The 140,983-nt window shown below is 36.0% G+C and overlaps 11 protein-coding genes, 1 non-coding gene and 2 pseudogenes across 23 annotated transcripts; 6 read left to right on the top strand and 8 right to left on the bottom strand.

Annotated features, from left to right (window-relative positions):
• Positions 1–23,334: 23,334 nt before the first annotated feature.
• LOC103327882 (Putative eukaryotic LigT) lies at positions 23,335–28,624 on the bottom strand. Of its 8 annotated transcripts, none has more exons than XM_008230251.3 (14): positions 28,462–28,622; positions 28,045–28,108; positions 27,464–27,608; positions 26,950–27,161; positions 26,465–26,502; positions 26,291–26,370; positions 26,021–26,088; positions 25,473–25,791; positions 25,035–25,147; positions 24,893–24,958; positions 24,258–24,348; positions 24,039–24,106; positions 23,877–23,914; positions 23,335–23,734 (listed from the first exon to the last, which is right to left on the bottom strand). In XM_008230251.3, the coding sequence occupies exons 1-14, from the start codon at positions 28,485–28,487 to the stop codon at positions 23,554–23,556; spliced, it is 1,509 nt and encodes a 502-aa protein (XP_008228473.2). In that variant the 5' UTR covers positions 28,488–28,622; the 3' UTR covers positions 23,335–23,553. The 8 variants fall into 8 exon arrangements, 7 of the variants coding, with proteins under 7 accessions (XP_008228473.2, XP_088906438.1, XP_088906439.1 ...); XM_089050312.1 differs by having other exon boundaries at positions 27,464–27,576; positions 28,462–28,508; XM_089050313.1 differs by lacking the exon at positions 27,464–27,608 and having other exon boundaries at positions 26,950–27,177; positions 28,462–28,623.
• Positions 28,625–31,906: 3,282 nt separating this feature from the next.
• On the bottom strand, positions 31,907–34,385 carry LOC103327883 (protein JINGUBANG-like). Its single transcript, XM_008230253.2, has 2 exons — positions 33,727–34,385; positions 31,907–32,859 (listed from the first exon to the last, which is right to left on the bottom strand). The coding sequence occupies exons 1-2, from the start codon at positions 34,237–34,239 to the stop codon at positions 32,128–32,130; spliced, it is 1,245 nt and encodes a 414-aa protein (XP_008228475.2). The 5' UTR covers positions 34,240–34,385; the 3' UTR covers positions 31,907–32,127.
• Positions 34,386–36,424: 2,039 nt separating this feature from the next.
• LOC103327884 (DNA-directed RNA polymerase subunit beta) lies at positions 36,425–39,450 on the top strand. Its single transcript, XM_008230254.2, has 4 exons — positions 36,425–36,917; positions 37,643–38,087; positions 38,193–38,308; positions 38,713–39,450. Exons 1-4 carry the CDS (start codon positions 36,542–36,544, stop codon positions 39,132–39,134), a joined length of 1,359 nt encoding a protein of 452 aa, XP_008228476.1. The 5' UTR covers positions 36,425–36,541; the 3' UTR covers positions 39,135–39,450.
• A 275-nt stretch (positions 39,451–39,725) lies between these two features.
• On the bottom strand, positions 39,726–42,826 carry LOC103327885 (auxin-responsive protein IAA27-like). The gene is made up of 5 exons (XM_008230255.3): positions 42,013–42,826; positions 41,274–41,503; positions 40,749–40,890; positions 40,340–40,401; positions 39,726–40,128 (listed from the first exon to the last, which is right to left on the bottom strand). The coding sequence occupies exons 1-5, from the start codon at positions 42,570–42,572 to the stop codon at positions 40,091–40,093; spliced, it is 1,032 nt and encodes a 343-aa protein (XP_008228477.1). The 5' UTR covers positions 42,573–42,826; the 3' UTR covers positions 39,726–40,090.
• Positions 42,827–50,082: 7,256 nt separating this feature from the next.
• On the top strand, positions 50,083–50,164 carry TRNAS-CGA (transfer RNA serine (anticodon CGA)). The gene has a single exon. It is a non-coding gene; the product is annotated as a tRNA-Ser (tRNA).
• A 236-nt stretch (positions 50,165–50,400) lies between these two features.
• EMB3123 (PPR containing protein) lies at positions 50,401–51,259 on the top strand. The gene has a single exon (XM_008230256.3). The coding sequence runs from the start codon at positions 50,454–50,456 to the stop codon at positions 51,153–51,155; it is 702 nt and encodes a 233-aa protein (XP_008228478.2). The 5' UTR covers positions 50,401–50,453; the 3' UTR covers positions 51,156–51,259.
• Positions 51,260–51,658: 399 nt separating this feature from the next.
• TED3 (Pex2/Pex12 N-terminal domain-containing protein / zinc finger (C3HC4-type RING finger) family protein) lies at positions 51,659–55,964 on the bottom strand. The gene is made up of 8 exons (XM_008230257.2): positions 55,718–55,964; positions 55,144–55,257; positions 54,887–55,040; positions 54,101–54,237; positions 53,908–54,008; positions 53,396–53,513; positions 52,257–52,423; positions 51,659–52,025 (listed from the first exon to the last, which is right to left on the bottom strand). Exons 1-8 carry the CDS (start codon positions 55,817–55,819, stop codon positions 51,911–51,913), a joined length of 1,008 nt encoding a protein of 335 aa, XP_008228479.1. The 5' UTR covers positions 55,820–55,964; the 3' UTR covers positions 51,659–51,910.
• Positions 55,965–67,842: 11,878 nt separating this feature from the next.
• LOC103327888 (transcription factor bHLH68-like) lies at positions 67,843–70,978 on the top strand. 4 transcript variants are annotated; one of them, XM_008230259.2, is made up of 9 exons: positions 67,843–68,383; positions 68,568–68,928; positions 69,062–69,136; positions 69,290–69,355; positions 69,605–69,670; positions 69,833–69,889; positions 70,061–70,105; positions 70,366–70,410; positions 70,585–70,978. In XM_008230259.2, the coding sequence occupies exons 1-9, from the start codon at positions 68,229–68,231 to the stop codon at positions 70,717–70,719; spliced, it is 1,005 nt and encodes a 334-aa protein (XP_008228481.2). In that variant the 5' UTR covers positions 67,843–68,228; the 3' UTR covers positions 70,720–70,978. The 4 variants fall into 4 exon arrangements, with proteins under 4 accessions (XP_008228481.2, XP_016649113.2, XP_008228480.2 ...); XM_008230258.2 differs by having other exon boundaries at positions 67,983–68,401; XM_016793627.2 differs by lacking the exon at positions 70,061–70,105.
• Positions 70,979–96,602: 25,624 nt separating this feature from the next.
• Positions 96,603–98,640, bottom strand: LOC103327889 (cytochrome P450 CYP82D47-like). Its single transcript, XM_008230261.2, has 2 exons — positions 97,478–98,640; positions 96,603–97,382 (listed from the first exon to the last, which is right to left on the bottom strand). Exons 1-2 carry the CDS (start codon positions 98,420–98,422, stop codon positions 96,759–96,761), a joined length of 1,569 nt encoding a protein of 522 aa, XP_008228483.2. The 5' UTR covers positions 98,423–98,640; the 3' UTR covers positions 96,603–96,758.
• Positions 98,641–106,919: 8,279 nt separating this feature from the next.
• On the top strand, positions 106,920–110,228 carry LOC103327891 (Isochorismatase family protein). Of its 2 annotated transcripts, XM_008230262.2 has the most exons (5): positions 106,934–107,517; positions 107,603–107,716; positions 107,989–108,223; positions 108,323–108,439; positions 109,836–110,228. In XM_008230262.2, the coding sequence occupies exons 1-5, from the start codon at positions 107,470–107,472 to the stop codon at positions 109,907–109,909; spliced, it is 588 nt and encodes a 195-aa protein (XP_008228484.2). In that variant the 5' UTR covers positions 106,934–107,469; the 3' UTR covers positions 109,910–110,228. The 2 variants fall into 2 exon arrangements, with proteins under 2 accessions (XP_016648836.2, XP_008228484.2); XM_016793350.2 differs by lacking the exon at positions 108,323–108,439 and having other exon boundaries at positions 106,920–107,517.
• On the bottom strand, positions 110,039–112,196 carry LOC103327906 (receptor-like protein EIX1; annotated as a pseudogene).
• A 1,270-nt stretch (positions 112,197–113,466) lies between these two features.
• LOC103327907 (uncharacterized) lies at positions 113,467–114,735 on the top strand (annotated as a pseudogene).
• A 9,524-nt stretch (positions 114,736–124,259) lies between these two features.
• On the bottom strand, positions 124,260–128,580 carry LOC103327892 (AUGMIN subunit 4). The gene is made up of 13 exons (XM_008230263.3): positions 128,304–128,580; positions 128,102–128,149; positions 127,870–127,995; positions 127,020–127,367; positions 126,726–126,825; positions 126,539–126,584; positions 126,251–126,344; positions 126,043–126,114; positions 125,843–125,901; positions 125,534–125,602; positions 125,407–125,458; positions 124,726–124,803; positions 124,260–124,653 (listed from the first exon to the last, which is right to left on the bottom strand). Exons 1-13 carry the CDS (start codon positions 128,436–128,438, stop codon positions 124,579–124,581), a joined length of 1,302 nt encoding a protein of 433 aa, XP_008228485.2. The 5' UTR covers positions 128,439–128,580; the 3' UTR covers positions 124,260–124,578.
• Positions 128,581–129,294: 714 nt separating this feature from the next.
• AAE13 (AMP-dependent synthetase and ligase family protein) lies at positions 129,295–135,985 on the bottom strand. The gene is made up of 17 exons (XM_089049931.1): positions 135,553–135,985; positions 134,468–134,634; positions 134,159–134,371; positions 133,767–133,956; positions 133,566–133,654; positions 133,010–133,078; positions 132,752–132,805; positions 132,494–132,601; positions 132,107–132,205; positions 131,536–131,628; positions 131,344–131,421; positions 130,897–131,001; positions 130,594–130,684; positions 130,345–130,418; positions 130,014–130,193; positions 129,772–129,825; positions 129,295–129,658 (listed from the first exon to the last, which is right to left on the bottom strand). Exons 1-17 carry the CDS (start codon positions 135,695–135,697, stop codon positions 129,614–129,616), a joined length of 1,854 nt encoding a protein of 617 aa, XP_088906057.1. The 5' UTR covers positions 135,698–135,985; the 3' UTR covers positions 129,295–129,613.
• Positions 135,986–140,983: the final 4,998 nt, after the last annotated feature.

The raw sequence follows: 140,983 nt of genomic DNA, 5'->3' as shown, positions 1-140,983 counted from the left end.
CCCATCATTCTAAAAGCAACTAAAGTGGTTTTATGAGGAATTAATGAAAATACTTTAACCTTTGTCATATGATCCCAAATCAATCATATTCCATACTTGATCCACAAGTGATCAACTAGTCTCAGTTGAAGGCAATAATACACCAACAACAAGAGTTGGAATCTAAAGGGCTTTTCCGGTGGTGCGCTGCATCCCAAAATCATCTTTTTCCAAAATCTGCCGATTATTTGCTTCACGGTGGTGACGCCACCAATTGACTTCACTTTCTCGGCTTCCCGACCTTCGGGAAGTGGAGGGTCTTTTGAAACTGCTGGTGCTAAGAGAAGCCGTATCCTTGAACCTAATGGTACTGATGCAGGAGCTATGGAGGTTGAGCCTTTTCCTACGGTAGCGTCGAAACCTATAATGAATTTTCGTGAAAAGCTCATGAACCCAAGTGGGATTGGAGTGCATAAGGAGGATCTGGTGGGTATGGAGGAAGATAAACTCACAATAGAGGATGATGATTTTGAGGTCTCAGAGGGTACTCGTGGTCCTTGCATACGCTTTTGCACCAAGGTGAAGGAACGACTCTACCGTCCCTGGCGGAACTCAATTATAATCAAACTAATGGGCAGAACCCACACATACAGCTTCTTATTAGCTCGTCTAAGACAAAAATGGAGCCTTTTGAAAGGTGTAATAAGATTGATTGACCTGGAAAACTTCTATGTTGTACGCTTTGTGCTTGAGGAAGACATGAGGTACGTTTTTTCTAGGGGACGGGTAATTGCTGGGCAATCTTTAGTGATGCAGAGATGGAAACCAGGATTTGATCCTAATGAAGCTACTATCACTCGTATGGCTGTATGGGTGCGTATTACGGGTTTACATGTTGAATGGTTTAATCCTGAGGCAATTAAACGTATTGGGGACCTTATTGGTGTGACTTATCGCATTGATACTCACACAATTGCTCAAGCCCGTGGCAAATATGCTCGAATCTGTATTGAACTGGATTTGACCAAACCGTTAATTGCTAATGTGCAAGTTGAGAATAATTGGTATGCCATAGAATATGAAGGACTCCATTTGGTCTGCTTTGGCTGTGGAATTTATGGCCATAATAGGAACCAATGTCCATCTGAAATTAGAGTTCATAAGGATACCCAAAAGCCTATGGAAGGAGAGTCTACATCTGATAAGGAACCTTTTGGGGTTGATACTGATATTGGGATTTCTTTTGGCACTAAGGATGCTTATGTAGCTACCCCTGCAGATTCAAGCCATTTCGGTCCTTCGAGCCTAGTTAAACCTTTTAGGAAAAAAAAAAAAAGGAGCTTACACATGCTGATGGCAAGATCAATGCTGCCAAACAAAAATCTGGGTCCAGATTTGATCCTTTGCACTCACAAAATTAGATAAATGGCCTCCCTGAGGCGCTTGAAGTGCAACCTCCTGTTGCCACCCCACAACCATGCTTCCTAGAACCTGCATGTGCTGAGGCAAAACAAATTGGTGAGACTACAAATCAAGTCAAGGGAAAACAGAAAGCTAAAGGTAGACCAAGGAAAACCTTGGGGGATATTTCCAACAACGGGAAAGAGAAAGATGCTGCAACTAATACTCCAAAAAATAGACAGGTTGATTTTAAGCCACGTGTCCTCAAGAAGACTTCCTTGTCAAATGGATTCCAAGTTCGCAATTTGGATATCTAAGAAGAAACGTTGGATGGCCTCTCTTTCAATCTGAACAAGTATTTGAAGGAGAAGGGGATTGGGGGTGACCATGTCAATAAGCCGGATATTGAAGGGCATGACCCCCCTAATATTGATCAAAATACTGATTCAATGATTTGTGGCGATAGTTTTGTGAATAACTCTGGTAGAAGTCCAAACATGGGTGTCTCAATTGGTAATGAGGTAAATAGCCATCCTCCTACTGTTATTGTAGATTCTGCTAGGCTTAAAAAAGCCATGATATATGTTAAATCTGGAGTTGTAGGCTCTGCCTCTGCCTCGGTAAAGGCTTTGAGCTCTGCCTTTTAATTTAGGATCTTTATCCTAGGGTCCTTCAATGCCATTTCCTTTAATGATGTTGATCTGGAATGTAAGAGGTGCTGGGGACAAATCCATCCCCAGAATACTTAAGAATATTATCCAATTAAATCATGTTGAGGTGTTGGCTGTTCTTGAACTAAGAATAAGTAGTGATAAAGCCATGCGTGTTGTTAATGGCCTGAGCTTTACTAATCATCATATTGTGGATGCAAATGGGTTTTTGGGTGGCATTTGGCTTTTATGGAATTGTAGAAATATTCATCTCAATATTGTGGCGTGTTCCAGCCAGTCAATTACTGCAATGATTACACAAAGTTCATCTTCTTGGATTCTTACTGTTTTATATGCTCACCCTTGTCCTGGAATAAGAAGATCTCTCTGGAACTACTTAGATGGAGTTTCTTCTACTAATAACCTTCCTTGGCTTGTTACTGGGGATTTCAATGAAATTGTTGATGACTCCGAAAATAAGGGAGGCAGAACTGTTCATTGTAATAGTGGGTTTGCTGACTGGATTGGTCGTCATCATTTAGTGGATCTTGGTTTTTCTGGAGCATAGTTTACTTGGTACAAAAAGAATGTTCATGGTGAAACTCTCTGGGAAAGGTTGGACAAAGGGCTTTGTAATATTACCTGGAGACATAAATTTCCTGAAGGGTTTGTTAGGCACCTCCCTAGAGTCAAGTCAGATCACTGTCCTCTCTTGATCTCTCTTAATTCTGCTCAATACCCACGTTCGGAGTTTAAAATTTTTAGATTCCAAGCTATATGGATGTTGCATCAAGGCTTCAAAGATTTTGTTTCAGCCATATGGAATAATTCTAATGGTAATGCTATGTGCAAGACTTTCTCTCTCACTAAGGCCCTTACTGACTGGAACAAAGAGGTATTTGGTAATATTTTTCAACAAAAGAAAAGACTCATGGCTAGGCTGGATGGCACTCAAAGATCTTTGTGTAAGAGGACTATTCCTTTTCTTGTGGAGTTAGAGAAAAAGTTGCTTGGTGATCTGAATGTAATTATGGAACAAGAAGAACTTTTTTTGGCTTCAAAAGTCTCGGAACATTTGGCTCAAGGAAGGTGATAAAAACAATAAATTCTTTCATCTTTCTACAATCGTTAGAAGGAGAAGAAATAAGATTGAAGGGCTGAATGACAGTGATAGAAACTGGACCACAGAGAAATCTGATATGCAAGCTATTGTAACTTCCCACTTCAAAGACCTTTTCTCTTCGAAGACTAGAATTGGTGAGATGGTTGATCTTCCCCAGTTTTTCCCTGATTTGGATTCTACATATCTGAACTTTCTCAACAGTGAAGTAACTGATGTTGATATTAAGCTTAGCCTTTTTTCTATCGGAGGGCTTAAAGCCCCTGGGCCCGACGGTTTTCCAGCTAAATTCTTCCAAGATCATTGGACTTTATGCAGCTCTGATATTTGTGATTTGGTGAAAGATTGTTTTACCTCTTCAAGCTTGCCTGACAACCTTAATAACACCCTTATTGCTCTTGTCCCAAAGGTCCCTAATGCTCTTGCTATGTCTCAGTTTAGGCCAATTAGTCTATGCAACACCTTATATAAGGTCGTTTCGAAAATTTTGGTCAATAAACTTAGACCTATCATGCCAAAGATTGTTAGCCCTAACCAAGTGAGTTTTGTTCCTGGCAGGCAAATTGTTGATAACATTATTATTGCTCAAGAGCTTCTCCATAAATTTCGGAACTCTAAAGGCAAGAAAGGCTTCATTGCTTGGAAGATTGATTTGTCCAAAGCTTATAACAGACTTCAGTGGCATTTTATTAAAGATGTGCTATGGGAAGCGGGTCTTAGAGGCAGATTGTTGGAGCTGCTTATGCAATGCATCACAACAGTCAAGTATCAAGCTATTCTCAATGGTGAAGTAACTGAAAGTTTTCAACCAGCTTGTGGCATTAGGCAAGGAGACCCCTTATCTCCTTATATCTTTGTTCTTTGCATGGAGAAATTGTCTCACATAATTAATGGTGTTGTCCTTAGTAAAAAATGGAAACCAATTAAGGTGGTGAGAGGAGGGCCTGCAATTTCCCACCTTTTCTTTGCAGATGATCTTATCTTATTTGCTAAAGCTCACACTCAACAGGCTACGATTATGAATCATTGTTTGGAGACTTTTTGTGGTTTATCTGGGCGACAAGTCAATTTTGACAAATCTAGGATATTCTGTTCCCCTAATACAAATCATGGTACTGCCAACCAAATTGCTTCCATATGTGGTTCTCCTCTTATTGATTCTTTGGGAAATTATCTCGGGGTCCCTCTTATTCACTCTAGAGTGAAGAATGATACTTATAGCCATGTTGTCACCAAAGTCCAACAGAGCCTTGCATCTTGGAAAAGTCATACGTTATCTATGGCTGGCAGGTTAGTGTATTTACAAGTCATTTCCTCTGCCATCCCTATATACTCTATGCAAACGGTCCAATTTCCTATTAGCATTTGTGATAAGCTGGACAATGAGACTTTCTTTGGGGTCACAATGAGACATCAACTAAGGTTCATCTTGTCAAATGGGGTTCTGTTTGTAAACCCAAGTTCATGGGTGGTCTTGGTCTTAAACAAACCCATTTGATGAGCCAAGCGTTGCTCGCTAAATCTGGATGGAAGCTTTTACAGAGAAACCAAGGCCTCTGGAGTCATATTCTGAATCGAAAATACCTCAAGAATCAAAGTATTTTGAACTTTAATAAGTCTGCTCATATTAATTATTCTAATACTTGGAGAGGAATTTTATTTGGTGCTCAGATTCTTACTAAAGGTTTAAAGTGGAGGGTTGGCAGTGGTGATGACATCTTGTTTTGGAAGGATAACTGGGCGGGTTGTGGCTTGCTTGAGGAATTTTCCACTATTCCCCTCTCTGAAGACATGTTGTTATGGACAGTGCAAGATTTTATGTCTGACCATGGATGAAATCTTGATGCTCTTGAGCAGGTCTTACCTACGGAAATTGTGCAAAGGATTTGTGCTATCCATACTGGATTTGAGACTCAAAGAAATGATAAATGCATATGGGGTTTATCAAATAATGGCTCTTTTTCTGTTAAATCTGCTTACCTTTCCTTCTTTGATGGTGCAGATATTGTGCCTTGGCCTTAGGACTTTATCTGGAAGCTGTGCTTGCCCCCAAAGTTAAAAACCTTTGTTTGGCTAATTGGGCATGGAAAAATTCTTACTAATGTTCAAAGGGAGAAGAGATTGATGACAACTAATCCTAACTGCCATAAATGCCTTTCTCTTCCTGAGACTATGGATCATGTTTTTAGAGGATGTAGTGTTGCTCTTAAGGTATGGAATTTCATAAAGGTTCCCTTTGATGTTCTTCACTCTTTCTCCTTAGTCTTTACTAATTGGCTAAGAATCAACCTGAAGAGCAAGATTATGCTCTCTGGCAACCTTCCTTGGACACTTGTTTTTACTGCCTCTATTTGGCATTGTTGGAAATGGAGATGTAACTCTATCTTTAACCCTGGCTATGAGCCTCCTCCCAACCCCCATCACACTATTCTGCAATTTTCTAGTGAATGGCTTGATGCCAATACTGTGGTCAATGCTAAGCCTACTAGAGAGGTCATCCAAGTCCGTTGGAGTCTTCCTACCCTTGGCAATTTCAAATTGAATGTGGATGGCAGCTGTAAAACTGATTCTTGGAAGATTTGTGCTGGTGGTTTGCTAAGGGACTCTAATGGAGCATGGATCTGTGAGTTCTCTGCCAATATTGGGATTGGAAATATTTATGAGGCTGAGCTATGGAGTCTCTTTAGAGGTTTGCATATGGCTTGGGACAAGGGCATTAGGTCCCTTGATATTGAATGTGATTCCTTATCTGTTGTCTCTCTGATTGCTCAGGCTTGTAACCATGCACATCCTCTCTTTTTTCTAGTTGAAGACTGCAAGTTGTTACTTAAATGTAATTGGAGATGTAATGTCTCTCATATCTATAGGGAGCAAAACAGAGCAGCTGATCACCTTGCTAACTTGGGGTATGAGTTACCCTTGGGGCTTCATATCTATGAATCTGCTCCTATCTCCCTCTCAAGCTTTCTGCTGGATGATGAAATAGGAAGAGCCCTAAGTAGGGCGGTGCCTTGTTAAGCTTTTTTTTCTTTTCTGGCTTCAGCCTGCCTTGTAACCAAAAATAATAATAATAATAATACACCAACAACTACTTCACCTACCTTCAATTACTTCAACCTCTCTCTACAATTTCAAGTTTTGACCAAGGAAGAGATACAGTTATGAGTAATATGTACATAACTTGACCAATTTATTAGGTCAATCTTCAAACACTTGATCTCAACCATGGTTTGTGTAGGTGGTGTCTTTTTTGGCTGTAAACGACCCTGTTCTGTCAAAGGTTATGTTCTCTCAGCCTTGGCCATAATTGGCATTCTATTTGGCTTGCACATCCTTTGTTACATCATCTATCGGTGCTTCAAGAGGGAAATGCAGCATCCTCATAGTGTTAGGTTTCTGTGGACAAGTATATAACATATATATATATAGAGAGCTTTTCTCTAATGCGGACGTCCGCATTATGTTAAAGTCCAGTCATCTCTTTTGCAACTTCTTTTTGCAAGTGAATTTGGTTCTTAGTGGAACCCACTTGGCTTGAGGAGCCATACTGGCTTAGTGGAACCTCTTCATGACTGACATGGCTCTATAATTAAACAGAAAAAGAAGCCAGCTTACAGTCGCAACCAATGGTATTGCTTATTGTTCTTCTGCACACCTCCCCACTTTTGGGATACCTTTTGGAAGGCCCAACCCCTAATTATATATTTATATATGGAGTGCTTACCATGTTTTTGCTTTATACATGTATGACATCAAATCCACCTACAGAAAAGAAGCTGGAAGGACACGACTAGACTTTAGCACAATGCAGATGTCCGCATTAGAGAAAAACTCTATATATATATGTATAGTTATAGGCTTAATTATATTTATAAAATACCTGGAATGTATTCCTCTTATTTTGTTTACTTCACTTGCAAGAAAACAAGATTTTCTTGATACGAAAGAAATGAAAATTTTAAACTTACCATTACAAAGCACGCTCACTAGCCATTACCCTTTTTTTTATATATATTCTTTCCAGTTTTGCCTAATTAACCTAATTCCAAGTACCAAAAAGGAAAAAAAAGGAATATAAATATACAAAATTAGTGAAACACCCACTCCTAGACATGAAACTATAAATATACCCTACACTATTTAAAACATAGAAACACACCCAAAATAAACCCAAAAATCAACAGCTGTATATTTTTTAATTTAATTATTAAGAGGAAGTACCTTTATTACCCTTTTAACATAAAATTGGAATTCTAATCAACACCATATCAGAATTCATTTCAAGACCTCCAGTCTCTCATCTTCATCTTCAACCCCAATTTTCAGTTTTTGTTCTTCCACCTCAGTTTTTGTTCAACTTCATCATTCTAAGTTTCATCAGAAGGCTCGCTTGGGCCACAGACAATGATGCGCTGGAGAGAGCCTTTTCTCCATTCGGTGAGATCATCGAATCGAAGGGCCGTTTGACGCATGTTCTCTTTATCCTACTTGATCTTTTGTTTCTCTATGTTACTTGATCTTTCTCTCCCAAAGATTGAAGATAGACCGATCGATTCCTTTTCATTTTTGTTTATTATTGTGTATTTGTTTGATTATACTCCAACGTTTGGGTTTTGATGGACGGATCTGATTTGATTTGGTTTCTTTTTGTGTTTCCAGAACATCAACAACTGTGAGATCCAGAGGTCCAAGGGCTTCAGCTTTGGCTTCGTCACCTTCAGCAATGAGAAGGCCATGAGAGATGCAATCGAAGGCATGAACGACTAAAACCTCGACGGTCGTAACATCACCGTCAACGAAGCCCAGTCTTGTGGAAGCGGCGGCGGCGATAACAGAGGTTACAACTGTAGAGGTGGCAGCGGAGCATTGCCTATTTGGTTTGATTTTTCTCTTTTTCTCTATCTCTAGTTTAAATGTGGAAAATGGATTAAAAGAACAATTTGTAGATATTTTCTGAATTTTAGTTTGCTATTTGGTGTTGGTTGATTTTGAATTGGTCATATGTGTTGGCAGAAAATTCATGCATTGCTGTCTCTCGTCTGTAGTTGTTCAATTTAATCCCTACAAGAGCTTGTACCCAAGTGTGTGAGGCTGTTTCATGTTTGATGTAGTAGCACTAGTTATTTTGATTTGGCTGTAAGATTTAGCTATAAGGAATTGTTTTCTGCGTTTTGAAACCAAACCAATTTCTCATTTGAAGCAATAAATTTCTAGAATCTGTTATACACATGAACTTATTTGATGACTGCAAAGACCTATATTAATTTCTTGGATGATCAAATTGACTATTTTCAATATGAAATGCTTGCTAAATATGCATCTCTAACCCGAGTGTAGCGCAATGCTCTGCAACTTAACCCATAGAGCTTACTATTGAATGAAAAACAAGATATCCTCTTTTTATTTTCCTTTATTGATCTACTATATGGAGTTTCTTTGCTTTTTCTGCCCTGTTGAATTATGAATATGTATTTCTTAGTTCAATTTAGAAAATCTATGTTATTCTCTTATTGGTTCAGCATATAAATATTGAAATTTTGATGCGGGGAGTGAATGATTTCATATTATCCATGTAGTTTGTAGTGAAATAGTAGACTAATGAAATTCTATATACTATTTCACCTTATCAGTTATGCGCTTTGGGCTTATGATTGTTATCTGTGTTGTTCCAATTATTCTATTATGCTTAATTCTTTTGTTCTTATTTCTTGTTGTCAGATTTGGTGAACAACCTTAGTACCATTGCAAGGGTAGCACCAAGGAATTTATAGAAGCCTTAGCTACTGGTAGTTGGTTTTGAAATGATGTAGTTGATTTTGGGTGGTATGGAGTTGTAAACTTTTATCGTACCTATTATGCAAATAAAATGATGTAGTTGTTAACTTCCAGTAAGTGGTATGAACAGTTGTTATATTGTTCATACCATTCAATTGAGTTGATTTCTATGACATAGTATTAACAGTGTACTTCTATGAGATAGTATTACCATATTTGCAGTAACAAAGCATGCTTTATATTTTGCTGTATATATAGCTGTGCACTTGAAGTTTATGATATGCAAAATGTGATTCTTACTAGGAATATAGTTCTATGACATAGTATTAACAGTGCACTTTTTTTTTCCTTTTTTTTTTTTTTTTTTTGTAGAGGTATTTCCTTTTGCCTTTGTAATTGTTTCTGGTGAAACTATGGACAATTGGAGATGGTCTCTACAAAGGATATCGAATGTCTTGTTGGATATTTTTGAATTTTTTTTGAATTTTTTGTAAGAAATGATATTAACAATGTACTTCTATGACATGGTATTAACAATGTACTTCTATGATATGGTATTAACAATGTACTTTTATGACATGGTATTAACAATGTACTTTTATGATATGGTATTAATTATGTTGGGCTAGTTTTAAGTTTATCAATGGCAATCATGTAATTTATAGGAACTTCAACACTCATTTTTTATGTAGTAAATGAATTTTGGGTTTGTTTCTAAAGTGCATTTCATATGTGGTTTTTTTATAATTTCAGCTTCTATTTTGGATATATTAGTGAAGCTCCCATATAAATATAGAGGCTGTGAATATTTCCTTTGATACTTGATAGTGATACGTACAGAGGTTATACATTTATACAATAAGTAATTGTAATTGACTCATAAATCAACCTAATTACATCAGTCTATTACAAGGAGACAAAACCTAATGAAATATGGATTCAATAATTTATATATGGGAAAGTGAATATATACCCGAGATATGCCCTTTGCTTTACTTGAAGGAAAAGATAAATATTATTTTTTGTTTGTCGCACATATATATAGCTCATAAATGAGTTCATCTTGTGCTCCCTAAACCATCACAGATACTTTTGCTCCCTAAACCAAACAGAATCGACCCAACTTCAAATTTTTCCTAATCTAAATTAATGGCAAGGAAATATATTTCAAATATGGTGTTGGGAATGATGGGAGCAACCTTGTTTAACTTTATATGTGACTATATCTCTACATATAGAGAAACAGTTTCGGTACTTAGAGAGATTGATGAAAAGATGGAAGAGATTCGGAATACATGGAGGTCAGTACATAGGTTTATCTTTAATCAATATATTTTTTTTTAACCTTGATCTTGGCTTTGATGCTTTGAGTTTGCTGAGGAAAACCTCAAAGATTAATATTCCAATTTGAATGCCCAAGCAATTGCATTAATTATAAATTTTGCTTCGACATTATTATATTTTCCTTGCCTTGTATGTGTTAATAGCCATGAAGAATTTAAAGAGCTTGTTGGTCGGGACATGTACGGCTTCTTCAAAGACTATGACGAGTGGACGAACTATTTCGACTTCTTCTAGTATCTCAAATATTTCATTTTCCATCAAGTGTTAATCAGTGGAGTGGTATTGTAGTTAGGATATATTTGGAGGCTTATTGTTATTGCCATATTATGCTCAATTCACATAAATGACGATGACGATATATCTTTTTGATGAGTTTGATGTATCTAATTGTGGGTTGATCAGCTATTAAACTTAACCCCAAATTTTTGACCCAACAACTTTCCGTTTGGCCCAATTAAAAAGTTTATAACACAAGAAAGAAATCCTCCTATGACTCGCAAAACATCAAAATTGAATTCAATAGTGGGAGACTGCTTTTCTTTTTCTTTTTTTTCTTTTTTAAACGAGAGGAGAAATAAGACTAGAAGATTTAAATCCCGTGAATTGGAGGATGGGGCATTAAAAATAGTACCAGCTGAATTTTATTTTCGATTAGGCTATGTAGAAAACTTAAAATTAAGGGGTTGGGTAGGACATTTAGAAAACTTAAAATTAAAATCGGGGGAAAAAAGGGCAATGGTTATTGTGAGAGAGTATGTGTTAGATAATGTAGATAATATGCCATTAATTCACAAAATACGGGGAAAAGTTTTTATTTATTTTAAATTTGTTAAAGAAGAGATAGCCGATGGTATTATTGCAGTGTTGTTCTCCTGAACCCTGGTAGTCGAAGAAAACTATGGACAATCACCCTTAGATTAGATCTAAGGGTTGAGGGAAAGAAAAAAACTGATTTAAAAATTATAATTGTATCATCAAAACACTATTTTGATTATTAAAAATAAGTTTTTTTAAAAAAACCAAACAACCACCACCATTCAAATGGGTAAGTTATCGGATCCTGTTGAGGCCATCGAGCTCACTTCCCTGAGTTCGTTGTAATTTCAACCGGAGTTGGTGGCTTTGAGCGTCGATGGATGCAAGAACATGTTCTTCGTTTTCTCTAGGGAGCGTGTTTTGCTTTCCTTTACTTTTTTAATTTTAGTATTTGTTAAATAAAATTAATGTAAAATGATAATGTATTGATTTTTAAACTTTTTTTTTTTAATGGTTAGTGACCACAGTTTCCTTGGACTACAGAGGTCCAAGAAAACGGGACTGAGTATTATTGGAAGTAAAATGAGCATTGAGAAAAGTCAAGTAAACATGACACAATTTTTTTTTTTTTGGAAACATAAAGGACATTACAAAGTATATCCTCTATGGATCTGTACACCACACAAATCTCATTTGAAACCATTACTAAGGGGGCGTTTGGTATCTTATTCAAATAGAGAACTCAAAAACTTTAATTTTTCTTAAAAACAAGGAGTTCTTAAATCTATTTTTAAGATTCAAAAACTTATTTGGTATGCAACTTGAAAACTGTTTTCAAATCTTAAAATTTTTAGAACTTGTGGGTTGTTAGAAAAAAACTGAAAGAACATATATTTTTTGTTTTTAATAATTGGGGTGTCTTTTAGTTGTTCTTGAGTTTGAGTTTTTAAAAACATGGCTACCAAACAAGTTTTCTTGGTTTTGGACTCAAATTCTATTTTGAGTTTAAAAAGTTGTATTCAAGTTGAATACTAAGGGCCAGTTTGGCATTGCTATGCTGTGAAAATAATCGCTGTTAGATTTGCTGTAAGAGAAATCAACTGTGAGATAAAGTAGTTTGCCGTTTAGTAAAATTTTTGTTAAAAATGTTGTTGGTATTGATTTTACGCATAATCAGAAAATGATTGCCGCATAATCATTAAATCCAGCGCCTCTTCAAAACTGATTCCTACATAATCAGAAAATGAAAGCACCTCATTAGCTGTTTTCCCTTATAGCTTTCTCTTACAACAATTTTTAACAATAAGTGATTTTCTCATAGTTTACCAAACGGGTTGGGCTTCTAAAATTTTTTAAAAAATCACTTATCACCCCAAATAAGCAATGCCAAACTGGCACTAAGTGTCTGTTTGACACTTATTTGGAGCAAAAATCACTTTCTTAGAGAGTTTTCTTCCACCTAGCTGTTTGGTAAATGAAAAAATATTCTGATTATATGAATAATTGGGGTGTCTTTTAGTTGTTCTTGAGTTTGAGTTTTTAAAAACATGGCTACCAAACAAGTTTTCTTGGTTTTGGACTCAAATTCTATTTTGAGTTTAAAAAGTTGTATTCAAGTTGAATACTAAGTGCCTGTTTGGCACTTATTTGGAGCAAAAATCACTTTCTTAGAGAGTTTTCTTCCACCTAGCTGTTTGGTAAATGAAAAAATAATCCGATTATATGAATAATTGCTATCAGCCACAAATATAATACAACTATTGCTGCTCACTAAAACACTTAACGCACCCATTCCAAAACAACATTCGACCAACTCACCCACTTTCGAGATGCTTTGTATAGAAAGGATGTGTTATATATATATATATATATATATATATATATTAATGTTTTTCAATTTAAGGTAATTCATATATAAATGTATCATTTTATATTGAATGTAATCTCAACTTTGTAGACAATCGATTATTTTTTTTGCAATGGATGAACGAGTTATTGGAAAACAACTTGTGGATGAATTTGTCTAATTCATAAGTACTATTTGAGAATTTGGAAAATTTCGAAGAAAACCACCACCAAGGTATGAGTTCTTTAGCTAGACTATAATACCACAACCTTTTTTTTTCTGAGAAAAATAATACCAAAACTTAAATATGCAATTTAAATACTAAATCATATGAACTAGCTAGCTAGCACCCCATACAAATATTCCAGATGTTCCAGCAGCGATCGAGTTTCACATCAAACAACCATTTAATTCGTTGCCCTCAAAACATTCATAACCTACCATACCTGCCACGCGATTAAACCAAAAAAAGAAGAAGCAATTAATAGAGAAACTGATAAATCGAAGCAATTAATACCACAAACGAAAGGAAAATAAAACGTATGACTGTAAAAACTTACAAATAAGAGGATGGTGTAAAGAGTTACACAGAAGACCAAAGCAAAAGCATAGTGAGATTTACACAGTTTTCATCATATTTCTGCCGGATTAGCTGGAATTAGGTATTAAATTTAAAATCATCACAAATATATCGTTCCGTATCAATTTGAATAGATTACGAGACTTGTACCAACGAAATGAACACAAATACGACTACACGAAATGCTAATTAGTGAGAAGTAGGAAATTAAGACCGTTAATTACCGCTTTACTTTTACTTTTTTTTTTCTTTTTAAACGAAGATCAATATGTATTATACCATGGCAAAACAAAACTAGAGTTTGTTTAATATCGATATTGAGTATGATTGAGGGTCTCTTCTTCTTTCAATTTAATAAGCAAGCACTTGAAGGTGTCTTTCATACAAATTTAGATCGATACGAATGTTATTCATTACATATATACTAGGAAATGAAAATAATGAAAACAAAAATAACAAAGGAAGTAGGATTAAGCAATACATACCAGGGAAGTTTGGGCGTGTGGATCGGTTTATTTGTTAGGATAATTTTTCTAATTCAGCCGTCTATTAATCTCCCTATTGAAATTTGATTGCATACAAAGCAAATCAAATTGTAATTACAAAAAGTTTAAATTAGCGGAAAAAAGCAGCATAATATTAAGAATTAATGCTTGGGACTGAAATTAAAATATAATAATATATGATGAAGAGGAAACTACCTGCACTTCCTCAATTCTTCCAGATTTTGATTAAACGCTCTTCGCCTTGTTAAGTCCCTTTTGCGCAGAAAGTGATCACCAATGGCAACCACAAGAAGATACGTGCAAAGCCATGAGATGTGTTCTTTCATCATCGTCTTGGCTGTGCAAAAGCTATAGAGTTCTCAATATGGATACAACCCAATTACAAAAAAGAGTATATTATATGTATGTTTGCAAAAACTAGGGTTTTTGTTACGAGCTAGAGTACATGGTTTTTTTTTTTTTAAATTATAAATTTTTTTGGGAAGTTATAAATTACTTTTCTTTGGTATCAAGAAATCTTTCTTCTTTTCTGGTAAGTATCTTTCTTCTTTTCTGGTAAGTGAAAAAAACCCTTCATTCATAGAACTCCCAGTGAGACTGAGAGATAAAATATTTGTTTTGGTTGTTTGGACATTAATTTATTAGTCGTTTGGCCCTATATATGTCCATGTCAGCATGAATATTCTGATAACATTGGGTAGTTCTCCTCCTCTTGTGGTTTACTTATTTTTGTAATTAATGTCTAAGCACAAACAAACACAATGTGGTTTCCTTATTTTTGTAATTAGACCATTCTACTAGGCTAGACTCTGTTGGCACTCTGTTTTTCTTTTAATTACATATTCTGCAAATTCTTAATTTTATTTTTTATCATTTGAGTTTGACCAGAGTGCGACAAAGCACAATATAGCAAAACTTAGCAGGTTTTTACGCAAAGTAAAGTTAGCCCATTCCATTTTTAAAATTATGGGTCCGTCCATATATATATATATATATATATATATATATATATACCAAAACGATAATAAGCCACCAAATATACTTAACTACAATACCACTGCACTGATTAACACTTGATGGAAAATAAAATAAAAAGATGAATTCGCAGTTTACACATGTGTAAGTAGTAAACACAAATCGAAATTGGCCTAAAAAAGAGAAATCCAAATCCATCCTAAATAGTTCATGACAAATTAACATAGACTTTCAATTCCGCCTCAAATTGTTCTAATAACAATTTTACAACAAAAAAAAGAAGTAGTAGAGTTGCCCGAATCTGCCCTACATGATACTCAAGGGTCAAAGAGAACGATGCACAGGGTCTGTGCCATGCATCTCTGCAAAGAGTCTATTGTTGGGAGGGAGATTTGCTACTTTGAAGGTGCTCGATCGAGTTCACTCTTTCAGAGAAGTTGAAACTTGAAGCCTTTGCATTTGTATGATAAATAATATATACCACAAAAATATTCATATCAGATATGTAGTTCAAATAAGATTTTATTGCTATAAAGGAATGACTTTTGTTAACCAATACATTAAAAAGAAGGAAAAATTCTAATCCACAAACATAAATATGAAGAAGTCAATGGGTCTCAAGTTCGAATCCCTATGGTACCTACTTAGTGTGTGTGTGTGTGCGTGTGTGTGAAACTTCCATCCCTTTTATAGTTTAAATTATCACTTGCAAGGTCTAAAATATCAATGGTATCAGAAATATCGGTAGTCCAAAAAATTGAAATTTCGATGGAAATATCGAGATATTATTGATATCGATAAAAATTGAATAAAAACTACATAAATTGTAAGAAAAACTTGGAAATTTTTATTGAAACTTTAGAGGATGTTTATTTAGCAAATTATCTATTAGTTTATCACAAAAAATTGAAAGGAAATGCATTGCATGATGGGTTTAACTTATTTAAATTGATTACATAGCAAGCTGACAAATACTGTGATTGTATAAAATATGTAGTAATTAATGAAAGAAGATTAAACACACTATAATCACTTATATATAATGATTTACTATTACTACAATATTTTACACTTTACACATTGCATGGTAAGATATATGAGTGACTTAGTACCAAATAGAGTTCCTATTTGCGAATTATCACAAAAACATAAGCAACATGGTGGTTAAAGTGGTAGATGAGTGACATGGCAAATGTTCGAATCCCCTTTGTGTGTGTACTTTATTTTTTTTTTCCCTTCATTTTTTCCATTACATCGATATATAGTTTTGATATTATAGCGATATTTCGATATTATAACAATATTCATACGATATGTGTATGGATACGCCCCGAAATATACGTGACTCGAAATGGGCTTTGGATGTGTTTCTAAAGTCCATTTCATATAGGGGTTTTTTTTATAATTTGGGCTTCTCTATTGGGTATAATAGTGAATCTCCCTAAATTAAAAGAAAAAGAAGAGGGCTAATTTCAGTTACTACAAGTGATACAAAACTTTGAACTATTCCAAAGCAATAAAGAAGAGGGCTTTTTCACCCTTGAGTACCATTTAGGACAGATTCGGGGCAACTCTAGTAATTTATTTTTAAAAAATTGTTATTAGAACAATTCCCAAAAATTTCAATTTGCATAAAAACACATTTAATAACCCAACCGGCAGCATGCACAATATAATTTCATGCAATTCATCTACTTGGCTTCCGGCCTTCAAACAATCCGAAACCAACATCCAACACCGCTCTTCAGTCAACAATATCCTAAGCCATGCAAATAATGAATTCAAACAATTCTTCTAAACACTCCCTATAATCAACATAACACCACCTCCCTCAACCAAACGGGAGTATGAACAATTATCTAATTACATCCCGGTTTCATCCGAGTTTCAGGACCAAAGACAAGGTCTGCACCACTCGACAAAGCACCTAACTAAATCTAATACGCGGTTGCACCTAGTAACTTCAGGCTGTCTACGTACCCTTCGAGGGATCAAGCCACACGCCACGTATGGGGTCTGTCAACACGCCAGCTACTCTTACGACACGTGCGACCTCAACATTTATCACATCTCGTAGAACCTCCCCATACGCCGGATAAATCCAACGCCACGTATGGGGCCTGTCAACATGCCGGAAATTCCTTTGCCGCATGCGACCTCACAAGCATAGGGTAGTACTTACACAGTGAAAACAATATCCTGGAGGTACATAGGGTAGTGCGTATAGCACTCCAAACTGGCATTCTAAACTCTTTCTATACTTCTATATACACACATAATTATATACATTAATTTCTAAAATTGTAAACACCTTAACAACCATCTGGCATCCGATAATCCTCCATGACCCACCTAACATCAAGACCTGTCATTACGGTCATTTTAATCTTCCTAGGAAGGTAACACTACCTAGGAAGTCTCACGGTCAACCCAGGGTCAAACTACCCAACCTTGGTCAAACGGGCCCACGGGGTCCACGACCTCCAAATTCCGATCTGAAAGTTCCTATAGGTTCTACAAGCTCTAGGACACATGTCCTGCAAGTTTGGTCCAGATCAGACGGTCGGATAGCTCACGATCCCATGATCGGATGGTTACTGAAACCCTAGCCCTAGGGTTGGCATTTCCGGAGTATCCGGGACTCCGTTTTACGATCCGTCGAATTATATATGATCCTAATTCCTAAGGATGTCTAGATTAACATATTATCAATTCAGGACCATCCAACGGTCCAAACCTAGCGAACCCGGAGAATGTGCAATATGCGATATCTGTTTGGCACTCTAACGGTATCCAAATTGAAGTCCAAGCACACCTATGCAATCTTGAAGACCTAAGGATCACATCGGGATGAAATGACCTTTTCTACAGTGCCCACGCGCTGCTGGCGCGTGGGTGTCCAAAGCGATAACCCATCGCCGGAAAAACCCAAAATCACAGCTCAAGATTCCTACCCTAGGTATAACACCCACTTTTGTTATTGGACCTACCCCAAAAACTGACCAAGAGTGGCCGGAATCTCATCCCTAAATTCGGCCGAAATTCAATTCGAAGATTAGACATCCTACTCTCAAAATCAATGCAATCCTACCCAACCATCAGCTAGATCATGAAAAATAGGTGAGAAAACATACCTCAATTACCAGAAACGGTGGCCGGATGAGGGAGAACGAGCCGCTAGAAATTTCCTCCGAAAATCGATCGGTTTTCTGTAAAATCCGGCGGTATCGCTGCCGGTGACGTCGGAGAACAGGTGGGGAAGGACGGCGGAGTCAGGCCGGTCATTTTGGGACCGGTCCCGGTTCAAATCCATCCTAAATAGTTCATGACAAATTAATATAGATGTTCAAATCCACATCAAATAGTTCTAACAACAATTTTACAAAAAAAAAAAAAAGTTGTAGAGTTGCCGGAATCTGCTCTACATGATACTCAAGGGTCAAAGAGAACGCTGCAAAGGGTCTGTGCCATTATGCATCCCTGCAAAGGGTCTATTGTTGGGAGGGAGATTTCCTACTTTGAAGGTGCTCGATCGAGTTTACTCTTTCAGAGCAGTTGAAACTTGAAGCCTTTACATTTGTATGATCAATAATAACACAAAAATATTCATATCAGATATAGTAGTTCAAATAAGATTTGATTGCTATTAGAGGAATGACTTTTGTTAACCGACACATCAAAAAAAAAGGAAAAATACTAATCCACAAAGCTTTGTAGTTTAGACTATCTCTTGTACTAGAAAAACATAAATACAAGGAAATATAACATCACAAATTGTGAAGAGAATTGTGAGAAGAAACTGTTGACCCTTGAAAAGTTTAAAAAACAAATTAACATATATATAAGATCGAAGAAAGTACCTCTGACGCCTCAAAAGCAATAGATCTTCATTAAGGCTGTCCAGTAAAAGCCTTCTTTCATGACGTATAATAAACCCCAAAGGAGGACCAAGCAGTGCACCTGGAAAACCAAGAAACGCTGCTAGAAAAAGAAGCGCAGCTCTCATCATTTTGTTTACGGGGGGGTATAGATTTTGTGCATTCAAAGTGAGAGAAGAACAAGTGCAAGGTTTCCGCGTACAAGTATATATAACATATATATATATATATATATATATATATAGTTATAGGCCTGATTATATTTATAAAATACCTGGAATGTATTCCTTTTATTTTGTTTACTTCACTTGCAAGAAAACAAGATTTTCTTGATACGAAAGAAAAGAAAATTTTAAACTTACCATTACAAAGCACGCTCACTAGCCATTACCCTTTTTTTAAATATTCTTTCCAGTTTTGCAATTAGGTTGTCGATCGCATCGCATCCATATCTTTTGCCTAATTAACCTAATTCCAAGTACCAAAAAGGAAGAAGGAATATAAATATAGAGGCTCACTGACAAATAATTTTTATTTATTTATTTGTTGCACGTATATATAGCTTATAAATGAGTTCATCTTGTGCTCCCTAAACCCTCACAGATACTTTTGCTAGTCAGAACACTTGTTTAAATTTTCTCAATTTTCTTTGTCTACCCAAAAAGAATCGACCCAACTTCAAATTTTTCCTATTCTTAATTAATGGAAAAGAAAGATATTTCAACTCTGGTGTTGGGAATGATGGGAGCCGCCTTCATTAAGTTTATACGTAACTATATCTCTACATATAGAGAAACAGTTTCGGTAGTTAGAGAGATTGATGAAAAGATGGAAGAGATTCGGAATACATGGAGGTCAGTACGTAGGTTTATCTTTAATCAGTATTCTTTTTTTCTTTTTTTTTTCTAACCTTAGATCTTGGCTTTGATGCTTTGAGTTTGCTGAGGAAAACCTCAAAGACTAATATTCCAACATTATTATATTTTCCTTGCCTTATGTGTTAATAGCCATGAAGAATTTAAAGAGCTTGTTGGTCTGGACATGTACGGCTTCTTCAAAGACTATGACAAGTGGACGAACTATTTCAACTTCTTCTAGCATCTCAAATACTGGTTAATTAGCTTGTTTGGCATCAAGTGTTTGGAGGCTTATTCTTCTAATACCACTACAGCTGCGAATTCATCTTATTATTTCATTTTCCATCAAGTGTTAATCAGGGGAGTGGTATTGTAGTTAGGATATATTTGGAGGCTTATTGTTTTTGCATTAATATATATATATATATAACACTAGATTGCGATATTATGTTCAACTCACATGGATGATGAGGACGATATATCTTTTTGAGAATTTGATGTACCTAATTGTGGGTTGGTCAGTTATTAAACTCCACCCCAAATTATAGAAATCCGCCTATGGCTCATGAAACATCAAAATTGAATTCAATATAGTGGGAGACTACTTTTCTTTTTCTTTTTCTTTTTTTTTTCTTTTTTTTTGTTTTTTAAATGAGAGGAGAAAAAAGACTAGAATATTTAAATCCCATGAATTGGAGGATGGGGCATTAAAAACGATACTTTTTTTTTTTTTGAAACATGAAGTACATTACAAAGTAGATCCTCTATAGATCTGTACATCATACAAATTTAATTTGAAACCATTACTAATTTTTTTGGGAAAAATCTCAAATCAAATATAATAAACATGACATGTTGGTACCATGGTACCATTATGTATCATTTTTTATTGTGTACCCTTATTTTACCAAAATTGACCAAAAGAGCTTTTGGAAGAGAATTTTATAAATATTATAATTTCAGACCACAAATATAATACAACCATTGATTCTCACGAAAACACTTAACGCACCCATTTTCAAAATACTTTGTATAGAAAGGATGTGTTATATATATTAATGTTTTTCTTTTGAAGGTAATTCATATATAAATGTATCATTTTATATTGATTGTAATATCAACTTTATAGACAGTCGATTATTTTTCTGCAATGGATGAATAAGTTATTGGAAAACAACTCATGGATGAATTTTCTAATTCATTCACCACTGTATAAGTTCTTTAGCTAGACAGAGAGCAGAGAAGCACAAGAAATTCAAAGTTATCTAGCTGATTCCAAAAAGAGAGAAGAGACAAAGGCGTAGAGCGATAGAATTAGCCTCGCTTAGAAAATATTTCTTTTCTTCTGATGACATTTCAAAGTTTGTATTCCTACAACCTTGTGTATTCTTCTGTTAAGATCATCGGCTGGTATTGCATTACTTTCCTCTAAAAAGTTAGCAGAATCCATGTAGGGTTCGAAATTGGATTGGAGCTGTGGAGAAAACCCAATTTCGGGTCAGATATGCATTAATTGGATACGATTGAAGCCGTGGAGTGATAGATTATTTGGATTTGCGTTGAGAAATCGAAGAATTGGATTTGATTTCGAATAGAATTAGGGTTTTCCAGAGAGAGCTTGTTAAAGCTATGGAAGGGAATACGGAAGAAGAAGAAGAAGCAGAAGAGAGTTTATTGGGGATGAGACAGGTCGCGACATTGCGTGAATTTGATGTGAGCCTAAAATGGCGCGCACGAGAGGAGAGAATGGACGCGGTCGTTTTGGTTTAGTGATCTCAGCCCCATCATTATTCCAGCGTCATGTTGGGCTTTTTTTCCATTGGTCTTTTCTTCCTTCTTTATTATTATTATTTTTTTGTTCAATGGGCTTTTTTTTCTACTAGTCAGCAAGCTGAGACTTTTTTTTTCGACCACCACGTTGGTACTTAACTTTGTGATACAAATTCTTTTTTTTTTTTTTTCTTTTTCTTTTTTTTTTGGAAGTGGCCTTTTTTGAGACTTTTTTTGAGAAAGGCCTACTTAAAATAAGGGTTTAGAGAGAATGGGAAATTATTGTTTTACTTGGAGCATAAGAAAAGTTATTCCAATTATCCAAAAGTATATTATATATGATACAATCTTGTGACATGAGCCACAGAAAACCCTAAACTATAACATAATATTTTTGCTGCTTGGGAGCTCTTTGTATAATCACCTCAATTTCTATTGGCAACGTTATCTGAATCTCTATTATCTCTCATGTTTGGACTGCTTGGAGCGGCATTATTCAAGGTTCTAAAGAAGTACATAGGCTCTTATATCAATATACATAGAGAAATATTGTCAGTAGCAAAAGAGACTGATGAGATCGCCTAAGAAATTAGGAATTCGTGGAGGTAACTAGTTTCATCATATTATATATTATTATAAAAAGGGCTTGTCCAATATAGGTCCCTACCATTCTTATTTGCTAGACATATCCTATGTGCAAAACCCAATTTCAAACTTAAATGACCAATAGGATGTAAGAAGTCATCGTATTCCTATGTTTTTACATCATTTGCATCAGACTTCATATTTTATTTATAATTTATTACAAGTATTTCATTAACTGCCATAATTGTAATTAAAACTCCCTATTAATAGCATATCAATCACCCAATTTCTTTAGTTTCCATTCCCTCTAACATATCGCCCCCCATTAATACCAGATTTAGTGTCAGACATAAAGGAAAAATAAACATTTTAACTTTTAGGTAACTTATAAAAAAATTTAAACTTTACTTTTACGTAACTCAATTACAAATTCTTATTAGGTTTGGTGACTGCCAGTGCCAACAATTTTTTTTTTTTTTAAATTCATTCCAAAAACCGTTCACATTTTGCTAAATTCTCAATAAATATAATTTATTAAAATTCCACCAAGATCTCATATATCTTGTCATCGTCCAATTTCTACAATTTATGATGGAACCATGTTAGGTAACGTTACAAACATAAATTTATGATGGAACCACCATCCCTTTTTTTTTTTTTTTTTTTTTTCTTTTTTCAGTTTCAGTCTTTCTATGATACCCTCTAATACGTTTTCTATGATTCATGTCATTAGAGAATTCAGAATGGTGAATCAAGAAATATGATTTTGGTTCTACTTCTTAATCTGAATGTCGTACACAACACCATGTTTTGTACAAAAGTTTAGTTGGTTGTTAAAGTAAATTTATCATTTGAGTGAACTCATAACACCGTGTTATCATGTTAAACACCACGTTATCGTAGCACGCAATGTTACCATGAAGCCAAAAAATTACTCAAGCATCTATGCAAGGAAAGCGGACTAGAAGGCTATCCAAACCTAATTATATTTCAGTTTCGTTTGTAGGTTTTTACAGTATCCTTTGTTTTGGTTTTGGTATCCTATCGTGTCTATAAAATTTGATGTTCACATGCTTTGTTTTGGTTCAAAGTCTATTATTTGATGTGAAACTCACTTCAAGATTCATATGGGAAACTCACTTGATGAATAGTTTCAGTCAGTGTATTATAGGCTAAAGAAACTACGTGCGTGCAAGTGTTTATAGTTGAGCTTACACTGTCCTTCAGACTTCAAAGGTCTCCATAGACAAGTGTAACAAGTTTGACACAGTGGAATTTAAACATGAACAAATATATCTGCTACAAGCCAAAAGAAAGAAAAAATGATTCTTTGGTGAAATGGAGCGCCAGTTGAAGTCATTGTACATGAATCCGAGGAAACACAAAAATATGGGAGTTGCAGATTTCAGTCTGAAACCTAGTAAAACAAGAGTGAATTTATTAACCAAAGCCTACTTCCTATCTTAATTATATACATATTGTCCCCTACCCGAGATAAGAAAACGTACATCTCGAGTGTCCGAAAATTAGTCTATTCATATGTTTCAGGGAAAGGTATAGAAGCACAACAATGGTAATATCCGTTGTCATCAAACACAAACCTTTGTGAAAGATGAGCTTCACGGATAAGATACTCTCCCCATTCCTCGGATCCATACTGCTTGAAAATGCCACGGGCGTCAAAGGATTGAACCTTTCTTGTTCGATTCTTCCTGCATATTGTAATCTCATATATCACCCACAAGCAAAAGAAACTTTAAAGGGACAAACACTTAAGGGCCCCAACACTTCGGAGCGCCTAATAAACACCGGAGTAAAAGAAACTTTAAAACACTACAGAAATAGCAGCAACACCTTTTCCTATGCCTTGCATTCATCACGGTTGCATGCAACTGCAATTCAAAAGGACAAGACTCTCGTATCAACTCTTACAGTGGGATTCATAATCGAAACTAAAAACAACCAAAATTAAGAGTGCCAAAAGCAGACACAGCAGAAAGATCAAATAAACAATACCTTTAATTTCTGATTAGCATCTTTCTCTAGAACAAGCCCAGCTTTAGTATATGCATCGGTAATGACTTCTAAGAAAAGCTAAAGAAATTTAATAGAAGTATTAAATCGATATAAATAACTTCAACCTAGACTAGAAAGTTTTTATTTTCTTATTCTATTGATTTCAGGTACAACAAACACAAAAATGAAATATAATGAATGCTTATAAAACTAGGATACGACAAGCACGCAGCAGTCTCCCCTCGCTGCCAATTTCTTCAACAGGAGCATAGACAACACCAGCTTTGGCCAAGGAACCTCTCATACAATTCTGCAAGAACATGAAACATCTCAAGTGTTAAATAGCACATAACCAAAATCATAGGAAAAGCAAATAGCATCAGCCCCACTCTAGCCATCACCAATAGAAGATATATGAAAGCCTCATAGGATGCGAACAAGACAGTGAAGTCAATACATATATAAGACAATGAAAGCTAAGCAATCCTTCACTGAAAAACCAAGGCTTTTATTCACAACATGCTTGTATTTATTTATTCAAAACAAAGGTAAATATTATTTATTCTCAGAAGTCAAAACTTACTGCTTTTGGTAAAGGTGCTCAAGATGAATCCAGTATGACAAGTGAACAATGTAAAATTTGAGAACATGTGAGACAGTGCAAAGATTGGTTACTTCAAACTTTTTTACTAGTAGCCACTGGTATAAACTACAAGAATAAAATCTTAACCCCAACAAAATCATTTTTAACTTAAAAGCTTAAAAAAAAAGGGCTGATGCATTATCATATCCTTGCTCCACATAATTAGCTAACACACTATTTGGTTTAGTAGAAAGGGAAGAAAGAATAATACCAGTCCCTGAAGTCTTATGGAGACAGGACGATTATCTAAAGCTTCGATCACTTTTGAAGAGACGCTCTGGGTAGAAACACACAACATTTTATTTCAAGTTGGCCCCTGTCAGCCTATTTTTATTTGATTCAGTTATGCTTACCTGCAAAACCTCAATAGCTGCATGAACTCGGTCTTTGTTCCACAACTTCAGCATAAGCACAGTTAAGTGAAACGTTTTTGGTTTAATGAATATTGACTTTTCAATTCCCAAGTCTGTCAAGTGCACAGATTGAAATGAGATTTTGACCCAGGAAAAAGAGGAAGAGAGAGACACAAGTACACAAATTGTTTAGGAAGAACAAGCAAATGATCCTCAATAAGTTCCAATGAATGCAACAAATACATAAATTAAACAAGTAATATCTTATGGGGGAAACAGTTAACAGTGACCCAATCAACAACTTCATGGAAACTAAATAATATCACTAGTATCAACTTCAAGGAAACCAAATAATATCACTATCACTATATTCAAACCGTCAACTCCTTAAGCCTCATGCATCATGATTCTTTTCCATCTATAATAATATTTCTGTACCAGATAGGGTGGAAGCCTTTGACGTTTTAGGAGCATAACTGACAAGAGGTATGTGAGTTAGATTCACTTTAACTTGCTCACTGTCACCTTCAACATTAAGTTCAACTGCGACATCAGTTCCTTTCTCTAACTTTTGGTCTTCTCCTTCATTCTCAGAAGTATCTTCATTTGAATCACTATTCATTTTCTCATCTATGCAAGAATCACTAATTCCCAGGATGGAGTTCTGAAAGTTGACAAGCTTATCAACTAATTCAGGATGTATTGCCAATGGAAGTGAAATGAAGTGAGAGTAATCAAGATTTTGGCTCTTAACTGCCTGTATGTTTAAGTAGAAAGTAAGATGTTAATTATGTGTAACAGTATGCTCTAAATAGCAAAAGAAAGACGAGTGATGAGGGACAAATTGTGTATATAAAGGAATGGGCATAAGCTCTAAACAAATAATAATGACTTGTATAAAATAATTGGTAAAAAAAATCAAGAGAAATTAAAAATAAAACAGAACCACCCCTTCTTCTGCAAAACTACATTGCTAGGCAACTAACCTCATCAATTATCATATGTATCTTCTCAGAAGCTCTAGATATACTTTCCATTGAGATGCCTTCAATAACTGTGAAAGATAAGCAGCTAAAAATAGTTAAACCACATTCACATTCCCCAGACAGTCTGAAATCCTCATGTAAGAATACAAGATTATATGAACTTGGCTAATGTCCTGTCACAATTATGAAAGAGTTGAACAACTGTAGACCTGAACAATTTCTATTTGATCATAAAGTCAAACTCTTGTTAACTTTTAAGTTAAAACTTACTAACTGAATCCTCCTCCTTTGATGAGGGGATTATAATCTTAACTCCCATCTCATCTTCAATCTCTCTCTGTGTAGATCCCCTGACACACACAACAAACAATAATAATTACAATATATGAGAAAGTAATCCTATAAATATACTTTTATAAAACATTTACATGCTGAACTATGTACCCTTTTCCTCTAATAAAGTGAACCAAAGAAGCACCAACCTGCATAGCAAGGAAGAATGTGAGAACAAAATAAACAGAACGAGTGTCATCAAGGCAACAAAAAAGTGAGTAGCAGGAACGTAAAAGGGTAGAATGGAGTATGCAATGACTAGCATTATGAGAAATGCCTTTGAAGTCCAATGTGCAGTAAGCAATACCGGCACCAATTCTATAAAAATCCTAGAAAATTCCTACCGTAAGATGATGATACAACTGATTTTGTTTCTATTCAGCACTCACTCAGGCACTGATCCTGAACTCTTCCAACTCCCCCGCACCACACAAACAAAAGAAAAAGATAGTACATGAAAAGGCATTGTAGCATGAAGGGGTTCAACTAAAAAATATCTTGAAAATCTCAATTAAACTGTAAAACTAAGCAAAAACATACAGTGCGGCCTGATAACCTTATGGATCAGAAAAATAGAATTTTCAACAAAATCATGCCTCAACTGAAATTGAATGCTTTTCAGTAGAAACCACTGATTCTCCTCTGAAGACTGTCTTTTCTCCATTATCTTGCAATGCACTGGAACTAGCAGTAAAGTCCACCTCTACGACATTGTGAGCACTTGAAATTCTGGTAGATGTGCAATGGTGCACTTCTTGGACTTGAGCATCAGATTCCAGCTCATCTGTGGTCACCTTTACTGAGCATTCTGCAAACCAATAAATCTGTAATAAAATCTGGACAGTAACCAATCATTACGCCTATAAAAAAATAAAAAAATTTCCAACCCAATCGATCATAAGTTTAACAATCGCTGACCAATAATGTGTATAGATTATTATACAAAGTTGTAGATATAATTACATGTTTCAGTATGTCTCAATATTCATCTAAAAAATAAGAGAAACTTTACTGCAATTAGTATCTAAAGCTCAAGGGATTAGAATCAATGTGAAAAGTAGCTGGCTTCTATTAGCCTAGGCTACATGATGATACTTAAAGGAAACCCACCTTCATTGGAAGTGGCTTGAGTACTGACTGGTCTCCATACAGTATTAGTTGTTCTGATCTTTTTGTTACGATCCCTGCCACTTTGCTTATCTTTTCCACCACCCATTTTAATATTATAGCTCAAACCACAATAACCACGGTATCCCTGTCACACGGGTATGAGTCACAAAAATATCTACTTGAAAGCCCAGAAAGCATCACAAAGTGACAACTACCTCCAGTGAAGTCTAAATTTGGTTCCAAACTCAATTTCATGGATACAAAAATTCTCCTCAAAATCAAGTTCATTTCCCCTCCTTTGTTTTGTGCAAAGTATTGAATTAATCTTTGGGGAAAAAAAATATTAAAAAACCTATCCAAACTACTTCATTAGTTTCTCTTTTCAAAGAATTAATCCTTGATCACTCAAACAACCCAACAAAATGCTATTCTGAAACCACAATCAAAACACACAGTTTCATAGGCAGAGTACAGATATAATTATGGCGTCAGATTGAGTTTCTTATGCATTAAATGTATAGTGATATTTGTACTGAATTAAACCCAAAAAGAAAAAGGGATGACAATAAAAAATAACTAACCAAGAAGTAATTCACTGGCTCCAATGCAGCATAAGTAGTTGTAAATTTCAGAACTCGATCCACTCTGCAATTTGCAAATATAGGGATTAAAAGTTCATTTCTTTAACTCTCCTCCAAAAGAGTACATATATGCTTGTAAAAAATAAAAAAATGGTTTCTTTTTCCACGAAACAAAACTGAATTCTACAGCTGAATCAGATATATGGAAGACAATATAGGAACCCAACAAAAGAAAAGCGATAATGTTAATTGAAGGCATGCTGACTTTGATAAATTAATTAGGCGTTGTTCGGCGACGGAGAATTCAGCAACTGAATTGTTGAGACTTTTTAAATTATTTATAGTTAGCTCAATGAATAAGGTATAGGGGGCAAACAGAGTGTTAGAAGAACTAAAAAAAGAGTAGGCGTTCAGTACCTGAAGAGGGACCTGGAAGCTAACATTAGCGGTAGCGGTTATTATGTGGTGTCTCTGAAGAAGAAGAAGAAGCAGAGGTTCGACGGAGGAGACCGGTGGATTGCAGAGTTCAGCTCTGATGACACGTATCTTTTTGCACATGCGAACATGGGCTGCAATAGTAAAGGCCCAATTCTATATGCATCATCATAAGCAAGGTCTTAAATATCGATAGTTTCGAAAATATTGGTGGTTCAAAACACTAAATATCGGGAAAATATTGATATCAATAAAAATTGGATAAAAACCACGGAAATTGTTATAAATACATAGAAATTTTTAATGAAACTTTAGAAGAAGTTTATTTAGTCAATCCTCTATTATTTTGACACAAAAAATTGGAAGGAAATGCATTGCATAGTGGGTTTGAGTGATTTAAGTTGATTATATTGCGAGCTGACAAACTCTGTGACTTAGAAAATATGGAGTAATTAATGAAGAGAATTAAACACCCCATAGTAATTTATTTATTATTTTTTAGTACAATATTTTACACTTTATAAATTGCATGGTAAGATACATGTGTAACCTTATTTCACATTATTCATTAGACATGGTACACGTTCTTATATTTATTATTTATCAAAAATTGAAAAATAATTAAACCAACTTGACTTTTCATGAAAATTAGGCACTTTACCATACTTAAAAAATAATAGTGAAGATTGAAAATTAACTAAGAACATAAATAAATTTATCAAAGGAAGAATTAAGTAGTAAACAAAGAAAATAATTATAGAGATTTAAGTAATTAAGCAACAATTTGAAGGGGAATTTAGTAATGTAAGTAATAAAATAATCAATAACATTAAATCGATTAAATAGAAAAGAAATAAATTATATTAAGTAATTAAGTAACTGATCAACAATATAAAACAATAAGTAATTATGTTAATTTCTATTTTGAGAAACAGCTAGCATGTATTATAAATACATATTCTATAGCTTATTATCACAAATTGAATGCCAGCGTGGTGGTTAAGTGGCTGCAAAAATTCCAACTTGGGAGAGGTTCGAACCCCACAATGCGCTGAGTTTAAATTGTTTCATTTTTGACACAGTTCAAGTCGCAATATTATGACCATTTAAACTGCGAATTGGACGAAAATATCTTCCCCAAAATATCCTCGAAATTATCGAGGAAAATATCAATAAAATGACGATATATACTTGGAAGTGTGCTAAAATTTCGGAGCCCCAAAAAAACGATATTTTCACCGATATTTCAGCGAAAATATCGAAATTTTGTATTGTGATCATAAGCACATTTTTTTTCTTTTTCTAATTTGATAAAATTATACCAATATCTCACTTTAATTTATTCTTGCATCCGAGAATCTATATTCAATTTTTTCTGTTCTCGAACACCACTATTAAAGAAAAATTTTGTCTCATGTAAGAGCATTCGCAATCATGCTCCTTATTTTTTTAGTTAGAATTTACCTAAAAACACAAAAGCTATTTTAGGAGCTCTCTATCAAATTTGAACTCCAATCATACCCCATATTTTAGAGAGTCATAAATACTATAATTATTTTTTAATTCAATATAATTGGTACATCTCTATACAATATAATATTAAAAAAGAGTTATCATTAATTAAAAGTTTAAAATATACATAAAACAAAGTACCATTAAATTATAGGGAGCCACTAGGAGTCATTTCTCTCTCCTCAGATTTATGAGCTCCTAGAAGTCTCCCTATTTTAGGAGGTAGATAGGGAGCATAGTTGGAGTTGTATTTTTCTAATTCCTCCCTAAAATATGTCTAAGGAGGTGGTTTAAGGAGCCCATTACGGATGTTCTAAGTTTTCTATTTCTTTTATCAAACAACATTAAAAGTGGAGGAGATTACTTTACATGTAAATGAGATTTTGACACTGGTCAATTTTCGTAACCTTTTTCTTTTCTTTAAATTGTTTTAACTTTCTTTGTTTTGAAAATTGACAAATGTCAAATTCTTATTTGCTTTGAGAATGAGCTCTTCCTTAATTTTAGGGAGCCAAGTTTTTCTCTTTTTAAAATTGAATCCACGTGGTTGTGAATATGCTTCCACGTAAGCAAAGAAATGAAAAATAAATCAACATGTGACACCTAAGAAAGGATGTGAAGCTAGATGGACTTCAATCTAATTAAAAACTTAATTATTCTAAATATAATAAATAAATAAATTCATGCTGCAGATTATCCATGAAATTCTTTTTTTATTAGGGCAAAACACTTAATTAAATCCCATGATTGTAAAAGCAACTAAAGTAGTTTTATGAGGAATTAATGAAAAAGGGAAGGGATACTTTAACCTTTGTCATATGATCCCAAATCAATCATATTCCATACTTGATCCACAAGTGATCAAATAGTCTCAGTTGAAGGCAAGAATACACCCACAACTACTTCAACCTCTCTCTACAATTTCAAGTTCTGAACAAGGAAGAGACACAACTTGACCAATTTATTAGGCCAATCTTCAAACACTTGATCTCAGCCATGGTTTGTGTAGGAGTCTTTTTTGGCTGCAAACGACCCCATTCTGCCAAAGGTTATGTTCTCTCAGCCTTGGCCATAATTGGCATTCTCTTTGGCTTGCGCATCCTTTGTTACATCATCTATCGGTGCTTCAAGAGAGAAATGCAGCATCCTCACAGCCCTCACATAGAGCGAAACCCGAACGATGGGTTGGAAATGCAGCCATGGGAGATTCAGGCTCATCACCCTGCAGCTGTGGGCAGAAATTAGAACCAAATTCGTGAAGTCTAGAGGCCAGAATCACCAGCATGTTATACGTATTATCTCTGAAACTCTAAGCTTATAGAAAATTGATAGCTTGCTTCTCTGTTGCAAATGTATAATGAAGTCAACTTTGGGTCAAATATTTTAGTTGGTCCATATGAGAGACCATTGTGGACCCCATTCTTCTTTGTAATTTAATATTGTAATTTAAAAAAGAAGATTATAAAATGATTACGTATATACAAGCATGCATATTTCTAGGAATAATTGGCCAAAAATTCAACTAATATATATTTGGACAAGTTATAATCATACGTATGGCAAATGAAAGAGTGTGTGTATACATTTGCCTTACATTTGACAAGTTATGGTGCGGACAAGTTATAATCACTTGTTCCGTGGGCAAATACAAATATCAAACAAGACCTCAATTTATGGTGCGGCTAAATGTATTGAGACCTTTTTATTAAAAATTGTAAGAAATGCCTTAATGTTGCAACAAACGAACTTCTATGTCGGAGTCATGGAAGAAAAAATGAACATGCAATTTCTGGGAGTTGTAATATCAGATTTGGACATAACCAATTTTACTATAGGTAACATTTTTATTTAGCAAAGTGGAATCTTTAAGAACTTCAATACAAAACTATCATTTCTGGAGATGGAGACAAATTACTACCTTTTACAAAGCAACCAGTTTTATTACTAAAATGAGGGGCATTGTATATTTGAATCTCGTTTCTCCTAATATCACTTATATATTAAAAATAAATAAAAACTATGTACGCATAAGCAAAGTCGTAATTAGTATTGCTACACCAGAGTTATGTACACATATGAGATATGTATACAAGTTAGCTATAGCTAGATCCCTAATTGAGAAAGTCCCCTTCCCTTCTAGAGCTCAAAATAGTCGCACCCATTTTGCGTTGAAGTCATATTTTCAGCAACTTTATTTGTGCAGGTCACACGCCACACTTTAAGAACCCCATCAATACTCCCAGTGCAAATTGTGCAACCCTCCTCAGTCTCTTCCCCTAATCGTCCAGAAAATGCTGCGACACACCTGATTGGGCCTCTGTGCCCCACAAGCACTGCTAGACACGTGTGCTGGCCATCCTCTACATCCCTAGACCAAATCCTACTGGTTGAGTCAGCGGACCCACTCACCACGTAGTTCGCCACGCTGGTCAAACACATCACTGCATGTGTGTGGCCTTGGAGCGCACCCCCATACTGCAACTGGCCTGAGAACCAGCCCTTGAGCCAATAGTGTATGTACCCGTCGGTGCACCCGCCGTAGAGAACGCCGCCATCTGAGGTTAGGGTTAGGGTTTTGACCGGAGAGCACTTGGCGGGTAGAGTTATAGTGAGCGAGTGAGGAAGCTGGTCGCCGCTGCAAAAGTTGCGACGCCAGACTCGGACTGTAGCATCGTCTGAGGCTGTGTAAAGGATCCCATCATCGGCGACAATGATGGCATTGATGGGCCCTGAATGAGCTTGGATGGTCTCAATGCACTTGAGGTCCGAAATTCGCCACACTTTGACTGTTTTGTCTGTGGAAGCTGAGTATAGGATGTCCTCGGATACATTGATCGCTAGGGATGTTATAGCACCCATATGCTTTATCTGTTACGTACATAGAAATATTAATCAAAGTAAATTTGAATCTGTTTTTTTAGCAATTTGCAATTATAACAACAAAAGCCAAGAACAAGAATGATGTACGATGGATTCATCTATTACTGCTACTAATTAATGACTGCTCCTGTGTTCCATCTACTAATTTTAGCATCAGAGATAGAAAATTTAATTCGCACTTCATCTTGTCTTGTCTAATAATGGTCATAAAAGACGACCAACAAAATCTGTACTGAATTCAATGAATCAGCTCCAAATGTGGTTCATGTGTTATTTGCTAGAGTAAAGTGCTTCACCCTTGGCCAGTCCCAACGTCGACAATCTCTCAATAGCTAGAAATCATTTTACAATATTAATTCTTACAAAGTTCTTTTCATAAAAATCCAACAATAATCATATGTACAGCAACAAATTTAATTTAATGGACCGTTAATTACTTGAATTTTTATTAGAGATGCGATCATTAATCTAAACGTGTAGACTCCAAACATATATATTTTGATTCTCTGATGATGGTTACTGCAGCCAACGATGGACCCAGAAAAGTTTTTTAGAAAGGCTAAGAAGTCTAAATATCTTAATCGGGAGGACCACTACATAAATTTAATTCCAAAAATTGTCTATAATACTAGGTTGGGGCCATCCCAAGCCTATATGTGATTTCCCTATCCGATTTCATCATCTCACTCTTCCTATGACACATTGGGGCATCATAATTAATGGTCTCTCCAAAGTTTCAACCCCTATATGTCACACTCATCAATATTCAAAAAATAAAAAAAACTCTTACCCACCCAAAACCTACCATTAATTAATAAACAAAAAGAAGAAATATATCAAACATTGAGTACTTACAGTCTTATCTTTGCCGGCAATGTAGAAGCTCCGAACATAACTTCCGGTCTTTGGAATAGTAGCCAACTTGACATGCTTCAACCCCCCATCCCATGCTCTCTGCCAAACCCTAACCTTACCGTCGCCATAAGCTGCATAGACCTTGTCATGGGAAACCTCGATTGCCACAACCATGCAAGCCTTGGCCTTGAGCTGCCCACATTCTGTGAACTCAGGGAGCTTCCAGAGCCTTATGAGGTTGGTGGTGGAGCCGGTGTAAACGAGGCCGTTGGATGCGGCAATGGACAAGATCTGGCCGTCCTTTTGGAGGACGGATGAGATGCAGCGATAGGCAGTGAGGAGGTCGGGGTTCTTGGAGGGAGTAGGAATGAGAGGGTGGAGGGGAGAGGAGGTTGGGGAGGCATGGAGGCTTAGGGTTTGGGAGACGGAGGAAGGAGAGTTGGTAGGGTGTGGTGGGGTGTATGGGAAGTGTGAGAAGGATGGGGCTTCCTTGTTTGAAATGCTTCTGAACATGTTTTGGTTTTGTGTATTTTCTTCTGTTGTTGGTGTGATTTTGGGTTTAGGTTTGGTTGAAAAAAATGGGGTTTGGGGAGAGTTGGAAGAGCAGTAGGGAAGCCATTTTCTTTGTCTCAAAATGCAGCAAAGGAGGGGGTCTTCTTTTGGTGCATATATTTTGGTGAAATGAAATGTATAAATGCTGCGAAATTCGGCCAGTGGCGAGTACTGGTGGTGTGTAAATGTTTATAAATGCGATGGGTTCATAATTTAGAGTAAGATGTGACAACACATACGTATATGACATATATTCCATATCATCTCCAAGGGATATGTGAAATACAAAACATCAAATTTAAATTTGATGGCTGATGTGGCAATTTGACATCTTACACGGCTTTGCACTCCATCCGATATATCAAATTAAATTATTAAATTATTATATTTTAGTGTTGATTTGTTTTTAATTAAAAAGAAAAGAAAATAAATAATAATAAAATATTAATTTGACATCTTGTTTTTTAGATGTCAAAAATAACATTTCAACCTCTAGCCTTCATTCCACATCAGCTTTGACATATCGGTTGGAGTGATATGAGATGTTATTTCTAGCCGTTAAATGTCTATATGACATTTTTGACACATCGGCTAGAGATGCTCTAACGTCTTTTACAATTTTATAGTTTATATATTTTACTTTACTAACCGAAAGTTTACCTAAATTTAGACTTTACTTTATCAATTTTTTTTCATATCAACTTCGTACACAAAATTTGAGTTTTCTATTATTTTCATACATCCGTTAGTTATTCCATCAAATATTTCATAGTTTTAACCACATATAGCTTACCTAACACTAGGCCTGGGCACGGATTGGTTACGAACGGTAGTGGGCTCTTCCGTTAACAAGCCTTCAGGAGACCAATTTCTCTTTCATTAACCAACCATTAGAACCTTTAACCGCTTAGATCGCTTAACCACTTATTTAATTAAGATTAATTCAGTAATCCGGTAGTACCATTTAACAAAAAATCTTCAATACAAATATTTTTTGCTAATGCTAGTTGAAAAACTCCAACTCAACATTTAAGAAAATGCCCAATAGACAAAGATATGTCAAATTCAAGGATCCCTTCTTTGCCAGGGATCATTTCCAGAGGTTTTAGTGAGGAGTTGGCAAATTCATACTTGCATATATTAATATTTAAATGTGGGTACTTAAATAATGAAACGTCTATAGAATATAGCACCCACATTTAAAGAGAGAGAGCTTATAGGCTTATATTCTAACACGTATTTGTGTATGTGTATATATAAAGAGAGAGAGCTTTTATTGAGGGATTCTTCAAATAAGCTTATTTGAATGACACCCTATAGGGCTCATGCCGTATTGTATTTCACTAATCCAAACAATCTATTTTGTAGATATTCATTCAAGAATCATCTCTATAAAAAAATCCCTTAAATCCGATATCATTTGACCACTCAATTAAATTATTAAAATTTAAGTAATTTCTTGAATCATCGTATTCATTGATTTTGTTGGTCTCAATTAGATACCTTAATGATTTCAATTTGCATGATTTTTTGAAAGGATGATCTCTGAATGAAAATGTGAAAAATAGATGATTTGGATCGTTGAAAAAAAAATTTGTATGGGACCCTAAATAGTATCTCTCAAATAAATTTATTTGAGAAATCCCACAATAACAGGGGATTATATATATATATATATATACACAATTTTGCTCACATAAGAATGACTGGATTTTAATTAAAATGCGGACACTAAAGGTGAAACTTTATATCAATCCAATGGTATTGCAGCTTTAATATGTATTAATTGACAAATACATCTTTACTACAGGCATGTGTATTCTTCTTATGTATATATGTATGTGTGTTTTATATATAAACATACATTATAACGAAAAATAGATCATATACATTAGTTCGGTTCGGTACGAATTTTTGTCGGATTAAGAGTTATTATTACCCGATTTTTTTAACCAAATACTTTGATACGGATTGATCTAAAGAATAAAAAATAAAAAATTAAACAAACTAAGCCAAACCAAACTATCAATACAATACGATCGGTATATGGATTTTTCGAATGAGATGCCCACCCAACCTAACACTAACGGGTACCATTCATTGATCACCGTATAGCTAACACCACCAACGGAGTTTCTTCTCATTCAATTCCATTATCCTTTTTTCTCCCAAACAATCAAGAAAGAAAGGGACCCACACTTGCCCCAAGGCTCTCTCCTCTCTCACTCCGTCTCACTCTCTCTCACTTTCCATTTCTCACAAAATGCCACTCCCTCCTTCATCTTCAACCCAACGATCACCAACCAAAATGCTCGAACGAGCCCTCTCCTCCCGCCGGAACGCGCTCTACGCGGACGAAGCCGCGGCCGAAAACGATGTCGTAGCTGCCGACGAGTCCAAAACCAAGAAACACTTGCCCATCTCCTTCTTCACAACCCGAATCACCAACTACTTGACCCGAACCGGACCAGTCTGGCCCTGCCTCCTCCTTCTCGCTCTCGTCCTCCTCCTCATCTTCTCCCTCATCTTCAACTCCCGGAGATTCGTCTGCGTCTCGCCTTACGACCCTGTTTCTCGCTCCGGCTTCTTCGGGTTCGATGGCCTCGAATCGGATTTTGGATCCCTCGGCGTGCCCTGGTGTAAGTATATCCGACTCGAATCGCATTTCTGTAAAGTCGTATTCTTCAGTGATAGATTGATGGATCTGGATGTTGTTTTGATGTCGACGTCAATTTCGGATCAAGGGTTTGCTAGCGTTTCGGGCTTCGTTTCGTTGCCTTCAATAAAAGACGTAGAATTTTTTGGTAACTGAGTAATTGGGGAACTTGGAATCAATTTCAAGTCTTTCACTTTATGGGTTTGTAAGAAAAGTTGGAAAATTTAGCTCAGTTGAGTTGACTTGAGTGAACAATGAATTTAGTTGCACTGGCTTAGTAGTAGCTTCATTAAGTTGATATTTCAAAAGGAATTGTGATGTGCGTATTTTGGATTGTAGTTCTTGCTGGTATGGGATATGTTTATATTTACAAACTTTTCTTTATGTTTTAGACTTGTCTAGCATTTGTTCATAATCAAAGTGTGGCAAACCAACCATTCTGACTGAATTTGGCACCCCCATTAAAATCTGCGGTATAGAAGTCTAATTAAAGTTAGGATTTGTTGCATTAAATATGTGGGCCAATGCCCATGTCAGTCCCGTTGCTTAATGTTCTTGAAGTTGGTAGTATGTGAACCCCGGTGGGTTCTTTATGAGTGAATGTGGGGAATTTTGAGTTATTTTAATGAGTTTAGAATCCTTGCTTTTAGTGTGAGTTTCTGGGTTCATACCTTTGTTTGATTCTTATAATGTTATCCTTGGCAAAAGGCAGATCGAAACATGGAAAAACAGTTGAATGGACATCAAAGGATTTAATCAAGGGCTTGGAATTGTTTGTACCTATATATGAAACACGACCAATAAAAAACAACCAGTTTGGGATGGGTTTTGACCACAGCTTTGGGCTCTGGTTCATTGCGCAGTGGCTGAAGCCAGATCTGATGATTGAGAGTGGGGCTTTCAAGGGGCATTCCACTTGGGTTTTGCGGCAAGCGATGCCAGACACGCCAATTATAACCCTTACACCCCGGCATCCTGAAAAGTATTTAAAGAAGGGGCCTGCATATGTTGATGGGAACTGCACTTACTTTTCTGGAAAAGACTTTTTGGATTTTGGAAGTATTGATTGGCGAAAACTAATGAAGAAACATGGGATTACTGATCTCAGCCGCGTTCTTATTTTTTTCGATGATCATCAAAATGAACTCAAAAGGTACTTACAATATCTCAATGTAATTGTGCTCCTTCCACTCATTGTTGAACGATCACCAGAAATCCTGATTGCTTACTTTTTCAAATTTTATGCTCTGGTGAGCAGAGTTCGGCAGGCTCTGAAAGCTGGTTTTCGACATCTAGTTTTCGAGGATAATTATGATACTGGAACAGGAGACCATTATTCCTTAAGGCAGATATGTGATCAACCCTATATAAGAGGTTCATGCTCTCTCTTGTTATTTTTCATTTTTCAACTATTTTTTGTCATTTTCTTTATGTTATAATATGCATTCATGCCTTTGCCCTCTTTCTTTCTTATGAAGGCCAAAGTAACTTTAGTTGATGTAGTATGGATTGAATACTGGTAAATAATTTTGTTAAATAAAAGAAACCATAGTAGTATAACCAAGGAGTGAGTAATTGCTGAAAGACTAAGTGTGTGGCCAAATACGTACCTCATTTTTGTAGAAATGTGTGTTTTTCTTTGGTTTGTGGTTGAATAGTTTTTTGGTTTTTTTTTCCCCTAGAATTATCTTTTTCATCTGTTGGTTATGGTTTTTTGCTTCAACAAGTAATTTTTTTACTGTAGATTTGGTCTTATTTTTTTCTTTTGGGTGCTGCAGGAGGTGGTCACAGCTGCTTTAAAGACAGTGATGAAGCTAGGATTAGGTCAAGAAGGAAGACGTTCTGGGAGAAAGCAGTGGATATTGACGAACTTTGTGGCCCAGGTGAAGCATGGTGGGGGGTTAGAGGATATATGCTGGATGACTTTAACAACAGTAAAAGTAATAAGCTGATTTCGTTTTCAGAACATTTTCAGAATAGTCGGTTTGTTGAATCAGTTCTTGATGTTTACTGGGAGGTGCCACCAGTGGCAGGTCCATCCCTCACCCATCAAACTAGATATGATCCTGCTCGTGCAGTAACTCCTGTTGTTGAAGATGGCCGGTATGGCTTATTCCAACGGCTTGGTTTAACCAGACTCGATCCTTCTGTATTTAATGGATATACTCAGATGGCTTACCTTCAGATCTCTAAACAGTAATTTTAGAGCTGTCTAGATTCAGATACGTTACTTAGCTTTCAATAGTTGTTCATATTATGCAATATGCATGCATTTTTCTCAATAGCTTTTCCGCTTGTTTATTTCCTTTGATTTATTTGTCTTTCTATCGTCAATTTGTGGAATCAGTCTGAGTGACAATTGTTCTGTACTAGTAACTTAGTAAGTATCATGTCATCGCTGGACCATTTTGACTTGTTTTCAGCTGTCCATTTTGACTTATTTGAACTGATTCAGTTAACTTGTCTGTTGTAATATTTATAAATTCAATTAATTCAAGATTTCCATGTTTGCAGTAGCCTGTTCCTATGTCAAATTTCAGTTCCAGACCAAGTTCTCTCTCCAAAACTTAATAGCTGCATGGTTTTAGTTTAATGACAGTTATGTTTGAATTTTGGAAACGCTATGGTTTAATCTCTAGAACAAGATGAATTCTAGTGTAACTCCAACATTCTGTTTCTGTAAAGGCTTGGTGTCCATTAGCTATTGGATCGAAGTTGTCTAAGCCGAAAATGTTGCGACAAGGCGAGTAATGCATATGCTAGTTTCTAAGGTTTTTGAACAAGTCAAACAAACTCAAATCAGTTCTTTATTGTTCTTCTCAAATCAGCAGCTAATCTCAAAATCATTGGATGGACATGGACTTATACATACAGTTCTTCTTCAGAGAAGAAAGGAGAGATTTGCAAGCAGCAAGGACCATTTACATAGGAATTAGAATATATGGGGTACATAAGAGAAATAGCAGCAAAACAAACACATAATCTGGACATCTCCAGTGAAAAACTTTCTAACTAGTAGGAAAATTTCCAATCCATAAAAGACAAAAACTAGGATACTGAAACATATGTAGCAAACTGCAACATGCACCCAACTTAAAGTCCATTGAAAGGTTTCAATACTCAGAAGAATGCAATTTCCAGCTGGTACAGTTTATGTTAGTTGCGGTTCTTGCACTTCTCCACGGCCCTTGGAGCTGCGAGCAAAAACAGTGATCAGATAAATTACTAGCTGGATTACAACAATCTCAGAGTTTAAACATCGAAAGAAAATAAAATACCACCATATTCCTCAGTGTCATGGGCAAATATATGATTGATCAGTGATAAAAGAAAACATAGGCTATGCTGGGATGTGCAAATAAAACTGAAAATGTATCTTTGCTAGTTTATAATTGCAGAACATACCTAGCCCGATTGCTTCGGAACCTTTCATGATCCTTAGCCTCCTACACGTCTCAGTGAACATCCTGTCATATTACACACTGATAAGATGAGAACAGATTAACATCTAAAGACAATAGACTTCACTGACTGTCAAATTTGAGATCAGGTGAACTGAGGAAAAGTAAGATAATGAAATGAAAGGCAGAACTATATTTCATATCAGGTGATACATAATTCTGCAACAAAACGCGTCTGCAAGTTAAAATCACTACTATTTATGGATCATACAAGTCAATCAAGAATCAGTTAAGATAATTCCAATGACAGATTTGCGTGAGTCTACTAAATCAGCTAGATATTTTTTTTATTCAAAATCATCACTCATGCAATTCAGTTCAAAAAGCCATAGCACAGAACATTTGAAACTTACTTCCAAGGAACATCACCAACAAGCATCCAATCATCATCCTTGTCTTCATAAGTCAGAACAAATTCAGAACCATGGAGAAGATCCATCAACCGACTCGCACTCAGGCCATCTCGCTCTGGAATTCCATTAGAGCTGCACTGCCCTGAATCACAGTCAATCACGAAGTTCAGTAAATACTTATCTGGTTTACCTTAACATCCTATGAAACATTTAAACACCCTTTTGTAGGCTCACTGCTAGTTAGATAGTCTTTGGTCCGGTATTAGGGAGTGTCAGTAGTGAAGTCCCTAACTAACAAGTAACAACTATGTTACCTGAGATGCAACTGCATATTTCAGCTTTATTAAACACCAACCTTAATCTATATTCTGGATCAAACCCTACTGGCAGGCGTTGTACACCAAACTAAGTGACCGAATTACTCAGTCTGCATGTGCATGCCTGCCTGCACTTGAGAGAGAGAGAGAGAGAGAGAGAGAGAGAGAGAGAGAAGAAAGAAAAAAAAAAGAAGAGAAAGAAGAGTACCAATGGTGAAGCAGCTAAACATCTTCTCCAAAGCCATGGAGAGTTCAGTGTAGTTGTTGTAGGTTTTAAGGTCAACCTTCCTCAGGTAAGGAGCACCATCCATGCTAACTTTCACATAAAGGCACCCAGACTCTTGTTTGCCCTCAGCATCATCATTGTTCTTTGCCAAATTAGAGGCCATGGAGTTCTTCCGAAATGATCGAATTGGGGGCCATCCTACCACCTGTGCCCTGTTACACAAGTAATTTATTATTCATTAAAATTCACCATTAGTACCACACATGTAGGAAATCGTTACTAAGGTTAAAAGTTACATACATAGATGAGTGAGAAGAGAGATATATTGAAAGTCCAGAAAGATAGAATAACAAATAAAATAACATTTTTAGAAGTTAAGGGAGAAAATATCTGAAGACTACATGCAGAAAAACATTAGGAATCAAATTATACCAGAGTAAAACAACATACCAGTAAACACTACAGAAAACAATAAAAATAAAATTTAACATCCTCTATAGTAAAACCCTTCCAGGAAAAAAAAAAATTTGTACCACTAGGGAAAGAAAATTAAGATTGAGAAAAATGATGCTGAATTTTTTTCAATTCTTTCTTGACCAATTTATTTATTTTCGTTCTCAGAAATCAAATTTCCCAGGAACCGAAGGAACATTTGAGGTAAAAAAATATCCCTGTAAAAATAAATAATTAAAAAATGAGCAAAGAAGATAAGTAAGCTTACTTGGCAGCAGGAGCACTAGCATGCTCAGAGACCTGAGGCTTCTTCTCCAGGACTGGCTTTGGTGATTGAGGAACAGAAGCAACCTCTTGCTTGGCTTGTGCAGAAGCACATAACTGTTGGGTTTTACCATTACTCTCAACACCAAGAGACTTAACATTATTCATACCTCTAGGAGAGAACAAGATTGCTCCTTTACCCATATCAACCTCAGATCCAAAAACCCATTTCTCAGAAGAGCCATCAATGGCATCAGAGAAGCCCCTCTTAGCCCCAGACACAGGGTTCTTTGAAGGGTTTGGAGAATACCCATTATGCTTGTTATCCTCCAAATCTTTTCCAAAAATAGAGACCCCAATTCCAAGTCCTGATTTTCTGTCGGGAGAGCGAGAACCAGGCAAGCCAAGCCTTAACTCAGTCTCCTTGAGGTTGAAAGCAGAGCTCTTCTCATCCTCTGTTGTGGAGAGGGCAGAGGAAGAGGAAGAAGAAATCTTTTCAGAGCTTCTTTCCATTGAAGAAGTCTCTGTTAAGCCTATGTAATCATGCTCCAGTGGCATAGACATCAAAGTATGTTTCAATCAATTTTGGACCTCGAAATATGCCAACAGAAATTTACTCTGAGAGAAGTAAATGAACTGAGAGAAATTCAAGAGAGAGAGACACAGAGAGAGAGAGAGAGGTAGGCAGTAGTCACAGTCTGGTTAAGCTGCTAAAGAGCTGGTTTTTGTTGATGCAGAAAGGAAGCTTCTTTTAGCCTTTCTGTAGTTGCATTATTCTTTTGCATTCTATTTAAAAACTCTACTCTTTTCTTTATGGCAAGTTTGCAACAATGATGAAAGCAATTCTATATTGTATTTACATTTAAAAATGAAAAAGCTATCTTTTAATGGACTGTCATAATTAATGCAATTCAGTTAGTTAAATACTCAAATTTAGTGCAAACACCCGCTAGTGTGTATGAGTTTAGTATATTATCGCTTCTTTTAATAAGAAAAGTCCTCAATAAAAGAAATGGTAATGTTAGACTTACCACGCTTTTATACTCACATCGCTCTCTAATAAAGATGAAGCCCACCAATATAATAGAGTCTATCTTTCTTAGAAATGTGATACATAATATAGTAAAAAAATATGATAAGCCTAGTTTTTTTTTTAAATTTAAAAAAAAACACTCAAATTTAGTTTTTTTTCTGCCTTTAAGCCATTGAGATTTAATTCATCATGTTATTAAAAAAAAATATGTATAATAATTTATAACATTACCAAATATTCCTAACTCATGACTTTATTTTGATGCCAAAAAGAAAAGACTTCACTCAACTCAAGACTTTATTTTGATGCCAAAAAGAAAAGACCACTCAAGTCAGACCACCATTGACATTGCCAAATTGAGTTAAACTTGAACCTCACCCTAGTTCACTAAAATAAGAATATAAAAAAAAAAAAAAAAAGCATCAACCATAGTGACTTTATAATCAATTAATTTAGCATTTTTTATAGGACTTTTATACCATCAATTACGTATAAATATTCCATTAAAAAAAAACATTTACATACAAATCATATAAAAATCATAAGAAGAGAATTTTATTATTTTATTATTATTATTATTTTTAGGTTTAAAATGGATTTTTATAATGTAAATAGGAGGCAAAGCCACCGACAAAAGACTGCGTATTCCCCGGCAACCTTTTACATATTGTTCCCAAATGGCCTCTATTGCTTTATACTAATTTCCAACCAGCAATACCAATTCCCGCTAAAGTGCACCCACCCACACGGCGCAGGTTAGAAAAGTGAATCCTCCTCCTGCACGGAATGGGATCATACAGTACAGGGAAGGTGATAGTACTACTGAATTGCGCAAATGAGAAAGTGATTGGACGAAACTGAACAACTGTCTCTTTTTCTACTGACAGAATTTCAACATCTGTTATCATTTCCCTCGCCACCATCCTAATTACCAAACTTTTAAATCTGTATCGTGTTTAGGTATCTTCTGTGTTACATTGTATTTGGATCTTGTCAAAGTCTTTACATGATACCTTAACTTAATCTCTTCTCGTTCGAATATATAATCTACACCATAAATACTTATCAGGGTTGGAATGATATCAATTCAAATTTCATATTGAAATGATTTTAATTCTTGACTTCTCTTAGACAAAATGCTAGAGAGATTGCATTTATATATAAATTACCTCATAAGCGCAGTACAAATACAAAAGTCTCAAAGGTTAGAACAAACGTCCCGAAAGGGCTACACCAAACACAAAGGGATCTAATCACAACATCAAACTCATATGGTACACCTCTACTTAAAGCTACAATGCCAACTTAATACCACACAGGCCTACAGATAATCGAGCTTAATCACCTCAAATCTGTAATAACCAAGTACATTATCCATAACGTAACTTACAAATCCAAATTCTCCCAATAAAAAAAACCACAACCACGCATCAAACTCAACCTTCAATGCTCAAGAATTGCAAAGGTTTACAACTCTAGTTGTTAACAGTATCCCAAAAAAAAACACTAATTTAATATCTCTGAACAAGAAGGCATTGGTTGCTTTTATTTATTTATTTCTTTTAATAAGGAAATTATGGAAATAAAAGATGAAATTGATGTCACATGGCTACTTAGGATTTAACCTTTACTTGATGCATTTTACTGTCTCATACTGTGAAGTGTCGGATGAAATCTTTTCTTTTACCACGCCCGTATCTGTCGTAATAATTGTGTAATCCAAAAGGCGGGAACGCGTGCAACAGTGTACGCTGATCGACGCTTCCGAACTCACCACGTCACCATATACGGTAGTTAGGGGACATAACGGGGTTCCGTTTTCTAGCGTTGACGGAAGTAAATGCTCATGATTGTACCATTGACCAGCCCAGTAAACGGGTGATGGTGGTGGTGACCGTTTACTGTGAGTCTCCGCAAGGTAAAAGAAAGTGGTCTTTTCTTGACGAAGACAGCCTTTTGACTCAGTCTAATTATTTTTAGAGACCTCATTATTAAAAAGTTAGGCACCAAATGGAAAGTTAGAGCTCATTTATTCCTAAATAGTTATCTGCTCTTCAAAGCATATTTATCTATGTGCTAGAAACTTATTCATTTGTTACATTTTTATTTTAACTTTTACCTATGAAAAATTGTAAAATTTCACGACTCGATTGATGCTTTGATTTTAATTGAATTGGAATTAAGTTCATATCAATATTTATGAGTCCCACTCTTTCAGATACGACTTAACACAATATATTAGACTATTATTCAAGTCAATAAGCCTAATACTAGGATATTAGTCCCATTTAATTGAAATATTTCAGTCTAGTTTGAGCCACCGAATGAAGATTAACGAAACTTAACTTATTCTAATTTACCCTTAAAAAATTATGAAATTTGAGTGAAAATAGGATGCATGTCCAAATAATATGTAGATTAGTACTTTAGCATCTGTGTCTCCCATTTTGGGCTAAAATATACGAATTTCTAGTCTATCATAGTTTTGAGTTTTGACATGTTTTTTTTTAAGACCAGTAATCATCATATGTGAGCATAAAATTCATTCAACAAAATTGATTGTGACTTTGATTGAAGTAGATATTATGCACAATACATCATTTTGCAACTCTTAAATATGATATATTATTCTACCATGTCAAAGAAACATATCAAATTTTAGTGCTTCCATATGTTGGTAACATTGTTTTTACCCTATCATTCACTTCTCTTAAGTTAAATAAATCAAGAATTACTAATAAAATCCAATAAAGGAAAATTAACGATCGAGATGGTACCATGCTTACTAATTATTACATCTTTCATTTATGTGAATTCACCTACTCATTGTAAATATGATATGTGTAGCATTAATGAGGAGATCAAAGAAAAGAAGGATTACATAGCAAAGCCCCACATATCAAAATGCAATCATGAAAGAATTCTTATGTTATTTGTTTTAGTATTTTATAATGAAAGAATGTGTGCTTAAGTGCATTGAATTTGCATCAGTTGAATAGCCGCCCAGGGCTCTCCCACCCATGTTCTACTCTGGATTAGCAAATGGTAGGTACGTACGCATTATTATCCGTCACTTCATTTTCTTAAATTAATAGACAGCTTCCACAAAATCATAATCTCAAAGTTGAACTTTGGAGCTCTAAATTAAACAAATTAATCAAGGTATATGTGCCTTTTTAGGTCTAATTGTTTAGTAATATTCTAAGTGTAAAGCTTCACGCACACTGCTCATAATCCCCACATAGAGATGCTGTCACATCTGGGAAGATAACAGAAATCAGTAACCACCAATTGGGGCCTTGAGAAAATCTCATACTCATCAGCATGCTTATAAATCACCTTGATTTCTTGTTTTCTTTGCTTAATTGCGTGCTTAATTACCACTATTATAATTACTTATTTTTATATGTGTTTATAAAACTACGTGAGCAATTGTTTGGCAGAACTATACATATGTGCCAATTCTAGTCAAACTCTATGGTGTTATGATCTTTTGAGTAAAAAAGAAGATCTCATTGCTGCAATGAAAGTAGAAGCAGCCAAAAGGCATGGGAATAAAGTTTTAGATTTGCATAGCTGGGCTATCAGGGCTATGGTGTTTGGTTGTCCTTGCTGAAGAGATATTTGCCTAATTGTACAATATTAAAATTTTAGAGATTTGATCATTCAAATCAACTGGAATTCCAAGATGTCTTTGATGCTTGTATTGATCCTTATTTGAATGTGTGAACCAAGTTCACACTTCGACAACATAACATAAGCACGTCAAGAAAATATTTTCAAGCCATTTCCTTCAATATATGACACCCTTTTATTTTATTTTTGTGACGGTGTTGAAATATTACAATTTACCTTTGAGTTGCTTGTGTGATATTTTTCTAGATTTTTCGGAGCAGTCAATTAAAGCAGTTTTTTAATAAGTCAAGTCAGTTCAAAGTGGAACACGGACGTAACTGTGTTACTTTGTGAAGAAGAAAAAAAGATTTGAAAACCTTTCCCATTTTTGCTGCTTATTAATTTCTTTGAAAAATACTTAGTTTTTGCTTGAAATGATGTTCTTTGTGAGGTGTTAGCACATTAAATTGACTGAGCATGAAATATGGTGCCCCAGTTGCTCCCCACGCCAAACTAAAAGGTGCATGCTACTTTAATTAGTGACAACATAACTTGGTCCCTCCATGGATAACCACTAGCTCATTGTGCACTTCATACACGTTCCCTCTCATCTACCTATACCTATCCTTCCAAGTTCCTTTCTTCATCATATGGGATAAGGGGAAAAAAGAAAGTATAGTTTACCATGTTTTCTCCTAAATCATAATAAGAAAAAAAAAGTGCTTAACCCACTTATTTATATCATGTTTAGCATCTGTGTTTATTTAGATGATAGAGGATCAATAACAGATCCTGTGATCTTAAGTTCTTTGCATAATTTCATTATATTCTCAAAGAAACAGCCAGCTTTGCATTCACCCCGAAGACTTGTATGAAAAAACATATGTATCCATTTGTGATAGCCGTTTTATTTGACTAGGAGCATAAGCAAGGAGGAGGTTTGGATCCACCAAAGAAACAGATCCAAATGGCAGTTGTCCTTGCCACAAGATAGTGGCTCTAGAGCAACAAAGAATAACTAGCTAGGGCCATCATTAAGATGTGACCTTAAGTTGGAGGAAACCCAACTTACAGCCTCAGTATAGGGCTTTAAGATGAAGATATATATGGCCAACGGGTCTAGTATACTGTCTTATGTTCTAACCTTTATGGTTGTGTGTGAGAGATGATCAAATTTTTTTCAGTAGTTCTAACTATCGCTTGTATTATAAATTTTTTTTTTGCTGATTCGGCAACGGAGAAATCCTCATTCTTTTGTATTCTTTTGTGGTTTCTTTTTCCTCCCACTGAATATAAATTTTCCTTCAATTTGACATTTGTTTAAAGTGTAACACATCGTGGGGTTCACTTAGCACGCTATTTCTACAGTGAGCTCAAGTTGAGTAGATAAGCTAAGCACCCCTGTCTCTATAAAGAGATTCAAAATGTTCCCCAATATTCCCATTGAAAAAATTCTTCCTTGTCCTGGTGCTGAAATTCACTCTTTTGATTAAGCAAACGTACAGATGTGGTCCTTTATGTATGAGGCAGCTTAAATCTAACCACCGTCCTGAAAACGTACATATCAAATTGTCACAAAAAGTAAAATAAGATTCTTCAAATATGCAATAATCTTTTAGGTTCTTTAAACTATGAACAAGCGTTATTGATTAAATGAAATTATTATATTTGAAAGTGTGACCAAAATTGACAATCTGACAAAATATATCCTCGGTATCAAGTAAGAGAAGCCAACATTTGATTGATGCTACACATGTTAAACACCCGAGTTTTTCTTTCTTACATTAGAAGGAATTGAACCTTAACTTTCCTAATCCCAACTTTAACCCTGTTTCTCCACTTTCTCGCAACGGAGAAGTGGCCGGCACAAAGGTTTGAAGGACTACAGCTAAATCAGACCCTCCTATGCTTTTTCTCCATTTAAAAACATGCATATATCAACTGTGAAATATCATAGGAAGCTTTTAATCACACCATTCTGGCGTCAAATTTTACAATTTAACATAGGATTTTGTTGGTGTGGTTTTGATCCACAGACAGGATCAGATAGAAACCAAACTTTGTTTTTGGGCACATACGAAACTCATTTTTGGAATGTTCAAATGGTGCCATATAACACCAAATGTTCTAGTTTTTTCTTCACATGTCGAAAACCCTACCGACTTCTTGCTAACAGTCAAGTAATGACGACTATAATTAACGTGGAATCCAACAAAGCAGTCAATTTAACATGGGACAGTAGCTCCATACATGGAGATAAAATGGAATTTCTCTTATATGATTGTGGCCATACATACATATGTAGAGCTTGAGAGCTTTCACAAATATGATCCATCAAATCACGATATGAATGTCATAATCAATATCCCAAACTCTTGGGAATTTATGAACCAGGTGCTAAGAACTTGCAGCCCTGCATACGTTTCAGGATCGCTTTAAGCTAGGGCAAAGGATCGATTCGCTTTCATTGTGACCGAAAAAATAGACCAGATTAAAATTTATAAATCAAACTAAAAGACTATTTATACATGAAATGAAACAATAATGAACCAGTATGAGGAGGGCAATAAGTAAGACAAACATGTATTATTGAGGAGGGGCCAAGTCTGCACCATATGCAATATCTATTGCAGATCTGATCAAATCTTGGGGCTCAGGTAAGCCTGGCTTAACAACAAAAATACTAGGCCCCTGAATATGCCCTGCAGATGTTGAGCATTTCTGCCATGATTTTCATGCATGTGGTTACTGAATTTGAAGTCCTTTTTTATTCTTTTCCAATCTGCTTGGCAAGGCTTGTTGGTAAGAAAAAGAAACACCCATAATTTACTGCATTAGTTATTATATTTCTTACAGTATCTATTAGGCATATAATGGGTCATAATAACTCATAAGCTGCCACAGGGTGAACAATTATTTCAGCTATACGTTTTTTGGTCAAACAATTAAAATGCCATGTAATTTTTTTAATACAAAACAATAAAAATTTCATTGGACAACAAAGATAAAAATGTACAAGAGGGTCTAATGAGCAAGTAGATAGAACTGCATACGCTACTTAGTCTAGTTGACAAGGAAGTGTGCCGCTGAAAGCTTCTACAATGAGGAGTTTAGAGTGAGGAGCTTATTTGAAGGGTTCAATTCCACCATAAACAAATGTGAGGAAATAAATTGACTTAAGCTCCTCACTCTACTAAACTCCTCATTATAGCCTTTTCGGTATGGCGTACCCTTAGTAGATAGACATGGGCTTATGCTGTTTGCGACATACATTGCCCATACATACACACATTACAAAAACCAACAGAAAGCCCAGGAAATTTAACCAAAATTCAACAATGGCCCATATAAGTTCGGTATAGTACGTGTTGTCCAATTAAAGGATAACCATCTAAATAAAACAATAGAAACACGGTCAACAAGAATGTCGATATGTCCGAGTGGTTAAGGAGACAGACTCGAAATCTGTTGGGCTTTGCCTGCGCAGGTTCGAATCCTGCTGTCGACGATTTCTTTTTGCAATTTTTCCATTCAAAGGGCTAAATCGTCATTCAACGTACAACCCCATGTAAAATCCAAATCCGAATTTTCCTTTTTCAGTTTATTTTAAGTTCTCATTTCTCAGACTAATTTATTTTCTGTTAAAAAATAATAATTTATAATTTCGACCCAAAAAAGGTCATATTCATATTTCTCTTTTTTAGGGGTAAAATCGTCATTAGAGAACATCATCCAATGCAATTTTACTTCCACCGCCTTCGCTTGGCAGCTCTTTGCTTTCGCTTCTCAACACATCCATGGCTTCCTCTCTGCATCCAAACCCAACCCACTTCCTCAAACTCAAACCCCTCACGCTCACAACCAACCGCACCGTAACCCACGTTTCCGTACGGTGCGGACCACGCGACAACCGTGGACCCTTGGTCAAGGGCCGGGTCCTCAGCATCGAGGCCATCCAAGCCGTCCAAGCCCTCAAACGGGCCCAAAGATCCGACCCGACCCAATTGCCCACTCTCGCATCCAAGACCCTCTCGCGCCTAATAAAAGCCGACCTCGTCGCCGCCCTCAGAGAGCTTTTACGGCAGGAACAGTGCCACCTGGCTCTCCAGGTCTTCTCCACCTTCCGATCAGAATACCCACCCGACTTGTCTGTTTACGCCGAGATGGCATTGGCGCTCGCGAGAAATGGGATGGCGGAGGATATGGACCGCTTGATTTGTGTTCTTGAGAAAGAGAGTGGGGTCCAGTGGGATAGTGACAAAGGATTGATAAGGTTGATCAGGGCCGTTGTTACTGCGGATAGGAGGGAATCAACGGTCAAGATTTATGAGATGTTGAAGAGGAATGGATGGGGGTCTAGCGATTTTAAAGCGGACGAGTATATGGTTAGGGTTCTGAGTAAGGGGCTCAGGAGACTTGGGGAGGTTGGATTGGCCGATGAGGTTGATGTGAAATTTGGTAGCCCCTATGAGGGTAATTTGGAGAAATTAAGTGTATAAAACTAGTGAAACGAATTTGTATGAGCTAGTTTTTGTTAGTTGCACCCTCCAAAATGTCTACTATATCCACTTATTAATGAAAAAAATGCAGGATGGTTAGACAATTTTTTCATTAGTTCTCGTAATTTCAATTTCACATGTCACATGTCGTTCCTCCTCGCAGATAAATCACAGTTAATCACAAAATCCTTTCTTTTGTTCTTATGAGTTGTTCCTGTATGTTTGTCGAATCTATGACATCTAACATGAAAGGAACCAACAAGTTAGGATATTTTCGGGTTCGAAACGAATTCGTTGAAAAATAAAGAAAAGCATATACATAGCACAATGAAATGCTGGGTTTTAGCAAATGATGACTGTGGAAGTAAATACATGCAGGATCTCAATAAAATGCTTCTTTCACTGCTTATTGCATGTCTAATGGGATTACTCATTGCTCAAATTTACATATTTGATGCTTTCCCAAGCAGAAAATAGCAGGCTCTAAAAGCTGGCTTCTAGCATTTAGTTTAAAAGCAGACCAATTTTATAAAATGACAGTCCAGACTATACAGGATCTAAGGACAAAGAATGAAGCTTTCTACCCCATAGATGAATGAATGATTCTACATCGGAACATAAACTCTAGATTCAGATGTTATTTTCCCCTCGATTCAAAGGTAATGCTTAGAAAGAGGAAAATAAATGCTACTATCAAGCATTATTTTATACACTTGTACTTATACTATGTAGTGGTTGTTTCTCCACTGTAACAATCATTGCTTTGGCTCATTAACATGCCGCTGCATGGCGATGATGGGCTCATTGCATCTGGAACATCTGAAAGCCGGGACTGCAGCACATCGTGTCCTAAGGCAGTAGTAACAGTATCTGCCAGCATGAGCGATTATCACATTACAGCATAAATATTGAATCATGCTTAAAATGATCATTTTACCCGATGAGCATTTTGGCCAAATGCGCCCAAGTAGAACAAAGATTTGGTTCGAAATTTTCTATAGGCTGTACAACGCATCTTACTCTTATGCCATTTTGGTACTCTTTCAAAAGTAGGTTTCTTTAGAGAGAAAAGTCAGAGATGGATTAGATTAAGTGATGTACCTGTGCTGACAGGGAAGAGCAAGAAATGGAACGGTTGGACTGGCCTGGCAAATGGGGCAAGCAAAGTCATCTTCTTTTGAACTTGATGATTTATCCTTGGAAAACGGGCGAAGAAGGTTTTTCATAGAGGATGAGTTTAGAAGAGGAAGAAGCAACAATAACATCTCCTGCCATCAGCACAAGAACTATTTAAGTTCTATACGTTGTTGTGTAACAATTCATAAACCAACTAAAATTGGACACCAGAACAGCAAATCATGAAGCAAAAACGAGAAAATAATTATGCAATATCAATCAAGAACTGGGCGCAAAATCTATAACTTACCTTTTGCAAATCAAAAACTCAGAATTTTTTTAATATTCTTTGTAAGATCGAGAATGGCTGCAGAAATACTTTGGATTTACCTTCGAAACCATGCAAGAAGGATCAAGGATTGTGCAAAAAATCTAGAGCTTTACTTTGCATAAACAACTCTGAATTTTTTTTTTGCCAATGGACCAAATATTGCAAACATGAGCATTCATGTAAGTATGCATGCTTACACCCAGGCAAATACATGCCAAGATGCATACAACTTGGGTGGACAAAAGGGGTGCATATAGCACAACCAGATAAAATTGGCACATACGATCATTACAAACCAGACTCAACAACATGAACATGGAACTAAAACAGAGCGAAACTATTCTGTTTATTATTATAATTTTTTTTTAAAGGAGCAAAACTATTCTGTTACTTACAGAACTAGGATATTAAAACCTGCTTCTTTAAAAAATTCTATTAAAAAAAAGAACTATTTTGGAGAAAATGCTTTATAATCTGGTTTCCAATACTTATCATATCAAAATATGTTCCTATATATACTTGAAAAGAAAAAAAAGTATCTACAACCCTAATTAAGGACAAATTCCATAAGCTAGAAAACTAAAAACTGCTTTCAAATAAACAAGAATTTCTTCAACATCAGCTGAATGGAACCTATCAGCTGTTTTGAGTCCAAAAGCCTTACTCAAATCACACTAATATATTTCATTGATATCATTACTTGGCATGCCTCAGAATGACAGTTCCTCAAACTAAGAATGTTAATTCAACTTGTAAAAATAAATTGAGGGGTATCAAATAAATAAGGACATACCGAGAATTCATTCCATACTAACTGGCGGTTCATGTACTCAAAGCTAACTGCTCGGTTCATATTAGGGCTCCCATAGACCAGCCTAGCTTTTAAAGCTCTTTCAATTAGATTCCTATACCTGCATCGCAACATGTGATTTGAAAAGATGTTGAGTCTTACAAGCTTGTCAAGGGAAATATAATTCCTAGATCACCTTAATTGAAAAATTCCAACATTATCATATTACAAATGCAGCTCTATCAACACGTCGATGCATAAAAATGAAGGTAAAAAACATGGAGACAAAATGTCAAAAGGTTGTGCAGTATCAAACAAAACTTTGATTTCCATTAAAAAAAATTGCATACTATGCTGCAAATTCGGTTATATTCTTAAAATATCCAGGAACAGAAGCTACTAACTCTAGTTGCAGAGCACTAATGCTCTCTAGGTCTCAGAAAAAATGGCTACAAGTAGTATGCACACATCAATAGACTGGATACAATCTTTCAAGTAAATGCCAAAGAACATACCTTCCAGTGTAAAGAAATAAAAGAAGGTTGCCAAATGAGGCAGCTTTGTAAAGTCCTTCTATACGCTGTATCAGAATCCATGCTCCTCGTGCCACTGATCTCTGAAGAAAATGGAAAAGAACATCATTTGACGACTTCAATAATCTGCCATATCTTTTATTGAGGGTAGAAAAACACAGAGACAAAACAGTACCTGTTCAGAATCACCCCACCTACGGAAGGCAGAGAACGATTGCAAACGAGCCCAGATGTACTGACCACCAACAGTGGCAACACAATACCAAAGCTTCTGTGCAACTGTAAGTCCAGGTCCTTCCAAACCCGTTCTAACTGAAAATAAATTGAAGACGAAAGCAGAAGCATAAAATGTAAGAATACATGTAATCAGGATGCACTATTAACAAGCTGAATGAAAAAATGCAATTGCAAATTTCTGTTTGAACAAATATAACTGTTCACAGCTCAATTTGTAATTGGACAATTTAGGAACAGCCTGCTTACTACATCAGTCAAACTACTATTTGGGATTTGAAAACTACTTCTACTTTAGAGATGTCTAGAATGTTAATTTGGGGGTATCATATAAAGTTGGTGTATATTCTTGAACTGATATGAGAATTTGATCATATTTGTTAACAAAAAATATAGGGAAAACGAAAGTAACTTTTGTAGACATCTACCAATTCCAAACTTATTTGATCATTGAATATCATTTAAGATGATAATTTATGGCCAATCTAGGACAAAGTGCATACCAAAATTAGTGTTTATGAGAATATAACTTCAATGGTTTCCAGTGACACAAGAAGCAATACAATTGACAACAAGCCATGATGAATCGTATAAATCAGGCTAAGACTACCATAATGTTTTAGAAAGCTCATCTTCTTTGTTTCCTACTTAACATATAACTGGTCAGAACATTACATATCATCCAGAGCCAACTTAACATATGCAGGAAATGCCAAGATGTTCTTACCTTTTCCTCTTGCTTCCAGTGCACGTTCATTTCTATACCTCAGATTCATGAGAGCAATTCCCGGAGTAGGCTTATCTACCCAAATCGAGAACCGCCAGATAAGAAACTCGAGGAAAGCATCAAGTTCCGCTTCATATTGAAATAACATTCCTGGCTAATCCCAATGAAAAGAAGGAACAGTTTAGGGATGTTATGACAGCTACATATGGCTACCCGTTTTGATGACTACAACTATAAGCCATGACCATGAGCGATACCTTCATTAACGAGAAGACCTTGACCAACTGTTCCTTCAACATGGCTGACATTTCAATGTCCAGTCTTCCCGCATCGAATTGGTTAACTCTAGATATGGAAATTGGGATTATTGACTGCAAAAGAATTTTTCATAAATCAAAAGGTATTTCAAATGAACAAATGAACAAACAAACACAAACACTATCATACATGCATGTACGTATTACCCAATCGAAAGAAGATTCTTCCAAAAAAAAAAAGGTTGCATTTAAGAACCACTTGGTTTGTTTTCTGGAAAGTAGTTATTGAAATCTTTCCAAATTTAGATTAGAGAAGCTCCACAAAATTATAATTTGCTGATAGTTCACTGATTTTTCGTCTGCTAATTCTAATCAAGATACTGGGTCGGATTCAATCACCAAAACCCAGAACACCAAAATCTCTAAACTTGATTTTCCAGAGAACATTTTCCGAGTAAACAAGCACAAAAAGTGACATAAAAAGCAGTTTTTGCTGAATCCCAAAATTGATAAATCGAACAAAAATTAACAGCGGAGACATGAAGGCAGGAAATGAAGGGAAAGGAAAACGAACCTGGCGGGAGTGAGAGAGGGATTGCCATTGAGGAAGTAAGGTCTGGTAAGTGTGAACCCAGGCGTCTTCTGCTGGTGGTCTAAAATTACTGCTACCACTCATCGAAGAATCGAAACAATTGAACAATTGAATTGAAGGGTTTGAAGCCCCTCTTCTTCTTCTTGCTGGTGTTGATTATGAATGAATCAAACACGTTGATTTTCTACTTTTGATTTTTTTTGGGGGAGGGGGGGGAAGGGTGGGTGCTCTTTTCAAAGCTCGGCTTACAGGGGCGGTAGAGAGAGAGAGAGAGAGAGAGAGAGAGTGCCTGCTATAGTGCGTGCTACTATCGCCTAGCGCTAATCGTGGTAAAACCTATATTCACTGCGGCGACGGTTCAAATGGATGATGAGGTAACGGTAGAAAAAGATTAGTGAGAGGTAAAATGAGGTATGAGAATAATTCTCATCGCCAAATCGGGTCCCATGAGGTATGAGAATAATTGTTGAGCTCACTTGCACTTGTGTCACATCTTGTCTCGTATACAATTAGAATGACAAATTCGGTCTCGCACCATTCCCCATCTTCTTAGGTTGCTGAACTTTGGTGTAAAAATTATTGTTTCATGATGCATACTATACTATTCTTCTTTGATTGGTAACTTCTACATTTCATTTTACATTTTAATGGGGGAATGAGTTAAATTTCAATTTGGATATATAAAATTCGATTAATTTGTTAAGTAATGATCTGTTTGATAATCATTTCAATTTTAGTTTTTAGTATAGAGAAAAATGAGAGTGAAGTTGAGATTGAGAGAGAGGATGGAAAAAGTGAAAACAAAGACTTGAAAGTGAAAACAATTACAAATAGATTTCATCGAGATGAATTTACAAAAACACGAATGTCAAGCAAAAATCTTCCTCTCTCTCTACACTCCTTATGCACTCCTAGTATGGGGTAGGGTTTATACTTGTGAGTTGTGTATGAGCTCGGGGACCTGAGCCATGTATTTATAGGCAAGTGCTTTAGGTTTCTTGCCTTTTAAAGAAAACCTAAAGCGTATCTTTATCACTTCTAGAATCCATGACAAAATAGGATATATATATATATATATATATATATCTCATTTGATTTGATCTTTTCTTCACTTGCAAGTAACTAGCTAATCGAGTGAAAACCTTTCCCCTTTTATTATTGACATATTTGGGGGCTTTAAATGGATGCAAACTCAATAAAGTTCTTACATTCTCCCACTTGAGTGCCACATCCATGTAAAACACCTCCTTATTTTCTAGAATCAATTCCTCATGTGCAGAGATTAGAAAGGCCACTTGATATAGATATCTATATCAAACTCTGTGTCAAATGTCACCAACTCATAGGACTGTAGACATGATATCCAAATGATATGGCATCATCCACCTACAATCACAATAAGGAGTGACATTCACAGAGAGTATCAACAAGTCATAGTTCTGCTCATAAATTAGAAGTGCTAAATTGTGAAGTATCATTTCTAACATACGAATGGTCCTATGAGTGGTTTAGCTTCAATGTTCAATGAAGAGCTCCTTACATTTACATAACAATTCTCACTTATATTGTAAAATTCAATGGAATCAAAACCAAATTTATTCATTCATACTGCTAAACATGAAAAAAGTCATTATTCTCAACCAGAAAAAAAATAATACAAAACATTAGCTTAAGAATAGCAACAAAACACTCAAAATTAGACATGTTGTAATCGAAAATAGCTAAACTGTTCCCACTAAACTAGAGCATCTTCAAAAATTAATAACACTCTCATTCCATTAACATGCTTCTCAAAAACTAAATTAGGCACCACCTTGTTGAATGGATCAAATAGAATTTAAGTGGTGCTAATGTAATCAACACTTGTCTCACACTTTCTAACTTTCTCCCTTGCAAGCAGACATTTCACATCCATGTGCTTTAACTCCAGAGGATCTCTTATTATTTTTGGGAAAGAAAATTGATGTTTTGTTATCACAATACAATTGAATCGGTCTTTTTATAAAACTAACTACCCTTAGATCATGTATAAATTTTTTAGCCAAATAGCATGAGTTATGGCTTTATAATTGTTATATGTTGATGCTTGGTTTTTCCCACCACCAATCAGAGTATGTCCAACCCTTCACTCAACCCTTCCTCAAGTGCGTCTCTTTAGGTTTTGAAGAACACACTTATGTGAATCTTCTTTTCCTTGCGTTATGAGGCAGCACAATTCATGCGAGCGGTGACTCTGATCCCCTAAAAAGGAAGACATGCAAGATCACTAAAGATGTGGTGGTGGGGCCACCAACCACCCTCCGATGCCTAAGTCAGATTCTTCCTTAAAGGAGGATTGGAAACTTTTGTATTTAAGTCTTAGATGGATTCAAATTACCTTAATAGGTGAAAGTACTCATTTTTATATTGGAAGTGAAGGGCCTCTTTTCCTCTATTTTTCGATGTGGAACTATTAGGCCTCTGATGACATGGCATCTTTGGATTGGGTGGCTGATGGGATCCTGGAGCGTGTTCACCTTCTGTTGGGATTAGCACACACTTTGGAGAGATATGCAGCGGGCCTCGCTTCTGGCTTTTTGGATCTTCAAGGATGTATGGCTTGGTTTAGTGCGATGTGGTCGTCATGTGGGCCTTGGCTATCTTTCCTTATCTTGATTGGGCCTGGGTGGCCTTAGGGGGAGTCAAATTCAGGTACTTTTAGTTGCTCAAGTGATATGGGCCGAAGGTCGTTCTGGGCTCTTTTGTGTGGGCTCATGACATATTAGATGTAGCCACTGTCGATTGCTTTACACTTTTCCAAGCCACTGCACCTTTTCCCATCATAAACATAAAGCTAGAAGTTGATTTAGAAATGTCTGCACATCCTTCAAAATATGCATCAATATAACCAACTAGTTCAAACTCATTCGTCCTCCTAAAAACCAACATGTGATTCTTAGTTCTCTGTATATATCTAAGAACCTTCTTTGCAGCCTTATGAGATATACCTAGATTAGAATGGTATTTTCCCAATACACTAATAGAAAATGTTGAATAGGTCGTGTACACACTTGTGCATACATGATGATTCCTTCAACTAAAGCATAATGATTGTCTCTCATTTATGCTCTTTCAATGTCATTCTTTGGACAATCATTTTTGCTTAATTTATTCCCTTTTGAAATAGATACCTCAGCTCCATTGCTTTGAAGCATATTAAACCTTTGGAACACCTTCTCAATGTATGCCTTTTTTTTGACAACCCTAATAATCCCCTAGCTCTATCTCTGTGAATCTCAATTCTTAATATATCAGAAGCCACTTCAAGATCTTTCATCTCAAAATTTATAGATAGAAATTCCTTGGTTTCATGTAAGAGATTTTCAGCAATGCTAGCAAATAAAATATCATCCACATAAATGACAAGGAAGATAAATCTATCAATTATGCTCTCAATGAAACCATATGATGTAATTATCTTGTCAAACTTCAAATATCATTGCCTTAAGGCTTGTTTCAAACCATAGATTGATTTGTTTAGTTTTCATAATAACTGGTCATCGTCTCCTTCTAAAAATTCCTTTGTTTATGCATAAAGATCTCTTCACTCAATTTTCCATTTAAGAAAAGCCGTTTTTACATCCATTCGATGTAGAAAAAATCAAAGTGTGCCACAAATGCCATAATGATCCTAAAGGCATCTTTGGTTGAAATTGGTGAGTAATTTTCATTATGATCGATCCCCTCTCCTTGTGTAAAACCCTTAGCTACTAGCCTAGCTTTGTACCTCTCACTATTGCCCCTTGAATATCTTATGGTTTTAAATACTCACTTACATCCTATAGGCTTCATTCATTGCTACAATTCAACTAACTTCCACACTCTACTAGTTTTCTTATACTCTAGCTCATTTTGTATAGCTTCAAGCCATTTTCAGTATTTTCACTAGATATGGATTGCTTGTAACTCATTGGATCTTCAAACTCAAAGCCATCAAAATCTGCCTCATTGTTACTCTCTTTAATCCTTGCTTGCTTTCTCTTTCTTGTCAGCCTTATCGTCCTTGATACTATTGAAGTTGTAGAGGAAAATAAGTAGTCCATCAGTGCCGACCAACCCGAGTTCAACATAAACTTGCATATTTGTCAAAAGTGCATCTATGATTCCATTCACATTGTCCAAGAAAGTGTTCACCTTTGGAATCATTTGACCCACCTCGGAATCACTTCATTCATCATGGGGATGGTCTCATGGGTGCTTGAAATGATTTTGTTAAGCTTCTAAGGGTTTATCACACCATTTTTCCTTTTTTTTTTTTTTTTTTTTTTTGGTCTCTCTGATTTGTTTTCATTAGCATGTCTCTTTTATGTGTTTGTTGTTGTAGACTTTAAATTGGATGAATTGAATTAAATATAGTAGGGTGAGAGAGAGTGAAAGTGAGAGTGAGTGTTAAGTGTTGTTTTTCTTAGTTTTCGGCTTAATGGTTGTGTTACCGTATTTGTGCTCTTATTTACATGTTTGAAATTAATCTGTTTATAACATTCATTTTGAAAAGCTCTTTGGTCGATTTGGTATTTGTTGATGCTCAAAATAGGTTCATCTAGAATTGCATGAACGAAATTCCAAGATCAAGCATAACACAAAGTATTTATGTGGTTCACCCTTGAATAAAATACATCCACAAGATTGGCAGGTGTTTTCATTATAATAATAGAGAGGTTACATATGTGTTACAATAAGTTTGGCAAATTAGATAATTTCCTAGACATGTGGCTTCTTTTTTTTCTCTCTTCCAATGTGGGATCGATGCATATTTTAGATGGGGCAATATACCCATATAAACGTCCACCAACTCCTCAATAAAAAAAAACTTTTTAGTAAGGGAGTTCCAAGAGAATTTGAGGTGTTGGTCAAGCTTAGCATATATTGTTCATGAATATTTCCCGTTGGTGAAGTTCTTCATGGGCGAGTTTGCATCGGTGCGACATAATGATCTTTTATTATTAACATATATGATGCCTATTTATGAATGGTTGTGTGAAGTTTTGATCCCAACCATGTGGAATGGCTGGGCTGCATCTCAGCTCGACGACAATTTTTTCATGAACAAGGTCGGTGTCGAGGTTGATCTCAATTAGTTAGAAGGGCTTGGTTCTAATTCGAATCAAGAGACATTTTTCCTTGGACCTGGTTGGTGTTAATTTTGATCCCGACCAAGAGGAAGGGCTCGATTGTCGTTCAAACCGATGGACATTTTTCTTTGAACCAGTCGATCTCAAGCTTGATCCCAGAAGGTGGAAAGGCTTGGTTGCCGACAAACCCTATTGACATTTTGCTTGAACCTGGTTAGTTTCCAAGTTGATCGTGACCAAGTGAGAGGCCTAGGGTGCCAATGGGCTCGAGGGCCATTGTTGGTTTTGGTTGAACCTGGTTAGGATCCATTCGATCCCAATAAGGTGGATGCGAACCAAGTTGCGGTTAACCAACATGATACTAATGGGTGACCTTTGGTGGTAAAGACAAACTATTAGTTATTGTCCTCGTTGAGAGTGGTGCACTCAAAATCAACAGAAGACCAGGTTGGGGCCAACCAAGATGAGATTAGTGATAGTCCTAGTCGAGGATTGGTACTTGAGGGTGGACGAGGACCAGATTAGAGCAAAGTAAGATGAGATTGATATTGGTACTTGTTGAGAATGAGTACTTGATGGTGAACGAAGACTACGTTGGGGCCTACCAAGGATGTAATTGGTGATCGTCCTCATTGAGAGTTGGTACTCTACAATGAATGTGCGAAGACTAAGTTGGGTTAAACAAAATGTAATTGGTTGGTGGCTTTTGGTGATCTACACCAATTCTTGGTGTTGGTCTTCGTTGAGAGTTGATACTCGATGTTGGACAAGGACCAGATTGGCCAAAATGAAATTGGTGTTTGATACCGATAAAGATTTGATGTTTGGTGTTGTTTGGTTGGGATGTATGATCAAAGAAAAAAGATTGCTAGATAATAAGGTATTAGTGATGTAAAATGTGCTCAATTGAAGATTTTTTCTGGTTGGGATGCAAGGCCAAAGCTTGAGAAGGACCATAAAGCAATGACTTGATGATGAAATATTTTTTTATTCAAAGAGGTTATTCTAGTTGGGATACAACTTGAGGAGGACTAGAGAACAACTCTTTGATGATGTAATATTCGCTAATTGGAGGAAAAGTTCTAGTTGGGATGCAACTCGTAGAGGACCAGAAGGCAACATTTTAATAAGTTAAACGACCCTCATTATAAGGGCCATTCTAGTTGGGATATAACTTAAGGAGGACCACAAAACAACACTTTGATAAAGGAATATGCACTCATTGGAGGGCTTGTTTTGGTTAGGATGTGCCTTGAGGAAGACTAAAGAAACAATGTTTTGATGATGGAAACTGGGCTCATTGGAGAAGCCGTTCTGTTTGGGATGCTTTTTGAGAGGGATCAAAAAGTAGTACTTACGGAAAATGGGATCATTGAAGGCAAAGTTTTGGTTGGGGTAGAGTTCGAGGATGACCGTAAAGTAATGCTTTGATTTTCGAAGATGGGATCATTGGAGGAGCCACGCCCTAGTCAGGATGCAACTCGAGGAGGATGATAAAGCAACTTCATGATGGGACAAGCTTGTTAGAAGAGTTAGTCTGGTTAGGATTCCTTAGTTGGGATGTATTCTCTAGCATTGATAATGACCATACCAAGGACGAGTAAAGTGTTATGATGTGTGGAAAGAACATGAAATCTGAATTCTTTAAAATGAAGTTGAGGAGAATGCTTGTTGCTCGTTCCCACAAATGACGGCAACTATTGATGCTCAAAATTAGTTTATCTAGAGTTGCATGAAAGAAATACCAAGATCAAGCATAACACAAAGTATTTATATGATTAACTTTTGAATGAGCTACATCCATAGAGTTGGTAGATGCTTTCATAGGTTACATATGTGTTGCAATAAGTTTGGCCTACTAGATAGTTTCATATATATGTATATATAGACCATCTTTATATAGGGAAGAAAGGTGTCTTCTCTTGTGCTCTCTTCCAATGTGGGATTTATGCATATTTTGGCTTGCTCAATATACCCATATAAATAGTATCAATGTCTAGTTAAAATTTTACACTTTAAAATATATATTTTTTCTCTACCTTTAGCTCCCTTTAATACCTTCAGAAGTGGCTAACAACCAATGACAAAATTAGATTAGCTTTAGTTCCTTTTTTCTCTACCCAACGTTTATACCTAGTGCAATCTAACTTTAAGTGGCATGCCTTGTCACAAAAGTAACACTTAAGATGATATTTGCATTTAAACTGATAGACCTTTTAGGAGGAGAATTTGCCTTGGAGTTATCTTTGTTGGCAAAAGTACATGAGCTTGGCTTAGAGTGATGTAGTTTGGGGGAATTGGTTGTAAGGTGTACAATATTAGCCTCATTTACCTTCTTGATTTGAGCCTCCTCTTGAACACAAACTGAGATTAGCTCATTGAGATCCCACTTATCCTTTTGAGCATTATAAATCACCTTGAGGTAACCATATGGTGATGGAAGGGAGTTCAAAACAAGGTGAATCAGAAAAGGATTGGCTATGGGAATGTCAAGGGCCTTTAGTTTTCTAGTTACCTATATCATACCTACACTCTCATATCTTCCACACCATCATACCTCATTGTAGCCAGCTTATTCACCAAATTCTCAGTTTCAACCTTCTCCAATTCCTTGAATTTTTGACTCACTGCATCCAAGTACTCCTTAGCATTCTTAGAGTCACGAATGCCTCCATAGATGGCTTCAGTCTTGGACTTCTTCATGATCAGCAAACAAATTCTATTAAACTTCTCCCATTTTCATACTTCAGCATTGCTCTTATTAGTGAGCTATGACCTTTCTTATCTTAAAGGTATATTGTGATCTAGAAGACCTAGAACTATTTGTAAATCAGGCTTCCATTTCTTAAAGTTGCTACTAGACAAGTGCTCAATTGAATTGATAGCAGTAGGACTCATAACTGAAAACACAGAATTGTGCAATATGATTAATCTTTATCCCCAGATAACTTTATACACATATGATAAATATATATGAACAGAATATGAAACATGATTTTATTTCTTTCACAAGTCTAACATCATGAATTGTCCATGGTAAAATGTTATCAAGATCTCTCAATTTGTAGACTAAAAAGATCTTGATCTTCATAGCAATTTCTATGTTTTCTTGTTCCACCACAAAATACAATTGACTAATGTGACACTTGTAAGTAGAAAACCTCAATCGATGTGCCTTGTGATGTAATTTTGTCATCAAAACCTTGAGATGATATGAAACATTGTCTCATGCTCATGTGGGGACTTAACAACACACAATAGTTTTATATCAAAACATGACATCCTTCATGGGTTTACTTTATGCAAATTTTATGCATTCATGCTTGAGAGAAAAGGAAAAATATACTAGAGTAGTTTCAACCATAGGCACACTCCTATCTGGATTTGCAGAAGTATATGCTAAAATTATATGGCATGCTCTTTGTGTAAAATGTGTGCCGCAGTTCTATGATTCAACATTCAATCGTGAGTTTAGCATTCAAGCATAGCATAACAACATATACTTTAAAACTTGGAAACAATAATTAGGACTTTCATGCATGCTTGTCATGTTTTATCTCAATTTAGACCTATACACACATGAATCTGCCTCCAATACCATATGTAAGACCTTATGAACATGCATACTACAAGTACTAAATTTGTAAAATCATCGAGATAAATCTATAAAAACACGAACAAGAAGCAAAGATCTTCCTCTCTCTCTCTCTAGTATAGGGTACAGTTTGTGCTTGTGAGTTGTATATGATATCAGGGACCTAAGTATTGTATTTATAAGAAAGTGCTTTAGATTTCTAGTACATTACGAAAACCTAAAGCATATCTTTATCACCTCCAGAATCCATGACAAAATAGGATAAATATCTCCTTTGATTTGATCTTTTCTTCACTTGTAAATAACCGGCTAAAAGAGCGAAAAACTTTCCCCTTTATTCTTGACAGATTTGGTGCATTAAATGGATGCAAACTCAATAAAGTTATTAAAATTCTCATGTCCAGTCTCCCTCTTTTTCCTCTATATTTCAGTACAAAAAATAAAACTAAAAACTAAAATTGAAATTGTTATCAAACAAACCCTAAATTTGTTGATACCAATATCATGGATATTGAGTGATTGTAGTGCTAGTTACATGCATAAAGTTATAAATAGTAAATAGGTGTATGAGTTATAATTATAAGAAGTTGTGGATATACTTGGTTAGGATTTAAGTAATGGTGTGCATAAGGATATATATGGATTCGCATAATTGGATATACTTACCAATTAGTGTTAGTTTTATCAAGAAAATAGAGAAAGATGAAATTTGGTGGAACTTTGGGTTCAACCATTAGTGTAGATTGGTATAATTCATGTAAGATTTTAGTTAGACTCTTGTATCTTAGAGTGGATAAGTCAATTGAAAGTCCGTTGCGGTCGTACCAATCAAAAAAGGCTTGAATCTCCTCAAAAAGAACAAAGTCTATGCTCACCTCAATATAGTTGTTTATGTACTTACTTCCAATAGCTTATATGGATTGTTTATAGATTTTAAACCAAGAAAGAAAAATGAAGCAAACAACTCTATTAGGGGATAATTGTCAAAATGTCACCTGAACTTATACCTTAGTTTCAATTTGTCACCTTAAAGAAAAAAATTAAGAGAAATGTCACCTTAATTTTTCAAAATCTATGATTTGTCATCTAATTTTAACACTATCCAATTTTCAATCCATTTTAAGGGTATTTTAGTCTTTCAATTTTCAAAAAAAAAAAAAAGAAAGAAAGAAGAAAAAAGGGACCTCTCTCTCCCTTTCTCCTCTACCCGTCCCCAAAACACATCGCACAGGATCCCCTTCCCTCTCTTCTCTCTCTCTCTCTCTCTAACCATGTATAATATTTTTTTTTATAATGATTTTTCCATTTTTAAAATACCCTTAAAAATGGATGGAAAATTAGATGGTGTTAAAGTCAAATGACAAATCATGGATTTTGAAAAATTAAAGTGACATTTGTCTTAAATTTTTCTTTAAGGTGACAAATTGAAATTGAGATATAAATTCAGGTGACATGTCTATAAAAATCCCTTTTATTAAAAGATTTCTAGCATTTTCTAAATTATACTTCCAAATATGACCTCCCCCCAACAAAAGGAAAAGGAGGGGAAAAAACTTATTTGTGGTGTCTTCTCAACCTTCTCCCATATCTACGGATATTCCAGTTAGCTATTTAATCATGCTATACAAATCTTGTACCTCATTAAAACGAAAGTCCAATGTCAACGTTGATCTGTTTTTCAATTGCATTTTTTTCTTTGGTCAATGGTAGAAACCTCATAGAAATGACATTATGCAACTTTGTGTAATTAAAAGGTTGTAATAATATCCAAGAAGTCTATGGGAACTTTAAGCGGATTGAGACTCGATAATTAACAAACATCTGTTTATATCTAAAGTGACTTTATTCTCACCCGTTGGTGAACATCAACCAATGGTTTTTAACCACTTTGTCATGCCATTACGGAAGATTCTTAGCAACTTTTTCCCAAACAAATTAGGAAGGAACAACCTACAAGTTATGTTGGACTTGTGTTGTTAGTTTTCTAAGAATAATCAACCAGAGAGTGCTAAATTAAAGGGTTAATTAACATATAATCTTAAAAGAATCCAAATATTCTACTAATTAGTTAATAGGTAAACCCCTTCCATTCTCACATGTGTCCATCATATAGCGTGCTCTTGCATAATAGCTCTCATGATTTAGATTGTTCTTTTAATACAAGCGATACTGGGGAGGGTTCGAACTTGAAATCATTAGGTTATAAGTTAAGACCCTTTTTCACTAAGCTAAACTCCATTGGCGATTTCGATATTAATTGTTCTTTGTTATGCAAATAATTGAACATAAAGGATCTTGAAGGAGTAAAATTTAATTAAATGAAATAAAATCCCTGACCCCACACTTATGACTAAAAGGGTTAAATATATTTTTGGTCACTGGGTTTTACACGAAATTTCAATTTGGTTACTGAGAAACAAATCTATACAAATTGATCATTGTATTATAAAAAATTCACAATTTTTAGACTTGCAGTTAGTTTCTGTTAAGTTAGTGGGTTAAATATCTTTTTAGTCATTGGGTGTTACATGAAACTTCATATTGGCTACTAAAACAAAATTTAGCCAAAAGCCGTGCAAATGCAAAACTTTATTTTGAACTTTTTTGTTTGTCAAATCTATGTATTGACATATAGTTATAATGTGGGAGTACGATACTCAATGGGATTATGATTTGAGCTTTTTTGAGAAGACCGATTTGCATTTTTGTGAAATTATTATATATTAACATATTTTGTCTTGAAATGATTCCTTTTTTTAGCTTAAATTGATGCTACACTAACCATAGCATTTGCATGGATTTTGGCTAAATTTTTTTCTTCTCAATGACCAAATTGAAATTTCGTGTAAAATTCAATAACCAAAAAAGTATTTAACCCTGACTAAAATGAATTAGTTTTAGAGGTTAATATTTGGTTTTCAAAACTAAAGTAGTTTTGCTTTGGTTACGAGTTTTTCTGCGCATGACAATAATTTATATACATTTCTGTTTTAAATATCGATGAACTACTTTCGTTTATGTCCTGAAAACAGTGCTAGATCTATTTATAACACTATATCCCAACATTATCTATTATAAATTCAGAGTCTGCTTTATTTTATTCACCCACTCAGATTCTGTGTTTGGTTTGTTGAGGCGAATTATTGCATCAAGAATATAAATAAAGCATATATGACATTGATATGAACAGTACTCTATAACTCCCCCAACCCTAAGGCAAACTCCAATTATAAACGAGCCCAACTTCCCAAGGTACAACCCCAATTAGAGGAAGTAAGCCTTGGGAGCCATTAGTTTATGAGGGCCTGAAAACACTCCCCACCAGCTTTTTGCCCCACTTTAGAAAAAAAGCAAAAGTAGGAATATAAAAAGATATTACTAAACAAATGAAACAATAAAATGGAAAGAGAAACACAATATGCAAAGTTCCCAACCCCACCCTTTGTAAATTTTTTTAAAGGCCATAGACTTAAGCTTCTTCAACCTCATCCGAGAAAGCAAACAACAGTACTCATAAAGCTTTGGCTAACAAAGTCTTGTTTGGGTGCATATACAGGGGAACATAAGAAAGTGTATGTGTGTGTGCGTGTGAGAGAGAGAGAGAGAGAGAGATTGTGTGTTTGTGTTTGTGTGTGTGTGTGTGTGAGAGAGAGAGAGAGAGAGAGAGAGAGAGAGAGAGAGAGAGAGAGGAAAAGAAAGCAAAATTCATTTTTAGTTTCCTTCGATCTTCTGATCAAAGCAAGCATGAAGTGAACAAGTGTTTTTGGAGTGGTCATAAGTGCAACAAATGATGGCTGGAAACCCTAACTGGTGGAGCAGCATGCATCCACCGTCTCTCTTCCCTTCTCAATATGTGCAGCTTGGATCTTCTAATTCACTCCCTCTGAATTCTTTGCCTGAGCATAACCTAGAGCCTCCACAGTCCTGGAGCCAATTACTTTTGTACCTCTCTCTCTCTCTGTGAGATATATTTGTGTTTCTGTATGTGTTGGTGTTGGTGTGCCTAGGCTTATTATAAATAGTTGTTTGATCTAATGATTGATCTTTGGCTTGGTTCTGAATCTTGTAATGAAATGTTTGTGGGGTACTAATTAATTATTTGGTGAATCTTTTGATTATTTTTCAGGGGTGGATTGTCCAGCCAAGAAGATGGCTTCGGTACTCTAAGTCATTTGCAACCTAAAGGGAGGTTGGAAAATTGGGAGGAGGACCAAATCTTGATACCACAATATCCAAGGGCTCCTGTTGTTGATTTTATAAAGCAAGAGTCTAATTCCCAGAACAGCATTAACTTGTGCAATAATCCTCATGGAGATGAAGAATTTCAGCTGGCACCAAGCAGCAGGCCTGTTTGGTCCCCAGTTCAAATCATGCCAGTTTCTTCCCCTAGGTCTTGTGTCACTAGTTTAAGTAATAATAACATATTGGACTTCTCCTATAACAAAGCTGACAATAAGAGGAACCAACATGCAGATCACTCATCTGAGGTAAGAAAGAATTTTTCTCCTTATTATTCTTTAGTTTTGCTACAAGTTGCCTTGTCTTTCTGCTCATAAAATTATGTTTTTATTATTATATATGGGTTTTTTAATATTTGAATGTGCACGTTGTTTTTACTAGTGTAATAGCATTGCCACTGGTGGGATGTGCAAGAAGGCTAGGGTTCAACCATCTCCAAGCCAACCACCTCTAAAGGTAACACAGTTAATAATCTCTCTCCTTTTTACTAGTTGTAATTTTCTTTGAGCATCTAAGTGAAATTAAAAAAATTATTGTGGTGACCAATATGATCCATCATTAAAATAAGCAATTACTAAATTACTGATCTATGTATTTACTCTGAACCAGGTGAGGAAGGAGAAGCTAGGTGATAGAATAACAGCCCTTCACCAACTGGTATCCCCATTTGGAAAGGTGAAAACTAGGAATTTCATTTTTTTAGCATCTTTTTTTTTTTGTTTTGTTTTGTTTTTTTTTTCTGTTTCCTTTTCCTATGATAAAATCCAATGAAGAGAATTATTTTTCCAAACCCAGATCAAAGCAGCTCTTTTTACTTCTTTAACTTTTTTTCTATTTAAATTTCACTTGGATTCTCTCTTTTAACATAAAAGAGGACCAGAGAGAGATGACTGTGGTGTGTGTATGTGTGTTTCTCTTTTGCAGACTGACACTGCTTCAGTCTTGCTAGAAGCCATTGGGTATATCAGATTCCTTCAGGGTCAAATTGAGGTGATGTTTCTATCAAATTATATACACTCTCTCTTCTGCTAGCAGCTCAGAATCAGTGAAGAGCATGCACTTAAAGTTTCAATAATTCATGCTTTTTCTAAAATTCTTTAGTTATGGAAGTCATAAACTTTATTCCTTTTTCCCCTTCCCCTTTGTTTGCAGGCCCTCAGCTCCCCTTACTTGGGCAATGCCTCAAAAAACATGAGGAACCAACAGTCTGTAAGTGCCCATATATCCCATTTCCCAAAGCGCTCTCTCTCTCTCTCTCTCTCTCTCATATTCATATTTTGAGAAATTAAGCATGTGGACTAGGTAGATCAATTAGTTAATTACTATGTGCATAAATTAATTAGAATATATAATTGATGATAGAGAATTTAATTACCTTAGGTTCAAGGAGAAAAGAATTGTGTATTTCCTGAAGACCCTGGTCAGGTATGCTTTATTGGATCCATCACCACATCAAAAGCAGGCAGGGAAGGTTTTGAATACAAAAAAGCATCTAACAAATTATTTTATTCATAATATGATAAAGAAAAGCACTCAATGAACAAGGTTTTCAGCTTTCCAAATTATTTAAATTAATAATTAAGAACCATAATCTGCACTCTACCTAACTAAGCTGGTGTGGAATCAAAAGGTTAATTAATATTACTCATCATACTTTTCTTCTCTCTTTTTTTCCTATTTATTAGCTGTTGAATGACAACTGCCTGAAAAGAAAAGGTGCTCCAAACCAGGTACATATTCTTGATTTGATCAAACTGTTCATCCCCATTTCTAAATTCATTATAATAATCATGCATTATGATGATCATCATCATTAATGATGATTAATTAATTAATTAATTGCGTATATGATGAACTTGAAGAATTAATTAATTGATTGCCATTGTTTGTTATGATAATTACAGCATCCTTCATCACAAGATAAAGCAAAGGATCTAAGAAGTAAAGGGTTGTGCTTGGTTCCTGTGTCTTTCACTCAACATGTTGGGAGTGACAATGGAGCTGATTACTGGGCTCCGGCTTACGGGAGTGGGTTTTAGGTTTAATTTAACGATTTAAGCACCCCTAGTACTGTTTTAGTACCGTAGGAGTAGTAGTACCGCAGCATATAGTACGGAGCTTTTGTAGAATGGGATAACATTATGAGCAGTCACTCTGTTGCAATTTGAATTAAGGTTGATTGCTCATCATGCTATGCATTCTAAATTAGAATTTGTGTACTATATTGCTAGCTATTCTACTGCTCATTTACTAATTAAATAAAAGCTCAATCCAATAGTGGTATTATTCTTGTAAGAAGAAGAACTGGTACTCTCTCTCTCTCTCTCTCTCTCTCTCTCTCTCTCTCACATATGGATATATAGGTTGTGCAAATATCTTTCAAGCTTACTAAGGATTGAAATTTAATAGCAGACATGGATTAGGTCAATTAGTCAAGACAATGTGCCCACCCTCTTACACCCAAGTTCGATTCCCCTATACATTAAGTTTAGAATATCACTTTGTCAAAACAAAACAAAAAAAGGATTAAAAGTTTTAGTGATTTTGAACACGATAAATAATATAACCGAAGTTGAATGGAACGAGCTTTTCTTATTTAATAAATAAGGAAAAACATTTATTTTCCAAACTAATTAATTAATTCATGTTGTGGCTTGAGGAGGTCATAAATACTTAGAAAAAAAAATTATAGATCATATATACTTAGTTGAATTTCTTACTTTGCAAGAGAAGAAAGATACAAATCAAGTATTAACATAGTATTTTGGCAAAAATAAAAAATAAAAAAATTAACATAGTGTATCAAGAGTATCCCGCATTGAAAGGTTGAAAGTTTACTTTAGAAATTTAAAATATTTTGAGTCTCTACCATTATGAGTTGGTTTTATATTGAATATTCACATTCTAAGATTGTATAAAAACAAACGGTTACACCAAAGTATTACTCGCATGAGAGGACATAGTCGATATGATATAGAACTTGTAGTCGTTTTAGATTAATTTCAAGTAGACATTTTCTTCTTACCCTTTATTTCCATGAACCCTACTTGGCCTCGCAATATTTCTAACTGGAAAGTTGAATGACCGATGCCAGACAGACACACTCATGTGGGATGGCTGACCCGAATATGCCAAAATAGACCCCATTTTCGGGTCTTTTTGGACCACTTTTTGAGATATTGCACTCAATTGACATGCCCCATCCTTCCCACACGCTCCTCAATGCAACGAACACCTCAGCCAATCGTAATCTTGACGTTATAAATTGCATCATAGGCTAGCCACTTTTCATTTCTAAATCTATTTTCTTGCATGAAACTACGTCGTTTGTTCCCAGGTATTTTGTTGTCCATTTCTTTATTCCTCTTTACTCTAACGTATAAAATTAACTTCATGTTGCTGGCTAAACCCTTACTGTAAACGCATTATAATAAGTGCATGTGCAGCACACACCCAACATTAACGAGTTACGAATGAATAACCTTAATTTTAATTAATTGAATGCGATTACTAGAATATAGATGTGTATAATACACAAATGTATGCGTTATATTGTTTGAAAATGTAATATGTTATGTTATTGAGATATCAGACTAGACGGTTCATATGCTCGGTTCTTTTCGACAAATCATGTTTTGATAAAAGGACATTAATGGTTATGTTTATATAATCAAACTTAAAATTACTTGTCTTATTATAATATTTAGTTTCTTGACAGAAACGCAATCTCACATTAATATTGTAAAGACAAATATTTTCCTAAATTCAAATCACTTCTCTTCCAAATGCCATAGTTCATTAGAAAACATGATTATTCCCATGCTAGTTTTTTTGTTCGGGGGAGTGGGGGAGTGGGGGTGTGCGGTTGGGGGTGTGTGTGTCGGGTTTGGTGCTACATCTCCCAAGTGGTTTGTTTGATTGAAACCTTTCATTTTTAACTAAATGTCTCGTACGTAGGTAGTCAAATGGCCAGCATTGGGGTTGAAATTGACAAGGGATCACTGTTCTCGTTTACTTGACTGTTCATAATATATATATATATATATATCATAAAATTGAGAAAACCAATTCAAGAGGTCGGCTGTGTGTGAGATGATGAAACACAGAAAATGTAGTACAGAATGTTAGACAACAACGGGTCAAGTATCTATGAAAGAAACACGTGTTTATAAAAAAAATGTGGGAATCAAGAATTTTCGTAAGGGTGTCATAACTTTTTTTTTTCGACCGTTTAAGGAGCTGCTAAAGTGGAGTGGACTAATTTTTTCGGGAATAGGATGGGTTAGTTTCCACTGAATAGGTTAAACTTCCTAAATATTAGCAATAAAATCCTATTTTTTTCTAAATATTTGCCTTAGAGCCTAGAGCTCACCCTTGTTTAAGAGTGGTTCGACTATTGTTAATGAATGAAATGTTATGTTATTAGACTATGAATTATTTCTTAGAATGTGAAACACTACATTGCATTTCATATCGTCCATGTTAGTTCAGTGAAAAGGACTGTGATTAAAATCTGTAAAGTCATGTAATATGAGAGGAATAAACATAACAAATTAGGTTCAAGTTAATAGTGACAGCTTCCCATCGCCTCAATCCCTTCTATATGGCAAGGTCAGCATGCATGTGACGTAGAAGAAATATAACTTAGGTACTTGTACCAAAGTAATGACACATTTGACATATTTTAATTAGCTTCTTATGATACAATTATATTAAAATAAATATGTTATAAGCTAATTGTAATGACTTAAACCTCATCTAAAAGTACTATAGTATCGTAAGTCTCCTTAATCCGTACTTAAGTAACACCACTTTCTGTAATGCAGTATGCGACTTGTAGCTCAAGTAGTTAAGAATATTTACTCATGCATATGATGTTCTAGGTTTGATTTCCCCTCCCTAATAAATTATGGTCAAGAAAAGCAAAATAGTGTTGAAGAGGAATTGGTCCATGTCCTAATAACCTATTCAAGAAGTGGACCATAATAACTTAGTCAGGAGTCAAGATCCAGTTTAGGGCATTCTACTTTGACACATCATCTTCATTTCATTTCTTAATTCTCCTTAATTAGGGTGATACATAGGATTGATTAGATTAATTATATTCATACTTAGCTGTCACACAGGTACACATTTAGAAGCGACTATCCCAAATATTAATTCATTTGGAATGTTATATGTTGATTTTAACTATAGTTTGTATATATGATATATACTTTACGTCTTCATTCCAAATTGCATCAGGCGTTATTTGACGCAATAGTATAATTACTATGTGACTGTGACCCTAGCTATCTTTAATCTATTATGTATATTGGCACATCACCATCCATTTTCTTGAATTGGATATATTTTACATATCTGATCTCTACTTCTTAGAACCAAATCTAGGATTAGGGGGTTTAATTAATTGTTGTCCTGAGGCAACAAAAATAAAGGACCAAACCAGAGAAAGAGACATTCGATTAAGTTGCACTTTTTCGGTGTAGAAATATGTCGTCAAGGGTTTATGGTACAATTATTGTATATTGTTATAATTTGGATAGACTCGTAACATGACATAAAATTATGGATCAAAATCATTAACAGAAGTGAAACCCTCGACACAACATAAAATTGTAGACCAAATCATTAATAGAGGTGAAATCTATTTTATTTATTTATTTAATACAAGCGATAGTTTGAATATTGTAAATTAATCTATTTTACGGGAAGGGGGACTCGAACTTAGGTGCAAGAGGACATACTCACTATCCTAACCAACTGACTGAACTCACGCCTGCATATGACTAATATATAGAGATCTAGTCGATAATAATCTGCTACAAATAGTTTTTACTATTTTGCCGTCCGTATATGTGGTACCCTAGATGACAGCGTGCAAGTCCTATCTTAGACAATAGCTGCGACCCCAAATCCCAGGGCATGCAAGAGATGAAGATGCTGAATCTATGTGGTGCCTAAACCAAGTTAGAAACTTACTGTACTCTTCTTCCCTCACGATATCCATAGATGTATGTAATATATATATATATGGTACTCTTTGTCTTTTGGGTCACTTTAATGATGTAAAAGCTGGCTCCTAGCTGTTTGATTCCTTGTGCTTGGATATGGGTATTTGTGTGAATGCCCCAACTTTCATCTGCCTAGCTATTAGCCTATTTGTATTCATCTGCATCATCAGCCTAACCCTATGCATATATGATATACCAACTCGCTTTTACGTACTCTTGATTTAGTGGTATTTCTATTCCCAACATTGGAAGATGTCTCAAATTTGAATCATTCTCTCCAATATTTAAAAACAAAAAGGCTTAACCCTATAATTATCAACAATATGCTTCACCAAAGATATTCATATCAAAATTTCTCATTGAATAAGGTTTCTAGAGTGGCTCCCAAACTGAATAAATGAAATATTTTAAATTTAGTAATCATATTTGATGAGCGTAGCAAAATTCTGTAATTATATATATGTGAGGAACGTTATATTTTCCATGTGCACTTTTATATATATATATATATAATTATTCGTTAAGAGTGATATAATGTACTCTGAAAACAAGAGGATGGAACCAACTATAGTTGTTAGTTTAGTGGTATTTCTCTTCCCAATGTTGGAAGAGATCCCAAATTCGAAACGTCCCTCCTTCATAAATTAAAAAGAAAAAAAGAAAAAGAAACAAGAGCATGGAATAAGACTCTTAATAATGAACCCGCATAAAGTCTTCATGGATTGAAGCAAATACATAACAACACAACACAGCTTTCATATATACAAGGTTGAAAATTTTTAAAACATTAAAACTTGATGTACTTTCTTCTTTAATAAAGCGAATAGAGTACCACTCATTCATCATTATAGCAATCAATCATGCTCTTCCTTACACGCTAGTTCTTCTAAGTTGTAAGCTAAGCTTCGTGTCCGTCTTCCTTCTTCAATTATTATGCTAATGGCATTCCCTCATGTGGGTTGGGGTTGTGCGATGATGATGATGATGATGATGATCCAAATCTGCAAAATGACTTTATATTTATGCATGGATCCCACTTTCGGTGTCTTTTCTTTTGGACACCTTAAAGCTACCATAGGCCCCAACAACCTCCCACGCTCCTCCATGTCCCAGGGCTTGGGGGTTTGCTATGGTATTGCTGACATCTACAATGCATCATAAAACATTAAGAAAATAGTGCATTTTTCTTTAATTTGTTAGAATATTTCCGAGTTTATTCAAATTTTTTGTTGCATTTTTGGTTTACAATGTTATAGAAATCTAAAAAAAAGAAAACGTTACTCAGTTTCACACACACAGCTCCCTCAAAGGGCTCAGAGATCAGCTGGTTATAAAAAAGAAAACATAAAGAACGGTCAACAATTTGAGATTTTAAAGCCAAACTGATTTAGTGTATAGTTTTTTGGTTTTTAAAAACAAACTGATAATTTTAAAAAAGAAATAAAAAAGGAAAGAGAATCTCAAGCCTGAATAGTTTTCATAAATTTTTGACATTCAAAATATTAAGGTATAAATTAAAGACAGCTACCAAAGCAACAAATATAATTAAAGACTAATATGTACTACTTGTATTTGATTCATGAAGAATATATTACTTGGGCTACATGTTGATGGGGTTTTTTCCCCGCTCGAGTCATATAACCTTTAGGTTAACAAGCCTGATTCCCAAAGAAAGGCCCAGAATGGCAATAAAACCCATGCTTTGTCAATGTCAACCTAGCTGGGAGAATTTGAAAACACGATTTTGAAATGTCAACCTAGTTGGGAGAATTCGAAAACACGATTTTGAGTATATGGATAACTTCTCTTAACCATTATTTCAACTACAAGCCCCTTGTAGTCAAAATGTTTGTGTAAGGACTTTATTAGTTTACATCCACTTAAGACACCAAATCTGTCAAGGATAAAAGAGGAAGGTTTAATTCGATTAGCTAGTTACTTCTAAGTGAAGAAAATATCAAACTAATAGGAGATATCTTTCCTATTTGGTTATGGATTCTAGAGGTGATAAAGATGCTTTAGGATTTTCTTCATTGGCAAGAAATCTCAAGCACTCTCCTATATAAATACAAGGTTTAGGTCCTCAATCTCATACACAAATCATAAGCACAAACCCTACCGCAGAGCAAAAGTAAAGAATTACTCTGTCACAATTTTTTTTATTATAAAACTTATGTGCTAGATTCACTCTCATTTTTTAAGCAAAATCAAGAAAAATTAACATCTCAAAGTTAACTAGAAATATAACATTCAAGATAAATATTAATGAATTATAACAGGAAAAATCGAACATTAAACCTTGAGGAGTGGAAGTGGTGCAGTGCAACAATGCAGAAGAGGAGTTTCACGCGTTCCAATGTTATCTCAAGAAACCTGAACTTATCCATTTCCATTTTCCTGAAAATATTTCATGAATATATAATATATAAAATGAATATTAAATACATATATTAAAAAAGAAAACAAAATTGGGCCCCCTAGACAATGGGTCCAGGGATGTTGCACCTCTCGCCCTTCACTGATCAAAATTTCACATAAAGTTAACAACCCATGAAAGATGTCATGGTTTAATCAGAAGTCCACGACTGAAGCTATTTGTGGTGACATTCCTCACTCTGAGAATGCTAAGGAGTACTTGGAGGTTGTGAGTCAAAAATTTAAGGAATTGAAGAAGGCTGAGACTGGGAATTTGATAAACAGGCTAGCTACAATGAAGTATGATGGTGTGAAGGATTTGGGAGTGTATCTTCTAAGTAATGATAGAGGTAGCTAGCAAAGGCCCTTGAGTTTCCTATAACCGATCCTTTTCTGGTTCACCTTGCCTTGAACTCCATCCCTTCGTCATATGGTCATCTCAAAGTGAATTACAATGCTCAAAAAGATAAATGGGATCTCAATGAGATGATCTCATTCTATGTTCATGAGGAGGCTCGAATCAAGAAGGAAAAAGAGGCCAATACCTCACACCTCACCACCAATGCCCACAAACAACATCACTTTAAGCCAAGTTCACATGTTGTTGCCAATAAGGACAACACCAAGGCTAATCCTCCTCCTAAAAGTTATAACCCTTTAAATTCCAACAAAACAACCACATTTAAGTGTTACTTTTGTGACAAGGCAGGCCACTTAAAGAGAAATTGCACTAGGTATAAACGTTGGGTACGTAGAGCAAAAGGGAACTAAAGGTACGTCTAATTTTGTCCTAGTTTTCTTTGACTCTAGTTTTGTCATTGTCCTTTCTAATTCCTAGTGGATTGACACTCGATCACCAATCCACATTGCTAATTCCTTACAGGATTTCGTAAGCCAGAGGAAACTAAGTACAGACCAAGACATGTCTTCATAGGGAATGGCAATAAAGTTCCAGTTCATGCATTACGATCAATTAGGCTTCAACTAGTTTCAGGTTTTTCTTTAGTTTTGAAAGATGTTGCTTATGTACCTTCTATGTGAAGGAGTTTGATTTCAGCTTCTAGATTAACTGAGGAACATTTCATTTTTGTTTTTTCTAAGGTAGGATTTTCTTTGATTTTCAATAAAAGTTCACTGGCACTACTACATTTTAGTCTTTGCGCGACGAAAGTGTTTTAAATCGCGCAAAAACGATTTTAGTCGCACATCATTATGCGCGATAGAATATTCGCGCGCTCAATCCGTCGCGCAAAGGTCGTGAAGAAAGCATTTGCGCGACGAACAAATGTCATTCGTCGCGCAGTTTGCGCTACGTATAACATCTTCGTTCAAAAACATTGGGGACGACTTCATTGTCCGTCGACAATATTTGCGCGACGAAACGTAAGTCGTCGAAATCGCGCGACGGAATTGTCCGTCGCGGCAAATCTATGAACCTTGCGCGACGACATCTTATTCGCAAGATACACATCTTATGCGCGAAATTACGCGTCGCACAAGATTAAGATATATTTAAATGTTTTTGCGCGACGATTTATGTTTCGTCGCGCAAAAGCAATATATATTATTAAAAAAATTATTATTATTTGATTTTTAATTTTGTAAAAAAATAAATTTTGTTTTTTAATTAAAATGAAATTACTATAAAAAAAATTAATCGTAAAGAAAACATCTATTATATAAAATAAAATAAATGTATACAAATTGTAAAAATAATTATAAAAATAAAAAACTAATCAAATAATGTTCAAATCTAATTGGTCATCCGCCACATGCGGCTCGGAGGTAGGCGGCTCGGAGGTATGGGTGTCTGCAGGGGCCGTGGTGTCTTGGGGATGCTCGGGCTGGACGGGCTCGGAGGTCGACGCACCAAATTCGGGATTGGAATCCGGACCGCGCGAGCGATCAGAATCACCGACATCGACCCTCAAGCTCGGCAACCCGCGATGTCAAAACAACACCGATCGCTTGCTCGCGACGATGACCGCGGTCGAGGTTCCCTCGTCGGGCATTCCCATCCCCCACAATACGTTCCGGCCTCCTCCCGAGAGTCCGATCCAACGTCGCGTCAAAATCTGAAATCCAGCATCATGCGGAGGATCACATGACTCGATCGAGTCTCGGGAGGAAGTTGGGAGGCGGACTCTTGAAGAACCAACTGGCTCCTCTCCACCATCGTCGTCTGTTTAACATTACATAAAATATAAATTCAAAAATGCATATAAATTGAAAGTGTAACATAAGAATTAAAAATACATAATACTTACATGAAGGGACTCGGCCAACTCATTCCCAGGTCGAACATAACGTCACCAAAGACGTCGATCTCTGGGAATTTCGACCCCCCCTTAATTGAACAAGAGAAGAAAAATATTAGTATGAACAAAAGAAATTAATAATAATGACGTATTAAAAATTAAATATAAATTATATTATTCTTACCCGACGCCGTGCATCCATCCTATATGAGAAGGGCCTGGAGCCGGAATGGTGAAGAAGAGTCTTCTTCTTCCTATTGCCCTTATTCACTTGGGCTTTATTCTGTTATACAAAAAATAAAACGTAAGAATTGAACTATAAATAAATTAAATAATAATGAGATATAAAAAATAAAATAAACATTAAACAAATATTATTAAAAAAATACCACATAATCGGGCGCCTGAAAATGAGCGCGAGCCACGCCAACTATCCTCCCGCCCCTCAAGCTCCTTCGGGCAACCCTCCTGAAGAGCGACTTCCGGATCATCAACGCGCTTGGAAATGGTGGTGCAAGTCGCTCTTCCACTGCTTGTACCTCTCACCGAAGAGTCTGTTGACGTACGCCAAAGTCTCCTCGTTGAGGTCCTCTAAGTCGTAGTTCGTCTGCAATAAATTGATTACATACATTAAGTAATAGAAATATATAAAGTTTGAAAGAAAAATAATTAAAAGATAGGAAAAATACCGACAACTGGCCGCGAACTTGCATCTTGATCTCGCCAGGTATGACCTTCCAAGACTTCCATTGCATCGGGCAATGGGTCCGAACGACGTGGCCAATGTCGTGGGCCAAGGAGCTATGCAGTCCGCCGTCGGTGCAACCCGATGGCGCTAGTCATATCCGATCTGTCGATCGTTGGTCACCGGGTGACCTTCGCCGTCTTCAGCTGCCGACACGGCCCTCGGGTGTTCCTCTTGGCTGCAAAGGGATAGGACAATATTGTTACATATACAATCAAATTGAACCATCAAATTCCCAATTAAAAAAATGTTAAACAAAAAATGAAAGGGGAAGGGTATTACTTGTAGGTGCAGATACACAAGTGGATGTGGTGCCGGTGGTGGTAGCGGGCGTGTTGCCGCCTAGCGCTAAGAGGCTGCACTACGAAGAAGATGATGATGCAGCCGCCGGGATCCCCAGACCAGCTAGCACGTGGTCGTGCTCCATCGCTCTTTGGAGCAGGCAGAATGATACCCGAGCCGGCCTCCGAACCGGTGTAGCCGTCACCGCCCTCGACGTCTAATCAAGTCGACATCGCACAATTTCATTAATCCAATGTAGCACATACAATGTCAGTAAAAAATTGAACTAACTAATTAAAATCATAGTTTGACCTAGGGTTTGCGATTTCGGAGTATCCGGGACTCCGATCCACAATCCGTCGATTCCTAAACGATCCTATAAATACATGGTACCACATACGTGAGTTTCAGCTCGATCCAACGGTCCGAACATATCAAACCCTAAAATCGCACAATAGGTTAGAACCGTTCGAGACTCAAACGATAACCAAATTCCAATCCGAGCACACCTACGCGCTCGTGACAACGAAATGTTTGCACTGGGACAAAATGCCCTATGCCACAGTACCCACGCGCCACCACACGCGGCGCGCGCGTGGGTGCCCTAAGAGATAACGATCCCCGGGAAATCCTACAAATTAAGGGGCAAGGTTCCTACCCTAGGTTTAAAACATCAATTGGAGCCACTTTTGTTCTCGGACCTACCCCGAAAAACGGACGGAAGTGGCCGGAATTTGAATTTCAAAACCGGCCGAAACCTAGGGTTTCAAATTGACTACCCTATGCACACAATCAATCAAATCCTACACAACCATCAGCTAGAGCATGAAAAATAGCCCAAAAAGCATACCTCAATTGCCGGATTTGGTGCCCGGAGGAGAGAGAACAACGGCGGAGATTCGGCTAAACCGAGCAATTCACGGCGGGATGGACAGCCACGGCGAGAAGCTCCGGGATCGACGGTGGCGGCGGCGAGATCGATTTGGGGCGGATTAGGGGCTGAGGTCACGGCGGAGAGATTTGGGAGGTTTTAGGGTTAGGTTTAATTTGGGAAGAAGGATTTTGCGCAATATCCTCGCGATTTTCAGAAAACTTATTCGACTTTGCGCGACGAACAATGAATTTAAATCGCGCAAACTTCATTAATAACCTTTGCGCGACGAAAAAATAAACATGTCGTCGCGCAATATTATGAAAATTGGACCTGCGACTAAAACAATGATTTTCGTCGCAAACTTGTGACAGAGATACTTTGACGAAAAACTACTACGTCGCGCAAGATACTTGTGCGGCCCAAAATTTTGGGATTTGATTTTGGGGAAAAATCAATGCAATGAGATTGCGCGACGAAAGAAGTGTATTCGTCGCAAACGGCTTTTGATAAAAATTTCACTAAGTGCTTTGGAGCGGAGAGGAGGGAATTTTTTGTGATTTTGCGCGACGATAGAAGGCTATTCGTCGCATAAGCGGCTTTGATAAAAAATTTCACTAAGTCTTTGGAGCGAGAGGAGGGAAATTTTGTTATTGATTTTGCGACGAAGGTTCGTTGCGCATAAAGCTTTGATAAAAAATTTCACTAAGTCGGAGCGGAGAGGGGGAATTTTGTTATTGAGTTTGCGCGACGATAGGAAGGCTATTCGTCAGCATAAGCGGCTTTGATAAAAAATTTCACTAAGTCTTTGGAGCGGAGAGGGAGGAAATTTTGTTATTAATTTCACGAAGAGAATTTGCGTCGCATATGCTTTTGATAAAAAATTTCACTAAGCCGGAGCGGAGAGGAGGAAATTTTTTATTGATTTGCTGACGAGCGAAGGTCGTTTCGCGCCAATGGCTTTTGATAAAACAATTTCACTAAGTCTGGAGCGGAGAGGGGAGCGAAATTTTTAATGATTTTGCGCGACGAATTGATTCTGTTTGTCGCATAAGGTTTGCGCGACGCGTAAGTATTCAGTTCGCGCAAAACCATAACCCTAAACCCTAAAACCTGTACCCTAAGCCTAAACCCGAACTCCTGAACTAGTTTCAATGATCCAACCGACAATCTTCTTTTTTCATAGTTCAAGATCGTATACGTCAAAAATCATAATGAATGAACATTCAGAGATTGAGTAACGGGACAAAACGTTTCGACGGTTGTAAACAAATTGTCCCGATTCAACGGTGATTTTAGCTCCGATCTTGAAAATTTTTACATTGCGGTTCTTGACCCTATATGAATACAGAGATGTAATTCGATCTTCAATTTCAGATATTTACAGTAGAAGACATTACATAATCTTATGTTAGACTGAAGGAATGTATAAAGAAATTATTCAGTTTTTATGAATATTGTCTTTTTATGGAATACGCGTTCTAGGAAACTAGTTTCAGTAATCTAGCCGTCAAATATGTTTGTTTATACTTCGAGATCTTATACGTCAAAATGAGAAAAAAACATTCAGAGCTCAAGTAACGGGACAAAACGTTTCGACGGTTATAAACGAAAAGTCATGATTTAACGGTTATTTTGACTCTGATTTTGATGATTTTTTAAAGCTACACTGTTTAACCCTATGTGAATACAGTGAACTACTTCGATCGTCAATTTCAACTATATACGTGTGTATAATTCAGAAATATATATATATGTATATGTTTGCGCGATGGGGTCTTTTTTTCGTCACGCGAAAGATACTTGTAGCGACGATATTATTTGTCACGCATAAATGGTAGAGTATCTTGTGACGTGTACATTATCCGTCTAAAAATTGCGCGACCATTATGTCTTCGTCGCAAACTACATGTTATTAATCTGAAGTATTCATCATTACATATAATTACTTGTATGAAAGTAAGGGGGGTGTATCAATTCTAACTTTCAAAGACTTTTTTTAAGTGAGTGACTTTCCTAGAGTTGACAAATTCTTAATGACTTTAATATACTTGATAAAATTAAGTGACAAACTTTCATATACTTTTGTCATATAGTTTTATAGACTTTTAAATACTTATTTTTAATGTTTTAAATTTTACGAATAGCATTTATCTTTTATGTTGAATGAACTAGTCGGCATACATGGAACAAAAAATTAGGAAAAAAAAAAATTGGATACAAATCCTTATTAATTGTGTATATTTTCATAATAGCTTATTAGTAAAATGCATCCAATGCACCTTTTTAATTTTTATTTATGAAATCTAGTCACATAGATGAGTAACATATTTTTATTTATCCAATTCTAACTTCCAACAGAAATGGTCAGATTACAAGAGTCTATATTCCCACAATTCTCCTAGCCCAATACATGGGATGTAATCAAATTGAGAATATTATATGAAAAAAGTATCCACATAATGAATTATGGGTAAAGAAACAGTACCTAAATAATAAATTAATGGGTTTAAGGGCAAAAATTATATAATAAAATATTGTATGCAAACAATAAAAATATGAGACAATCAATATAATAAAATATTTATATGCAAACATAGCTTTGTGATGAAATATTGATAAGCTTCAGGATGCAAGCATGATGAAAATAATAGAAGAAATATTCATCAACAGAGGAAAGTACCGTGTGGATGAGAGGAAGAAAAACATTCAAAATTTTTTACTAACCTGAACTGAAGGAAGTGAAAAACATTCAAAAACATTTGCATTACACAAAATATGTCCACTAACATAATAAAATTACAATAAAAATTAATCATTCATCATACTGAACTATAATAACTTTCGTTATCGTTGCTATCATCACTTTCGGTCTCCCAATCCTCTTCCTCCTCCTCCTCCTCCGCCTCCTCTATAACTACATCATCGCGTTGCTCGGGCCAACTGCAACATCATATCGCGGAAGATCACCGAGGTCAATTGTAATTGACTGAATCGGTATTTCGATTGAAGACACTCCTTGTATTTGAAATGGCTCTTGTATAACATTAGTATCTCGAAGTGTTTCCGCATCATTTTCCATTGAAGATTCAAACCGTTGGTCGCATTACATTGTTGACGCTTGTTGGTCAGTTGGGTCTAGTTCTGGTATAGCACACGCCCTCGTGATCCATCTTTTGAACAACGCCCAACCGCTTCCGCTTTAGGGTCATCTAGATACACAATTTGTGTTGCCATGTTTGCCAAATATAAGGGTCGTCATCATACCAAGTTCTGCTTCATGTTCACGATAGTAAGCCATGATCGATTTTAAACACTTCCGCCTATTTGGGTTGGTGTCAAACCATCGACACTTAAACATGATCACTTGGTATCGATCTTTGTAAAGCAATTGCCACATAGATTGTGAGTTTGCCATAGAAATCAATGTCCGTACTTTCGCCTCCTCTCTGGGACATGGACACACCGCTGTTTATGCGTACACAACTTGTCATCTCTATCGTAAGCTTCGGCCAAAATTTGACACCGTTGACATTACAACCCGAGAACAATTCAAGCACGCGAATCGGGCCAAACGCCAAGTTATATAACTCATCACGTAAGTTGGGAATTCGATGATTTCAACTTATTCACCTAATATTATACAAAACCATTCATATGTTAGTCCTGACAAAATTTATTAAAAAATTTATATTTCTCAAATAACAAACACTGCAATAACTTACAGTAATCCAAAACCATTGTGGAAACAATTCACGGTGTTTCCTGGGCAACCAAATGTGATGGATGTTCTCGCTTCATCATCTCTTCATGCTCATATAAGTATCCCATGATCTCATCACAATTGTTCAAGAGTGCGAACCAATGCGCTACCTCCATGTCATTTCTAGAAGAGCGACAAATCTGTCGGGGATCTCCAAAGGGTCGTATGCGCTTTGAAATCACAGAAAGTTTTTCATTTCTCATACCTCCATCATGATTTATACTGCGCTGAGGGACGATTGAAAACCGCCTCCCACATCTTTTAAATACATTCCCAGAAAGTAAGCGACTCATATGAACCCAAGCCTCTACGATTGATCCTTCTTCGGAACTCATCACCGCATACACTTTTTTTCAGCTCTCCGAGAAGCCTGCCAAAATAACGATATGATTGAAATTAGCAACATGTGATAATGATGCATACACAAATGATAAAGATTATATACCTTTCTATTGGATACATCCAGCGATAGTTAGACAGGACCAGCAAGTAATGCCTCTTCTGGCAAGTGAACCATCACGTGCATCATACTTGTGAAGAAAGTCTGGAGGAAATATATCTCAACTTGCATAGGACTTGGACAATGTCATGGCGCAACTGAAACATGTCCGTTTTTGCAAAGTTTTCACTACTACAGTTGGGAAAAAATCTGGACAACAAAATGATTGGCTTCACTACATCTTCCGGCAATAGTGTCGAATACCAACAGCGAAGTAGTTGCTGTGCATAAACACATGGCTGGTCATGGCTTTTAAGTCCAGAATTTACCTCACAACATTCACACAACGTATGCGATATTAGAAAGATACCCATCGGGAAACTTTACTGTGACGCATACACAAACTTTAGAAACTCTTTCTTGTCATTCGCTCATAGAAAAGAATGCAAGATCCCTTCTAGCTTTATCATTGTCCCTATTCATCCATAAACCCCTTCGTATGCCCATTCTTTCCAAATCAAGGCAGCTTTGATGTGTCCTTTATCTTCCCCTCGATATCTAGAATTGCCACAATGTGTCAATACATTTTTCTCAACATGCATCACATCTAGATTGTGCCTCAATTTTAGTTTGAAACCAATATAGAGCTCAAAAAACATAGGTTTGTGCGTCCGAGTTCATATGTGTAGCAGTCACGTCGACTACCTGATTTTTCAGAAGCAAAATCAACGATTGTTGGTCAATATCTCATCAGGACCATTCTACGGGTCTAAGGCGTGCTGATGTTCCGTCGAACTCTTTATCTTTCCCTCCACTCCTGGTCCCATGGCAGCCATCTCCAGATGACCAAGGTAACAAACTTTCCAGCATGCCAACGGAGTTACATCTTCCTGCATGCGAGACATGCCATATAACCTTTTGTGCTCCACGAAACCATTGCATATCTTTGAAATCATTCACGATCCACATAAGCTGCTGCCCGCCAAGTGACATCTTGATTGATTTATACGTGCGTGCGAACACCGTTGTCCACAAATCCTTTGTAGCTCATCCGGCGGCCTTAAGTAAACATCGATTGACCTCCCGGGATCCTCGATTATCAAAGCATCATCATCATGTATTCTTTTTCATGCATTTCGGCGGTTATATAGAATAAAATCGGCCAAGTCTGTGGTGTTGGTTGAACATCTGGTTGATCCGTCGGTGGCAAGTCCCAATCTAACATTTGAGGATCGGCAAAACTGCAGAACATTGATGAACTCTTTCCATGCCTCCCCATCTGCGGGATGCGCATCATCATCGTCTACCGTTTTTCCTGATGCCATCTCATGTCTGTGGCAGTATGCGTCGACATATACAATCGCTGCAACCTAGGTTTCAGGGGCAAATAACATGATGACTTTGTTGGGATCTTAGTAGTCCTATTACGAGATGTCATCTTGAACCTCGACTCATTGCATATAGGACATGTATCCAACGATTCATGCTCTTTGTAGAATAACATGCAATTGTTTTTGCAAGCATGGATTTTCATGCTTAATCCAAACCATTCAACACCTTCTGCTTTGTTATGGTCTTTGGCAAACAATTGTCCGTGGAAGCATTCTCTTAAAACCCCAAAAGTAATCGAAACACAGGTTCGACATACGATACTTTTATTTTCGTGCATTAGCTCCACAATGGCCGTGAAGCGGAAACTCTACACCAGGTATAACTCTTGGTTGGCATTTTTAACAATTTCTCATATTGTTCAAACTCCATGCTTGTCTATTGGTGTGGCACATCATCTTGCTCTTTTTGATTCATGTTGTCGTGGAAAACATCCTGTATAATATCCATGACTTCATCATATCCACAATAGGTTGAACATTGTCTCTCTTGCATTATGAAAGACAACATGCTCTAATTGTTCCCGTGAAGGTTCCAAATGCTATATGTCTCAATCATTCCATTTTTACTAAATGAAATCCAACATTTTCAATTGTCTCCCATAGCGGTGTTGCACCTCCTACAAAACAACAGATTCTAGTTGCACGGTTGTGTCGTACGTGCAAACTCAATAAAATCCTCGATTCCATCAAGTATTAAATGCGCATCTGCTAGTTTGTATCCACCTACTGTCCCATATTCACGAAACAAGAATCACAACACAACAACATCACAACAACTATAACGAAGTTATAATGTCACCTATGCCTCTAGTGTCCTATCTATTCAGGAATGCATATACGCCCTGTAACTTACGATTACATGAGATTTTGCGTGGATGAACTACTTCACATCTCACTCTTTCTTGAGGTGGCCATAGTACCTAGCCACTATGTACCACAGAAGAAAATCTTGAGATGACACAGCGAATATCCACAATCGAAACTCTAACTCACATACCATAGATTACGTGACAACACTATGCATTACATTGTCCAAATAATGGGACAATTCAAGAATTAATTGACCGCAGTCATGCATTACGCATCCATGCACGAAATCCAACTAATCTCGAACGAGCAGGAAACTAAGTGTTACTAAACATAAAAATAAAAGCACGGTTATTTCTAACCGTACATCACTAACAGATTATACGCTACGTTACAACATAATATAAATATAACTTCACAGAACATTTTAAACATATATAAAACAAATAAAATACCTTCTCAATCGTTCTCCACCAATCGCTAATTACAAATATCCTAAACGAAAACAAATTAAAAAACCTTAGTACGAACTTAAATTAATACTTTTAAACTAATGACGGAAAATACTTACCCAATCAATGTATTGAAATCCAGCAAGCCAGAGATGTTGAGAGAGAGCAGAGGCGTAGAATCTTTTGTTTTGCATTACGCCTCGCGAATGGCGAATTCTAATATGAAGAAGGATTGCGCGACGAACATACTTATCGCCGCGATCAAGCTCCCGTCGCAAAAAACCAAATTATAAATCGTCACGCAAACCCATAATCGCCGCACAACACCTGCGCGACATCTAAACTTCTTTTGCGCGTATTTACGCTACTTTCTCCGTCGCGAAACTTTCGTCGCGCAAAGTGTCGCGCCAAAAACAAAATTCGTCGCGAAAGAAGATATTTCGTCGCATAAGCGTTGAACTTTACTTTGATTTAAGCGTAGTACGTCGCGCGAAAAAAAAAATCCACCGGGTCATTTGGCGCCAAAAAATAAAATATCTCTTGTTTCTTACGCGATGACGTATTTCACGCGTACCGCGCTAAATCAGAATTTGGATGTTCTATTTGGCGCGATTTGTGTCGCTTCGCCAATCAATGTTGCCATTCAAGCGACGATATTTCGTCAGCGCCAAATGTTTCAACGCTAAAAAATTCCCCGCTTTTTTTTACTCTCGGTCGGGCTATGCGACGAATTTGTTTGTCGCGCATATAACTTTTGCTTGCGATAAAAAGAGTTTGGTGTAGCGCAAATTTTGAGTGAGGCGTTTAATATGTATTTTTCGCTCTGCATTATGGTTTCGTGACGAGTTTATATTAAACACATAAATAGTGAAAGCGTAGTAGTGTGAAGTGGCTCTTTGATTGATGGGTTGTTTCGTTTGAATTGTGCAAGTAATAATGTTACCTTCACCATTGAAACTATAGGCCAAAAAAGATAACTAGACAATGAAAAATTGACCAAGTTATGGCACAAAAGACTACGCCATGTGTCTAAGAAAAGAACAAATCCACGAAGGAATTCTTCCTTCTTTGGATTTTTCAGACTTTAGTGAATGCATTGATCAGTGCAATGAGGGCAAAACGACTAACTCAAGAATGCTAGGATCCACACGTAGTCAACAAATTGTAGAGATAATTCACATTGACATTTGTGGTCCCTTTCCCAAATGAAACTCTGGAAGGACATGTACTTCATCACCTTAATTGATGATTTCTCAAGATTCTATTATCTCTGTCTAATTCCAACCACATCTAGTGCATTTGAGGCTTTCAAAGTCTTTAAAATTGAAGTAGAAAACCAACTTGAGTTAAAGATTAAAGTTCTAAGATTTTATATGAGAGGAGAATATTCTGAAAAATATGATCAGCAAGGCAGATACCCATCACCATTGGCACTATATCTTCAAGACTATGGAATAGTTTCACAATACACAAACCCTGGAACACCTCAAGAGAATAGAGTATGTGAGAGAAGGAATAAAACCTTGAAAGATATGGTGAGAAGCATGATTTACAACATTGATCTTCCAAGTTTCTATGGGGAAAGGGAATTAAAACAACTAATTACATCCTAAACAAGTATCAAGTAAGTCAGTTCCTAAGACTCTCTTTGAGCTATGGAATATGAGGAAACCTAGCTTAAAGCCTTAAACCATTTGCATGTCTACGGTTGTAAAGCCAAAGCCTAGGTATTACAATCCAAAGTTGGGAAAATTAGATCCAAAAACTGTAAGTTGCAGGTTCGTAGGGTATGCAGAGAGATCAAACGGTTTTCGTTTCTATTGCCCCAACCACATCAATAGAATTGTTGAGACAGGGAAGACCAAGTTCCTATAGCATGATGAGGATAGTGAAGGAACAAATACAAAAAATTTGGTTTTGAAGAAGAGGATAAATAGGAGTAAAACCTCTCAATACAAGCAATCCAGTCGTAACTTATCTATTGATTCAAACCTTGTCACAAACTGAGACTCCAGTTGAGCCTAAAACTCAAAACCAAACGATTAGATATATTCATGAAGAACCAAATGAGGTTGAGATGCCTATAGAGCCACAACCACAACAAGAAGAAGTTAAAAGATCCTCAAGGGAAATAAGACCTAATGCACTAACATATTTTGTTTCTTTAAATGAGGCATATGTTGAAGGTTTTGAGTTAAAGGATCAAATGAGTTACAAGCAAGCCATGTCTAGTGAACACCCTGAGAAATGACTTGAGGCTATGCAGAGTGAGCTAGAGTCTATGAAAACCAATGAAGTGAGGAAGTTAGTTGAATTGCAACAAGGAATGAAGCCTATAGGATGTAAGTGGGTGCTTAAGACCAAAAGAGATCCGAGGGGCTATTGAGAGGCATAAAGCTAGGCTAATGGCCAAGGTTTTTAACCAACAAGAAGGAATCGATTACAATGAAACTTTCTCACAAGTTTCAACCAAAAATGCCTTTAGAATTATTATGGCACTTATAACACACTTTGATATATTTTTATATCAAATGGATGCAAAAACAACTTTTTTAATGGAAAATTGAGTGAAAAGATCATCATGCAACAACCTAAGGGATTTATAAAAGAAAGCGAGCAGTTACTGTGCAACTAAAGAAAACAATCTATGGTTTGAAACAAGCCTCAAAGCAATGGTATTTGAAGTTTGATAAGATAGTTACATCATATGGTTTCATTGAGAATAGATTGGAAGAGTGCATATGCTTGAAAAACAATGGGAGTAGGTTTATCTTCCTTTATATAGATGACATTCTACTTGCTAGTAGTGATGAAAGTCTCTTACATGAAAGCAAGGAATTTATGTCTGAATTTTGAGATGAAAGATTTTGGATTCTTATATAATGGGAATTGAGATTCATAGCCCGGAAGTATGGGTCAACTGACCCCCATCCTCTCTAATGCATATCCTAAACAAGGATGGTTTACCATGCCCCCCAAGGAGTGCTTAATGATTGCGGTTGTGTGGGCTTCTCGACGTATCCATTTGTCTTATGACTACGTCTTTTATATTAGTCCTCCTTCCATGTAGCTGTGCTGTTTTTATTTCTTGTTGTTCGTTGTGCCTAGCTGCTTCATAGGCTGTGTACTTCTCTTAGTTGTTTGCCTGCTTTTATGAAATTCCATATTTGGACCCCCAAAAAAAAAAAAAAAAAAAAAAAAAAAAGATGAAGCTAAGGGTTTGTTAGGCTTGTCAAAGAAAGCCTACGTTGAAAAGGTGCTAGAGAAGTTTAATATGTTTAAGAGCAATTGGTTGAGGTAGCTATATCAAAGGGATATAAGTTGAGAAAAAGTGATTGTCCAAGAATGACATTGAGAGAGAAGAAATGAAAAACAAGCCATATGCTTTCAACATAGAGAGAGTCAAAATACAATTAATATTTTATATAAAAAATTAAAAAATGCAACTACCTGATTACATTATCAAAATTTAGGAATTTTTATTTGTTTTTTATTTGTTGCCATTTAGCGGGTCAACTAGACACGACTCAAACATACACGGAAAATTAGTGGGTCAACTCATAAATGACATGTTTATTAAACGGGTCGGGTTTGGGTTGAGCATTTTTGACACGTATATAATCTTGACACGACACGACACAACCCATTGCCAACCCTACAAGAGAGAAGGCTGAGGTCAATTGTAAAAAGAGCAGTACGTGATGTTGCCCAATAATTGCCCAATAATTGCCCAATAATAAGTTGGGCAAAATGTCTTTCTAGTTTGCCGGATTTTCTACTTTTGTCCATGTGGTTTCAATTGTGGCAATTGGACTCCTGTAGTTTGATATCCTCACAATTCAAGGACATGCCCAAATTTCAATCTAATTTGCTGCTTAATAAGTATGTGTTGATGTGGTATGGGGTATTTTGGACGAAATTAGAAGGAATTTGACATAATTTGTAATGTGTCCTTGAATTGCGAGGGATTTAAAACTCCAAGTACAAAATTGACAAAATTGAAACTATGAGAATCAAAGTAATAAAACAAGAAAACTACAAGAATCATTTTTTTTCCCTAGGTTTCAACCGAATTAATACAGGCCCTTCATTTTTAGGACTCCCAAACCACCTCTGTTGTACAAATAATAAATTTGAAATAATTAAACCATGCGAAACTCTAGCTATAGTACTTACTAAACAATGTGGTACGTAGTGTTAGAAATAATTAAAATTTGCCACAAGAAATGAGATTTGGCGGGTACAATAATTGTATTTGTTGGGGCAGCATTTGGGAGCATGGGAAGTATTGGAGGGGTGACTTTTTTTGTTCCAATGCTCACCCTGATTATTGGGTTTGATCAGAAATCATCAACGGCGATATCAACATGTAACTTGTAAGTACTTTGATCACATGTTTTTATGTTTTCACCGTCTGAACAAGCCTCATACATCTTTACTTTCAACTCAAATATTATTGATTTGATGAAATTCCACAGATTCTGTTTCAGTCACCCCCAAGACTATCCAACTTTCTAAAACTTTAGATTCAAAGTTTTATAGTTGTAAGAATTTCTAGCTTTCTCTGCTTGAATGTTATGCATTAGCTTTTATTGGGTGTGTGATCAAATTCCTAATGAGTTCTGGACATGTTTAATGAAATTGCCATAATGCATCAATCAATTTTTTCTGTTTTGTTGTTCCAAAACTGATGCCTAAGTCTACATCCTGATAGGTTTAATTTGTTTTTGCCTTAATTATGTGTACGCTATTAGTTTTAATTGATCTTATAAGTTCATACATAGAAAAATTGTCTGTTAGTTTACCTTTTGCTTTCCAATTAAACAACTGTAGGCTATTTTGGATGTTCTGTCTAGTTGGTCAGGTATGGTCACAGGGGGAGCAGCTGCAACTATCTTCTACAATTTAAGGCAAAGGCATCCGTCAATAGAGTTGCCCCTCATCGATTATGATCTTGCGCTTCTATTTCAACCAATGCTGGTGGTGGGGATTAGTATTGGAGTTTAATTGGTGGTGTTCTTTCGAATGGATGATCACCGCCTTCGATTAATTATTGTCCTCGGGTAACACTTTTCTGAGCTGCAACCTTCCCCGTTCACAATTGGACAACTTCCTCATGTATGATATAACTGCAGGCACGACCACAAAATCGTTCTTTAAAGCAGTTGAGATGTGGAAGAAAGAAACTATAACTAAAAAGGTGGTCTTTTGATTTTGCTTGTTTCAAGACTAGTTGTATATTGTGGGATTGCACTACTTGATCCATCTCAATTGTACCTTGATTTATTGCTTTCAGAATTTACTGGATGCTTCCAAACGCTTGCAACCAAATGGTAGTATGTCTTTCATCTGTTTTGACGCAGATATATTGTCTTCATCTGTTTTGACGCAGATATATTTGAACTATCAGTTGCTAGGCTAAAACGCATGCTCCTTAGTTAGGTGATGGCAATGAAGACGTTGAAGACAGAAACATTCCTGGAGGCCCAAGCAATGGCACAACAGAAACCAAGGAAGCTAAAAAAGCAAGGGTTAGAGTTTTGAAGCTAAACTTTATGCCTGGTTTGGAGTTGGTTTTCTGGTTTTATTAGCATTATCATCTGCAGCAGTTTCAGCACATGAAGAAATGTTGGGCACACAACCTTCAAGCCAGAATATTACCGGAAAAGAGGTTCAATCTCACTTGGGTTATAAGCATGTGTGGCCCAGACACCAATTTTCTATTACCTTAGTTGGGTTTGTTGCCTAAATGCATGTTAGGTCTTGAGAAAATGTGCCTTGCCCAAGGATGATCGATTTGGAATGTAAAAACTGTTTTATTGTAAATCTTCTACCTCCTGTCCCTGTTATATATACCTTAACAAAAACTCATATTTTTTTGGTCCATTTTAGTAGGTAAAACTGAATAGCAGGTCTTAAATGGTGCTTCCAAATAGTTCAAACTTTGTAGTGGTGATCATATACTGAGGATATCAGATTTGGCTGCAAAATCGCGGTGGGTACGATGATTGCATTTGTTGGAGCAGCATTTGGGAGTGTGGGAGGTGTTGGTGGGGGTGGCTGTTTCATCCCAATGCTTACCCTCATAATTGGATTTGACCAGAAATCATCAATTGTATTCTCCAACCAATGCTGGTGGTGGGGATTAGTATTGGAGTTTAATTGGTGGTGTTCTTTCTGAATGGATGATCACCGCCTTACGATTAATTATTGTCCTCAGGTAACACTTTTCGAGCTGCAACCTTCCCCGTTCACAATTGGACAACTTCCTCATGTATGATATAACTGCAGGCACGACCACAAAATCGTTCTTTAAAGCAGTTGAGATGTGGAAGAAAGAAACTATAACTAAAAAGGTGGTCTTTTGATTTTGCTTGTTTCAAGACTAGTTGTATATTGTGGGATTGCACTACTTGATCCATCTCAATTGTACCTTGATTTATTGCTTTCAGAATTTACTGGATGCTTCCAAACGCTTGCAACCAAATGGTAGTATGTCTTTCATCTGTTTTGACGCAGATATATTGTCTTCATCTGTTTTGACGCAGATATATTTGAACTATCAGTTGCTAGGCTAAAACGCATGCTCCTTAGTTAGGTGATGGCAATGAAGACGTTGAAGACAGAAACATTCCTGGAGGCCCAAGCAATGGCACAACAGAAACCAAGGAAGCTAAAAAAGCAAGGGTTAGAGTTTTGAAGCTAAACTTTATGCCTGGTTTGGAGTTGGTTTTCTGGTTTTATTAGCATTATCATCTGCAGCAGTTTCAGCACATGAAGAAATGTTGGGCACACAACCTTCAAGCCAGAATATTACCGGAAAAGAGGTTCAATCTCACTTGGGTTATAAGCATGTGTGGCCTGTACGTCCAATTTTCTATTACCTTAGTTGGGTTTGTTGCCTAAATGCATGTTAGGCTGCTGAGAAAATGTGCCTTGCCCAAGGATGATCGATTTGGAATGTAAAAACTGTTTTATTGTAAATCTTCTACCTCCCTGTCCCTGTTATATATACCTTAACAAAAACTCATATTTTTTTCGGTCCATTTTAGTAGGTAAAACTGAATAGCAGGTCTTAAATGGTGCTTCCAAATAGTTCAAACTTTGTAGTGGTGATCATATACAGGATATCAGATTTGGCTGCAAAATCGCGGTGGGTACGATGATTGCATTTGTTGGAGCAGCATTTGGGAGTGTGGGAGGTGTTGGTGGGGGTGGCTGTTTCATCCCAATGCTTACCCTCATAATTGGATTTGACCAGAAATCATCAATTGTATTCTCCAAATGTAGGTACATATATATACTTTCATATATCACAGTTTTAAATTCATCTCAGTCTTGTGCTAATTTATCTTGTTCTTTTCTGTTCGAACACCTAAATTTTGCTTCTTTGTGGTCAGTCAGGTATGATCGCGGGCACAACAACTGCAGCGGTCATGTATAACATAGTGAAGCACACTTTTTTTTCTTGGAAGTAAAATCAGCTTGAAAAACACATGTTCCATTAGTTACACCATAATGCACATTTTTTTTCCTAATTTCACTTGCTTCTCTCCAGCACTTAAAGAGGAGAAGCTATCCATCAGAAACTATTCTCTCTTTAAGTAATTATCTGATACTTTAAGGATTGGAGACTCACTTTATATAAAACAATCATTGGCATAGATACTGCACAACTTTACTTACATTGCTGCAAATTAACAGAAAAGGGCACAAGCTATGAGAATGGGGTAGTATAACAAGTTACAACAACAAGCGAATCGACCTCAGAAATCACATTATAAGCTTATAAACATAACCCACAGTTGAAAGAAGAGCAAAAAAAGGATATACTTTCTAGGGGTGACAAAAACTTTCACTTATACATGGCTTGAGTCCGAGGAGGAATTTCTGTGGTTCTGTCCTCAGTCCGTTTAACAAGAATTCCATTCCATCCTGCAGATAATATTCAACAAATATCATTATGACTTCTTTGCTGAAAGTTCACCAATAATTATTTTGTTTGAGAAAAATTTAGTCCAAAAATGCTTTTGGTTATTTGTAAAGCAAACATTATAAACCCCATTAGTCCATGGTTCACACTAATAGAGAAGAAATTGGTGATATCGAATTTGCTATATGATTTTTCATCTATCAAATATAAATTGAGTGTGAAGCACTGGACTAGTTCTGTGGTGGATACCTAGAGCAGGATCAAATCCTCTGTTTCTGAGCTGTCTGAATTCTTGACAGAGAAAACAACAAGAACAAAAGACATGGGAGATCATATCTGTGGTATGGAGCTTCTACCAGGTTATACCTCTGCCTCAGCTTTGTTCTATACTTTGAGCCCATAATCCATTGAGAGCACAAGGCAGGCATCATCAATCCGTATATGAAGCTCCCAGGTGGCAAGCTGCAATGACCAAATTTTCTTCTTGTTCATCTATTACTTTTTCCATTGTGCATGTATGTTAACTAAAAATTGGAACCCATTTGTCATAAGTAGAGGAAACTTACGAACATGAAGCTCATAAGTAGAAGAAAGATTTAGTAAAGCCATGCTTTTTAGCTTAATACATTCAGAACATATATGCACATGGGCATTTTATTTTATATCACTATATTTATTCTCACATATAGCTATATTCTCATTCTGAACTTATTCATAAAGATGTGGAGACAAGCGTGGTTTGATGAGGACATCAAGAGGGGTGAGTTTCCTGTTCGTAAGTCCAGCGCTTGCACTCATATCAACCGCTGCATTTCCTCGGGTCGTGACATCAAACGAATGAAGAAAACTAGCCAAAGTTAAAAGCGTCGTCTGAAGACCCATACTTATCCCAGGGCATACTCTTCTACCACTCCCGAACGGCATCAGCTCAAATTGCTGACCCCTAACATCAACATCCTTATGAGTAGTGAGAAATCTCTCTGGCTTGAACTCCATCGGGTCGGCCCAAACCCGAGGGTCAGTTTGGATCTTCCACAGGTTCACTAGCAGCCATGTGCCTTTTGGAACCTGGTACCCTCCTACGGTACAGTCTTCTCTGAACTCCCTCTGGACTGAGAGTGGACCAGGTGGGCATAAACGCATTGATTCTTTAATAGTGGCCGGCAGGTACACCAGATTATTTATATCTGACTCATTCAGCTGTCTAGTTTTGCCAACCTGCTGGTCAAGTTCTTCATAAACTTTCTTCAAAACTTGGCGGTTGTTCAAAAGCAAAGAGAGTGTCCACGTCAGGGTTACCATGGTTGTGTCACTCCCTCCAGAAATCATAGTCTGCACAATCAAAACTTTGGTGATTAATAAAACAAATTTACCATTGAGGTCATTATTGTAAAAATAAAATAAAATTATCGTGTATATATATATACCAAACATGTTGCTTTGATGACGGTATCAGCATCGAAGCCAGCAACATGTGTTCCATCGATGGCTGAAAGCATCACATCTATGAAATCTTGATCTTTTCCTTTAGTTCTTTTCTGCTTGTGCTCCTCCAACCATTCCGCAAGAATAGTGTCCAGTTCTTTGGCAGTTCTCTTCATGGCTTTCTGCTGTCCACCCAAATCCAACCAACTAAGCCAAGGAAAAGCATCCCCCAACAGAAACAATCCCAGAAAATGAAAGAACTCCCCCATGGCTTTTTGCCACCTCCTTGCCTCCTTCTCCTCACTCAAATCCCCATTCATAGAGCATCTCTTTCCAGCAATCATCCTAAAAACCACATTTAGAGTCAAACCTCCAAACCACTGCTTCATCTCCACCAAAAGCTCCCCCGACGCTTCTTTTCTGTTGCTCCATAGAGTGTACAGCTCTTTTAAGCTCATCTCTACTTCGGATGCTCTAACGTTTCTCAGTAGCTCAAGCCTGCGGTTTGAGAGTAGCTCGAGGGATGTCAGTTTGCGAATTTCACGCCAGTATGGACCGTAGGGACTAAACCCGAACATGGCAAAGTTGTAGCTCAAGTGTTTAATCCCTAGCCTAGCGGGACGGGAGGAAACAGCTATATCGTTTGTGGTGAAGCAATCCTTGGCCGCCTCCCAAGTACTTATCACCAGAGCAGAGTGCATGCCAATATTGACAGTGAAGATTGGTCCATACTTGCCAACCAAGGAAGCCAAGGCTATGTGAGGAAGCTGAGATCCACCGAATAGGTCGAGATGACCTAGCAGAGGCCACCCACCTTCCACTTTTGGTGGTTTGGGACCCTTGGCTTTGGTACCAGAGCTTGATCTCTTTTTGATAAAGTAGGAAAACACAAGAATGGCTAAGATTCCAGCTATGGCAGTGTTTAGGCATGGGAGATACAACTCCATTGCTGCAAAGGAAACGTTGAGGGTAGCTAACACTTGTGCAGAGGTCTTTATATTTATGTTGAAAATGAGGGTAGGACAAATGCAGGAACTGAGATAGTGGAAAATAACGAAACTGTTATAAACTTAGAAAAATTTGGAGAGAATTTAGAGGAAGGAAACAGTGATTATCAAGAGGTGCACCGTGAGCTTCATCTTTTCTGTTCTTCTTATTCTTTCTCATTAATCTTAGAGGCCTATTTATATAAGTGGTAGGCTTCAATCACATTGATAGGTTTGGTACTTTTACATACATATTGCATAGTTAGGGAGGAAGATATAGTAGGAATGGTGGGCATCCATCTTAATTTTGGATTTACAACACTCCCCCTTGAATGTCCACTATACATAGAATATGCCTCATTAAAAACCTTGCTGGTAAAACTCAGTGGGACAAAAACTAGTTGAAGGGAAAAAAAGTATATAACTATGTAACACAAAATTCCGTGTATAGAACACTGACATGTGTGCGATACTGCCTTGTTACAATCTTGCCAAGAAAAACCCAGTAGGACAAAAACCTAGATGAAGGAAAAAGAGTACAGTGTGTGAAGATATAGAACTTGTAGTCATTTTAGATTAATTTCAAGTAGACTTCTTCTGACCCTTTATACTTGGCCTCCCTATGTGAAAGACCAATGCCAGACAAACACACACATGTGGGATCTGTATAGTCATGTAATATGAGAGGAATAAACATAACAAATTAGGTTCAAGTTAATAGTGACAGGTTCCCATCGCCTCAATCCCTTCTATATGGCAAGGGTCAGCATGCATGTGACGTAGAAGAAATATAACTTAGGTACTTGTACCAAAATAATGACACATTTGACATATTTTAATTAGCTTCTTATCATACAATTATATTAAAATAAATATGTTATAAGCTAATTGTAACGACTTCAACCTCATCTAAAAGTACTATAGTATCGTAGGTCTCCTTAATCCTTACTTAAGTAACACCACTCTCCGTAATGCAGCAAGAGACTTGTTGTTCAAGTAGTTAAGAATATTTAGTCAAGCATATGATGTTATAGGTTCGATTTCTCTCTCCCTAATAAATTATGGTCAAGAAAAGCAAAATAGTGTTGAAGAAGAATTGGTCGATGGCCTAATTAACTATTCAAGAAGACCATAATAACTTGGTCAAGAGTCAAGATCCAGTTTAGGGCATTCTTTGACACATCATCTCCACTTAATTTCTTAATTCTCCATAATTAGGGTGATACATAGGATTGATTAGATTAATTATTCATACTTAGCTGTCACACAGGTACACATTTGGAAGTGACTATCCCAACCCAAATATTAATTCATTTGTACGTTGCCCCTTGGTGATTTTGGAATGTTCTATGTTTGATTTTAACTACAGTTTGTATATATAATATACACTTTACGTCTTCCTCAAAATTGCATCAGGCGTTATTTGACGCAATAGTATAATTACGTATCTATAATCTATTATGTATATTGGCACATCACCATCCATTTTCTTGAGTTGCATATATTTTGCATATCTGATCTCTACTTCTTAGAATCAAATCTAGGATTAGGGGGTTTAATTAATTGTTGTGCTGAGGCAACAAAAATAAAGGACCAAACCAGAGAGAGACATTTGATGAAGTTGCATTTTTTCGTGTAGAAATATGTCGTCAAGGGTTTATGGTACAATTATTGTACACTGTTATAATTTGGGTAGACTCGTAACATGACATAAAATTGTGGATAAAAATTATTAACAAAAGTGAAACCCTCTACACAACATAAAATTGTAGACCAAATCATTAAGGAAGGTGAAAGCTACTTTTTTATTTATTTAATACAAGCGATAGTTTGAATATTCTAAATTAGTCTATTTTACGGCGATGAGGACTTGAATTTAGGTGCAAAGGGACGGACTCATTGTCCAAACCAACTGACCGAACTCACGTCTGCATATGACGAATATATAGAGATCTACTCAATAATAATCTGCCACAAATAGTTTTTACTATTTTCGGTGACTTTAGTAACTTGATTGCCGTCCGCATATGTGGTGCCCTAGATGACAGCGTGGCCCAACCATTCTCCGAGTGCAAGTCCTATATTAGACAATAGCTGCGACCCCAAATCCCAGAGGATGAGGGTATGCAAGAGATGATGATGCTGAATCTATGTGGTGCCTAAACCAAGTTACAAACTTACTGTACTCTTCTTCCCTCACTATATCCATAGATGTATGTAATAAATAAATAAATAAATATATATTTATATGGTACTCTTTGTCTTTTGGGTCACTTTAATGATATAAAAGCTGGCTCTTAGCTGTTTGATTCCTTGTGCTTGGATATGGATATTTGTGTGAATGCCCCAACTTTCATCTGCCTAGCTATTAGCCTATTCGTATTCATCAGCATCATCAGCTTAACCCTATGCATATATACGATCAACTAGCTTTTACGTACTCTCGATGTAGTGGTATTTCTATTCCCAACATTGGAAGATGTCTCAAATTTGAATCCACCTCTCCAATATTTAAAAGCAAAAAACAAAAAGGCTTAACCCTATAATTACCAAAGATATTCATATCACATTTTCTCATTGAATGAGGTTTCTAGAGTGGCTCCCAAACTGAATAAATAAAATATTTTAAATTTAGTAAACAAATTTGATGAGCCTAGCAACATTCTATAATTGTATATATCTGAGGAACATTATATTTTCCGTTTGCACTTCTTTATTATATATAATTATTCGTTAAGAGTGATATAACGTACTTTGAAATTTATATGAAAACAAGAGGATGGAACCGACTATAGTTGTGAGTTTAGTGGTCTTTCTCTTCCTAATGTTGGAAGAGATCCCAAATTCGAAACCTCCCTCCTTCATAAATTAAAAAAGGAAAAAAAAAAAAAGAAAAAGAAGAAGAAGAAAGAAACAGGAGCATGGAATAAGACTCTTAATAATGAACCCACATAAAGTCTTCATGGATTGAAGCAAATACATAACAACACAACACAGCTTTCATAAATACAAGGTTGAAAATTTTAAAAACATTAAAACTTCATATACTTTCTTCTTTAATAAAGCGATAAGTTTCCATGAGTACCACTCTTTCATCATTATGGCGATCAATCATGCTCTTCCTTAGGCCATGTGTCAAAGAAAAGAATGCCACGACAAATCCATGAAGGAATTCTTCCTTCTTTGGATTTTTCAGACTTTAGTGAATGCATTGAGTGCAATAAGGGCAAAACGACTAACTCAAGAATGCTAGGATCCACACGTAGTCAACAACTTCTAGAGATAATTCACACTGACATTTGTGGTCCCTTTCCCAAATGAAACTCTGGAAGGACATGTACTTGATCACCTTAATTGATAATTTCTCAAGATTCTATTATCTCTGTCTAATTCCAACCACATCTAGTGCATTTGAGGCTTTCAAAGTCTTTAAAATTGAAGTAGAAAACCAACTTGAGTTAAAGATTAAAGTTCTAAGATTTGATCAAGGAGGAGAATATTATGAAAAATATGATCAAGGTAGACACCCATCACCATTGGCACTATATCTTCAAGACTATGGAATAGTTTCACAATACACAAACCCTGGAACACCTCAAGAGAAATAAAGTATATGAGAGAAGGAATAAAACTTTGAAAGATATGGTGAGAAACATGATTTTTACAGCATTGATCTTCCAAGGTTTCTATGGGGAGATGGAATTAAAACAACTAATTACATCCTAAACAGGTATCAAGTAAGTCAGTTCCTAAGACTCTCTTTGAGCTATGGAATATGAGGAAACCTAGCTTAAAGCCTTAAACCATTTGCATGTCTACGGTTGTAAAGCTAAAGCCAAGGTATTACAATCCAAAGTCGGGAAAATTAGATCCAAAAACTGTAAGTTGCAGGTTTATAGGGTATGCAGAGAGATCAAATAGTTTTCGTTTCTATTGCCCCAACCACATCAATAGAATTGTTGAGACAGGGAAGGCCAAGTTCCTATAGCATGATGAGGATAGTTAAGGAACAAATAAAAAAATTGGTTTTGAAGAAGAGGATAAATAGGAGTAGAACCTCTCATCAATACAAACAATCCAGTCATAACTTATCTATTGATTCAAACCTTGTCACAAACTGAGACTCCAGTTGAGCCTAAAACTCAAAACCAAAAGATTAGATATATTCTTGAAACCAAATGAGGTTGAGATGCCTATATAGCCACAACCACAACAAGAAGAAGTTAGAAATCCTAAAGGGAAAGAAGACCTAATGCACTAACATATTTTGTTTCTTTAAATGGGGCATAATTTGAAGGTTTTGAGTTTAATGATCAAATGAGTTACAAGCAAGCCATGTCTGGTGAACACTCTGAGAAATGACTTGAGGCTATGCAGAGTGAGCTAGAGTCTATGAAAACCAATGAAGTGTGGGAGAGTTAGTTGAATTGCAACAAGGAATGAAGCCTATAGGATGTAAGTAGGTGCTTAAGACCAGAAGAGATCCGAGGGGCTATTGAGAGGCATAAAGCTAGGCTAATGGCTAAGGTTTTTAACCAACAAGAAGGAATCGATTACAATGAAACTTTATCACCAATTTCAACCAAAAATGCCTTTAGAATTATTATGGAACTTATAGCACACTTTGATATGTTTTTATATCAAATGGATGCAAAAACAACTTTTTTAATGGAGAATTGAGTGAAAAGATCTTCATGCAACAGCCTGAGGGATTTATAGAAGAAAGCAATGAGCAGTTACTATGCAAACTAAAGAAAACAATCTATGGTTTGAAACAAACCTCAAAGCAATGGTATTTGAAGTTTGACAAGATAGTTACATGGTATATATGGTTCATTGAGAATAGATTGAAAGAGGGCATATGCTTGAAAAACAGTGGGAGTAGGTTTATCTTCCTTGTCCTTTATGTAGATGACATTCTACTTGCTAGTAGTGATGAAAGTCTCTTACATAAAAGCAAAGAATTTATGTCTATGAATTTTGAGATGAAAGATTTTGGATTCTTATATAATGGGAATTGAGATTCATAGAGATAAAGCTAAGGGTTTATTAGGCTTGTCAAAGAAAGCTTACGTTGAAAGGTGCTAGAGAAGTTTAAAATGTTTAAGAGCAATGGCTGAGGTACCTATATCAAAGGGATATGAGTTGAGAAAAAGTGATTGTCCAAAGAATGACATTGAGAGAGAAGAAATGAATGACAAGCCGTATGCTTTAGTTGTGGAAAGCATTATGTATGCACACGCCCAAATTTAGTCTTTCTATTAATGTATTGGGAATATACCAATCTGAACCAGGTATTGCTCATTGGAAAGCTGCAAAGAAGTTCATCAAATATATGCACATAACTAAGGATCATATGCTAGTTAATAGAATGACTGATGAGTTGGAGCTAATTGGTATCACATGCAGACTTTGCAGGATTTGCATACACCTCTAAGTCAACTTCTAGTTTTGTCTTTATGATGAGAGAAGGTGCAGTGGCTTGGAAAAGTGTCAAGCAATTGACAGTGGCTACGTCTACTGCGTATGTAGAATTTATGGCGTGTTATGAAGCCACATTCCATGCTATATGGTTAAAGAATTTCATACATGATTTGTTAGCTCACTAGAGAGATGTAATAACCCTACACCTACAATTACTGTAGAATGATGTTTTAGTTAATCTAAGGTGCAAAAGAAAATAGGGATTTAAATTACGGTTTTAACATTTTTGTTTTAAAGTGTTATGGCAATGCCCTATAATGATGAGTGAAAGCGATTTCTCTCTATACATTAACATGTTTATGTGCTATGTATGTTCATATAATATGTTTTTCATGTATTTTTTTGAAAATAGAAAATCATTTCTATATATTTGATTGTTTTTCAATTTTAAGTGAAAATGACCAAAATGCCCCTATATGAGTCATTATTTCACTATTCCTAAAAAAATAATATTTTTATGCTCTAAATGTTCATAAAACCTATTGATCATCTATTTGGGAATATAGAAATTTATTTCTTATATGTATTGTTTCAGGGAGTTGTTAGGTGAAAGTACTAAAATGCCCTTGGACGTATTTTGTGTTTATCTGCACATATAAAATATCTATATGCCTCTAAATGTTCTAAAAACATGTTTCTCATTCATGTGATGATTTTTTTTAATAATTTCGTTAATGTATTTTGAAATATTTGAATTTGTGTGTGAAATTACCAAAATGCCCCTATGTGTGTTTCTAAAGAAAGAAAATGAAAATAAAGTTTAAAAAATAAATAAATAAATAAATAGATCATCAGATTTTAAACCATGAGGTAAGCCTACTAGAGTTATATCTAGAGCATTCAAAGTATGCCAAACACTCAATTGCAAAGCTTTAAACACCCCACTTGGCCTTTAACCATACATAGTAACCAAGCAACTTTGAGAGCAACTCAAGTTCATTTCCAACTACTTCTTAGCCTATAAAAGGGCAGCTAGTGTTCATCTCATTACAAACTACAACCCAAGGAAAGAAATCATACATAAACAAAGTTCGATTAAGAGAGAAGTTTAGCTAAAGGCATCTCCCTCAACAGCTTCCATTTGTGCACTAGCGAAGCTCAAATTCGAATCCAAGCTTTCATCCTTCTCATCACCACTTCAGAAACATCTAGTGTAAGTATATGAACACCTACGTATAGTTTTATTTTGCCTTAAGAATGGATCAAACATGAAAGAACACTATTCTCTAAAAAACGTCACTTCTATAAATTGCTCATTTTCATGTTTCAAATTTAAATAAATAATTTGTGTCTAAAGAGCTTTAACTTAATTTACTTTGTTTATTTTGCGAGCCGATAGTTTGCAGGAGTTAAAACAAAGTCAAACTCAATAGCTTGAGCTGCATCCAACCGCTTCATAGTAATATATTGGCCTATTTGACAAAAATATTTTCAAGCAACTAACAAGTAATAGTCTATAAAAAATAAAAAAATTTAAAAAAAAAACTAAAAAGTAATAGCTGACAACAATTATTTACATATTTTTTTGGACAAAGGCGTGACAACAATATTTAAACTAGAATCACAAAGATAAAATTCCTAATTTATGAGCTTATATGTGAAAATGCCAAAACGATAAGAGCACTTCTAGCGGGAGAGGCTAGCCTGAGCAAGAGGCTCCCTAGGCTCCTAATTCCATTTCCAGAGGCCAAGGCTTGCAGGGCAAGCACCGGGCTCCACTAGCTTGGGCAAGCCCAAAGGCAAGACTTGCCTGGGCTGCTATTTGGGCACGCTGACGTCATTGTGACATTAGCAACCAATTTAAATACAAAAAAAGAAGAAAAAGAACCAAAAATTTCATATATATTTTTTTTCAATAAATACCTAGCCATATTCTTCACTTCCCACACCAAAACTCCATACAAATTTCTCTCCTCATATCTCATGTGAATAGTGATTGCCCTTAGGTTGCAATGCAATGGATGGGAATGCATAAAAAATATAAAAAAATTGCTAAGGCAGTTATTATTCACATGAACAGTAACTATACTTGCCTCCCTTTGCCTTTTGCCATGACAAATGGGTGGAAATGTTTAGAGGTCTACTCGAGCTGTCTTGTAGTCACAAGATTCACGAGCCGAACATATCAGAACAAAAATAAACTGTTATAAACTTGAATGCATACAATACAATTTGAGGAGCAGAGTCGGCCCATGACATGTGCGGATTGCGCTACTGCACAGGGCCCCCAAAATTTAGGGGCCTCCAAATATTTTTAAAAGCCCAGCATTATATTTTATATTTTCTACTACTTTTCGTTCTAAGCAAATTTTTATTCCAAAATATTACTTTCCTAATGGGGAGATTTTTGTTCCAAGCATTAATAAATAAATAAAAAATTCGTGAGTCGTGCGTGCGTGCGGTGTCTCTCCTTACTATTGCCGAATCGCTTTTCTTTCATTTGGCCCCAAATTCACTTCCCAACTTCTTCTTGACTCTTCCATCCAAAAGCAAATTCTTCTTTACTCTTTGGCAAGGCAAAAATAAACTGTTATAAACTTGAATGCATACAATACAATTTGAGGAGCAGAGTCGGCTGATGACATGCGGGTTGCGCTATGCACAGGGCCCCCAAAATTTAGGGGCCTCCAAATGTTTTTAAAAGCCCAGCATTATATTTTATATTTTCTACTACTTTTCGTTCTAAGCAAATTTTTATTCCAAAATATTACTTTCCTAATGGGGAGATTTTTGTTCCAAGCATTAATAAATAAATAAAAAATTTGTGAGTCGTGCGTGCGTGCGGTGTATCTCCTTACTATTGCCAAATCGCTTTTCTTTCATTTGGCCCCAAATTCACTTCCCAAATTCTTCTTGACTCTTCCATCCAAAAGCAAATTCTTCTTTACTCTTTGGCAAGGCAAAAGGCGTGTTATGCATCTTTGCTCTCCACCACACCTCTCTCTCTCTCTCTCTCTCTCTCTCTCTCTCTCTCTCATATTAGAATTTTGAAATTATGCATTGCATTTGGAATTAGCCATCATATGCATCTTTGCTTCATTTTGACGGGTGTAGTTTTTTGTATGTAAAAGAAAATTGAGTGGATGTGAGTGTGAAAATAGACTAAGGATGATCTTGATTCTATTTGTGGGTTCTAATGTAATTGATGCCACATAATGATTTCAGTTTAATTTATGATTTACGAATTTTAAAATTTGAAAAATTATTATTTTACTTTTACATATAGGGCCTCATTATCTTTCTTCGCACAGGATCTTCACATTTAATGGACCGGCTCTGTTGAGGTGGAGATCAAAGGGAGAGTGGGAAAAGAAAATGAGAGGGTCTAGCTGTCTGTGAGGGAATTTGCATTCGCCGTCTGTGAAATGAAATCTTTACCTTTGAGGGTTTGGGTTTAGTTGAGGCTTAGCCAAAATTGTATACAAGGCCTTTTCCCTTCATCCAAGGTGGGCCACAGTTATATCTTTAGCAGGCAGCGGCTACCAGAGTAGTCAACCTCCTTTCTCCAGCTGAGTCTCTGAAACATGGCAGACAAATGGAAGCACACAGCTCTGCTTGTAATTGATATGCAGGTCTTTCTCTCTCCCCAAACTCTCTCAAACTCCGATTGCTGTCAAAATAAAATGAATTGGGTTTTGAAGCGGTTGTGTTTTGCAGCATGATTTCGTAGATTTGGATGGTCCTACGCTAGTCAGTGGAGGCAAAGCCATAGTCCCAAATGTAATCAAGGCCGTTCAAATCGCAAGGCAGCGTGGCATGCTCGTAGTTTGGGTACGCAACTGCCTTTCCTATTCCCTTGTTCGTTTTTAGTTGAACTTTCCACTTTCTGCTAACTAGAACAATGAAAAACACAAGACCCAGGATTTTAATACCAAGTACCAACTTTTCTTCTTCCAATTTTTACTGTCACTAAGATAGACTTTAATGTGCAATTGAGAAAAAGAGTGTATTTTGATTTGATTTTTAATGTGGGAAGATATAATATTCACTCAATTTTACAGTCAAGTTGGATTTGTAATGGTTCATTTTGACAAATATGGTAGGTTGTGCGTGAACATGACCCACTAGGAAGAGATGTTGAGCTTTTCCGCCGGCACTTATATCCTGCTGGGAAGGTTGGTCCAACCGTTAAGGGTCAGTTTGGTGCTGAACTTGTTGATGGGCTTGTGATTCAAGAAGGGGATTATAAGTTGGTCAAGACCCGGTTTAGTGCATTCTTTGCTACACATCTTGATTCATTTCTTAAGGGTGCTGGAATTGACAGTTTGGTTGTCACTGGTAAGTGAGACATTCAATTATGAACGACCCTTTGTTTTGTAGAATGGTGTTTTTAGTATTTTGTGTAAGGTTGTAATTTGTTGGTGTTGGTATCTTTAGGTGTTCAGACTCCAAACTGCATTAGGCAGACTGTGTTTGATGGTGTAGCTTTGGATTACAAATCTGTTACAGTTGTTCTTGATGCCACAGCTGCAGCTACACCTGACGTACACGCTGGTGTGTGCTTTCTGTTTTTGTGATGCTAATGTTATCGTTGTTCTGTTCCTTTTTCCCCAGAAACTTATGCCTTGGTAACCATCTAATCGTAGCATATACAGAAAAAAAAAAATCCAATGATAGGATTTTCACTACAAAATTCGGTTATTAAGGATGGTTAGGAATGGTGATTGTCTTCAGGTTGTTTGATTAATGTTATATGAAGTTGAGGTTGATCTGGATCCTGTTGATAAATTTTTGTCACGGATTGGAAATTGAGGATGTGAATAAGTGACTCATATCCTTGATACAATTGAACTTGATTCTTAGTATGGGCTGATTCGGAGTATTGATCGCTTGTACGGTATTAATTTGTTTGAGATTAGGTAGATAGATTTTATCTCTTGTTATTTCATCATTATGCATGCAAATGCTGAAATAATCCTTTTTGAAACCTATTTTTCAGTTTAATAGAATTCAGGATATGTTAATAGAAGGAAAAAGTAGGAAACTTCGAATACCACGGATATGCCCTCTTTAACTCAAATACCTCCTCATGTGTCAATATTGAACCCAAAATTATATTCTCAAGTACCATTAGATATAGACTAGCAGTGTGACTACGGAATTCCCATAGAAAACTACAAGCCTTCACCCTTTCCTGGTGGAAACAGAGTCGGAAGAAAAATGAAACTTAAGAGTTAGAAGAGATAAGGTGGTGGGGACAGTTTAAGAATTGGATTTTTCTTTTGATGGTCAGAATTGATACCTTTAAGTATCCAAATAGCTAATGCGTCATGTAAAGGAAACTCTACAAAGACAAACCAAGGAGATCTTGTAACTATGATTGTCTTTTGGATGATTTGTAGGCGTGCATGTTGAAATTAGGACCTTGGCTAGTAAATTTCTCTGCTATCTTTTCTTATTCCTTACTGAAGGCAAGGAAAAGCTTTTGAATTAGCTGTATGTATGATTCACTTGATATGATTTTAAATTTTCTACCATAATCACTTTTGCATGAAGAAATCTAACTCTGTGGGGATGCCTAATGGGGCTATCATCACTGGAATATGCCATTTATACTTCTTTTCTTAAATGCTAGTGCATGTGACCCATGTCTATCATCGTCCAAATTTTGGTGTACCAAGCAATATCTTCAATGATCCTTCTTTTAAGCACAGCGAAGTGTTCTCTTTTTACACAGTATGCTGTTCTGTGACTTTCATACTGTCAATGTGATCCATTGATCAGATGGGTTATACATGTGAGACCGTTTCACAAGAGAATATTGCCCTTAAAAGATGTATCATATATGCAACCTGTTTAGTCCGTTATAGTTTTTTTAAAATTCTGATTGTATTTGAAGATGGATTGTCGAATGATAGCCATGACTGACTAACCAAATTCTCTGAACCAGCCAATATATTGGACATGAAGAGCATTGGAGTTGCAACACCAACCTTACAAGAATGGTGTGAATCTGATGCATGATCCTTATGGTAACCAAATAGGTTTCCTTCTGCTTGATTGTTGCAATAAGACTGTCCTGCAGACGTGCATTTTGATGAAAGAATGGCTTTCCTTCCTTTTCTTTGACTGTATATTGAGTGTCTTAACATTTCACACAATAGCCCCTTCTACAACTTCAATCTGCACTGTCTTTGATCGATTTACAAAGTGACACAGTAGGTTACATGTCAATAAAAGTCCGCCGGAGTGCGATGTGTCCCCAGATATATAGGGGGCTGAGGGTACCGTGACACATATGTAAAAGTATTCATAAAAATATCATGATCTTTTTCACGTTCTTGATTCTCTTACAAGTTTTCTTGAACATAATATATGTTCAGACTGTCAATCTATACCACTGATCATAAGAGATGTTTATATAATATTGTCATATAGGCTATAGCAATGTATCCTTCTAGCTCAGTGTCACTCTTCATGTTCAATGGTGGCAGGCAGTGGCAAGGTTTTGGGTGATGAACACATTATTGGGCATCTATAGCACTTAACTTGCAGAATACAGATGTGTTGATAACTAAATACATTTACTAGAAAGGAAATGGAGCTTAGAAAAATCAATAGCAACTATGGGAGTTAAATTCGAAGACCTTGCTAAGGGCATCCCTTCGCATTGCACCTTGCATTGAACCAAAACCAGCGGCAACTGGTACTTGACGCAGTATTTCTGTCCGTGTTAATTAAAGAGTGTATAGACGCCCGGCCATACTACGGTTTTTACTATAACAACAAAATTCGTATAGCCATACGGCTATACTATTTTTGACACGTGGCAAAATGGCACTAGGCTACAGGCGGGCGATATAAAAGTATAGCCGCGCGGTGATACTATTTTGGATACGTGGCGAAATGGGCGGCCTTTTAAAAATAAATAGTATGGCGAGGGCGACGCTCAGTTTTGTTTTTAATTAAAAAAAGGTATAGCCTGCGGCAATACTACGGTTTTAATTTAAAAAAGAGTATAGCCGCAGGGCCATACTCGCGGCTATACTCTTTACATAAGACACCGTTACCATTTTGAGTTGACCAGTAGTTTTGGGAAGAGTTCCATTAATATGATTTTCATAAATGCTTGCCTCTTCTACGAATGGCAGATGTCCCAAGGACACTGGAATTGGACCTGTTATTGAATTACTCAAAGAGCAAGGAGGCGTAAATGTCTGAAATTTCATAGCTGATTGAAATAGTGGACCTGAAAAATCATTTGTTGACAGCTTGGTGACTCCATTTGACCTGAACTACACCTTGACAAGCTTCCCAATATTTCTGATACGCTTCCATTGAAATAGTTCCTTGACAGATCAAGAACCTTCAACTTACAAAGATTTCCCAATGAGTTTGGGATTTTCCCTTCAAGTTGATTAGCAGACAAGTCAAGATTGACAATGGGTGTCAAGTTTCCAATGGAACTTGAAATTTCACCTCTTAAGAGGTTCAAATAAAGGGATAGGGACTCAAGATTGCTACTAGTGTACAACCATTGAGGTATGGTACCCCAGATGATGTTCCACCTGAGATTAAGAACTTTAAGCCATGTCATGTTTGCAACACCAACTGGTATTTGATTGAGTTCACAACCGGACATATGCAACTCTACCAGCATAGAGGGGAGTGTGTTTGTCACCTGAAACCAATCAGATGATTTGCTAAGATCTACACGACTCACGTCCAGGTTCTGTAACCTTGAAAGACCAGAAAGCCATTGGAGATTCGTATTCTTCATCCAGTAGTAGCTTTTACTCAGGAGTCCTAGAGAGCGTAGACTCGAGAGATTTCCCAATTGATGCGGAATTATTCCAGCGAACTTTGAGTCTGAGAGGTTAAGATATCTTAAACTCTTAAGAGAACCTAAGAAGCTAGGAATCTGTATTCCTCCAAAATCATTGTTGCTTAGATCCAAGTAGCTCAAGTGCTTTAAATTTAGTAAAGTATTTACCTTGCCACCCAAAGAGTTTTATTGATTCAAACTGTAATTCAAATACTCATCTGAATAATAATTTCCAAGGTGCAGCTCACGGACATGACCGGTTAAATAGTCGCAGACAACTCCAGTCCAACTGCAACAATCTCCCCCACCAACCCAAGATAAAAGCTTATTTGAAGGATCCTTAAGATCTTGCTTGAACATTAGAAGTGCTTGTCTCTCATTTTGTTCACAAGGCACACCCAAATTTCCATTGCATAAGCTAATGGTAGTAATGGTTGCAATGCTTAGAAATCTGAAAATTGAAACAGTTCTCATGGCTTTGTCCATCAGGTTATATCTTAATAGGTGATGTGTGTGAGCAATATAACTCATTTAGAATGGTGCAATATATACACATACTACTACACTAGAACTGAGAGTGAAGGTCCAAACTCAATATATTTTTTTCAAAATCATTTTAAAAAATGGTGAACAAAGTCGTTGAGTATGTAGACTAGTAATATAAGTTACAGGTTTATCTAGAGAAAGAAGACAGAAAAAAATAGAAAAGAAAGTGTGGGAGTCAACTTGATTAAAAAAAAAAACAAAAGCAAAATAAAAAAATAGCATAACCTGTTCGGCTGCGGGGACTGAATTCAAACATTGTAAAATCATATAACTAGGTAAAGTTTCAAAAGTTGAAAACATATCAGACATGAAGAAAATGAAACAAATAAACAAATAAATTCAGATGGAATCACAAATTCCATATTACGATTAGGATCAAAATGGTTTGCTTCTGGTCATTGGTTTGGGAAAGGTAGATACGGTTAAAATAATAATATTAAATAGATCCAAGCCATGACAAATTCCAACTTTGACTGTAGTTACCTTTGTTAAGACATTTGTTGTTTTCATAATAACAAGCACTGTCATGTTATCATTAGGCTTGAATTTATTGACAAATTGATAATTGAAGACTGTCAAATCTATCACGAATGCTACGAAATTCCATGTCCCCGAACCCGAATCAATCTTAAGACAAGCCTTCTGTGTCCACCAGAATCAATAGAAGGGGACTGGATTTACTCATGCTTCCACCAGCCTTGTGTCCTTTGGTTTTATTTTTAGGGTTGAAGTGAAAGAAGAAGGGGAAAGGGCAATCATGGAATGATAGAGGGAATGTTCTTAAAAAGTTTGGTGGCGGGTGGGGTGAGAAAATAGGATTTGATTTGGGAGTGAGAATATATAGAGCATCATACATAAAGAAACTACTTCAACACGATTATAAATTCCTTGGGGAGATCTTAATGAAAATGCTTGGGGCACGTTTTTTTATTTTATATTGCCGTTGCCCTATTCGACCTGGGCCAGGACTGGGCCTGGTAATACTCCTATATATATTGGAAGGGAAGGAAGGAACTGATTCACACAGAAATCACAAAACCCTAGCCCACATCACTCCAAGAAACTCATTCAAGAATCCATTATTTGCTACTTAAAGTCCCAGAGAAACCATAACCAGCCTACGTACTCCTTTTCTTTCCATTCCAAGAAACCAAGAAATATTTCATCTTTAACCCAGCAAACTCCAAGAGGAAATTACACATACTTATATATGGCACCTTGTGAGTATGTTGATGTTCCAATTGGATTTAAGTTTCATCCAAGCGATGATGAGTTATTCTTAACAAGGTTTGTGGCACACCATTTATGTATAGCAACGTTGTGCCAGAATTCAATCTTTATGGTAAGAAAGAGCCATGGGATATATGGAATGATTTCGGTGGACATAAATTAGAAAAGGGTGAAGACCTCTACTTCTTCACCAAATTGAAGTTAGGGACCAGCAAGGGTTCCCGCGTGGCTCGAACGATAGGAAATGGAACATGGAAAGGTGAGAACAGAGGGACCATGGTCGGTGATCCTGCGAAGAAGAATATGCCTTTAGGTGTAAAAGGTTCCGTTATGAGAATGATAAATCTGATCAACATGGCTGCTGGATTATGCACGAGTACAGCCTGCACCCTTCATTGGTGAAGCCCCATTCAAATTCAAATACTTGTGGTGGTGATGGTAAATACGTGCTCTGTCGAATTCGAAAGAACGACAGAAAGAGGAAGTTATCAGAGAATGATGGTGTCGGTGGTCATGCTCTAGTACTACAATTCCCTACCAAGATTCTAAGGCAACTAGAGATCAGTGAAGAAGTCGTATTAGGTGCTAATTTTACTCCAATTTCTGAGGCTTCTGAAGTTAATTATCATTATAATCAGCAGCCGGAGCAGACTACCAGTGCGTACTTGCCAATGAATCAGCCACACTACTTTCTTACAGATTACCCAACAACCATGGCCTCTGCATCAACTAGTCCTCCACCATCTCTCCCTCAGCCAGACTATGGCTTTGAGCTAATTAGTGACACTGATCATCAACCAGCACAAGGTTTTAATTATGACCTCAGCCAATCTCTAGATGATGATGATGATGTTGATGCATTGATGAAGGATCTCTCAAATTTGGATAACATCCAACCACTTGCAGCACAACCATTGGGAGGAGGATCGCATCCATATCCATCCATAATCCAGGAGTCTGCAGTTGATGAAGACTCGGGCAATATTAATAGTGGATTTGGGATATCATCAGAAGATCAAACAGGTGGTGAACTTGGTACTGAAAATGTTCAACTCAATGTGTTAGGCTTTCCAGTTCACGATAATGAGATGCTCAATTTCCTGAACCGTGCTAGTTTTGATGATTTGGTGGACATGATCCAGTTTGATGATAATGATGATGAACTGCAAGCTTTCGCAACGTCACAGTCAGTTATGGGAATGGAAAGCACTACCACTGCTGCTACTTGCTAGTGATATGAAGATGTAGATTGAAAATATCCATGTTTGTGAGATCAATACAATACTGTTTTTTTAGCTGCATGTATATGTCTTTGCTTATTTGTTTCCATATTTGGTTGAAAATTGTGGTGTTTGTTACAAGAAATGGACCAATTGATACAAGAAATGGACGAATTGATAACATTGTTTTTTAGCTCTCATCACATCCCTATTATTTTTCCTTCTCACTTTGACACTAAACACTATAATTGACAATTGTGGAGATATAAAATTCTTGTTAAAACAATGGAGTTCTAAACTTTCTAATTTATTTGAGGAGATCACTAAAGTTCAACAGCCGCTTGCACTTGTTCAAGATCAACTCTTTAGTCTTTACTAACCCTCCGACCCACCAAAAAAAAGAAAAAAACCTCTTTATTAACCCTACTACCTCTTCTTTGTTTTGGCAAGAGCGGCAATTGGTAAAGGAATATCAACAATTGTCAAAACCCATATATGCTTCAAACTTACTCAACCGAATCCAAAAATCCCAAGCAGCCCTTGATTCCTTACATTACATCAGTTAAATAAATAAAATTACATTTAAGTGTATATGCAGCTTTCTATAATATAGGTAGTGACATGCCTTCTATAAGCCAATTAATTATCACCTTTTATTCTTAATGTGTAAGAAAAAAATAAGCACCACAAAGATAACTCATGACTCTAACAAAGAGACATGTTACTATTTTTCACTTCTCATTGATTTTTAAATTGATTTTAATTAGTAAAATAGGTTCCAACAAAAAAAAAAAAAATTAGTAAAATAGGTGGCCCAAAAAAAGTCCATATATATTCTTTAAAATAACTTTCATAAGTACTTTTTATATATTTATTAAACTTTAAAACAAAATATACAAACCTCTCAAACAAGTTGTAAAAGCTAGCAATGGAGAGAACTCATTTGAGATGATTCAAGGTGATAATTATGTTGGGATTGGTTCCTCTTCAACTGATAATTTTCAGGTTAAAATGGCCACAAAGACTGAGGCATATATAAAGTGTGTTGCTCAAGGCACTGAGAATTGCTACCGAAACCCAGAAGAAGGCTTCAAGGAATGCATGGGGTTTTTCACGAAATTATGCCGCAACTATTACCTTAAAAAACGCCATAGAAAAAGTACAGCCAAACCCTAAATGTTTTATCTTGTGCTATTTCTTGTGTAATATAATTCGAGCATACTTGGTGAATGTTTATTTTTTAACCAATCAATAGCTATGAGAACCACAACGAAGAAATACAAATTTCAATAAACCAACAAGTCTTTAGCACAAACCGTGAGGTCGAGGATATCCAACTACAGTAAACATTGTTCTAGCTACAAAAGATTATGACAAAGATGACTTTCAAATCTTCTATTTTTTTTATAAAAAAAACAGTATTTTGTTTTTCTTTACAACAATGTACATTTGACAACATTTTATTCCTTATTTAAAAAACTAGAACAAGCATATTTCATACCTTATTTCGTACCCATCCCTGTTTCTGTAAAGGCAACGAATATTGGACAACTTTCTAAAGGTAACCACTTAGATCGACCTTTAAGATCATCATCCCAAAAGACTTTCTCACATATCTGCAAGCAATACAGACTAAATCACTTACATGAACACATTTGTGTTGTTGCAATCTTCTGTTCCGAGTTACTGGTTTTGGTGATACACAAGTTGGAATTAATAATGATACACTAGTGACTTCACCGTTAGCAAAACCCATGTCAACATGAAAATCTCTAGCATCAAGATTGGTTGCCTGCCAAACTGTCATCAAACCTTTTCCAACTTGGGGTTTTTTTTTTTAATAAATAAAACGAGTATAGCCTCACGGCTATACTATTTTTGACGCGTGGCTAAATGGACGCTAGCCGCCAGGTGAGTCCCTTTATTTTTTATACATAAATATTATAGCCACACGGCTATACTCGGGATATTTATAAAATTAAAAAAAATTAAAAAGAGTATAGCCTCGCGGCATTACTGGGGTCTTTTTATAAATAGTTTTGCTATACTCTTGACATAAGACATTGTGATCTTTTTTTTCTTTTTGATTGTTTTTTCTCGATATTTGTTTATCGATAAGGATAGTTTAGAGCATTATCCATTACTATTAGGCCATTATTCGAGTCTCAATTGTTCCCTTTTGAGTTTTTGCTTTTCCAAAGCTATTACCCGTATAAAGAATTTAGCATTTTCATGTTTAATACTCGTATTGTACACATACATACGTATTTTTCATGTTTAATACACTTTTTTTTAAAACAAAATTTCAATTATACACACAAAATTCACGTATTATGTAACAACCCAAACCTAAAATTAATATTTAATTATTAATTTATTAGAGGAAAAGACTAAAATGCCCTTAGATTATTTTATTGAGGAAAAGATTGACTTTTTGACCGAGAAATAATTTGACCGTTTCACTTACACCGTTTAGAGCGAAACGAGTCCTAGACACGATAGGCTCGAATCGAATTTTAACGAAGAAATTATCAAAATACGCTCAAGGGCAAAATGGTAATTTTGGGAAATCAGGTAGGACCAGGCCATCAGCTCGCCCAGCCTTTTTGAACTTCGAGCTCCGTTCTCCGTCGTCCGGTCACCAAATCGGACGAGTGAGGTATGCTTTTCTAGCTATTTTTCATGCTCTAGCTGATGGTTGAGTAGGATTTGAGGAATTTCTAGCGTAAGAGGGTTAATTTCGAACCTAGATTCAGCCGGTTTTGAGATCACGGTTTCAGCCACTTGCCACTTTTTGGGGTGGGTCCAAGAACAAAAGTGGTTCCAAATAGGGTGTTTTACCTAGGATAGGAGTCTTGAGCCGAGTTGTTGAGTTTTTTGAGGCATGCTGGGGACCACAGTCAGTTCTAGAGTGATCTCCTAGTCCTCACGAGCGCATAGGATTTCGCGGATCTTAATTCGGATACCGCTTACATGATCGTATAGTATTTGACGGATCGTAACGGAGTTACTCAAAATGTCAACCCTAGAGTATGTTTTACGTTAATTGAACCAATTAAGGTGGGCAGGTGAAAGAACTACGTGTGGCTTGACACGAGATATAGTTGAGTTTGTGTTATCGCTTGCATTTTGGTCATTTACGACCCACGCACTAGTGTCACACAAGATTCGACCCGGATTCCAAAGTGGAATTTGGGTCATCGTTCATATTATACATGTAATTTTCGCATATTATTGAATAAAAATAATATATATTTAAAAATAAATATATTATATTAAAATATTATATAGTGACCGAACCTAACAGTTGTAATTTGCCAAAATATTGCCGAATAAAACACGTATTATTTTATTCATATTTTTCCCCTCCGTATTTTACTAATTGAAAGAATGTGAGAGGCTAAGATTATTTCTTACTTGTTGTAACAAAAATGCAAGATGGTGATTTTGCAAACTCTTTGCCAACAAGAACAACAATTTCAAACAAAGATTTATGGATATAGTAGTAAGCGAGGTGGTAGTAGTATTCTTCATGTAGAGTGTTGTTTGAAATGTGAAGCAATTATCAAGAACACTCCAACTTAGCATTCTCAAAGATGGAGGGTAAAGTCTCGGAGAAGGACATTTCGAGAAACAAGAGCCCTAAAAACACTTTCCAGACTAGAGTGGGGGATATCTGACTATGATCACAATTATGTATCCCAAACCAAACTATATTTTGCTTCTTTGCTTTATCCAAAAAGAAGAAAAAATAAGTCCATTACTTTGAAAAAGTGGCTTGATTGGCACGTAGCAAGAACATCCTCTCAGACAAAGCTATGTGGCCACAATGACAAAAGGGATCAAGGAAATTAGTAATTGCTTGTATATATGGCTTCCACCTTCCATTCCACCTATATAAAATCACACTATTTCCCTACATTGTGCAAAGCCACATGGTAAAGTCACTTTGCTTGCTGCTTAGTCACAAAGCAGAACAACTGTGTACAACAAAAATAACTTCAGTATTATAGCTCTACCTCTACCATTAATTTCAAATATGACAAAACCTACGTATATCCTTGGCTAGCCTAGCCTAGTATTATACCTTACCGTATATGTTTCGCTGACAGGGCTCTACTGCATGATCAGACAGGCTGCAAATTTCATTAAGCCAAAGCAATTGTAGGGCAACTCTTCTTTGGCAGGTCAATGAAAGTGATTGTACATTTGTAGCTGCATCAGTCACCAGTGCCTACCAAGAAAGAGAAGCCCTATGACTGATGTGCTTATTTGACAAGTATACTTCTTCTAGTATGTATAGCTGCTCCTCCTTGTGTTTCAATAATGGCCCGGCACAAGTTATATAAGGGCTCAAAGACTCCAAGACATGGAATAAACCAATAAGCACAAATGGCATATCCTGAGGATTATGCTGTGAACATCCATCAAAGGCTGCTTTTCAAGGATTTTGTTGGGGCCAGGGCTCATTCTGCTGCTAGATTTTTCTCCTCCTTATCCAAGCCTTGAAAGCGCTCTTTCCTAGCATATCAGATTCTTCCACTCTCTGTGTCCATGAAAATGTGCAATGAAGTTGAAGCAGGAAAAAAGTAGATGAAAGGAGATGCCTCCCCATATTATTATAAGGGGCCGAGAAAGAAGGGCTAACAGCATATCCTAATCTTATTCGTCTTCTTTTCTTTTTTGCCTACGTCTGCATATCAGTAAACTCTGTCCTGAATACAAAAGACTCACTTTTATAGTGAGCCATCATTATAGGATCTCCAAATTAGTTTGACTTTAGTTAATCTGCTGCACTTTCAGTCCTTCTGTGTGGGTATCTCTTTCTAACCATGCCATGATTGAGAGCAATGCCTCATTCGTTAATTTGGTAATCATTTTTCAAATCTCTCTTTTGCGAACGATGTACAAAAAAATCATCACAACTAAAGAAAAATAAGGCCTACCTGAAGGACTTCATGAAGTTAGAGCAGCCCATGTGATCAAAAGTTCTGAAAGTGCTTGCAGTTGTGTTGTGTCATCCTCACCTCCTTACTAGTTTCCTTCCTAATTACGCTCTTAACAAAATAAACAATATCTAACTAATTATTTTTAGAGCTAATTTAGTTGTAATAGGAAGGCATATATTTCATCATAGGAAGGCTAATCTAGTCAAGCTGAGTACAGAAAGTTTTTCTTGAACCATACCAGATCTGATCAATTCAACACCAAATGTGATGATAGGTAAATAAATATGACATCAACTACATAGATTTTAAAATTTGAGGTTCCAATCTCTACAATATTAATCAAATGTCTCAGAGACATATATTCTAGTAATCACTAATTGACTTTATGTTTGAGAAACATAAGTGACCATATCAATTTTTCTTTTTTGATCCATGAACTAATCTGTCATGCAGAATCCTTTGCCCCATGTACCTGCACCATATGCACAACAAACAAAACCAAAATGCAGGTTTTAGCAGCAATTAGTATAAGATTTTCATGAAGATTATGTATATATGATATGTTTTCCAAGTATACTTGCCTTCCAAGCATCATCACAGTAGCTTGAGGATTAGCAAACGGGGTGTGATAAAACGTTGAACCATCAATAACCCTTAGAGAATCAATAGCAGGAACTCTATATCCTTTATCAACAACCCTCCCAACTTGACACCCTCCATGATAGTGCCATATGGTTTGTTGGAAGTTTTGGTTTATGGATACTACTTTTCCTGCAAAGCATCACAGAAATATATATTAGAAAATTGTAATTTACGTTGATATGGTAGATCAAATCATTTCAATGAAATTACAGTAAGATACTTATCTTTTGGGATGTAAAAGTTGGTCTCCATTGATACTTGAGTAGAACAATAGTTTTAGATTGAGGCAGTAACATATATTATTAAAGCCTTAAGTTCTCATCTCTCTACAAAATACATAGTTTAGGAAATTCTTGCAATGAATCTAGATGGGAATTCTGAATTTCCACAATCATCATACCTTTGGTACAAATAAACTATCAGATAGAAAATAGGGAGCAGAATCTTCAAAACTATAACAAAAAAGGAATCTTGGGTGGGAATCAGAGACAACGATTGCAAAAAATCGGCTGCCCAGCGCCTAGGCACCGCCTAGGCCAACATTTTCCAACACTGTTTAAAATTCCTACAAACTATTTCAGTTGTTTGTGTTGCTTTCAGCGCGACGTCGATTATTTGGGGTAGTAATCCGCTGGCTGTTGATGTCATGCACTTATGTTGTTTTTTTTTAAGCTAAAGCCGGACATAAGGCCCAAAGTTTAAAATATGTCGGACGGGATTTGTGCGGCCCAAAATAGATACGGGTCTTACCCATATTCGAGTTTGTGGCCTATACCTTGTTTGTTTGACTAATGGGCCAGAACAATTTATCGTTTCTCTTTTTTTGGGTCAATGGCCAATTTATCCTTCTATAGTTGTACAATTTTGTTGATTATATATGACACATTTTCTCGATACAAAAAGATTCTGAAACGAAAAATTATTGTGTGACGGCTTTACTAATATGAAAGGCTAAAGATAGAGGTAAAGCCCGATCGATGGCAAAGCTAGTCTAGAAGCACATCAAAGTTAGTTGATCGGTGGAGTGGCGGTGTGATAACACAGGTGGCAGGAGGTGCCAGGTTTGGTTTCATTTTTTTGTTATGTTAATTTTATTGTAAGTGTATAATTGGACTTTTAGCGTGTAGTTAAAACGAAACTAAACTTACAGTAATAGCTTCTAGTTTGAAGATAATAGCTTCTAGTTTTCCCATCATATAATGGAAGAAGAGATTTTGACCTTGAGCTACCTCCAACCCACCAAGGGCGATTCTACCCACATGACAGGGTGTGCTGATGCCCAACCCAATATTTTCAATAAAGACAAATAGCTAGATATGTTTATCTCAGCCCAAAAAAAAAATGATGAAATCCTATCTCTATCTGCCCGGCCAAAATAAATAAATAAACCTTATCTCTATCTTCATTGTACTACATAGTACGCTTCACTTGTCCACTGAAACTTTTTCCATCATGCTTTTCTTTTAGACTGAATATAAAAAGAATATAGCCATGTTGCTTTACTAGGGTCTTTTTTTTTATAAATAGTATGGCCGAGCGTACCTCGAGGAATTTCTTCTAGCAAGTGAATTCATTCCTTAAGGGTGCTAGCTTGATGATGGTGCTTAACTTCTCATATCGCAAAATTACAGCTCTCATGGTCTTACACACAAAATTCAGGTATTATACATATAATTTTTGCATATTAATGAATAAAAAAAATATATTAAAAAATTAAATAAATCATATTAAAATATAATATAGTGGCCGAACTTATCAGTTGTAATTTTCCAAAATATTACCGAATAAAATACGTACATATTTTATTCATATTTTTCATGTTCCATGTTTTACTAACTGAAAGAATGTGAGAGGCTAAGATTATTTCTTACTTCTTATAACAAAAATGCAAGATGGTGATTTTGCAAACTCTTTGCCAAACAGAACAACAATTTCAAACAAAGATTTATGGGGAGGTGGTAGTGTTCTTAGTGTAAAGTGTTGTTTGAAATGTGAAGCAATTACCAAGAACACTCCAACTCACATGCAATTCTCTACAATAAATAATGTATGCAGTAATATAATTTAATAGCACTCGAGAGAACGAGATAGACCAATGGCAAACATTCCAACTAAAAAAGAAGAAGAAAAATTTAACTCTCAAATTGAATTACTATGAAATTTCTCTCTCTTCAATATTTACTTTGGAGATGTCGAAACTAGCAAATTAATATTTAGAAAGTATAAACTAATGCAACTAGAAAGGTCAAATTTTTTTTCTCATAAATAGTATAGCCGTACGGCTGTACGCATATTAAATATAATATACTTAAAGAGTATAGGCGGGTGGTCTTTTTTTATTATAAATAGTATAGCCGCGCGGCTTTACTGGCGATTCTTTCGATAAGAAGTACATTTGGGTTAGGCCCCCAAATTTAATTTTCCGATTTTTGTCACTGTAGTTAAGTCATTAACAAATCAAGTTTAAAAAATAAATTATAAAAAATAAAAATGAAAACATAAAAGTAATTTTTTTTGGGACTGCATTTTTGTTCTGGTTCCTTTTCTCATTAAAAAAAAAAGAAAAGTAATCAAGTTTACAAAATAAATTATAAAAGAAAAGTAATAAAAATGATTAGTATTAGGGTGATCACGGTGTAGGTGGTTTTTGGGTTTTTTTTTTTCCTTTTCTCATATTATTATTTTTATTTAAACGTAACTGACGGAAATAATGATTTTGACTTGATTTATTAACAACTACAACTATGTAATTAACCTTCTTTTTTTTTTTAATAATAAAAAGGGTATAATCACATGCGATACTATTATTTACACATGGCGAAATGGGAGGTAGACGTGAGGCCGGTCCTTTTACCATAGTATAGCCGCACGGGTATACTATTCATAGAGGAAAAGAGGCCCCGCCTGACGTCTACTCCCATTTGCCACGTGTCAATAATAGTATAGCCGTGGCTATACCTGGGATATTTTAAAAAAATGAGTATAGCTGCTCAGCGTTACGGGGGACCTTTTTAAAAATATTTTTTATAAATAGTATAGCCGACCGGCTATGCTCTTTACATAAGACTACACCCCAAATGTCTTTCCATGGTTCTCATTATAGTGATTCTGTAAAGCGCATACCTTTCTATCTAGCATGGGATTGATCATAATTGTAGCTAAAATTACTGCTAAACTTATTGCTAGTTGGGGACAGAAAAAGAAGAAAATAAAAGAGATACCAGTAGGTCTAGGACAAGAATAACAACGTGCATATGAAATTTAATCTTTAATTTGACAAGAAAAATAATGAAAATTGAATTTTCTTCTGCTTTTAATTTTTTTTTTTAATAGAAATCTGCTAATTAAAAAGCTAAATAGAGCAGCATAAATGATCGCGACAAACAATCCACATGAAGGTAAATGACTCCTAAATAGAAGGATACGTATGGCTGTATTAGCCTAAACTATTGTGAAGAGAATTGTACTATGATGAGTTAATACAACAGTTGAAACTCTGCTCTCTCTCTCTCTCTCTCTCTCTCTCTCTCTCTCCAAACCATATCAATATCATTGTTTTGTTGTTCTTGTTTACATCATTAATTATTTTCCATATTTGGGGGTTTTGTATGCCATTATATATTCACCCTTGAATACCAAACATGACTCCATTAATATATGATATATATACCTACAAACACTGATCAAACAACGTTAGTATAGTATACATTCAAGATCATCTGGGATGGAAAGTCGGTTTCGGAGTTTGGGTGGCTCTCATGTTCCTCTCTACCATCTTCTTTTTCCTTACACGTTCCATGTACATCAAGCACAACCCTAACAAGAGCTTGTTCACTGGGTTGGCACAAGTCGGCGTGGTTGTCTATAAAAATAGAAAACTTCCTCTCCCACCTTTGAGCTCAGAAAGTTTATACCACCACAAAAAGGACTTGGACCATGTTGCACCAACTAACAAATTAAGGTAGAGTAGTAATCTTACACATGTCACAAAACTAAAATTGCTTCTGAGGTCACAAAACGTGGCAAGATGCCTATAATTTACAGAGTATCCTCCTTGTAAGGAGATAATTATACACAACATTTCAAAAATCAGCTGTCTGTCTATGACCAATCTAGCTTATAACTATAAGCACAAATGTCAAACAAAGAAGAAAGTCATAAGCATGATGATACTATTTAGAAGGCGTTTTTCATTTCCCTAAGGAAACATTCAACAGGCCAGTGATGAAGCAATTGGAGGCTTGGACTCAGAAAACAAGACCAAACAAGATACAGCAGGTTCTATGCATTTACGTGATCTGGGTGTGTCAGGTCCATTTCAATTTGGTCGATTGTCCATTGCATATTTTCCAATTTCTGTAAAGGGATCTTGATATTAGAGATTAGCATGAGAACTGGGAAATGTACTACGGTAAGCATTGTTATTACCTTTACAATATCATGGTACTGCCTTGCAATTGAATCAAAGTGAGGATCAACACCCTGATATTCTCTAAGACGTGTAACCTGTTAAGAAAAGATGACTTTTGTAAATAAAGAAAACCAGCAGGAGAGATGCAGAAGGGTGACATGGTTAAGTTGTATGCATGTTGTCAAAGTAAAGTTGGATCAGCATATCTTAACTATTTATTAGCAGCTGAAGCATTTTCTATAATTATCATCAGCTTTGTAAATGGGCCCATTGATTATAGTGCAGACCATTAAGTATTTACAACCCATCTTCACAATATCTTCAATGACAAATAACCAGTAACAAGTGATAAAGCAATAAAAGCAGATTGAGAAACTTCCTTATCTCATCAAAATTCCTTAAGAAAACCCAAAAAATCTACTAGTGAATAAGTTTGAAGCAATTTACAACTTGACAGATAGCAGATTAGGATTTAAAACAATAATGACTTACAGGAAACCAAGGCAAATAGACAGGAAAACATTGCAAATCAACCTAAAAGTAATGCCCAAACAAAATATATTATTACAAGCCTAGAGTGCTGCTAGAAGGCTATGATGTGGTTAAAATGTCTGTTTTGGGGCACATGCAAATGAAGGCAACCAATGATCAGAAACCACTTAGGAAAGGGAAGAAAAATAAGAAGTAGAATATCATACCGCTTTATTATATGCGATTGAAGCTTCATCTGTAGCTTCAAGGAGATACTTCCTAGAAATGAGTTATAAAATTGTTAAAACCCTGGAATCAGTAAGCTGCACATACTTTCAAAGTCATCAAAGCTACCTTATTTTATGTAGGGCCGGTATTGACTCCTTAGTATAAGTTTCAAGAAGGAGAACATGCTCCAGAACCCTGAAATACAATGGGGCATATTATACTCATTACATACAATCCATTAATTGATTTGATCATAAAACATGAAAAAAAATTATAAATAAATACAGTCAGTGGTAAGTGGTGAACTTTGTCTTCTTGCATAAGATGCATCACAAACAAAAAAATCATAAACATATGGAAACTAAGACATTAAGCAACATTGATGCCAGAAATACAAAATTATAAATTTATAATACAGAAAACCATGTAACAGACCTCAATTTTGCACTCATCGTCTCACACCTCTTGCAAAGCCATGTTTTTTGCAGTCCGTCCTATAAATCATTCATTATTAATAAAAGGTTCAAGAATCCTCAACATTGAAAACAGAATAATATAGAAGCTTTGAGCCTCCCTCATATTAACCCTCAACAACATTGAAAAAATATTAACCCTCCCAGATATTAGAAGCTTACATATTTATGTTGATGTTGCAACTTCAAATCTCTGACCAGTTTGATGAGCACTCCCAGTATCTGCTCTAGGACCTAGGTTTTGCAACAACAAAAAAAAAAAAAAAAAACCAAGGCATAAAAAAAAAAATTATCTTCACAAACAAAATGCGCCTGGCATGAAATTGCAGGAACATAAAACTTTGTTTTATTTTTGTTTTCATTTTCATACATTATAATATTCAGCAAATTTTCTATCCGCAGAATATAGATCTTCCTGCAGAGCTGTTTCCTCCCTTTCCATCTCCTCAATTATCAACTTCACCCTGATAAAGTCATGAGAAAAGTGTCACAAAAATAGATCAGACTGTTAGAAAAATATTTAGAACAGTGCCTCCAGAAATTTATTGATTGCAAAAGCATTGGAATTAAGATTGCCAACCATCCATAAAAAGCATCTTACTCAATGTAAAAGGGAATTATCATACAACGAAAATTGCATCAAAAGAGTAACTCAAACCTTTCTGGAAGGCAAGAACTTGAATTCTGATGCCCAGATGACGAGTCTGCATAAAAAAACATTGGAATTAATTTCACCTTTAATAATTATCATTATGCATGGGTAAACATGTGTCATGTACATATTGCATCATCAGCTTTAAAAGTGCATGTCTAGTGTATATGGATGGGGAGAGAGAGAGAGATACCATTGTCATCCATTATAAAGGCATCAGCTAATTTATCACATTTAGCTACTAAACGGACTTCAATCTCCCGAGAAAGACACAACTGATATTCTGTCATGTCCTGCAGTTGAAGCATCAGAAATGTAAGGAGCAGTTTCACCAAAGTTAGATCTTCATGTTAAGGGATCATATACAGCAAAGTAAAAGATTCTATAAAGAAAACACACGTTTGAATGTGGAAAAAAAACATTAATAAATAAAATGGAAAATAAAAGACAAAGAGAACTGTTGCCAGAACCATAATGGACATTGTACCATTGACAATGGTGTTTGCTGGAGCTGTGTTTGCCATAAATATGCAGGTGTAATTCCAAGAAAGCGATTCGGAACACCACCAACTCCAGATTCCACAGCATCAGTAGCACTAAGAGAAAGATTGTTGTTTGCTGCACTACTGGTGCTAGTAGCAATATTAAAATTGGTTGAGTTGGAACTTGAGCTGATTGTAACGCTGGTACTGGTACTGTCAAGGGAACTGTGTGACATTGTACTGCATTTTTCGATTTCTTCCTCATGAATTTCACCATCTTTGGAGATAAGAGGAAGCCTCAATCTTTGAGCTGCTTCCGCAACAATCATGCGATGCTCCAATGTCTCGTACAACTGATATAAACATGAAAATCACATTCTCATCCATTTTAGACTTGATGTGAAGAATAGAATACTAATGGTACATTTGAGCATCCCATGAAGATTGAATTAGCCTCTTGTCTTTTGAAGATGAATTAACATACAAGTCTATCATAGTGCATCTCTGTTAAGATCATGGTTAAATAAAAAATGAACATTCTTTGAGGGCATACTAACTCTGAACTGGTGCCATTTCATATTAACTCAAAGGAAAACATTTTTTTTCCTACTGTTTTCTACTTCAATTGTAACAAGGAGAAGGGAATCCTTCAACTCCCATACCAGGAAACCACAGGCACCCTGTGCTTTCCCACCAACTTACAAGTTATTTACCTTAAAGATATGGATGTCTCTCCTATTTCATGCCAAATCATTACTCGACAACACTTGATGTAAAATGCATTTCCAAATCAATAACTTCAAAAAAGAAAAAATGCAAAAAATACAAAAATCAATGATTGTGGCACATTGAAACCTGAGGAGGATTCTTCAAGTCCGATTGCAGATATAAACCCTGAACATCTCGAATTCCTCCAAGATTAGCCACCGAAACTGCTTGTTGATACTCTTCCACCATTGCAATTGCCTCGCCATAAATTGCCTACACCAGAATCCAAACCCACCATTCACACACACATTACAAAATCCTTGCCAAATTAGAACAACTAGTTCAATCAGCACAAACTCAAAAAAATAAGCAGAACTACCATGGCTTCCAAGTAACGCAATCTTTCTCTGGACATTTCCTCCCTTGCCTGCACCAGAATTAAATAACTTTAAGAAATCAAAGGCATTGTAAAGAAAATGCTCAGATTGTTTAATTCATAGATTGCATTTTATAGTTTGTAGAGCACATTTTTTGAGCAACCAAACAAGGCAGGGAAATGTAGAGAGAGAGAGAGAGAGTACGAGTTGGAGGTCGAAGTAGGCTGATTTGGAGACGAGAGAACCATCGGGTGCCAAGCAGTGGCGCTCCAGCTGATCAATGACTTGGGTCAAATCCGGTGGCAGGTTTTGCCCTTGTTGTTGGAGTCCCTTCACCATTTTGCTAAGCTCCTCTTCGCCCCCACTCGATCCAAAATGGCGCCGTATTCCTTCTTCTTCTTCTTCCTTCCTAAAGATTAAGCTCAGTAGTCAGAGTCTTACAGGAATTTGAAATCTCAGGCCGGCCGACCTTTCTTCAACTGCCAGCAAAAGTTAATTTAACTTGATTTTACCAAAAGAGCCTCATCTTCCTCCATCTATACGGTGTCGTTTCACTTTAAATGTAATAAGCGAAAACATACAGAAAATCCAATCCAATTTGGGAAATGATGAAATCAATTTTTAGATAGAAAGTGGACTCCCCACACTAGTTTTAGTTTATCAAATGATTGTTACCATGTAACACATGACATGGTCATCTCATCTTCAATTCAATTATTTTTGTAATGGGAAGTTGATGCAGATCTGGGAAATAAAAATGAATTATTTTTGTATTGTTAACAGCTTTAAGGGCAACACCACGTAAGAAATACAATGACGTGATTTATGGCTTATTCGTGGCCAAAAGCCAACTCATTTTGACCACGGGAAAATATTATCTTCATCAAGTTAATTTGGAGAAGAGAAGGACGATACAAAATTTATGAAATCAAATCTTTAAAATGTTCAAGGTGCTTAAGTGGGTAAAAACATTGTTTCCTATGTCCGGATAGGTAACATGGTAATAACGATATCTTAGTCATATGAAAAATGTTTTGCAACCCAAATTTTTTGTCAATTCTCATGGAAATTGATGTATCTTATTATGATTTGGGTGAGATGGGGGCAAAGCTCAGAACAGAAACCAAAGACAGGAGAGAAGGAGAGTCCAAAATATGCTAGCTTTAAGTTTAAACATTGTAACTAATTCAAAGGATTTAGCTTTAAATGAGATGAGGTCAATTATGTATTTTGAACTTCGTCTTTACATACTGATACTAACTTTATTCTTTATTCAGAAATCTATACCCAAAAAAAAAAAGTGGATTAGCTGCAAAGAGCTTCAACAATTGATTTCCCTCAACTCACTGCATCATACACTTTATCTAGACTACCCTACCAGACATTCACGAGTCACGTTCCACAACCGCATGACAAGGATACTTCCTACGTTGAATTCGAACTTTAGTTTCCAAAACTTCATGTTGTGTGTGCCATAGCTTCTTAATTCCTTTCTTTCTGTTCTGCAATCAAGTCTATGAATCAGAAGCCAGAGTTTTCTTCAACTCTTTTTTATTCACCTGCAATCAGATGCGCAATGTCAATACACCTTACAAGTTTATGCAAAGTAAATACAAAGAAATAAACAATGCTTTTGTAGCTTAGCAAATAAGGAAACGTAAAAGTAACTTGCCTTTCCCATCGCATTCCGAGGTAGTGAATCCCACAGAAGCAGTCGTGTCGGTATCTGGAAAAATGTAATGCAGTTATTTGTAGTGCTCATTTGAGAATATAGTTGTGTTGTTTGAAAAATGTGACGAGGATTTGGAAGTTATTATTCATGAGAACAGAATGTTTATTACTCGATCACTGAAGAGGACTGATCATAAAAACTCCGAAGGAAGAGAAAGTAAAGTGAATGATGGTCAGTAATACCTTGTATGGTGCAAGTTTGTCTTTTGCCCAAGCAGATAGATCCTCCAAGCTTATAGCAGGTCTCAGTTCTTCCTTTTGTTTCCTTTTCGCTTCAACCTCTGGCACAATTATTGCACAAACAATTTCTCCATAGTTTTCGTCTGGCAAGCCCAACACACAACACTCCTCCACGGCCGGGTGCTACATAAAGGGGTGATTTTAGTTAGAAAAATTCAATCGTTCATTGAGCACTTCAATTTTTCATTTTTCTTTATAATGATAGACCTACAAAGAAAAAGAACAAAATCATAGTGTATCCATAAGAAAACTGGAATAGAGGTCAAAAATCCACCTGTAAAAGAACTGATTCAATTTCTAATGCAGATAACTTGTATCCACCAACCTTCATAATATCAGCACTAGTACCTGATAAATGTCATCAAAAAATATGGAAGAAGAAAGAAGAATTCATTCTCAGTTAGACGTCCTTTAAGTATCTGCATTGCTAACCAGAAGCATCAAAATCTGAGACTGGTAAAAAACAAAATTGAAGGAATGCATCAATAAGAGTATCATGCACATGAGTTCTAGGTATCCTTACGTCCCAATATGATGTAGTACCCATCTTCGTCCACTGTACCAGCATCTCCAGTTCTGAAGAACCCATCACTTGTAAATGATTCCTTGGTTACCTAGACAATGACCACAAAGTCGTAAGAGAAATTTGTTGATATTCTTCAGAATTTCATTATGCCATATACGTAAAATGTAGAATTTCATTACTCCATGTTCCATTCTTCAATTAAAAGAAAAGCACATCTCACAAACATAAATGCAGGTGTGTGCGTGTGTATGTGTGGTTTGTTATCTCAGGTAGCATCAAATTTCTGAAATCAGAAATTACCTCAGGAAGTTTCCAATATTCCTTGAATACTGAAGGGCTTCTGACACAAAGCTCACCCACGCCTATACTATCACTTCCACTGTCATCTTCTGCCACAATCCTTACCTATAACAAATACAGATCTTATAAACATACATATATAGATACTAATTTGTAGTTACTTTTATTCAGAAAAACACTCCCATGTCAATTATGAGACACATCACCAGTAAAGTACACCAGCTTTGTAACTCTACAATTTATAAGCTGTTTCAAGGACCAGGATATAGTCTTTGTCAATGAGCATCTAAAACAAGCATGCACTAGATGTCTTAAGATTTTGCTATTTTAAGTGGTTCCCTTCAGCACCTGGGCTAATTATTAAAATCTGCATGCAAAAAGCTTCCTTCATAAGTTTCTTTTGGTAAAATTGCTGCCATAAGTATATTTCATAACCAGCCCACTTACCTCCACACCTGGAAATGGTTTTCCAACCGTGCCTGCCTTCCGCTCACCTCTTAAGGGGTTTGATATTGCCATGACAAACTAAAAACATCAAAAACCATATATATGATAAGAAACTTTATTTTTTGGATACATGCACTCTCTTCATAAAGTGAGAATACTAGTTCAAAGTAATTTAAACTAAATATCACTGACCTCTGTCATGCCATATCGTTCCAAAAGACGATGTCCTGTGATGGATTCCCATTTATGCATTACAGGTTGAGGGAGTGCAGAGGAACCGCACATCTGGGAGAAAGAAATAAGTTTCTTAGTCATGGGTATAGGATTCACCATAGACTTTAATATAGAGGAATGTAAAGGCCAATTTTCATTGGGTGGTTCTCCGTAGGAGCTAATTAACTTAGCTGATAATGTATCCTGATGTTATCTGAAAAGACCTGGGATAAAGTCCCACATTCATGGTGTCCTTTTTTGTTGCCTTACCTTTCATGTAAACCAGAAGAACGGAGAAAGTTCCACTACCACCAAGGATGCTGTGGTAATGGAAAGAGAGCCTACAAACTTGTGTAGATACAAATACTCTCACAATTATCATTCCCCATATTAGTTCCTTACAATTAATTTTCAGACAGTATTTAAAGAGTAGATTTTTACATGTATTTCCAATAAAGATCCAATAATCAAACAAAAGCATCTTACTTCCTGTTCACAATATAGATACAAAACCATTATTGGGGAAAGAAAAAGCTTTCAGGCTACTTACCATAAGACGCAACTGTCTTGCAGCATAGGCAGAGGCAGCTTTTAGCTCTGGATCCATTGCTTCATGAGCTTGTATCAATCGAGTATACATGGTTGGAACCTACACAAATACAAGCCACTTAACTTGCAGTCTAACTAAATTAAGATAATTATTTCGTGCCTAAAATCAGTACAATGAGAGATGCAGTAGATGCATAGCATGTTTAACCTTCAATTCACGTATTGAAGATTATAAAATCAATAAATCAACTAACAAGCAGGAGATACCTGCTTTTTAGAATATGGCGCTTTCCCAAGAATTTGTATTCTAGTGCAATTATAATATGTTATGACTTACAATAGATTTTCATATTAGCAAAAACATCCTTCACATACAGAGTAGACTTACTCCTGTAAACACAGTTATACCATCAGCTGCCTTAGTTCCATTTATTGGATATGATTCACGCCATCTCTGCCAAATACCCCTCACGCTAAATTTTGGCATAAACTCAACCTTCAACAACATAAACAGAAGAAATTAAATTACAATAAGTAGCTGAGCAAGACTCATGCAGCCAAACAAAGCCATTCTAGGGAAAAACAATGGTGAAAGCCTTCAGTTGTCAAGGCAACCAAGGAAAACAGAAAAAGTAGAGTATATTACCGTGGAACCTGCATAGAGGGGGGCAAGTACAGCATTGAAAAGCCCATGAACATGTATGTTATAGGTTAAGGATAACATGTTTCAATCAATCATCAAAGCCATAAACCAACAAGGATAAATTTCAGTGTGTGACTTAGAATTTCCAATCAAGTTTCTAACAGAAAAGGAAGACACAGAAGACATCAACTAAACGTAAGCTGAGACTGCATATGGAAACAGTACAATTTGCAAGCAAATACATAAAAGTAGAAGGATATGATGTAGTGGTAGACAATTCAAGAACTGATCAGCATATGTATACTCCCAAGCTTCTACCAAGGTTTGGACCTGAAATTGAGGCAACATCAGGGCAACAGTCAACCATAGTTAACTTGGAATAGAGACGCTATAGTCAAGGAAAATAGTGCATGACCTACAAGAATACCTCCATTACATGACTTATAATGTTATAACGCATAAAAGTGAAACAATAAATGAACACCAAGAGATGTTTTTTTTTCTTTGCAACACAAGTCCGTGGACAAGTAGCCCACATGAAAAGAGATGCATTGCAAAGCTAACATCAAAGAAGACTTCTTAGAAGAAATAGCCAAACTTGACAAACAAACCCCTAAACTACAGATGCCTACTAATCAAGAGAAAATGTTTCTAAAACAGTGATCCAGTATATAAAAATTATATTACATCATCTGTTGTCCATTATAATGAAGACCCTTAATGTGATAAGTGTATCCTACACCTCACCTGAAACTATTTTAGTGGTTGAACAAAATATAGCTAAATCTTTGCTTGCAAGGATAGATGGGGCGCATACCTGTGCACTGATGCTTTTGTGCGTGTGCACAACTCCTTTAGGTTTTCCTGTTGTGCCACTAGTGTATATAATTAATGCAGGATCCTCACCTTCATAACAAAAAATGACAGCACAATAATCAAAATTTATTATTAACTCCTACGGCATTCCCAATCCAGGATATAAATCTGCACATTCTTAAAGGCACACAATCTCTCTTACTTGATTGCTTTTTATTCCGATGAAAAATTCTATCTGCGTCTATTTCTCCAGCTTGTAAATTACCATTTGCACTTTTTTCTGAAGAACTACTAGGAATAGGTGGAATAAGAGAAACTTGAGCAGCACATTTAGCAGCAACATTTTCCATAAGTTGCTGATGATCTTCAGTACTCAGAATCATGGAGACATCCTGTAAACCAGATAATCATTTAAGGCCTACAGAATTTATGCCAAAAATAAAATAGAAAAATACAGAATGAAGATAAGGTATGGCAACATGCATTAAAACTAGTTATTGCATATATTAAAACTAGTAACTCAATAAATAGTGTTGAGAAAAACACAACTCACTAAGAAAGAAAAGCAAAACAAAGGGGATATTGGGGACTCACTGAATCATTCATCACATGCAAGAGCTCAGCTTCAGGATAGCTGAGAGCAAGTGGAACCGCAACACCTCCACTCAGCCAGGTCCCAAGTATACCAGCAACAAATTCAGCTGAAGGCTTAGCCACAATTCCTATTCTAGCCCCTCCAAGATGCCCTTGTCCTCTTCCACAATCAATTGCTGCTGAAGGAGATTCATGCTTAATTGCTTCAGAAGTCTGTACGCCAAAGACACTAAAGAATAAGCAAAAATATTGTGGGAAAGAAATTATAAATGTTGAAATTAAAAAATTGAAAAAAAAACTAAAACTCACTGCGTTCAAGTGACGACTAGATAACAAGCCAGATATACTTGAAGCAAAAGAGATTAGTTGATTGTAACTGTAACTCTTGTGATCAGATCTAATAGCAACACTGTCACGAGTTGCAGACCCTTGATTAGTTACCTTTACCGCCTCCATAAATGAACCAGATTGCAATGCTGTAAGAGATTAGAAAACAAAAAAGAGCAGATAATCAAATATACATCTAGCTTCTAGCTGCGCATAGCACAATGATTCATTCAGCCGTTGCAACAAAACTATCAACAAACAAGCATTGCAAGTGCAACTTTCTTAGATAGAAACACAAAATGAGGAGTCTTTTACTAATTATGAAATTTTAATCCACAGTCCTTATAACCTAAAAACTGAATTTCCCATCATATTTGCTATATTTGAGTTAAGGCCATTTGAAGGGGCACATTGTGTTTAACAGAAAATCCAAGGGACAAGTAATCAGTACAGCTGATAGAAGATATCAGTAACCAGACGTGATTAAACCATGCATCTGCTATATAAGATGCACACGATAGATGCACCACCAAATGTCATATAGAAAGGAATGCAGGCCTTTGATCAACTAGAAACATTCAACTTCCATTTTCTTATCTTATTTTTCTCCGATCACAGGGCCTTGCCTGGGTTTAAACCCCTAAACTGTAAAGGGCTTTTATTAATTGGGTCAAAATATAGGAGTTCAATACTGAAATTCTGTTATCATGATTTCATATATGAAGTGAGGTTACAAATCATTCTAAGTGTTCCTGGGAAAAGAAAAGGAATTTGTCCAGTTTTGGGGTCCCAACTCAAAGAACATTACTACACAATAACAAAAATCAATAAAGAAACAATAACCGCATCAATGATATGTTTGGCTAACTAGTGAAAACACAGGAACATGAAAACCCTTCACAATACACAACCCAGGAAACCGAAAAAGAAAAAACCAAATCCTATTCAGTCCAGTCCCTCAAATTTTCCAAAACCCAAGACAATCTTAAAACTTCCCCTCTCTAACTTTCTCAGCAACCAAAAAGCAAACATCTTGTGGGCTAAACAACATAAAAGTAGTAACTTACAAGAGAAAAGGCGAGATTCTGATAAGCAGAGAAAATGGTTGGTCCTTCTGAAGTAGCAGGAGGCCTTGAGACTCAAAGCAGGGGAATAAAAGCAGAGGGACCTCAGCTGTTGGTTGAGAGGTTTAAATGGGGAGGTGGATCTCATTTTAGTTGTGGCCTATTAAATGGTCACAATTTTTGGTCAGTCAGTGATGACGCAGTTGAAGTGGTTGTTGTTGTTGGTGGTGTGCTTAAGATCAGTTTGGTTTTGGTCTTGGCTGCATTCAATCAAAAGGTTGATGGTTTGGTTATGTCTGGTCGCTGGTGCTTTGAGCCTTGACAATTTGAATTTGACTTCTGCTGCGAAACGGCAAGTTAAAAAGGCACAATTTTACGAGGGAGAGATTAGAGGAGAAATTATTTTCACATTTTGGGTTCTAATTTGTGAGCTGGGGGTGTATACAATTAGAATTTTGGAGCGTTTAAAAAGATTTTAAGAATCCGTATTTTTAAAAAGTGCTTTTCTACTACAAATTTTGAGTGAACTGTTTGAACCTTTTTTTTTTAAACCATAACCTGTTATTTTTTATTTTTCAGGAATTATAGTCTGAATGTCAATGACATCATGGATATAATTGTTGTTCTTTCTCAACTACAATTAGGCGCCTCACAATTACAAAGTTTCCTTTCTGATAATCTACAAAGATTACAAAATTAAGGTTCATGTGTATAAGATAATGTTATTTTGATTTTTTTTTATACAAAATGGATGAATAATTCCGCATCTAAGTGACCAAGAAGTGTATTAAAGTCATTGATTGCATGATAAAGGCTAAGTTAAACACATACGATTGAAGGGTGTTGGTTGGAACAATTTTTTAAATACAAATTTATAAAAAAACCCAATCCTAGACATGTATTTATAAAAAAACCCAAGCACTATTTAAACATAGAAAACACCCAAAATTAACCCAAAAGTCAACTTTTTGGGTGTGTTTATAAATAGGTTTTAAGTGTGTATAATGATGGGTTTTGGGTGTGTTTATATGTTTAAATAGTGCTTGGGTTTTTTTTATAATTTCAACCCCCATTTTGGGTGTTTTAGTGAAACTCCCTTTTTTAAAAGTGAATCATATTTGCAATTTTTCCAATGACCCAAAAGACAAATAAAGAAAAAAGGAATTACTCAAAGCATAGGGTTCATGCCAATCTAAGGTTAAATTGTTAATACTTTTAGACACAAATAGTAAAAGAAGAAACAAAGGCCCATGTCTACCATAAATAAAAAATAAAGAAGGCAGATGATGATTAAGAGCATTTCCTGAAAGGGAACCAAGGGAAGGGCTGAAGGGGGTTTGGCCCAAAAACTTGTTTCCAGCAACAAAACAAGGCCCGGGTGCAAGGTGGGACCCAGCAGCCCAAGCAAGGAGACCAAGAGGAGGGCTGGAAGTGCTCTAGAGGAAACTATTTGGACCTACCAAATTTTCCCTACAATGAACGAGATTCATTTTGGACCTACCAATTTTTCCAAAATCTCACTTAGCCGTAAGGGCCACAAGGCCCAACCCAAGAGGCAGTTTCGAGAAATTTTTTAATAGTATTGAAACTAGAGCCCACAGTGGGGTTCCAAAAATTTTCTCCATATTTTTTATTTTGTTCCCAGATATTTTGTCATACTATTTGAATGGCAGGGCATGTCGACTCACCATATTGTCGTCCTCCAGTTGTAGAGTGTTTTTTTAAATTTATTTTCTCCACCAAAAACGTGCTGATAAATTAAAAGAAAAAGAAGAGGGCTAATTTCAGTTACTACAAGTGATACAAAACTTTGAATTATTCCAAAGCACTAAAGAAGAGGGCTTTTTCACCCTTGAATATCATGCAGGGCAGATTCGGGGCAACTCTAGTAATTTTTTTTTTTTAATAAAAAAATTGTTATTAGAACTATTTGAGGCGAATTTGAACATCTATATATTATTTTGTCATGAACTATTTAGGATAGATTTGAATTTCTCTTTTTGAACCCTCTTGTTTGTCTATTGTTGGTCAACAGGTGATCAATTTCTTTGTTGGTCTATTGTTTTTACCCTTGCTGGAGTAGAACCCTCTTGCTTGCTAAAGATCCTTAAGATAAACGAGTTTTTATCATATCTAGCCAAACTTTAACCCCTAAATTCATAAATGTCAGTTTCTGTAAAAACTCAATTTAAAACTATCAAATGGCCTTGCTCGCAAGAAAGTTCCCTAAACCCTTTTTTAGCTTTTAGGGTTATGTATCTATATTTCTCAAGTAGGGTTAATGACCTAAATGGTCCTCCAACTATTGCTCAATTATCATTTTGGTCCACCAACTAAAATTTTCAATTTAAACATCCTTAAACTTTTTATTTTGTACCAAGATGGTCTATCCGTCAAAGTCTGTGTAGTATTCCGTGAAATCAAGGGACAAAACCGTATTTTTAGGTGAGTATCCTCCCATAAAAAGGTTATTGATCCCAATGGTCCCCTAACTATTGCTTCAGTATCATTTTGGTCCACCAACTAAAATTTTCATTTGAACCGTCCTTCAACTCTTTTTTTTTTTTGGTATCAAGATGGTCCTACTGTTAAAGTTTGTCAATTTTATTGTTAAATTGAGGAGTAAAAATGTCTCTATGAATTAAAATAGTAATATATAATTAAAAATTAAAATGAAAGGAAACTATTATAGGAACTTGTACCTAATTTTAAAATTGAAAAAATTGAATCTCACCACAAACATGGCTTTTTTTTATATGACATGGACTTAAAAAGTAATTTTTTTTTTCTCTATTGTTTAAATTAATTAAAAATGTTAAAATAAGATAATACAAAAATAAATAACAATAAAATTGACGGACTTTAACGATAGGACCATCTTGATACAAAAAAAAAATACAAAAAAAGTGGAAGGATGGTTCAAATGAAAATTTTAGTTGGTGGACCAAAATGATACTGGAGCAATAGTTGAGGACCATTTCAGTCATACCCTTCGATAGAGCTTCTCAAAAAGTCGCATATACCCTTCAAAACTCAGTCACGTGCCCATCGCGTGGTCAGAAGTGACGGAATCTATCACGAATGGACCATCTTGGTACAAATTAAAAAGTTTAAGGACGTTTGAATTGAAAATTTTAGTTGGTGGACCAAAATGATAATGGAGCAATAGTTAGGGGACCATTTAGGTCATTAACCCTTCTCAAGTATATATAGTCTGTCATATTCTTGCTTGCTTCAAAAGGTTTGCTATATTGTGCTTTCTAGTATTACAATAAATTCAACAACAAATATTAAAGCAAAACATTAAACAATATCATGTGTAAGTAGTAAACAAAAATCCAAATCGGCCTCAAAAAGAGAAATCCAAATCCATCCTAAATAGTTCATGACAAATTAATATAGACGTTCAAATCCGCCTCAAATAGTTCTAATAACAATTTTACAAAAAAAAAAAAAAAGTAGTAGAGTTGCCCTGCCCTACATGATACTCAAGGGTGAAAAAGCCTAACCCCACTCGTGTCAAAGAGAACGCTGCAAAGGGTCTGTGCCATTATGCATCTCTGCAAAGGGTCTACTGTTGGGAGGGAGATTTGCTACTTTGAAGGTGCTTGATCGAGTCAAAGAGAATACAAAAATAATCATATCAGATATAGTAGTTCAAATAAGATTTTATTGCTATTAAAAGAATGACTTTTGTTAACTGATACATTAAAAGAAGGAAAAAATACTAATCCACAAACATAAATATGAAGAAGTCAATGGGTTTAGTTCAAACAAGACTTCAAATTTAGGGCCTTAATAAACAGTATTACGGAGTTACACAGTTCAGAAAGAATACGATAAAAATATGTCATAGGAAGGCAAGGTGTGTCTTGTGGCCCACCCAAATTAAAATTCACAACACCGTTGGCATACAATGCATAATATATATAACACATCCTTTCTATACAAAGTATTTTGAAAATGGGTGAGTTGGTCGAATGTTGTTTTGGAATGGGTGGGTTAAGTGTTTTCGTGAGCAGCAATGCTTGTATTAATTATTATGCTTGTGGTCTGAAATTACCGTGATTATAAAATTCTCTTTGAAAAGCTCTTTTGTTCAATTTCGGTAAAATAAGGATACACAACAAAAAATGATACATATCGTGTTTATTGTATTTGATTTGAGATTTTTCCCAAGAAAATTAGTAGTGGTTTCAAATTAGATTTGTATGGTGTACAGATCCTTAGAGGATCTACTTTGTAATGTCTTTCATGTTTCAAAAAAAAAAAAACGTGTAGTGTTTACTTGACTTTTCTCAATGCTGATTTTACTTCCAATAATACCATTGGTTATCTTTTCTTTAATAAATTTAAAATAAATAAAAACTTTTCCCCATATTTTGTGAATTAATGACATAACCTACATCATTTATACAATAAGTAATTGATAGTTATACGTACATAGGTATACATTTATACAATAAGTAATTGTAATTGACTCATAAATCAACCTAATTACATCAGTCTATTACAAGGAGACAAAACCTAATCAAATATCTCGCTATCCCTAAAATAAGGGATCGGGAGATCGAATGATAACCCTACAAGTAATAATGTCGGAATCCACCAGAGAAATTGAGTAAACCTCAAATATATTGATTCTTAATATTATGATGCTTTTTTCTACTATAAAGTTGTCTAATTTAAACCTTTTGTAATTACAATTTGATTTGCTTTGTATGAATTCAAATTTCACTAGGGAGATTATTATGCGATTGGATTTGGAAAATTATCCTAACAAATAAACTGATCCATAGCCCAAACTTTCCTGGTATGTATTGTGCTTAATCCTACTTTCCTTTGTTATTTTTGTTTTCATTATTTTCGTTTCCTGGTATATATGTAATGAATAACATTCGTATTGATCTAAATTTTTATGAAATACACCTTCAAGTGCTTGCTTATTAAATTGGAAGAAGAAGAAACCTTCAATCATACTCAATATTGATATTAAACAAACTCTAGTTTTGTTCTATAATGGTACAACAAATTATAACTACTATACAATACATATTGATCTTCTTTTAAAAAGAATAAAAGTACAAGTAAAGCGGTAATTAACGGTCTTAATTTCCTTCTCATTAATTAGCATTTCTTGCAGTGGTAGTTATGTTCATTTCGTTGGTACAAGTCTTGAAATCTAATCACATTGATACGGGAACGATATATATATTTGTGATGATTTTAAATTTAATACCTAATTCCAGTTAACCCAACTACATGCAGAAATATGATGAAAACTATGTAAAGCTCATTACGCTTTAGCTTTAGTCTTCTGTGGCAACTCTTTACACCATGCTCCACCTCATGCTTAGGTCAGAATAACCAAGAAACAATTAGCTTATGTTTAGGTCATAATGACTAACAATTTTGTGGGCTCATAACTTGGGTT

The sequence above is a fragment of the Prunus mume genome, linkage group LG4 (genome assembly GCF_029339155.1).
Source record: "Prunus mume cultivar Tortuosa linkage group LG4, ASM2933915v1, whole genome shotgun sequence".
Classification (NCBI taxonomy): Eukaryota; Viridiplantae; Streptophyta; class Magnoliopsida; order Rosales; family Rosaceae; genus Prunus; species Prunus mume.
The sequence above is the reverse complement of the archived record's forward strand: the minus strand, read 5'-3'. Positions and strand labels throughout refer to the sequence as shown.

What these genes read in the sequence shown, in the direction of transcription:
- LOC103327888 (XM_008230258.2), top strand. Translation starts at nt 68,229, where the DNA reads ATGATGGCTGGAAACCCTAACTGGTGGAGCAGCATGCATCCACCGTCT. An exon ending in ATGCAGATCACTCATCTGAG is followed by an intron (nt 68,929 to 69,061) that starts GTAAGAAAGAAT and finishes TGTTTTTACTAG; the next exon opens with TGTAATAGCATTGCCACTGG. An exon ending in ACATGAGGAACCAACAGTCT is followed by an intron (nt 69,890 to 70,060) that starts GTAAGTGCCCAT and finishes TAATTACCTTAG; the next exon opens with GTTCAAGGAGAAAAGAATTG.
- AAE13 (XM_089049931.1), bottom strand. Translation starts at nt 135,697, where the DNA reads ATGAGATCCACCTCCCCATTTAAACCTCTCAACCAACAGCTGAGGTCC. An exon ending in CTAGTCGTCACTTGAACGCA is followed by an intron (nt 134,372 to 134,467) that starts GTGAGTTTTAGT and finishes TTTGGCGTACAG; the next exon opens with ACTTCTGAAGCAATTAAGCA. An exon ending in CCCTCTATGCAGGTTCCACG is followed by an intron (nt 132,602 to 132,751) that starts GTAATATACTCT and finishes ATGTTGTTGAAG; the next exon opens with GTTGAGTTTATGCCAAAATT.
- EMB3123 (XM_008230256.3), top strand. Translation starts at nt 50,454, where the DNA reads ATGGCTTCCTCTCTGCATCCAAACCCAACCCACTTCCTCAAACTCAAA.
- LOC103327891 (XM_008230262.2), top strand. Translation starts at nt 107,470, where the DNA reads ATGGCAGACAAATGGAAGCACACAGCTCTGCTTGTAATTGATATGCAG. An exon ending in GTGGCATGCTCGTAGTTTGG is followed by an intron (nt 107,717 to 107,988) that starts GTACGCAACTGC and finishes CAAATATGGTAG; the next exon opens with GTTGTGCGTGAACATGACCC. An exon ending in TGACAGTTTGGTTGTCACTG is followed by an intron (nt 108,224 to 108,322) that starts GTAAGTGAGACA and finishes TGGTATCTTTAG; the next exon opens with GTGTTCAGACTCCAAACTGC.
- LOC103327883 (XM_008230253.2), bottom strand. Translation starts at nt 34,239, where the DNA reads ATGTTCAGAAGCATTTCAAACAAGGAAGCCCCATCCTTCTCACACTTC. An exon ending in TTGCCGGCAAAGATAAGACT is followed by an intron (nt 32,860 to 33,726) that starts GTAAGTACTCAA and finishes TGTACGTAACAG; the next exon opens with ATAAAGCATATGGGTGCTAT.
- LOC103327885 (XM_008230255.3), bottom strand. Translation starts at nt 42,572, where the DNA reads ATGTCTATGCCACTGGAGCATGATTACATAGGCTTAACAGAGACTTCT. An exon ending in GCTAGTGCTCCTGCTGCCAA is followed by an intron (nt 41,504 to 42,012) that starts GTAAGCTTACTT and finishes CTTGTGTAACAG; the next exon opens with GGCACAGGTGGTAGGATGGC. An exon ending in GTTTAGCTGCTTCACCATTG is followed by an intron (nt 40,891 to 41,273) that starts GTACTCTTCTTT and finishes ACTGTGATTCAG; the next exon opens with GGCAGTGCAGCTCTAATGGA.
- LOC103327884 (XM_008230254.2), top strand. Translation starts at nt 36,542, where the DNA reads ATGCCACTCCCTCCTTCATCTTCAACCCAACGATCACCAACCAAAATG. An exon ending in ATCCCTCGGCGTGCCCTGGT is followed by an intron (nt 36,918 to 37,642) that starts GTAAGTATATCC and finishes CCTTGGCAAAAG; the next exon opens with GCAGATCGAAACATGGAAAA. An exon ending in TGATCAACCCTATATAAGAG is followed by an intron (nt 38,309 to 38,712) that starts GTTCATGCTCTC and finishes TGGGTGCTGCAG; the next exon opens with GAGGTGGTCACAGCTGCTTT.
- LOC103327892 (XM_008230263.3), bottom strand. Translation starts at nt 128,438, where the DNA reads ATGGTGAAGGGACTCCAACAACAAGGGCAAAACCTGCCACCGGATTTG. An exon ending in CCTACTTCGACCTCCAACTC is followed by an intron (nt 128,150 to 128,303) that starts GTACTCTCTCTC and finishes ATTCTGGTGCAG; the next exon opens with GCAAGGGAGGAAATGTCCAG. An exon ending in ACGATGAGTGCAAAATTGAG is followed by an intron (nt 125,603 to 125,842) that starts GTCTGTTACATG and finishes ATTGTATTTCAG; the next exon opens with GGTTCTGGAGCATGTTCTCC.
- LOC103327882 (XM_008230251.3), bottom strand. Translation starts at nt 28,487, where the DNA reads ATGTTAGCTTCCAGGTCCCTCTTCAG. An exon ending in CCATAAGACTTCAGGGACTG is followed by an intron (nt 24,349 to 24,892) that starts GTATTATTCTTT and finishes ATGTTCTTGCAG; the next exon opens with AATTGTATGAGAGGTTCCTT. An exon ending in GAGACTGCTGCGTGCTTGTC is followed by an intron (nt 24,107 to 24,257) that starts GTATCCTAGTTT and finishes AGCTTTTCTTAG; the next exon opens with AAGTCATTACCGATGCATAT.
- LOC103327889 (XM_008230261.2), bottom strand. Translation starts at nt 98,422, where the DNA reads ATGGAGTTGTATCTCCCATGCCTAAACACTGCCATAGCTGGAATCTTA. An exon ending in TCATCAAAGCAACATGTTTG is followed by an intron (nt 97,383 to 97,477) that starts GTATATATATAT and finishes TTGATTGTGCAG; the next exon opens with ACTATGATTTCTGGAGGGAG.
- TED3 (XM_008230257.2), bottom strand. Translation starts at nt 55,819, where the DNA reads ATGAGTGGTAGCAGTAATTTTAGACCACCAGCAGAAGACGCCTGGGTT. An exon ending in CCCTCTCTCACTCCCGCCAG is followed by an intron (nt 55,258 to 55,717) that starts GTTCGTTTTCCT and finishes ATTCTTTTGCAG; the next exon opens with TCAATAATCCCAATTTCCAT. An exon ending in TTATTTCTTTACACTGGAAG is followed by an intron (nt 53,514 to 53,907) that starts GTATGTTCTTTG and finishes GTTGCGATGCAG; the next exon opens with GTATAGGAATCTAATTGAAA.